This window comes from Suillus subalutaceus (assembly GCF_016647625.1).
Source record: "Suillus subalutaceus strain FC151 chromosome Unknown DFJ58scaffold_172, whole genome shotgun sequence".
Taxonomy (NCBI): Eukaryota; Fungi; Basidiomycota; class Agaricomycetes; order Boletales; family Suillaceae; genus Suillus; species Suillus subalutaceus.
The window spans coordinates 1-106,808 of record NW_024540421.1 but is presented as its reverse complement, the minus strand read 5'-3'; the positions used below and the strand labels follow the sequence as shown (position 1 = coordinate 106,808).

At 48.5% G+C, this 106,808-nt stretch overlaps 25 protein-coding genes across 25 annotated transcripts; 16 read left to right on the top strand and 9 right to left on the bottom strand.

Moving 5' to 3' along the window:
* Positions 1-4,690: 4,690 nt before the first annotated feature.
* On the top strand, positions 4,691-8,573 carry DFJ58DRAFT_718872 (uncharacterized protein; the record flags this gene model as incomplete). Its single annotated transcript, XM_041384540.1, has 12 exons — positions 4,691-4,963; positions 4,991-5,225; positions 5,274-5,503; positions 5,527-6,246; positions 6,380-6,490; positions 6,544-6,760; positions 6,814-6,911; positions 7,042-7,104; positions 7,139-7,184; positions 7,233-7,622; positions 7,669-8,048; positions 8,094-8,573. 12 exons carry the CDS (start codon positions 4,691-4,693, stop codon positions 8,571-8,573), a joined length of 3,243 nt encoding a protein of 1,080 aa, XP_041237669.1.
* A 377-nt stretch (positions 8,574-8,950) lies between these two features.
* Positions 8,951-9,652, bottom strand: DFJ58DRAFT_734329 (uncharacterized protein; the record flags this gene model as incomplete). The annotated part of the gene is made up of 3 exons (XM_041386467.1): positions 8,951-9,177; positions 9,233-9,519; positions 9,567-9,652. The coding sequence occupies 3 exons, from the start codon at positions 9,650-9,652 to the stop codon at positions 8,951-8,953; spliced, it is 600 nt and encodes a 199-aa protein (XP_041237668.1).
* A 766-nt stretch (positions 9,653-10,418) lies between these two features.
* DFJ58DRAFT_668888 (uncharacterized protein) lies at positions 10,419-10,841 on the top strand (the record flags this gene model as incomplete). Its single annotated transcript, XM_041382742.1, has 1 exon — positions 10,419-10,841. The coding sequence occupies one exon, from the start codon at positions 10,419-10,421 to the stop codon at positions 10,839-10,841; it is 423 nt and encodes a 140-aa protein (XP_041237667.1).
* Positions 10,842-12,822: 1,981 nt separating this feature from the next.
* On the top strand, positions 12,823-13,313 carry DFJ58DRAFT_608074 (uncharacterized protein; the record flags this gene model as incomplete). Its single annotated transcript, XM_041380839.1, has 2 exons — positions 12,823-13,081; positions 13,144-13,313. Coding segments are annotated over 2 exons (429 nt in total), but the record flags the coding sequence as incomplete, so codon positions are not given.
* A 9,716-nt stretch (positions 13,314-23,029) lies between these two features.
* Positions 23,030-24,197, top strand: DFJ58DRAFT_846448 (uncharacterized protein; the record flags this gene model as incomplete). Its single annotated transcript, XM_041393310.1, has 3 exons — positions 23,030-23,226; positions 23,407-23,740; positions 23,829-24,197. 3 exons carry the CDS (start codon positions 23,030-23,032, stop codon positions 24,195-24,197), a joined length of 900 nt encoding a protein of 299 aa, XP_041237665.1.
* Positions 24,198-25,682: 1,485 nt separating this feature from the next.
* Positions 25,683-26,546, top strand: DFJ58DRAFT_668892 (uncharacterized protein; the record flags this gene model as incomplete). The annotated part of the gene is made up of 1 exon (XM_041382743.1): positions 25,683-26,546. The coding sequence occupies one exon, from the start codon at positions 25,683-25,685 to the stop codon at positions 26,544-26,546; it is 864 nt and encodes a 287-aa protein (XP_041237664.1).
* Positions 26,547-31,592: 5,046 nt separating this feature from the next.
* On the top strand, positions 31,593-32,689 carry DFJ58DRAFT_668873 (uncharacterized protein; the record flags this gene model as incomplete). The annotated part of the gene is made up of 2 exons (XM_041382740.1): positions 31,593-31,825; positions 31,882-32,689. Coding segments are annotated over 2 exons (1,041 nt in total), but the record flags the coding sequence as incomplete, so codon positions are not given.
* Positions 32,690-34,060: 1,371 nt separating this feature from the next.
* Positions 34,061-36,907, bottom strand: DFJ58DRAFT_815705 (amino acid permease, theoretically lysine-specific). Its single transcript, XM_041391716.1, has 13 exons — positions 36,460-36,907; positions 36,334-36,380; positions 36,188-36,270; positions 36,046-36,134; positions 35,967-35,988; positions 35,883-35,896; positions 35,786-35,820; positions 35,623-35,713; positions 35,463-35,569; positions 35,152-35,413; positions 34,874-35,096; positions 34,522-34,816; positions 34,061-34,469 (listed from the first exon to the last, which is right to left on the bottom strand). The coding sequence occupies exons 1-13, from the start codon at positions 36,629-36,631 to the stop codon at positions 34,209-34,211; spliced, it is 1,701 nt and encodes a 566-aa protein (XP_041237662.1). The 5' UTR covers positions 36,632-36,907; the 3' UTR covers positions 34,061-34,208.
* Positions 36,908-37,719: 812 nt separating this feature from the next.
* DFJ58DRAFT_145932 (cytochrome P450) lies at positions 37,720-39,897 on the bottom strand. Its single transcript, XM_041378875.1, has 8 exons — positions 39,443-39,897; positions 39,376-39,393; positions 39,198-39,321; positions 38,963-39,145; positions 38,820-38,915; positions 38,599-38,759; positions 38,360-38,541; positions 37,720-38,307 (listed from the first exon to the last, which is right to left on the bottom strand). The coding sequence occupies exons 1-8, from the start codon at positions 39,799-39,801 to the stop codon at positions 37,865-37,867; spliced, it is 1,566 nt and encodes a 521-aa protein (XP_041237661.1). The 5' UTR covers positions 39,802-39,897; the 3' UTR covers positions 37,720-37,864.
* Positions 39,898-41,195: 1,298 nt separating this feature from the next.
* Positions 41,196-43,673, bottom strand: DFJ58DRAFT_145888 (lysophospholipase). Its single transcript, XM_041378873.1, has 6 exons — positions 42,588-43,673; positions 42,405-42,538; positions 42,198-42,349; positions 41,900-42,145; positions 41,807-41,848; positions 41,196-41,757 (listed from the first exon to the last, which is right to left on the bottom strand). The coding sequence occupies exons 1-6, from the start codon at positions 43,397-43,399 to the stop codon at positions 41,293-41,295; spliced, it is 1,851 nt and encodes a 616-aa protein (XP_041237660.1). The 5' UTR covers positions 43,400-43,673; the 3' UTR covers positions 41,196-41,292.
* A 2,567-nt stretch (positions 43,674-46,240) lies between these two features.
* DFJ58DRAFT_815684 (uncharacterized protein) lies at positions 46,241-47,177 on the top strand. Its single transcript, XM_041391715.1, has 3 exons — positions 46,241-46,502; positions 46,552-46,608; positions 46,657-47,177. The coding sequence occupies exons 1-3, from the start codon at positions 46,298-46,300 to the stop codon at positions 46,773-46,775; spliced, it is 381 nt and encodes a 126-aa protein (XP_041237659.1). The 5' UTR covers positions 46,241-46,297; the 3' UTR covers positions 46,776-47,177.
* Positions 47,178-47,314: 137 nt separating this feature from the next.
* Positions 47,315-50,658, top strand: DFJ58DRAFT_734319 (uncharacterized protein; the record flags this gene model as incomplete). The annotated part of the gene is made up of 14 exons (XM_041386466.1): positions 47,315-47,452; positions 47,517-47,786; positions 47,840-47,986; positions 48,045-48,124; positions 48,186-48,524; positions 48,580-48,877; positions 48,937-49,011; positions 49,062-49,363; positions 49,422-49,494; positions 49,551-49,694; positions 49,750-50,029; positions 50,091-50,186; positions 50,238-50,539; positions 50,599-50,658. 14 exons carry the CDS (start codon positions 47,315-47,317, stop codon positions 50,656-50,658), a joined length of 2,604 nt encoding a protein of 867 aa, XP_041237658.1.
* A 17,911-nt stretch (positions 50,659-68,569) lies between these two features.
* Positions 68,570-70,462, bottom strand: DFJ58DRAFT_917358 (uncharacterized protein). Its single transcript, XM_041395524.1, has 4 exons — positions 70,197-70,462; positions 69,673-70,124; positions 69,412-69,622; positions 68,570-69,360 (listed from the first exon to the last, which is right to left on the bottom strand). The coding sequence occupies exons 1-4, from the start codon at positions 70,278-70,280 to the stop codon at positions 68,623-68,625; spliced, it is 1,485 nt and encodes a 494-aa protein (XP_041237657.1). The 5' UTR covers positions 70,281-70,462; the 3' UTR covers positions 68,570-68,622.
* A 2,560-nt stretch (positions 70,463-73,022) lies between these two features.
* DFJ58DRAFT_145428 (uncharacterized protein) lies at positions 73,023-73,986 on the top strand. The gene is made up of 6 exons (XM_041378872.1): positions 73,023-73,142; positions 73,213-73,284; positions 73,342-73,404; positions 73,472-73,678; positions 73,726-73,952; positions 73,975-73,986. The coding sequence occupies exons 1-5, from the start codon at positions 73,059-73,061 to the stop codon at positions 73,816-73,818; spliced, it is 519 nt and encodes a 172-aa protein (XP_041237656.1). The 5' UTR covers positions 73,023-73,058; the 3' UTR covers positions 73,819-73,952; positions 73,975-73,986.
* Positions 73,987-79,677: 5,691 nt separating this feature from the next.
* Positions 79,678-80,593, bottom strand: DFJ58DRAFT_734313 (uncharacterized protein; the record flags this gene model as incomplete). Its single annotated transcript, XM_041386465.1, has 4 exons — positions 79,678-79,728; positions 79,780-79,816; positions 79,870-80,153; positions 80,207-80,593. The coding sequence occupies 4 exons, from the start codon at positions 80,591-80,593 to the stop codon at positions 79,678-79,680; spliced, it is 759 nt and encodes a 252-aa protein (XP_041237655.1).
* Positions 80,594-82,849: 2,256 nt separating this feature from the next.
* DFJ58DRAFT_628962 (uncharacterized protein) lies at positions 82,850-83,911 on the top strand (the record flags this gene model as incomplete). The annotated part of the gene is made up of 6 exons (XM_041381167.1): positions 82,850-82,879; positions 82,930-83,162; positions 83,218-83,276; positions 83,327-83,557; positions 83,609-83,782; positions 83,832-83,911. Coding segments are annotated over 6 exons (807 nt in total), but the record flags the coding sequence as incomplete, so codon positions are not given.
* A 324-nt stretch (positions 83,912-84,235) lies between these two features.
* On the bottom strand, positions 84,236-87,113 carry DFJ58DRAFT_846434 (uncharacterized protein; the record flags this gene model as incomplete). Its single annotated transcript, XM_041393309.1, is given in 18 exon segments — positions 84,236-84,334; positions 84,461-84,477; positions 84,510-84,596; positions 84,643-84,732; positions 84,879-84,984; positions 85,143-85,211; positions 85,352-85,542; positions 85,584-85,689; positions 85,725-85,775; positions 85,827-85,837; positions 85,908-85,924; positions 86,091-86,210; positions 86,441-86,502; positions 86,551-86,645; positions 86,665-86,687; positions 86,731-86,808; positions 86,864-87,042; positions 87,096-87,113. The coding sequence occupies 18 exon segments, from the start codon at positions 87,111-87,113 to the stop codon at positions 84,236-84,238; spliced, it is 1,419 nt and encodes a 472-aa protein (XP_041237653.1).
* Positions 87,114-87,339: 226 nt separating this feature from the next.
* On the bottom strand, positions 87,340-89,978 carry DFJ58DRAFT_145274 (P-loop containing nucleoside triphosphate hydrolase protein). The gene is made up of 9 exons (XM_041378871.1): positions 89,733-89,978; positions 89,527-89,686; positions 89,377-89,475; positions 88,820-89,271; positions 88,529-88,771; positions 88,161-88,478; positions 88,064-88,113; positions 87,800-88,012; positions 87,340-87,750 (listed from the first exon to the last, which is right to left on the bottom strand). The coding sequence occupies exons 1-9, from the start codon at positions 89,933-89,935 to the stop codon at positions 87,689-87,691; spliced, it is 1,800 nt and encodes a 599-aa protein (XP_041237652.1). The 5' UTR covers positions 89,936-89,978; the 3' UTR covers positions 87,340-87,688.
* A 125-nt stretch (positions 89,979-90,103) lies between these two features.
* On the top strand, positions 90,104-94,950 carry DFJ58DRAFT_815562 (glycoside hydrolase family 35 protein). Its single transcript, XM_041391714.1, has 23 exons — positions 90,104-90,199; positions 90,248-90,270; positions 90,356-90,430; positions 90,499-90,993; positions 91,050-91,267; positions 91,320-91,496; positions 91,555-91,566; positions 91,629-91,765; positions 91,818-91,837; positions 91,893-91,978; positions 92,031-92,108; positions 92,161-92,266; positions 92,315-92,355; positions 92,406-92,646; positions 92,699-93,574; positions 93,625-93,710; positions 93,760-93,814; positions 93,869-93,971; positions 94,020-94,047; positions 94,104-94,209; positions 94,262-94,549; positions 94,600-94,653; positions 94,701-94,950. The coding sequence occupies exons 4-23, from the start codon at positions 90,581-90,583 to the stop codon at positions 94,840-94,842; spliced, it is 3,267 nt and encodes a 1,088-aa protein (XP_041237651.1). The 5' UTR covers positions 90,104-90,199; positions 90,248-90,270; positions 90,356-90,430; positions 90,499-90,580; the 3' UTR covers positions 94,843-94,950.
* A 1,172-nt stretch (positions 94,951-96,122) lies between these two features.
* Positions 96,123-96,350, top strand: DFJ58DRAFT_668851 (uncharacterized protein; the record flags this gene model as incomplete). Its single annotated transcript, XM_041382739.1, has 1 exon — positions 96,123-96,350. A coding segment is annotated over one exon (228 nt), but the record flags the coding sequence as incomplete, so codon positions are not given.
* Positions 96,351-97,059: 709 nt separating this feature from the next.
* On the top strand, positions 97,060-97,987 carry DFJ58DRAFT_815557 (translation initiation factor SUI1). Its single transcript, XM_041391713.1, has 5 exons — positions 97,060-97,130; positions 97,186-97,293; positions 97,345-97,466; positions 97,518-97,596; positions 97,649-97,987. The coding sequence occupies exons 1-5, from the start codon at positions 97,067-97,069 to the stop codon at positions 97,864-97,866; spliced, it is 591 nt and encodes a 196-aa protein (XP_041237649.1). The 5' UTR covers positions 97,060-97,066; the 3' UTR covers positions 97,867-97,987.
* Positions 97,988-98,344: 357 nt separating this feature from the next.
* On the top strand, positions 98,345-99,458 carry DFJ58DRAFT_815554 (uncharacterized protein). Its single transcript, XM_041391712.1, has 3 exons — positions 98,345-98,776; positions 98,835-98,954; positions 99,007-99,458. Exons 1-3 carry the CDS (start codon positions 98,417-98,419, stop codon positions 99,151-99,153), a joined length of 627 nt encoding a protein of 208 aa, XP_041237648.1. The 5' UTR covers positions 98,345-98,416; the 3' UTR covers positions 99,154-99,458.
* Positions 99,459-100,019: 561 nt separating this feature from the next.
* On the top strand, positions 100,020-103,263 carry DFJ58DRAFT_668882 (1-phosphatidylinositol-4,5-bisphosphate phosphodiesterase 1; the record flags this gene model as incomplete). Its single annotated transcript, XM_041382741.1, has 10 exons — positions 100,020-100,254; positions 100,312-100,697; positions 100,748-100,930; positions 100,967-101,447; positions 101,504-101,796; positions 101,854-102,016; positions 102,067-102,513; positions 102,563-102,696; positions 102,749-103,130; positions 103,181-103,263. 10 exons carry the CDS (start codon positions 100,020-100,022, stop codon positions 103,261-103,263), a joined length of 2,787 nt encoding a protein of 928 aa, XP_041237647.1.
* Positions 103,264-103,389: 126 nt separating this feature from the next.
* On the bottom strand, positions 103,390-104,816 carry DFJ58DRAFT_815548 (uncharacterized protein). The gene is made up of 7 exons (XM_041391711.1): positions 104,705-104,816; positions 104,304-104,637; positions 104,145-104,240; positions 104,014-104,089; positions 103,760-103,964; positions 103,617-103,700; positions 103,390-103,558 (listed from the first exon to the last, which is right to left on the bottom strand). Exons 2-7 carry the CDS (start codon positions 104,354-104,356, stop codon positions 103,533-103,535), a joined length of 540 nt encoding a protein of 179 aa, XP_041237646.1. The 5' UTR covers positions 104,357-104,637; positions 104,705-104,816; the 3' UTR covers positions 103,390-103,532.
* DFJ58DRAFT_846427 (uncharacterized protein) lies at positions 104,781-105,364 on the top strand (the record flags this gene model as incomplete). The annotated part of the gene is made up of 4 exons (XM_041393308.1): positions 104,781-104,895; positions 104,922-104,937; positions 104,978-105,060; positions 105,117-105,364. The coding sequence occupies 4 exons, from the start codon at positions 104,781-104,783 to the stop codon at positions 105,362-105,364; spliced, it is 462 nt and encodes a 153-aa protein (XP_041237645.1).
* Positions 105,365-106,808: the final 1,444 nt, after the last annotated feature.

The following is a 106,808-nucleotide window of genomic DNA, read 5'->3' as shown; positions in this document are numbered from 1 at the left end:
CGTTGGTCCGATCGGACACTTGCTCGGCTGAAGGCCGCAAACGGAGGGGTCAGCTTTCCAGAGGTGAACATTGAACACCAACTCTAGCTCAGCATGTGGCTGATGCAAATTCATGCAGATGCGCCTCGAGAGCACGAAATCGCCATGTTGTGGTTACCCCATCTGTGATTGGATACGCCTGGGTGTGCCAAGAACGAGTCAATATTGCCGCCGTGTGTGTGATGCTGTTCTCGCAGGATTTCTATCCATGTACGTTCATTCCGTTTTATATTGTATTTTGCTCTCATCTACGATAGATGGATCTACACAAGCACACTAGCATACATTGTCGACGCAAACACTGGTCGCTCATCAATGGCAGTCGCAGCAAATAGTTCTTTCCGTGGTCTGTTTGCTTTTGTCGCCGCTGAGATTGCGGTTCCTTACAAGTGAGTCAAGGTCATAGCAGCTCGCAGAAGTCCAGATCTGAGGTTAGTGTAGGACACGATTGGCGACGGTGGTCTGTATACTCTCTGGGCATGTCTGATGGTCGTTATTGAGGGCATAATTCTGCTGGTATTGTACAAAGGCAGGGACTGGAGAGAAGCCAGTGTTGAGCGGGAGAAGCAGAAGAAACTGGATGCCCAGTAAGGAGTGGACGATCATAGGTCCGATCAACGCTGATTGAATTTTGAGGGGCAATAAATAACGTAGCCATAGAAAGGCCAGAATATGGCCGTAAATATCAGTAGGTACCAGTATATAGAGAGAAAAGGTGTATTCAAGTTGCCGCCGAGCATTAATTAATCCACAGTAACTGGAGATACTGTTCCATGGCCAGCTCGGGGTTTCAATGCGTTCGGAAGGTTGTCATTCCTCCCTCTAAATGTGCAAAATACCTTACACGCCTGGAGACTTGGTCCGAGGATAGGCTCGTCACCCGTGCGGACTGTGAATCTGTTATTGGCTGTCTCCAACATTGTTGTCTTGTCCTTCGTGAAGGTCGTGCCTTCTTATCCTCTTTCTATCGCCTTCTAGCTTCATTCAAGTCATCATCTTCACCTCAACTCAACACCGCATTCCATCCAGAGTTTTATCGGATGTCGTCTGGTGGCGTTCCCAGCTCAGCGCAGCCGAATGTGCTCGGGTTCTCCATCCCGTGCCACCTCCCCTTCCTTTACAGGTCTTTGTGAATGCTTCGACTTCCTTTGGCATTGGCTCTTAGTCGATGGCTGCTGGCTCGGTTGGCGCTTGCTCCCAGGGTGGAAGTCAGATGGACGCGACATCGGGTGGGCAGAAATGGTGGCCGTTGACCTTGGTCTTCGCGCTCTTATTCATTCCGGCCTTCGCGATGCCCATATCCGCTTCTGCTCCGACAATCAGGGAGTTGTAGGTGCCATCAGAGCCGGTCGCTCTCGTAGCCCTGCGCAGAATGATATTCTACGCAGTCTGTCGGCATTCACTCGTGACCATGGTGTATGGTTTTCTGTCGAGTGGATAAAATCGGCAGATAACTTATCAGACGGTATCTCGAGGGGTGTCTTTCCTCACCCAAATCGCGTTTTAGGCACCATCCGCCCGCTCCTGCTTATCTTAGGCCCTTTGTAAAGCTCGTTTAGGGTGCTTTGCATGTCGTGTTATGGCCCTCCTTCAGCGCTGTTATTTTCATGTTTCTTGCAGCTCAATTCTTGTAACACTTCGTATTTCTCATCGCTCTCGTATCTATCATGGCACTCGTATTTCGCCCTGTACTCATGTCTTGTCGCATCGCTCGGCCTTTGGGTCCTTGTATTTGAATGAAAATTGTAACATGCAATATTTCAATTCTCTCTTTCAGGGCCTCCCGTTCACTCAGCCGCACCAGAGCCCGAAGAGATGTTGAACATGCTGGACCGTCATATTTAAAGAAAGTCTGACTGAGAAGGTTATTTCCGAAGCTCACCAGCCTATCATGATGGACCCGCGATCTTACTACAACTGACGACCAGAATTCAACATAGATGGAGGGTGTAGAATCAGTTCTGTCATTCGGAAAGCTGAGGAGCTACTAGTACCAAGCAGGAGAAACCTGTACTCGGAAGATAGGGGGAGAAATGACATCATACCTCAATAAATGCCGAGAAAAGTAACTGATGTCTGATCTCGAACCCGTCTTCCCAAACCCACATGCTACCTCTTAGTAGTCACTGTTCACTATTATTATGATTCCGCCTCAGCATTGACATAAAACAGGAGCACATGCAAAACGCACACATCAAAACGATATGGCTCGGTCTGTCACTTTCAATTCAGCTTTCAAGTCATCCTCGCATTGGAAGAGCCAACGACCAAAGGAGTGTTCGTCAACGCGGCTTCAGCGAGGATAGGAGGTTACATCATTTCCTGACTGTCAGACTCACTCTGTCCTTAGCTTTTGTGCATTCTTCTGGCCTCTGGCCCCATTAACATTTTTCGTTTGATGGTGAATCCCAACAGTTGCAGTCTATCGAGGGTCTAGGTTGGCACATACACACCTCGGGGATATATCTTATGTTTTTGAGACGACCCTCGCGAGGAGAGAAGGTGAATTCCTTTTCATGGGCAAACTATCACATACAAGCGCAGAAGCAGCATCCTGCGGGGGTCATCCTGCTCTTTTCGATAGCATGCGACGATGTATTATGGCGTCTCGGGGGAAAAGACTGCGAGGAAGATGGAGTCATTGAGAGTCAATGGAGAGTCGAGACGAACCTACATTGGTGTGACAGCGTGACGGAGTAGGTGACGTCGTCATTATAAACTCAACCGCAATAAACAAGCGTGCGTAAATCAAACTTGACTCGGAACTTCGGAAGCTTCGAGGTCCTGGTCTTCGAGGTTCACTCCGACGCGATTCAAAGTTCAGGTATGGGATTTGTTGTAGGCACAAATTGATGGAATTGAACTAGTAGTGACAGGATGGAGATTAGTTTTCGGGCGAAAGCGCGCAGCGCTTTCCGGCCCCGAGGAAAGAGACCTAGACTGAGAAAGGTTGAGCTGCGATTCCCAAGTGTTAGGAGTCCGACGACGCATCGAGCGAAACTCGGATCCCCAACTTGTAGGAGAAGGGCGACGTACTCACTCGTAAGTGTCTTGGCCTGGTTCTTTTAACGGACTGGGGGAATGGTATAACGAAGGAATTGGTCATGTAGAGTGGGAGTTGCTTGCATGTATGGTGCCATGATCTGCGCGTGTTTCCGCAGGTATGCGAGAAATGCGTCACTTGCCCACCGGCCCTTGATTTTTACCACGTCGAATGGGATGTTCCGCAGGAGATATTCCAAGGTTGAACCGATACGAATGCTGTGGCCTTGCACTGGTGCGTGGCCGGCAGCTTTGGTTGCAGCAGCTAACCTGCTCAAAAACTTGGTTTTTGTCAGTGGCCGGTGCGTGTTGTCCTTGTGGCGATACGCGAATAGTGCGAAGTTCTGTGGGGGTTTGTTGACTTGCAGATGGTTCAGGAAAGCTGCTTCTGGGTCGGATAGACTGCCTGTCTGGCCCAATGAACGTCTTCGCCTCCCGTCGCAGTTTTCGTGCGCGGTAGGCTGAAATTCTTGGTTACGAGGTTCTGTCGATCCTGCAAGTCCTTGACACCACCGAGTGTGATGTGTAGCTTGGGGTCGAAAGCGTTCAGGCGAGGGACGGTGAATTCCCCGACTCTAGCGGTAGCGTAGAATATGGTTGTTAAACATGCAAATACCGATGCGTCTAATGGGTCGTTGAGGTTTAGCTTTCCCCGGATGGCAATGATTAGGTCGACGGTGTATGGTTCCCGTTTGTCGCGCTTTGCGGAAGCAGGCGTGAGTGACATTGCCGCCTTCAACATGGCGTCTATCGCCGCATCGTTCAGCGACCAGGTCGCGCCGTGTATAATGTGCCATGCTCGAACTCCGTTCACGTAGTTAGATACTGTTTTCCCTGAATAATGGCCAACCATGCATGCAATAAAGGCTTCTATTAGTATGTTGCTTGCTGGTGCCCTCTGATTTTCCGGGATGATTTTGCTGTCGCAAAAGACATGGAAAACCAGTAGACCTGAACCGTACGTTTCGCGCGTGCTTTCTGAGTAAGCGTGCACTAAGACGCCTCGGATCCGATTGATATCTTCAGTAGTTAGAGGAACGAACTTTCCTTGTGCATCTTTCGCGGACCGCGAGGTCGTTGGTTCCCACAAGTAGAGTCTATCCTTTGCAGGACAGTGCGGGCGAAGATGGGAAGGTATCGGAGTCAAGTTAGTGCTATATGTAGGTCTCCGACGCTTGGAAGAGCTTCTCTCCTTCAAGCTCGAACTGACGGTTAACGTAGTTGCGTCGTTGGAGCTCTGATCTACTGTGGGTTTGGCCCACTGGGTGAATTGATTCCTGGGGGGCAGAACACCTCAGGCATTACTTTTCGGAACCAATAACGGTCTTTGAGACCCGGTTCCTATGTTGTGGGAAAGTAGTCTGTGAGACCCACCCTCCCGCCTTCTAATAATAACACACCCTCCTAGGATGTACCTGCGCCTCCAGAAACCCCTCGTGCACCTCCAGAAAACCCTCGTGCACCTCCAGAAAACCTCTCGTGCACCTCCAGAAAACCGTGCACCTCCAGAAAACCTCTCGTGCACCTCCAGTAATCTCTTATGCACTGAGCTTGGGAGCCTTGCTCCTCCCCGATTCACGCTGTAAGTTCTTCTCTTCTTTCCCTCACCATGTCTTCCTTGACGCCACGTCGCACTCGCAAAGCTCAACTCGCATCTTCTGGCCTAGGATCTCACTTTGTAAGCCCAAGGAAGGCTCGAGACAAACGGAAAACTCAAACATATGTTGAGCTTCCTGGCGCAGAGACTAAGCGCCGCCGACTTTTGGACGCAATGGAACGACTTTTGAAGCCGCAACACGAGGAATCACACCCACAGTTGTTGGCACAAGCACCACCATCTGATACTGTGACTACGGAACACATGGATACTGACAATCTTGTTGTCAGCGAATTTCACTCTGATGAACAGCCATCTCTTGAGATCTCAGTATCGCCTGTCAAACGGCGGATTGTGCCCGACAAATCCACCAATTCACTCTACAAAAACTGGATTGCACTCATACCAACCCTTGTTGATCCAGTACTCCAGTACTTCAGACGAACGCAGGGCAAAGCACTGGAAAATATACATCCAGTCATATCTGCATGTGGGAAGCCTTCGTGTACACCGAAACGGACGACAATGATGTGTTTATTCTTCGACCGTGAGCCCATGTCTTGCAGTAATCAAAATTTTGCTGACATCTACATAGGGTTCACATCTATAGATGTACTAAGTTGTACCTGCTCCACTCTCCAGCAAGTCCTCGTTCACCATGGTCTATTTCCGACCGCGCCTTCACAGCCTCGAATGGCTGTATCTGTTGACCTGCTCTCATTCTACCGCGCATTGTTTGAGCGCTCATGTGACGCGATTAACGCTCTCGCATCAGCGCTCAAAAATCACTACTCCCGGCGGGGTTACCAGATGACTGACGCCCAGGTAACAATCACTTACATAACTAGGTCACTACTGATTCATCCCAGGGCGAAGTTATACAGGACCCATTCCGACGAGGCCTCGGCTATGCCGTGCAATGGTACGACATCCTGCAAGTTGAAGTTGAGCGCCAAGTTGAGACGGTCGTTCAACAACACCGTGATCGTATAGCAGAGTTTCAAGCATCCTCTCGAGTCTCGAATTCACCTTTGCCCACTCAATGCGCACCCCTTCTAGTGCAACGGTGTCCTGCTTGCTTTGCAGGTATTCTTCATGGTAGATCTACAGATGAGGGAGGTGACATTCATGTCGCAATGGACGGTAATTTCCATCACCGTCATCGACGTGCTGCTGGAGACTGTCCAAAGTTCTATGACCCTACTTATTTTCTCCCGAAAACCTTTGTTGACACGATTGGGCGCCATATTGACACTCAACGTAAGCGACCAGTGAGGTCTCACGTTCCCCTTGTCCCTGATGAAGCCGTTGACCAATGCGAGAATGCTTACGAGGCTGCTGACGGCAAAAAACAGAAAGCGGCAATGGATAGCTTCGACGACACTGGAATCATGGCCCTTATCTGTCGTCACGACATCCCTTTATTTTTTGCCAACATAGACTCACCTGGAGAACAGCAAAAGTATTCGGTAGCCTTACTTCAGCACTTCTTTTCACTTCTCCCCCCCGAAGCTACTGTCGTAGCTCTTTATGATGTCGGCTGTGTTTTGGCACGAACACTCTCCAAGGTACGTTATGATCCTGGACTGAAACAATTGCTTACACCATTTACAGCATGAAATTCTTCCCAAAAGCATCACCTCACGCCTTCGATTTGCAACCACTGCCATGCACGCATATGGGCACGAGTGGGCTTGCCAGCTCGTATATAACCCACGAATATGTGTGGGTCTTGGCTTATCTGATGGTGAAGGGACCGAACGCCTCTGGTCTCGCTTAGTTCGATTGATAGGTGTTGAGCGCACTTCTAGTGTATGTACTCTATTATTTTCATTTAAAACTAATGAATTTAAAACACTGCTTAGCGCCAACGCCGTTTATGGTTGATTGATCGGCAAGCAGTGGCTATAGCTTCGGAGATGCGAACTGATCTAGGCGACTGGATCAAACGACGCCTCAGACGGGGCATCAAGGGGCAAGGTTCAGCAGCCCAAGACGCACTAGATCAATGTGAGGTCTCCATTGAAGAATTGCAAGCCGAGTGGTCGCAGCAAAGGCAATCTCAGTTATCTATCCGTGCTCGTAAGTTTTATACATTTTTAAATGACGTGGCTATTGCTCAATGATATCACAAGATGCACCCGCCTGCCTCAAGAAGGAGTTGGACACAGTCTTAGCTCTCCCAGGCAGATCTGGACGCCTCAGACAAAGCATTGCAAACCACCAGGACGATGTTGGAGAAAGATATGGCTTCAGATGATACACTAGAGGCTCTCGAAAGTCTAGAGAGGGACACGATCGCCTGATGAACAAGGTCGAGGCTTCTTTACCTCCTCATTGAACGTCATGACAGATTTCCTGAGCTTCATGGCATCAATCTCGAATTTGTTCGCATCCTTCTCATGGCACGCGATCTCAAAATGAACGTTCGTAAACTGTGCGATTGCGAGTTTCTTCGAGTGGGATAAATTAGATCGAGCAGTCGGTGGCGCTCAGCAAGCGTTAGGTAAGTTCATGCCGATTCATTTGTGAATGATTTATTAGATTCTTTTAGGCACCAAGCTGCATCAACAGACACGTAAAGCAATTTCCAAGCGTCAGCCCGCACTAATGACCGCTATCAGGAAATTTAACTCCTACTGTGAGCGGCTTGATTCATTGTATGATACATCCTGGGGGATTCCACTGCCCGCACCCCTTCCCACCAAACTTGCAGAACTACGTTCTGACCCAGGACTGATGGAGGATGTGTGGATTACACCGTCTCATGGAGAGGTTCCGCGGTGGTTAGACGACACATCTACAAGAGATGGCATTCGTGCACTTCTCAAGCGTGATCGGTGTCGAGAGGAGCAGGTTCGGCTAGGTGTTGAGGCCGATAACCTGTGCCGCTTCTTCGGAAATGAGTTGGGGGCACTTGAACTTGCCCTTCGGTCGCCAAACAGTGAGCTAACCTTTCTTATTAACTTCCATATCTCATATACCCTTAGGTGAACCATTCGCAGTTCTATTGCAACAACGGCATGCCAATTTTATCTGCCTTCAAACACGATGGTCAAATTGCTTGGCTTCTTCGGTACGCTTTACTAATGAAGTCAGCAAGGCAGTAGCCATTGCGACCACCCTCTCGGGAGGCTCACCAAACATGGCACTTCATTGGATTAATGCCAGCATGCTGGTAGTGTCTGATTCTGAAGGTTGTGATGAACTCCCTATCGTCGATCCTGACCATTGCCCCCAAGTCGACTCTGAACAAGCAGCTCTGGCCGATGTCCTGGAGGGTGAGATGGGGGCAATTGAGTTAGATGACGATGACTCAACAAATTACGGGCGCGATGCTAATGCTGTGATTTGCTGGAACCTTCCTGAGGTACGGTTATTTTTATTGTTAGGAGTTGACGATGACGTGTCATAGAATCTCCTTGTGGATGACTTCTGCGTCCCATCGCAAGAGCCAGGTGTCCTCGACCCTGCTAAAATTTTCGCGCGAATACGACCTTCGCATGACGGAATCCCTCGTCTAGAGTTTGATCCAAAAGAAATCGGTATACTCAGTTCTCCTACTGCATGCCTCAATGATACATGCATTAACAACTGCGCCATTCTCCTGTGGTGCTCTCAACTGAACACCTCCGCTGCACGGTGTGCGATACTCTCCACTCACGATCTTCCCCGCATTCGTTACAATGCCCCAGACGACAACATCTGGCGCCATACAATGTGGATTCGTTATTGGGAAAAAGACATATGGGTTCTTCCGATTCATCGTCCATCAGGGATTGGACACTGGGTGATGTGCGTCATCCAGTTGTCGACCAAAGAACTTTACTTGTTTGACAGCATGGGCGACAGGACCCCTTGGCAAAGTGACGTCAAAGTGAGATTAATTTTTTAAGAGTTCTTTTGTCTGACCTGACTGATTGACACATGATATGAAAGGATATAATGAGACTGATTGCTCGGTTCCTTGCAGTTGCGCGTCAACACGGCCATCATGTTCATATTGATCTTGCAGGGTGGGTGGCTCGACCACTGAATGTGAGTTTCATGCTTTGCTTTCTTGACTAGTCTGACATCGTGTATTATTTAGACCAAACGTCTTCAGAATAACGACTTCGATTGTGGCGTGTGGGGTATTGGCTGCAATATTCGCTGTTATACGTGGCAGCCGTGTTACAGGCCTACATGAGCAGGACATGGGCAATCTGCGACGCTATGTGCGGAGTATGGTGCTTGCATTACCAGCTCTCTCGAGTTACAGTAATACAAGGTCTACGTATAAGGATTCTTCCCAGTAATTAGCATATTGTCCTCCCTCTGATAATTCAATATCCTTCGTGCTACCCATTGGCGATAGCATTCGGCCATGACCTTGTGTCTTGTGCATGCCTGCAAGCTGCTAACACGAGCATTGAGCTCATCCCAACCTGTAAGTAACCGCTGATGTGCTTCTCGGATCTCTTTCAGAAGCTCAGCGATTTCACCCATGTTATATATGGCTGCGTGACGAGCATGTGATTCCCTTTCTGCGCGCAAGTGCCGGCCATGCATCACGTCGCAGAGGTTTTGCGTGAAAACGGTCTTCCTCTGGTGAATCAGGTGGAGCTGGAAGGTCGTAAGGAGGGGCTTTGTTCCACTGCAAGAGATCGGATTGATCAATCAAGTCAGATCCAGTGAGAGATTGGTGAAACAGATAGGAATCAGGAAGGGAGAGGGTTGAATATTGGATTAGGGAAGACGCCTGAAGAGCATGCAGATCCCCAGATCTGATACGAGGCCCACGTCGACCATGATGCTTGGCATAGGCACGAGCGTTTTGAGCTTGTCGAACGAGTTTACCTCTGTAAAACATATGATTAACAAGAATAAATGATTGCAAAATACTTACCGTTCTGACCGAGCATACAATGTCTTGTGTTGCCGTGCAGCTGCTGATTTCTCTTCAAATGTGAAGTACTTAGCTTTGCGACCCATACTAGAGACCGGGCAATGTGAATGGTCAAAAGTGTGTTAAGACCATAGTTGGTCTTAAGTTCATATTGCGATACTGTCCTCTTACCCGTCAAAATGCAATACAGCCATGAAACATGATGTTCTTGCCTTGATTTTGTATTAGCATGATGGGGCGCACCACGGCAGTCGATGATGCTACTGTTGAGACAGTTGGCTGGCAGTCAATCCCTCTACATTTGTGTTTTCAATTCAGTGCGATATGTATTTTCAATCTCATTGGCTCACCAATGTCATGTCCACCCCACAGGAGGCTCGGACAAGCCTCCCACTAGTAGCCTCCATGGAGCCTCCCACTACTAGTAGTAGCCTCCATGGAGCCTCATGGGGCTGAGCGCTGACTTCAGCTTACATAATAACCCTCCAGCCTGCTTTTCGGCGCTAGTACCCTTGAACTTCGAAGCTACTGTATTATTCCGAAAATTTCCATGGCTTCTTCTTATCGATTAACAGTCTCAACTATCGTACCTTGTCTGTATCCTGCTGCAGAATGACTGCAATCATATCTCAATCCTCACACTTTGTTGATGTTGGCACGCAAACAGACACGCACTTCTGTACCATCAGTCACCTCGTAGTCCTTAGTCAGTTTAATATTCAGATGCTGCTGATTACTGATTGCTTCTAGCTTGAGCTTGTGGACAAGGCTGTGTCGACAGAGGAGGACCCAGGAGTTAGTAGTCTCCAAGTTGACGCTGGGTGGAAGAGCCTCGATGGCATTCCTTGTATCATGGGTGGCATAACGGCCCTTGTTGGTAAGGCATATTGCCTTCCATTTTTAATACCAATCCTGACTTTATTTCAGCATCTGTTTGGTGGCACCTTGCGTGGGCGTACCTCGAACGACTTCCCTTGGAAAACTCTACCCAAGGAGCTAGCTCGGCTCGGATGTCGCCTCGTCAACTACCCTGATGATACTTTGATGCCCGGCAAGATTCGACCTACACTCATTTGGAGCAAAGGCATACATGATCTGACCCTTCCTCATCGGGTTAATCTTGTCAATGCACTCAAGATGGGCACCTTCACTATACAGGCCATGACAAATGATACTGCTCGCAAACGCCTTACAATGTCCTGGGACCCAGTCATTATCGCAGAGGCGCCCTCATATCGATCAAAACCACTCCCGCGCGCGACGTGTGTTTGCTAATGGTGACATTGACTTCAGGGGGCCTCGCCGTCTTGCCTCTCCCCCTTCTACACCTTCCACTCGTCCCTCTACACCTTCCAATCGTCCCTCTACACCTCCTAGTCGTCTTTCTACATCTGCTGCTCGTCCTCCAGCACGTGCTGCGCGTCCTCACACACCTGCTGTGCGTCCTCATGCACCTGCTGCTCGTCCTCCTGCACCTGCTGCTCGTCCTGCTATACACCCTACTCGTCGTACTCAGGTTTTTGTAGAGATATCACGCCCACCACCCCGGCCAGCTTCTAGGGCAATACCATCATCCACTGCTCGCACCCATATCACGCCCGCTACTCCGGTCAGCTTCCAGAGCAGTTTCTAATCACACCAACCTTATCCCGCCCATCACTTCTGTCGAGCAGTCTGCATCGACTTCTGAATATGATGATGAGTTACATGTTAGTGAGAGCGAACATCGGCCTGCCAAGCGTAACAGATACGGTATGACTGAATCTTAATGATTTCAAATAACGTAGATGACATGTTTATACAAGCAATCTTTTCGGAATTGTACTTTTTTTTCTGAACACGCGGATACTCGGGTCGTGATCGATCGTTGGCGGTATTCGCTTCTTTGAGCCTCTTGAGCCTCCCTTGAGCCTCCCTCACGATCTTCCGGTAAGCCTCCTGCTTTCACTTCTTCATATACACGCAGAATTACACTTTGGTTGCCAGCTCAAGCATTTCATTTCAACGTGAGTCATTTAGCATTATGTACAGCGTTATCCTCATTCCTTTCGTTCTGAACCCTCTTATTAGCCTCTCGAGCATCCCGAGAGCCTCGCTCGCACCCTCTTGGTTACCTTGCCAGATGGGCCTATTCAAATATCTTGTACGTTTGTTTAATTCCGTGCTAGCATACCATTCTAACTTGTTTAGTCTGCATCAGCTCAAATCAGCCTCATAAATATGAAGGCGCTGTAGGTTTTTTTCTGCCCCTTCTGATTTCCCATCTGATATACTCTTGCGCAAACCGCCCAATAGACGGTCTGCAAAAATTGGCATCTACTGCACATAGTACGAGTAAGTACGCGTGCTGTCATATATTTCTTCCAATATTGACCACACTGTAGACATGACGCAAAACATCCCCGATAACCCATCATCTCCTCACCCGAGTTACATGGGTCTTCCTGATACCTTCGATTACATGCAAGAGCAGTTTGGTGGTGGCCGTCGTAACCCATCACCACCTGTTGAGCTGACTCCTTCACGACTCAGGAGTAAGCTCAAGGCTACAGAGCGGGATGCCGGCCTTGTCAAAGGTGCATCTACCCGCCGCCAGGCTTATCAACGCCTTGCTGTGGAAGGGCAAGATCCTGCACCTAACTTACCTCATGCGGTGCCGGCTGCTATCTCGACAAGCGAAACATCATCGTCAATGCTCCATGTGGGTAGTAGTCGCCATGCCTCACCCTTTCCTGCCCCACACGCTCCTGAACAGCTCCAGGATGTGTTTTTTGGTTCCATGAACCAGCCACACGCCTGGATGGATCCCAACTCTTCGGATACCTTTAGCATGATGGGGTCCGAATCTTATTTATCTGGAGGATCGCAAAATCACTTCATCCCCCAGGATATGGACCGCCTAGCACCTCCGCCAAGTTACACTTTTCCTGCGAGTTCATCGGGTTTGACCTCTCGTGGATGCTCGCTAGATCCTCATGCTACAGGCCAAACCCATTCTGGATTGACTGAGGATCTTGCTGGCAAAGTCTCACCATTCGTCCTTCAGCCAGTTCCGTCATCATCGTCTCATGATCACCTGCCTGCCCTCCCAACCACCAATGTCATTCCACCGACGCCTTTCACGGATGGTGATAGCACCACCTCAACAAATACTATCGGTACTTTGCTGAGCGGTTCCAATTCCCAGATGGACTTAGGAGGCCATCCTTCTACCTCTCGTGCACGCTTTCCCGAGGAACACGAGCCAGTGACCCATGATGAAGGACTTACGGTCACTGGACGCAGGTCTGCAGAGGTGAATGCAGCACTTGATGTCGGGTTTGCTGCAGTAGAGCGCTGCTTTCTTGAGCTCGCTACATCCACCACGCTCCCTACTTCCCAATTGATCAACCTATTCTTGAAGAGTCGTGGACGCACCGTGAATGGCACTAACTATTGGAACCTATACGCCAACTACTTCAAAGAGCATATGCAGATAGAACTCGCGCGCATTGGCAAAGAAGCCCAGGCTGGAGGTGGCACGCCAAGTAAGTATTATTTTATATCTTGTTGCGCAGGACGTTTATAACCCTTATAGGTGCAACTGTGCGCACGCAATGTTACGACAAATTCAAAGAGGCCTATCCTGACTCTTACCAAGATATCCTGCTCATGCATGAGGAGGCATCACTCCTCGGATCATCGCCTCAAACAATAGCTCAGCGTGGACATGGATTCCAGAAACACTATCGAAGGGTGATACAGATTGTACGTTTTCTTTCCCGAAGTTCCATCATCCCCTCATGTTGTAATCACAGCTCGAGTCTGCCGCTATGAAGTCAGGCTTTGAAGCAGCGATCGTGCTCTGCGGGAAAGTAGTCAATGAAGATGGTTCACTTGGCCACTCGTATAACACGCCAGGTGCTGCAGGGGTAAGTCTCTTTGTACTCTACATCCTGACGTATACTTAAAGAGACAGTTCTGGGAGACACGATGTCGCGCAAGCGATGATGCCATCGTCGGGCATCTCAAGGCTCACGTGTAGTGAGTGTACACTTAAATTTTGTTTATGCTATGACTTATGCCCGCACAGTAATACTACATCTTTAGCTGCGGTGGATGAAGCATTCAATGATGGCACCCGCAACGATGGCACCCGCAACGACCCTTCAACTCCAAATTCAACCCTGAACCATAATTGTGATCAGTCTCAGGCTCCTGAGGGACGGGATGATGGCTTGAAATGGATCAAGCTCGAACTTATCAGACAAGTTGGTATGTTAGAACGTCGACACTCCTTTTATTCATTTGACCTAAACTACAAATAGCCCAACTTGGAGGCAAGTGCGCCTGGGATAAAAATTTCCCTTGGAAGGGCATGTCAAGCGCCCTTGCTGATGCCAATCTCTGTATTAGAGGCTATCCGGCTCATAAGTGTCTCTTGCCTGGCGAAGCTCACAATGAAAACTCGAAGAACAAGGGCATCGGCGCGCTGACTCAGAAGGAAATTGTAACGCTGATAGATGCGTTGAAGGGAGGAACCATGCAAGTCTTCAAAGTTGACAAGGCACACCGAGGTGAGTTTTGTTTACCTTTTAATATGCACTTTTGGGTTTTAACCTCACGTGTAGCAGCTGTGATGGCCTCCGAGAGGCCAGTCATTACAGGCATCGCACCGCCACCCTAGTGGCCTCATGAGGGTGCTCAACGACTATTTGCTAATGGTGATACCGACTACCATGGCCCAGTTCGTCTCCAGCCCAGCAGTGCAGCTACAAAGGTTAAGAAAGAAAAAGCGCCTCAGGCCCCTCTCCCACCCTCCGATAATGACGACTCCGACTCCGACTCCGACTCCGACTCCGACTCGGGTGATGATCGCCCAGCAGTACCTGCTGCTCCCAAGCTCCGAAAACCTACCATGCGAGTAGAACTACCACCGCCCCTGCCCTCGCGCCCATTCAAGGTTGTGGCAGCACCACGCTCACGCCCAGTCAAAATCATTCAAAAGCCGGAACCAACTGCAGCAGCGAGCGAGGTTATCTCAATTACTTCGACCGAGGATGTCGAAGAGCCTGATACCGAGTATGACGAAGCACGCGGGAAGAAGAGGAAACTGAAGGCTAAGGCTACGAACACGTCTCGTGCGTCAAAGAGGCAAGCATCATCCGAGGAGAAGACTGATACTTCAAAAGTAGGGAAGAAAGGGTCACAGGCTCAGACGAAACCACCCAAAGCACTTCCCTTACCATCAACCTCTCCGACGAAGGGTGGCCCGTTGTCCCCATTGACAGTGGGATCATCGAGTGTGGCGGGATCACCAGAGCCTGAAAGTGAGCACACTTTTTTCTCACTTGACTTCATTTGACTCAAGGCTGATAGCTGTGGTTCCAGCGCGACCTAAAGATGAACCATATATTGAGCGGACTAAGGGTAAGCGATTTCACATTTTCTTGCTACATAACTAATGTCCATCTATCCTCCAGTCAAACCACGCCGAATCACCAAGGACTCCAAAGGTAAAATGAAGCGTGCTCACCGCATGGCATACAGCCAGTCAGACGAATCTGAGGTCGACAAGGGCAAGAAGGTTGCTGAGAGTGTCATCTCCCCTACTTCGATCAATGTCACGGCAGAATCTTTACAGGAAGGCTTGGCCGAGGTAACACACGATGCTAAGCCAGCGGACAAGCAGCAGGAACTCCCTCGCATCGCCAAACCCATTGAGGGTCTTCACGATGCAGTTCGTGACTCTCGTAACCCCCACGACCCTCCACATGACCTACACCAAGCTCATCACAAGCTCCCTGTACGTCATCATCTTCGTGAGGATAACCCTCCTCACCACCAACAGGAACGTCATCAGGAGGTCATCTCTGACCCTCGCGACGACCTTCACGAGGGGGGTCCTCTTCGCAATCCCCACGAGCCTCGTCATGAGGTCCTCTATGATGTTCGAGATACTGCCCATCACGACCCACGTGATACCCTCCGTGACACTCGTCAACCTCTTCGTGCCCATTCTCGTGAGCCATGGTACATGCATGATGCCATGCGACGTCGTGAAGAGACTCCTACGATCGAGCGTGATGCTCACCTCTCTCGTGATGTCTTGTACCACCGTGACTCTCACAATCACCGCTACACTAGTCTGCAACCTCGCAACTATTATGGACCTACTGATCCTCGCATTGACAGCGAGTTCACCACACGGGATGGTTCCCCAGCCTTGGAGTCACACCGCGACACCCTTTATGCTCATGGTGAGCGTGAACGTTCATACCCAAGCCGATACAGCCCAGTGCCTGGTCCGGACTATGCTCGACGCAATGACCTTGACGAGCGTCGGGGATTTGGTGGAGGACCATACCGTGACAGTGGGTACCCTCAAGGCAGGGCTCGTAACCAGGATTCCAGATGGATGGACAACGTCCACAGTGTTGCATCTTCATCTTCGGACTATGCTGTGCCACGAGCATTTAGTTGTGATCACACTCTCCCTCCACCTCCTCCTTCATCATAATCGGCTTTTGATGCACCCGTGCTTTTGTCATTGGTTGGGTTGCTCTTTGGTTCTTCTTCTTGTGCTTACTTCGTCTGTTTATGCTGATAACTTGCTATGGTGGTTTGCTCATTCCTACACTCGTCCCGCTTTCGTACCCTATTTATGTAGCTACACATGCGGTCGTTACATTTTTCCTTGTCTTGATAATATCAGTATAGCGGCTCCAATGCCTGCTTTGGTTTGCTTCAGAACTTGTTCGAAATCGCTGCGAAACTGGAGCGTGATATGTTTTATTGGAAAGTGACATTTACAACATAAATACAACGACAAAAGCAAAAAAAAACATATGAGAAGTAGCGGGTGGGGAAAAACATAAATGTGAGTGACGAAGATATGAAATAAAACATAAGGGAAAACATAAGTAGAGGAGCACAAGAGGCTCCAAGTTATGTTGACGAGTGGCGAGAGACCCCTGCCAACATAAATATGAAGATATAACATAAGGGAAAACATATGTGGAGGTCCGAGGAGCACACCTGAGAGGCTCCAAGTTATGTTGACGAGGGGCGAGAGACCCATGCTGACGTAGTGGAGGCTGTTAGGCACCTTCTGCAATAATCAGAGCTAACCAGTTAACCCTCCAATGAGGCCCATGAGGGTACACTGGTTACTCTTAAGGAATTGAGGGAGACCCTCCGGGGAGAGGGATGTCTCAGAGACATGTTGTGCCATACACAAAAACTGGGTCTGACAGACCGTGGGAAGCACTAAAAAGTGCTGCCAAGGGTGACTGATAGTTTGAGACCCAGAACAACAACACATCAGTAAATTCACACATTCCTTAACGTCCTTAATCAGCTTATCTCACTTATTTCAAAACTTGTTTTCTCTCTCTCACATCATTCACCTGGCATATCTTGTATTTTTTTAATGTGAAACATAATAAAACATGTCCATTAATACATCTCAACATTTTTTTTCTTAATACATTCAAGTTGAAATTTCGGACAAGTAGATCCACTTTCAACAAGGTGGTTAAGTGTGAATAAGTCTGTTTAAGGGCAAAATAAGGAATGTGTGAATTTCCTGATGCAGGACAAGCGGTGACCAACGTACATTTAAAAACGAATTGGTCAGACTGGTCAACGGAAACATCGACTGCTTCCTCCCCACTTGACACACCAGAGCCATCCTCGCACAACACACCAAATCGCTCGAGAAGTTCATCACTAACTAGCCTCGAAGAGGAAGAAGAGCAGGTCCCCTTCCCAGAACTAGAAGTCCCAGAGCTAGATTTCCAGCTACCATCACTCAGACTTCAACCATTGCAACGTCATGCAAAGAAGGAACCACTCACATCCATTTCCACGGCACCAGATTACGATTTAGCCAGATTCTTTGCACTGGCGCAAATCAAGAGAGCCATGCCCACAGAAACCCCACAGATATTCCATGGCGATGGAAGAGCATCAGAAAACCCGGCCGACTTTCTGAAATCGTTCAACCGAGCAATGCGCCAACAAGCGATAGTACAAAGCAACGATAAAATAGACGCATTTGGAGATTACCTTGGAACTAGTGTGCAAGCAGAAAAGTGGTTCAAAGCCCTCGCCTCCACAGACAAAGCCATGTGGACGGCGTTTGTAACAGCATTCAAGAAGCGTTGGCCGCTGGTTACAATAGCAGAAAAAACGAAAGCAGAATATGAGAAGGAGCTGTTAGAACACGTTTTGGCGAGCGGAGAAGTAGGGAAGAAGACAATGCTATATGACAGGGAGTGTTGGATGCACGTAGCATGGGCCGCAAAGACCTTACAGCTAGCCACGGACGCAGGTATTGACCAAAGCATGTCCATGATCTGGCAGGTACGAAGCAAACTGCCAGACGTTGTAAAGGACTTGCTCAAGGACGAAGAATACACAAAGTGGGAAGAATTCACGAAGGCAGTGACGGAGTTGAAAGGGAGCAGGCTCGTAGAAAAGCAGGAGCAATCTATCAAGCAGTCCCAGGAACTCAAAGCGCTACAGGCAGATCTAGCTCGAATTCAAATGCGAACACCAGCACAAAACCCGATCGCGACGCTTCAGAACCAATTCAACAAAATGTCACTCAATTCATCAGCTTCGCCATCAGCATCCACGACCAGCAACACATACGCCCGAGTACCAGCAACACGCAATAATCAGACCCCACAATCCATGTATAGCCGTCAGCCAACAGCATCGCAACAACCAATCATGATAACAGAAGAGACGAAAACCTTAGTCAGGCAGCTGATTCAAGCGCTACCACATCACGCAGACAACGCAGCAGGACAAGCTGCGTACGCAGCACAATTAGCACAGTGGAATGCGAAATGGGGAGAAGGTGCATGAGTCACGCAAGAAACGGGATACCCGTTGAAACCAGGTACAGCGGCTATTGCATCCAGTGAATGCTTTGCTTGTGGAACCCATGGGCATAATGGATGAAACTGCCCGTTACCATCGGACCACGCAGAACGTTTAACACGCAGAGAATCAGCGTGGAGAGCGATCACGAGCAAGGTGCTAGGCGCATACAACAGAGCAACAGCAACACCAATCTTGCTTGTTATGAACAGCGAGTATGAGGAGACACAAGCCTGGATCGAAGAAATCCCGGAACAGCAGGGAAAAGTGGACGGGTCGACGTAGAACAGAGTGATACGTCGGCCCGGAACATCGAAAGTACCCAAGCTGGAGCCAAGGTCCTCGCATGCGAAGAGGCAACGTGCGAGGACAAAAACAGGACCATTAGCCCCAAAGTCTCTGCTGAATGTGTAGCTAGGAACCCCACATGTACCACCGAATCTCACAATGAAATCGAGATCATTGATCTATATTTGGTTGGACATCCACACATCACAAGAACGCAGTTAGAGAAGGGCGAAGCGATCCTGTTTATTCACCGGATAGAGCTAGAAGGTCCCCAAGGAGAGTTAGTCAGAGTTAGAGCATTGTTTGACAACGGTGCCATGGTTAGCGCAATGTGCACATTGATCTTCGAGAAGGTCAAACATAGACTTCATGAATGGAGCAGATCAGACAGACGACTAAGAATGGCGAACGGAACTATCATCAAAGCAGTCGCTAGGTGGACAGGAACAGTCCGAATCAAGGGCGTTAAAGCACAGAGCACGTTTGAAGTCTTTGACAGCAGGGGAAGCTGGGGCTTCCTATTTGGAAAGCCAATGCTTCAAGCATTCACAGCAGTCCACGAATACACGCCAGACACCATCACAATAGCAGACAAAACACAGACGGCTTTGCTAAGCAACCAAATAGTGGACCAACGGATGCCACAAAGAGAAAGCGAAGTTAATCTAACGCTAGATGAAAAACAACAACGAACAATAGCCAAACAAAAAAAACGAACGAGCATCAGAAAACAACACAAAACCATCAGAAATCCCCATGGGTCAGTGGAGGCCTACGAAGCAATATGTCAGATGAGAGGAGACAATCAGAACGCAAGAGAACAAAGTGGGGAGTGAGAAACTCCCCTCGAGGGAAGTCACAAGAGCCCTATCGCCGCTACAGCAAACACACATTGACACAAGTGTTTTGACAGAGCGAGCGACAAATGTCAACGTGTTAATCACACAAGAGGCATCAGAGAATGAGGAAGAACAACTGCTAGGAGAGATCCTGGAATTAGAACCAGCAATGAATGACCCATCGATATACACACGTCAGACGGACCCTTTCAACCCAGCGAGAGTCAAAGAAGTTTTACGGCAAATCAAGTTTGGGGACGATTTATCAGTAGAAGAAAGGGAAGAGCTGGAAAGATTCATAACGAAGAACACAGACTGCTTCGCGTTAGCACTGAAGGAGGTAATTCCAATCCCAGGGGCGTTACTAAATTTAAATGTCCCAGAGAACGCAATATTCAACTTACGGATGCACCAACGCCCATTAATGCCAGAACAATCGAAGTTCTACAATGAGCGAGCAAACGACATGTTAGCAGCAGGAATCATCGAACGAGCACCACTGGAGTTGATTTGATGCACCGCGACGACAGTCATAGCACAAAGAGCACATGAAACGGGTGGCCTACCATGGGACGAGTTGAAACAACGAATCAATGACCAACACCGAGCAGCAGGGTTATGTCCAGCGTATGAACTACCACCCAGAGAAGTACCTATACCAATAGTCAGCGAAGCAACAGAACAGGGCCCGAAGAAATGGAGGATTTGTCAAAATTTTGCGCAACTCAACAAGGTAACAGAGGTTGTATTGATGCCGCAAGGCGACATACTATCAAAACAGCAGAGGTTAAGTGGTCAGCGTTACATTTTGATCTTCGATTTTGCAGCAGGATACTACGCAATAGAAGTACCGGAAAAGTGGCGCCCATACCTAGCATTCTACATTGAAGGACGGGGATATGTACTTCTGGTATCGAAGAATGCCAATGGGGATCACAGGAGTGCCAACAGCGTTCTGTGATGCATTAGCAGAGTGACTACACGATTTTTTAATAATGCACTATATGGAGTTGTTTATGGATGACGGAGGATGCGCAGTGAGCACATTTCAAAAGATGATAGAAAAACTAACGGTTTTATTTCAGCGCTTCCGAGAATGCAAATTTTCAATAGCACCTAGCAAGACGAAGCTGTGTATGTCAGAGACGGAATTCGCGGGAGGAACAATAGGACGAGACGGGGTCAAACCAGACTTAACGAAGCTAACAGTGATTGTAGACTGGTGACAACCACAAGATGCACAAAATTTAGCATCATTTCTGGGTCTCACAGGATTTTACCATACGCTGATCAACGCGTACGCGAAACGAGAAGGCCCATTGCGAAACCTGTTACTCAAAGTACTGGTGGACAGTACTATGTCAAAAGCAGCATATAGACGAATCATGAGCAATTTCAAGCTGAGTACCATATGGACACAAGAACATACTAAATCATTCCTAGATCTAAAAACAGCAATCACGTCAAGACCGGTACTCCAAGCGCCAAGATACGATGGGTCGCACTTTGTAGTAACGTCCGACAGATGTATTGAAGGTTTCGCCACAGTCCTATCGCAAAGAGTCAAGATGCAAACAACCACAGGAAGATGGATAGAGCGCTTACATCCACTAGGTTTTGCATCAAAAAGAACATCAGCAACGGAAAAAAAGTACAAATCATACCTGCTAGAGTTCGCGGCACTCAAGTTTGGACTGGACAAATTCTCGAGCATCATATGGGGTTTCCCAGTAGAAATCGAGACGGATTGCAGCGCGATGAAAAGTACACTACTCAACCCGCACCTGAACGTAGCGCATGCAAGATGGAGAGAAGGAATATTAGCATACCACATAGTGGATATAAGGCACGTACCCGGAAAGTTGAATGTCGTAGCTGACAGTATTAGTCGAAAGTGGGAAAACACGCCACCAGAACCAGGAGATGGAAGTGAGTGGACGGTAAGTGAAGACTGGGAAGCAAGAACGGGTCTAATCAATGACATCATGAACATCATGACGGTAAGCGCAGCAATAGACGCACTTTGCACAAGATCCGCGAACAAACTGGTGTTCAAGGAGGTCATAGAGGCCATCTACAACCTAAACCAGGCCACAGACATTAGAGAGAAGCGCTGAGCACGCCACAGAGCAGAACAATACATCATCGAGGATGAGAAACTCTGGAAACTGCAAGGAGGCACATCGACGAGAGCAAGAGCAAAGGTAGAGTGCGTCACAAGAGAAGAAGCTAAAATATTAGCAGCGCAGGAACATGCAGAAGGAGGTCACTGGGGGCGAGACGCAATCAAGATCGCCCTGCTAGACCGAATATGCAGCCCCAAGCTAGACGCGTCAATTCTAGACGCTATCAGAGATTGTGCTAAGTGTAAAAATTTCGGTCCTACACACATACACTCACTCCTTGAACCAATAACCAGGCGACATCCATTTGAATTGTTAGTCAGAGATTATCTAACACTCCCGAAGGGAAAGAACGGATACAACATGCTCGGCGTTTACCTAGACACATTCTCGCAACATGTCTGGGTATTCAAGTTCAAAGTATCAGGCAGTGCAAAGACGACAATCGAGAACCTTAGCAGTATATTCAACGCATTCACGCCGCCAGAAACGTTTATGGCAGATGGAGGCAAACACTTCAAGAACGAAGCAGTGAGAACATTCTGCGAAGCAAGAAGATGCAAGCTACACACCGTCGCGGCATACTCTCCATGGATCAACGGCCTAGTAGAAGGGACGAATAAGCTCCTACTTCATGTACTGAAACGACTATGCGCACCAAACATAGGAGAAGATCAAGAAACATCATGGGACACACTGCCTAAGTTGTGGTCAGACCATCTAGATGATGCAGTCCACACTCTCAATTATCGATTGCTACCAGCGCTAAAATTTTCCCCCAAGGAACTCCTTTTAGGTTTAGTAGTCAACACGCCAAAGACAAGCATAGAAGAGAGCACATCAGCAATACGCACCTCGGACATGCTAATGCAAGTCACATACGTCAAGCAACAATGATTAGACGGTTACGACAAAGTAGTGAGACATGCAATCAAGAGAAAATCAGCGTTCGATAAAAGGCTGTTACAGAGAGCACCGGGTGAGGTTATATTCAAGTCTGGTCAACTAGTTCAGGTTTATCGCAGCGATTTAGATTATACGTTCAAAGCGGAACGAAAGCTCGTACCGAAGTGGTCGGTCCTGCGTCGCATAAAAATGAAAATTGTCAATTCATACAAGCTCAAAACGCTCAAAGGAATCCCACTCAAGGGAGAGTTCAGCGCAAGATGGCTAAGAGCGTTCACTCCAAGAGAGGGAACACAACTAGGGAAAGAACAGAAAGAGTATGAGCGCAAGATCAAGGAGAGAGAAGACAACGGAGATACAGAAAGCACAACGGAAGAGAGTCGAAGACAGAACAAAGAGACAGAGAAAGAAACGGAAGAGCGGAGCGAAGAGGAAGATGAAAGCGAAGAGGAAGATGAAAGCGAAGAGGAAGATGAAAGCGAAGAGGAAGATGAAAGCGAAGAGGAAGATGAAAGCGAAGAGGAAGATGAAAGCGAAGAGGAAGATGAAGAAGAAGATAGAGAGGATGAAGAGTGATGAAGAAGGTGTCGAGGGCGGCGCCTGTCGTTTTTTAGGGGAGCGCATGGACCAGGGGTCCCAAGGCATAGACTAAGAGGCAGTCTCTCAAGCGATAGTAGACGCATAGCCCAGAGGCAGCCCTTCGACGATTTCCTTAGCTTAGTCAGCCACTGACTTACGCAGTCAGCTCTGTTTGTAGAGCATCATCGCAACACCTATCCTCATAGAGTCTGCTTTCTTCTGCATCTGCCCTAGTCCAACGGTGCTAATCGCACTTAACACGGAATGGGAAGGAGGAGAGCTTATGTTGAGGCATCAAGGCATTGAGACAATTGTCGACATGCATCCAAAAAAGTTTGATGACGAGATCCGTCCAGTTGTGGTTGCATTCTACACCGACATAGAGCACAAAGTCATGCCCATGACCAAGGGCACACGACTGGTACTCCAGTATGACGTCAAAGTCATCGAGAAACCGCCTGAAGATGGGGTGAACTTGCCTAGTTACATTCCCTTGAAAAAGGCTGTTCATCATCACCAGCACATTGCATCCCACATCAACACTCATCCCAACTTGGACCAGAAGTTGGTGAAAGCTGTCGTTGATGAAATCAGTGAATTGCACAAAGAAGGCACCACTGTCGTCGCTTTCCCCGCTTACTCACCTCTACCGCAAGGCAAGCATTAAGAAGGAATACCTCAAGGGAACTGACTCGGCACTTTTCGATGCTCTCGAGAACCATTTCAACGTTGTCCTCCATCCTATTCTTATCCGCGCTGTTGAAGATGGCAATGAGTGTGACTCTCAGGAGCAGTTCTTTGAACACAAATATAAACCATCTGAGGGGAATGAAGGGGATCCTTCTCATGCTAATAGAAAGCGAGGTGGAGTTTTCACAAACGCTTCGTTTTATCTTCCACGGGCCTCTGCAATTCTACAGCTTTCATTGCCAAACAGGGTGTACCATGGTAACGATGCAGAGACCAGTGGCGAGGCAAGGTATTATGGCGCCGGCATGTTTGTGGAACCAAAAAGCGAGGAGTAATGGTGTTCAGAGGCTCTAGTTTCGGTATGAAGAGAAATCCGCGTTTCAAATTAGGACCATTCAAAATTCCCGCTATGGTGTACTAGTACTGGCAGTAGGATAAATACGTATTGGATTATTATGTGAATTTCAGAGCATGAATTCAGAGCATGATATCAGAGCACAGTTTCAGAGTACAATTTCAGAGTAAAAAATGGCAATATCAGCATCCTGATTTCAAGTTTGAGAAGATGAGGACATCTCGATCTCAGAATATCTGGGATGGGGGGCCTTGACTCTGTACCACCACTAGTGTACGGCAAATTTCGAATGTTCCGACATTCACAGGGTAAATTCACGATGTGCCCAGAGGCCCTCAGATTCACCAGTGTAAATTCCGGTAGATTTACAAGGCTGTCAATTTAAAATTAACGCTAATTTGAGCAATTGTACGTGAATTTGGGTGAATCACTCCCATGTACAGGTTCCAGACCCTCAGCTGACATATTCACCGTGATTAACAAGAAGCGGGGTCCAGTGCCCTCAATGCCGCTAAAAATTAAACTATCAGCATGTCGCTAATGTGGAGAGGGTCAGCTGAAAAGTTGTGACATATATATTAGACTTAATACTAGTGAGTCCAGTATCTGCCCGCGAGCGGCTCTTCGATGACGTGGCTTGCACAATATTCACGTCAGCCACGATGTCGACAACAAAAAAAAAATTAAAATATTCCACCATACTACATAGATGACAACTGGCACCAGCATCAGGAAATTCACACATTCCTTATTTTGCCCTTAAACAGACTTATTCACACTTAACCACCTTGTTGAAAGTGGATCTACTTGTCCGAAATTTCAACTTGAATGTATTAAGAAAAAAATGTTGAGATGTATTAATGGACATGTTTTATTATGTTTCACATTAAAAAAATACAAGATATGCCAGGTGAATGATGCGAGAGAGAGAAAACAAGTTTTGAAATAAGTGAGATAAGCTGATTAAGGATGTTAAGGAATGTGTGAATTTACTGATGCCAGTGCAGTCCCTTGGCGAGTTCCAGAGGACAGACTCGGAGAAGTTGCTTCTCTCGCTCTCCCTTAAATCAAGGGTTGATAGTCGATTTATGTAATGCATCAGGCCTAGGGGTGAACAGGGGCGTCCAATTTCAACCTTCGCCACTCACCCATAGAAGCCTCTTCCAAAATGTCGGTCTCAGACACCTCATCAATTTTTGCGAGCTCAAACTCATCACTTTCTTTGAGCCCAGACTCCACATTAGTTTCCTCAAACTCAGAGCCAGAGCACGAGCTCTCCATCTTCAAGCACATAGGGGTACATCTCGATTCTTTGTCCAGCTCCACAGCATATTTAGTGCACAGAGACACAAAGCTCGCACGTGCACTCAACAACCTCGCTGGCAGTCCGTTTGTGTCCTTCAGGAGTCAGGTACAAACGGGCACATTTAAGCTGCTCGTCAAGGGAGAGGATGCGGGGACATGGATGAAACCTGTCGTTGAGGTGTTGCAAAGGCACGCAACCCCTTCACCATTCAGCAGGGGAGAGGAAACCGTCATGGATCCAACTTACAGGCACGGAACAGAATTCAAAGCGGATGAGCTCACCTTCAGTTTGCAAGAGGATATGAAATTCAAATATGAAAAATTCGTGCGCCACGTCCAGGATGAACTCCAAACAAGCATGTTCATAGGGAAAATTGTTTCTCTCAAGCTATACAAGCTCGCCGTATATGGCGAAGGAGGTCATTTTGACTGGCATCGTGACTCGACACATAGCGACGCTCATCATGGCATGGTGCTCATCGCACTTAACACGAAATGGGAAGGAGGAGAGCTTATGTTGAGGCATCAAGGCATTGAGACAATTGTCAACATTCATCCAAAAAAGTCTGGCGACGAGATCCGGCCAGTTGTGGTTGCATTCTCCACAGACACGGAGCACAAAGTCATGCCCGTGACCAAGGGCACACGACTGGTGCTCCAGTATGACGTCAAAGTCGTCGAGCAATCGCCTGCAGCAGATGGGATGCACTCGCCTAGTTACATTCCCTTGAAAAGGGCTGTTCATCGTCACCAGCACATTGCTGTATCCCACATCAACATTTATCCCAACTTGGACCAGAAGTTGGTGCAGGCTGTCGTTGATAAAATAAGAGAGTTGCACAAAAAAGGCACCTTTGTCGTCGCTTTCCCGCTTACTCACCTCTACCGCAAGGCAAGCATTAAGAAGGAATACCTCAAGGGGACTGACTTGGCGCTTTTTGATGCTCTCAAGAACCATTTCAATGTTGCCCTCCATCCTGTTCTTATCCGCGCTATTGAAGATAGAAATGTTTGGGGATATTAGGAGCAGTTCTTTGCACACTAGTAAAAACCGTCTGAGAGGAATGAAGAGGAGCCTTCTCATGCTAACAGAGAGCGAGGCGGAGTTTTCATGAACGCTTCATTTCATCTTCCAAGGGCCTCTGCGATTCTACAGCTTTCATTGCCCAATTATTTGGATCATTTTGGTAATGAGGCAGTGATCAGTGGCGAGGCAAGGTATTATGGTGCCGGCATGTTTGTGGCACCAAAAGTGAAGAGGAATGGTGTTTAGGGCTTTAGTTTTGGTATGAAGAGAAATCCGCGTTTCAAATTAGGACCATTCGAAATGAAGTAGTGTACCAGTACTGGCAAATACACACTGGATTATGACTCGATGATCTATCAGCGAAACAATTCTGGCCATTGTGCAATAGTTTGACCCTGGGCGCTAAGAAACTGTTCAAAGTACGTAATTTATCTTGAGATCAACACAGCGTATTTGTCTAATAAGTAGCGAGTCCTGGCAAGTTGCTCTTGGACCCTTGAATGCGCGCAAATGCAGGGGTCGACCCCAGTCCTCGCAGATACGTATTTGTGTAAGTTCCCTTGCTGAGGTAATTTTAACGCGCATCAGAGCGACATTACACTGATAGGACTAGCCAATCGGTTCAACGTACTCAGAAGTGAGGACAACCCTCCTGAAATTACAGTGTGGTAACTCATTCTTCAATTTGTAAAGCAACATAAGCACCAAAATACATGAAAACGGTGTGACAACTCATCTTCACAGCCTCCACTCGTAACTCCGCCAACAAGATCTACACAGTTCGTTCGTGTGACCAGGAAGGGGATACTTAATTTTGTGCGTTTTGTCCTAAATCTGATGTAACAGTATGTTCATTAAAATGCATATCTAGTGTACGTGTACTTACTTTGACACTCACATCCTTGCTGGTGCTTGTGTTAAGACCGTACTCAAGTAGTATCGGATCCGAAGGGCTTCGGCCTCAGCTCGTGCGCTGTGCCCCTTTCCCGAGTCTTGCCCCTTATTTCAGAGAGCTAAAGTATCGCGTGTATAGAGTAACGGCCAATCCGGATCGGATCCGGACTAGAAACTAACGGGTGAGGACTGTCCGAAGACAGAGGCGGATATGTAGACTATAGGAATCTATCCTAAGTCTCGGAGTTGACAAGAGTAGCGTACTCAAGTCCGGATGGATAACGGAGGGACTCAGAGTCCAGACGGAATGAGTGCAATCTAAGATGATATTCAAACTGATCTACTACAGCGCATATACAAAGGTTTATATACTACGGATAGCTAACGGAATGATCAATAAGCAAAGTCTAAGTGGAGCGTATTGGTAAGTTGGATGGATCACGAATCATGAACCGGGAATGAAGTACAAGTAAAAGCGGATTCGTAAGTGTAGCGGATCAGTAAGCATAGCGGAAGTAAAGGATAACCGGTATACCGGTGTACAGGAATACCGAAAGGAGATGAACGATAGTTAGAGTTATATGAACAGGAAATGAAATAAGAATCAAAGCGGATCTGTGGACCGGACGACGGATATGTTCATCGGATCTGGATCGGATCTGAGATCCAGATCATCGGATCTGTAACCGGATATATGGTATATGACAGCTTGCCAGCATTCGCAAATCTGCACTCCATGCAAGTCTGTAGATAGGGTCAACATGTCCATGCAGTGTGCCACAAACTTCCACAGCGCCTGTGAGATAGCGATAAATTAATTGCCTTCAGACACATGATAGTCATCCAACGTGCCCAAGCAATCCCACAGTTGCATTGCGCTATCCCACTCACCACCGCCGATCATCAGGTGAGAAAGCGAGTCAGACAGGCCAAGGGCTCAATATTTCTCCCTCGTAGTTCTGCATTGACGATGTAAATAGAAACCGAAGGAAATCGTCTGAGCCTGATATCAGTAGCTCTCTGCCATTTGTAGCACCAGCACAGTGTATTGTTTGAGGGCAAGTGCTCGGGCTGATGGTTGTATTAGTTAAGAATCTAACGGAAGTGAACTCGCGCAGTTGAAGGCTTACCTTACTCATCCAACAATGGACACTTTCTGGTGTGATCTGGTCCAGTAGTGACTTAATCAGCATGATCTTTCAGACTATGAAGCTGCTGTCCTTGGATGAAAAAAGTTGCATGGTGAAGATGGAAGAATACGCCTACCCTCATGCATTCCATACTCTGAAAGTCACAGCAGTCACTACTAGCCGTGTACAGTGTACTCCTGGCTTCATAATGCTCATTCAAACCAAGGCCACCCAATTTGACAACGTTTACGCTGAAAGTCTGACCCTCAAGTGTATCACGGTGTGGCCTCTGACAATAAGTACTCGCATAGCCCCATCTTTAGACGAGGTTGCCAACCACAGTGGGGTGGATAAGTTTCTGGTGGGTCAGAAGTAAATAGCATTGAAAGATGTTGAGAGAGAGAGAATTTCTGTATTTATATATGTGCAGCGAACGAAGGAAACTGTTAAGACGTGGTGCCCTATGGGCTATATTGTGACAAGTATAAGCTGTTGTACATAGTTCGAAAGATGGTTCACCAGGACGTACAAAAGTTCAAGGGGATTAGTAAGCAGCATGCTGTACACCTTGACCACGCTCCTCCAAGCTACACCGCTATGAAATAAATCACTATGTCACGGTATGCATGCTCATTCCAAAGATTATAGAACATATTTTCTCTGACATCTATTGTTCCAGTGGCATAGATGGGGATGATTTTGACTCTGGATGTCTGAATGTCGACAAAGTGTGACCCACACTCAGTGACTCTGATTATATTCAGAGTCAGCCCGTCTCGCGACGTTCTCTAGCTGCTCTCTCGTGTCTGCCATTCCTTTGGATGTGCTATAGGCCGAGTTGAATAAGTGGAACCGCTCCTCACTTGTTTGCCACATGATCTATGGATTAGGACTCCTGAACGGAAGTTTGTATGTACTTCACACTTCGTGCTAATTATCTTCATCATATCAATGTCAGGTCATTCGGAGGCCTGTAACCAGTGCAGATTGGTACATCTTCGAGCGATATACATCCTGGGTGCGAGATCTCGAAAACAAGAGGTTTAATCTTTTTGAAGATGCGAAATTCGTCTTCGCCATCATAGGCCCTTGTTCGCAGTCGTTGCTGGTGCCCAACCTTCGGGTACTTTGCTGTCTGCTGCAGAGGATATCCCCACGATCTCCATTTATGTATGCGTTACCTCTTGAGTCCTCCTCATCCATCCGTATCTGTTGTCGCCGACAGAAGATTTTTGGATGAAGATCATGTCTTCGGTGCCATCAGGTCTTGGCAGGCATTCACCCCGATTAGAAGTCGTCGAAGTCTCATTTCTCGGACTACGCAATGTAAGAATGTTTCCTTAAGTCATCCAGCTGGCCCTCTGTGGGCTCACGCATCTGCAGAAAGCAACACTTTTCCTGGTTATCGGACTTCAATAATCGCGTATCGACTTCACTGGACTTCTCCCCTCCACCAGATCGCAATTTCGTACCTCAAATTGGTCATCCGGTCGTTCAATATCACTTTGAGCGCCAGTTTGGTAGCGGGGTAGGTTGATCTATGCAGGCAGCTGCAGCTCATTTTTACCGGTGCTGAATCCGCGGCTGCCATTGCACATGGTTTACGCATGTTGGACGACCATCTACTTTGCAATGTTCTGGAGTGTTTCCTACTAGACATATTCACGCGTGTCAATGACATCGACAACGCATCTATCCTCCACATTTTCACTCCTCTCATACATTTCTCCGTTTGAAAGAGGTTGTTAATTCGACATGTTGTATTTCATTGCTTGATGATGACGCCCTTGGTTCCATTGGCCACGCCTCAAGTACCTTCATCTAGGGAGCAAACATTTCTGGCCGACACCAACCAAAATCACTTTCGGGGTCTTGTGACCTTACTATCAACCTGCACTGATCTCAGAAACTTTGGTTTGGTATTTGACGCTACAAAGGTAGATCCACTTATGGCTGAGAAACCAATAGGCAGGTTTCCAATACAAATATCACCAGTTTTAATGTCGGATTTTCTCTGATCGAACAACCTCTGCAAGTCGCTGTTGCACTCTCGGCGATCTTGCCGCACTTGGGAAAGCTGTCCTGGTTATTGGGGGGTCCTGACGGAAAGGAATGAGCTGCCAAGTGGGGAGAGGTATTAAGTGCATGTCTCGACGCACAGCGATGCTCAAGCGCTCACCTCGGAACGGTGCTTGATGTGTTCGACGCAGAATGGGAAGGAAGGCTTATGCTGAGGTCTCCAGGTATCAAGGCTTGTTCAAACAGATTCAAGCAAGATCGGTGATGAGCTCCGGCTGGTCGTGGCCGCATTATATGTGTTGGTATTGAATGAGTCAGAATATTGGTGAGGCAGAGAATTTTGGCGTAGGCATGTCCGTGGAGCCAAATTGCAAAGAGTAATGGTGTCCGGACAACGAATGTAACAAGTGGGAGAGAGAGACCACGAAGTAGGACAATATTCCCTTTGAATCTAACAAAAGGGGTGAAAGTTCCGTACTACACTAGTGGGCCGAACTTGAGCTAAGCTTGCGCAATGGGATGAATTTGAAATTTACAATTTACAATTACATACATACTACATACATCCGAGTCACTGTTGTCCATGCAATTTCAAGTTGCGCGTCCTTCAACCACAACGTTGACAGTCCTAGCTGGTGCTTTGTGAGTACGTACTTGCCCTTGAAGACTTGATTTCACTGACCTGCAGTGGGAGGCCTCATCGGCGGGTTTCTGCCAGAGAAAACGGTATTGATGGTGAATGGCGGCTTGAAGCGAACGAGGAAGGACCAAGGTCCTGATGACGGTCAGCACAAAATTTTAACATGCGCTGTCACCAGTCCTCACATCATTTCAATTATTTTTAGAGCAGATACCAACTCACCGGAAAAAAATTACAAGGCAGAATGATCGACCTTCAGCTTCCGTTGCAATTGGCAGTGCTGTCGAAGAAGATACTGAAAGCGATCTTGTAGATCCTCGTTCAAACGCTTCATGTCCAGCACTGCCCAACGCCCACGGAGATACTATCAACTCTTTGCTAGACCTAACTTCTTTATGCTCTCAGGATGACATATCCGCTCGTTTTGACGCGATATCAAGCGCTTTATTGTCCGAATACTATCTTTCAGTCATCGATGGCAGCTCTCAGACGGACTATGAAATCCTCGAACTAGAATTTTACCTTCAGAAGTCAGGCTGTCATGAGGACCCATTCACTCATGGAAGTGCGGAGCAAGAGCGCAGCGGACAGTGGTGAGAATTTACTCTTGAGTTGTCGTATAAGAAATAGTTCAAATTGGCTCTCACAGGTATTTTCATCGTGTACCGAAACGCTCAAACTCATCGCAAGCCAACCTTGCGGCCACTGTAGCAGGAGGTTATCGGGGTGGTACACGTAAAGGCCTTGATTTGACACTTGGTGGCCCCGTGTGCGCGCAAGCACATTCTAGTGCGGAACCTCACATCTCATCAGGAATATTGCGAGGTGGTGCTCTTCTGCGCACCATACGTCGATTTCACGACCAAAAGGTCATCTCAGGGCCCTCACTCCTCGTCGATGAGATTTTGCGCGTATGCAGTGCTTCGAACATCAGCGAGCTTGTGTCTGTTAAATGGCAAGGGGACATCGCTGCTCTCTCAGCCCCAAGCCAACCGAGGAGCGTTTATATGTACTTACGCAAGCGACCTGCGTCGAGCCTTGCGACCTCGCCCGTGTTCCGTTCTCCACGCATTGGACTCGATCTTTCTAACCCGGAAACTAAAGCCAACCCCACACACCCACGAATTGTCTTCGTCGGCAAATTGTATCGGTACTTCACTTATCCGGAGCTCCTCATTGCCAACGGGCGCGCCCAAACGTTCGTAGGACTATACTTGGCCCTTGTCAAAGGAAAGAAGTACGAACCTGGCTCGCTCAAGTTCCGCAACGAACTGAGTAAGCTGACGGGAATCAAGGACACGACTCTTGCCAAGTATCTGTCGGACTATCAGTTCGGATTTGAGAAAGGGAAACTGGCAAACTTTGTCGGGGTTGTTGGAAAAGGTGTTTCAGCGTCGGCGTCTGCATACCTTAGGATGATGGGCACGCTCGCAATGGTGCTCCACGAAACTCCATGAAAAGATCATATATATTCAAGTATCTGTAAGTCCCGCCTTGAGCCCTGCTCTAGTACTACATACAGCTCATGAATTTATTTCTGAGGTAGAATGAGTGATGAACATGATAAATGATAATTAAATGGGCTTGGGCCACATTCTAAACAACATGCTCATCTGGGGAGGAAAGATCAGTATCAATAGTAAGATTTGACGGATTCGATGACATCTACCTTCGGAAAAAGCGTTCGAAACAATCCCGACAAGGTCTATCATATGGCAGAGTTTTTTGCACAGTCATGCTCGTGCATTCTAGTGCTGGTTCCCTGCCACGCCGCCCAGCAGCATACCAGTGCTTCCAGACTCGCTCTGCGTGTATCCTCTCCTGACATTTGTCGACCTGAGATCTAACTGGCCCAGCCATGCGCTTGCATGGGCAAACATAGACGTATTGGACCTCTGTAATTTCGCACATGACAAGGATGGTGGTGTGTTTGGGTGAGCACTGAGGGGTGAGTGCGTTTTTTAAGTTATGTTTGTGCTAGCATGATGGTCGAGTTGTATTTATACCTAGAGCAGGCGTCCATGCCACAAGTTCCACTGGCCTGCGGTGGAACAGAAAATGTGCATTGACCAATGGACCGTCCACACTGGCACGGCGCATTGTGCTTATTCATCTGTGGCTCGCTGCCGGAGTGCACCATACATACTACCATGTGGACCATTCTCATCTGAAGTACAATGGCCATCGCCAACTTGGCCGACTCGGAGGTCAGCCCATGACCAGCATGTATTTTTAATTGAGTTTACAATATGAATTTCAAACACCAATTGTACCACCGCCACCCATATACACCTGTCTCCGTCACGAGTGCTGCGTCACGCCGTATCTGTGAAGTAGTTATGAGTGCGAGGCTAACCAGTTAAACTGAAATCCCCTTACATCAACAGTATTTACAGCCACACAAACGGATACGAGGGCCGCTCACTTCCATTTCATGTGCCTTGCACTGAGCCTTCCATTCCTCGACATTCTCGGTCGAGCCCTTTCGTTGAGCTCTCTCGACTTTGTTCTGCCATACGCATTTGATGTCAACATATTTATCCCTTGAGACTGTAGTCTTGCAATTGGCACAAAAGGTGATGGATAATGAGGTTTTACACATTGGACTTGTGAAGACGGGTAGAACAGTGCAAAATGAGGTGGAGAAATCCATCGAGAGTGTTCGTCTATTATACCTCTGTTTTGTGGAAGCCTGGCGTGGACAGCATCAATGGTGGCGCTTTCAGACCCATCGCCACACATGGGAGATGTCGTCCACAGTAGATGTTGCTGCCACGGCCTGGACCATGCTGAGGCTGGTCTTCACGCCAGACTCTGGCGGCCATGGCCTGGGAATGACTTCGATTTGTAAAGTGAAACTGCAGCGCCTGTAACATACTGATGACATTCGATCACGCCAACGGCTGACATTCATCGGATGGAAGAAGTAATGATGTTCCGGACGGAATTGCCTGAAGCCCAGCCTCCATTGAGTAGTCAATAAACATGTTTAGCTGCGTAAGATAGCCAAGTTCGCCACCCAGGGGTTACCGAGACAGCAGTGCCCTCCTCATCTTTGTCATCATGATCTCGGATCATTGCACCTTCTCCAGGTTTCCAAACAGCATCGGTTTGTAAGTCTACCTCGAGTAACGGCACGAAATGCTGTCGGATTCCAAGTCCAAATCGCTCATAGATAGTATAGCCGAGGTATAGGATAATGTAAAGGGCAACACCAATGTATGTGGCGACGACGTTCTGGCGTGAATACAGTAAGATGGAAGACTCATCAGCGAAGGGTGGCGCATACCTTGGCTTCAAATGGCTGTTCTTTGACTGACGAATATCCTTCCGCAATGAACATCAGTAAGGCAAGCACGACAACTCCAGCAGGTAACAAAGGGAAGAAAGGCTGAGTATAAGGCAAATCCGACAACGAGCGCCCCTGAGCTCGATAGGCCGCACGAAAACGCAGAGAGATGAGACCTATCGAGCCCCACACAAGCAAGGCTGATATTCCTGTGAGATTTAGAAGCCAAGTGAACACGATTCCCTCCCCCCAGATTGTCGTAAGGAATGTCACAGACGATACCGCGAGCGCCATGCTACCCGCACATGTCAGCGTTGCATGCTACGAGTATAAAGCGATAGCGCGGACTCACACGAGTGCAGGCACAGGAACGCCTTGACTGGTTACCCAGCCAAAGATGCGAGGGGCCTGACCAGATCTGGCCAATGAGAGAAGCATGCGTGAACTCGCGTAGAAACACGAATTTGTTGCGGATAAAACTGCGGTCAAGAGGACGGCATTGACGACGTGTGCAGCGGCGCCAAACCCAGCACGCTGGAACACCACAGTCAGTGGAGAGGCTGTCACATCTGAGTCTGATAGCAAATCGAAGAGATGAGCAGTGAATTCCGCTCCAGATTCATTACTCACCGCCTGCTGCGCTGAGTAAGGTAGGGTCTTGCCAGTTAATGCAAAGTCCAATTGTTAGGATGGTCAAAATGTAGAAAAGGACTATCCGGAGGAAAGTAGCCTTGATAGCTCGAGGGACAGTTTTATGCGGTTGAACGGACTCTCCCGCGGCAATTGCCACCAGTTCAACACCGCCGAAAGAATAAAAGGCGTAGACGAAAGTCTGGGCGAAAATTTGAAAGCCACCGATGAAAGCTTGGCCGTTGCGAAAATTTGATAAACCCTTCAAGTATAGGTAGGAAGAGGGTACTGCTGACGAACGCTGTGCTTACCGGTCCAGGATGACCTTTTACTCCGCCCCAGTCGTAGATGAGTCCGACAAAGATGAAAACTATAATCATAAGGACCTTGACAAGAGCAAACCAGTACTCAGACTCTCCTGTTGCAGACCAGCGTCAGGATACCTAGCACACATACTCAACAATTACGCACCGTAAACTCGAACGTGAATCAGTTGAAGTAAGAAAACAGGGACGATAATGACGAGCGCCCATTCCCAGGCCTGGACTTGCGGCGCCCAAAACTGATTAAACGTCCTATCAGCAATTTTCTCGGTGTATCGGGGACACGATAACAAAATAATAAACCAACTTACCTGTAGGATGATCGCAGCAGCAGTCAGCTCGCTGGCTGACCATCATGACAAACGAATCAGTCAATAACTTCTTCAACTGAACAGAAGCGATGCTCACGTATTGAAAGACTCCTGAACAAAAATGGATGAATAACGTCAGACTGGTCAATGAACCTGGAATTCATATTGGAGGCAGAAATACCACTGAAACCAGTAATTCCACCCTGTTCTCAGAAATCCTCCAGTCAGCACGAGGAGAGATCAAGGTAGAAGTACAGTACCTAACGTAAATCCTAGCGCGGGAGAGACGAATCTACTACCAAAGACGGAGAAAGCACCTGATACGGGGAACATGGCAGACATTTCGCCCCTCCAATTTGTTTCATTCAGTTCGAACATAATGATGTGATGTTAGAAACATACAAACTGATCACGACGCTGTACACAAACATCCCAACAACAAAATACGAGAGCAGAGCACTTCCTGGCCCAGCCAAAGCGATAGCCTTGGCGAAAAAATCAAAGTAGTCACAAAAGACGCGCTCACATGAGAACAAAGCGACACTCACAGATCCAGCGCTCAAGAAAATACCCGTCCCGATGGTCCCTCCGATTGCTGCGCAGATTCCAGAAAAGGTTTTTAGCACATGTCATCATTGACCATCGATACCAAGGTCGTTTAAACAAACACTCACCGATCATCATCAGGTGTCTGCTCTGCATTGCCCTCTTCGTTTCATTCTCAACAGACGCGTCGCGGGACATAACAAGGAACCTCTTCCAGGCGCTGGTCGAGGTTTTAGATACAACCTCATCGTCTACTGGAGCCTCATCCGAAAGTACTGCATCTTTTTCCGTATCACTCATCGAGAAAGATCACCAACTCGAGGCGTCTCAGAGCTGTTTGGCTTGTTTCTCGTAAGTACTGGCCAACGAATTTCAGACCAATGGAGGAGAACCACGCTACCTAGATTGATATTACGGTAAAGAGTCTTTGTGCCGCCTTGTCTTGCGTGTCGAGTGGTGAGATTAAACAGAAAATCCAGGATCTCATGTAGCACTTCAGTACTAGTAGAGCGCTCAAGAAGACTCGGCACTTCAACGACCCGATTAGGCTGTAGAGGTGACTCCGGCTCTCCCGAGAATACAGGAAACACTGTAAAAGCACAGCTTCAGACACGAAAGAAAGACATTCCTTGCAACGCGTAGTAAAATCACCTCTTAATTATATCAATTCATGAGTCCGTAAGCGGAGAAGTTGGCGTTGGCCTTGACGTTTTGAAAAATGGGCTTGGCGCTTGGAACGTAAAGCCTCCGTTTGTGTGCCACCTTGATGCCGCAGCATAAGGAATCCTCGAGGATTGATTGTGATGTAGCTCGATGTTGGATACGGGAGTGGAACGACCATTAACGTGCTCCTCTCCGAGTCAGTCGGTTGTAGGTGGACGATACAGTGATAGAATGCGCTGGAATGGTAGTTTAGAGACCACTCATATTCGGCCGGGACGTCGGGCACTAAACCCGGAAGTCGCCAATGTATGATCTCTCATCACCTCATATTGAAGCAGCAGAGTAAAACTATTGTCTACTCTTGATGTACAGCGGCGAGTTATGCATTATGATCCATGAGTCCATGCATCCGAGTCTGCGGTGGTCCCGTCGTCTTATATCATACCATTCCACGAACGAAGTCAGATATGATATCCGGGCGTCGGTCCATATCAGATACCAAAACTAAAGACACAAAGTGGGTATTGACCTACATACATGGGGCCAGCCGAATAGAATACCATAGTAATACGATTGCATAGCATCGCGAAAACCAAGAGTATCTCCACACTACTACAACGAAAGCAAGTTCGACGAGGGTTTCGCAGGGTAGCCAGCCCACGTTGAGGAATATTAGCCGATTATAAGAGCTCTAATCACTAAAGTAGGAATAGGAGGTGAGAATGGGGAGAAATTATGAGACGTGTACGCTCGTGGTGGGTCGTAGTGATGATAGATGAATCGCCAGAGAGCTCACTGAGCTCGTGGGACGAATCTCAGTTTGCATTCCATCGAAGCAGGAAAGATAACCTGCAAAAAAAGGCGCATAAGTCAAGTCCTCGGACAGTGATCACAAAGAGAGTCAATTACAAAGGAGTCCTTGATTTCCATACTTCGCTCGTTGGTCTCAGGAGGAGCCACAACATCAAAGTTCCTCGCTACAGTGGCCACCGCGATCCTCAACATCATCTGCGCCAAACTCTGGCCTCCGCAGACGCGCGAGCCGGTTCCGAATGGCATGAGGGATTGTGCCATCTTGAAAAGATGTTCAGCGTTCCCAGGTCTTTCGAGCCAGCGCTCAGGAAGGAAGGTCTTCGGAGAAGGGAAGGTGGATGCATCGCGGTGCATAGACCAGCCTTGGGTGGCAACGATGGTACCAGGAGGAAGTGCGTAACCCATAAGATCAAAAGCTTCATTAATGGCGCCATTTTTGGATGTGGAAGATGGAACGACACGTTCAAGAGGACTTGGTACGGCGCTGTACAGCCGAAGACCTATGACATGTGTAATGAGGCAGATGCAAATTAAAGCGAAGCGCAGCTTTACCTTCTTTCACGAAAGCGTTCAGGTAAGGAAGCTTCTGCAAGAGAGCGATATCAGGAATAACATGCGGATCAGGCATCGCTTGGTCCAGTTCGGCCTGAAGCTTCATCATGATATCTTGCCTGCGGCTAAGCTCCCAAAAGAAGTAGGACAACGAGTTTGATGTAGTATCAGACCCTGCGATCCTAGGAGTATCAATTTAGCTCGCGTTATAGGAAGTCGAATGAGAGATAAACGCATACATATGTCCCATCATTTCTGAAATGATGTCGTGGTCGGGCATGGCCTGTTCAGGGGAATACTCGTGCTGGAGAAGGCGTCGCAACATTGGAATCTTCTCAGATTCACCAAGTTTTCCTGCATTTAACTCTGCTCGCATCTCGTACACGCGAGCACCAACGAACTTGAGAAGAGACGAGAATCAGCTTCATTGTCCGCATTGAAGGCATAGAGAGGGAACAACCTCGCCCATAATCTTATCAGAATCGCACATCTGGCGCCACCGGTTGTTGGGAATACGGCAGATCAAATCCCACACCCAAGGGGGCACCGCGCTTCTCTGCAACCCCTGTCAGTCTAATTTTGATGCAAGGTCGATCGCCTTACGATAATGCCTCGCTTTGGGAAATCTGCGATCGCAGTGGCCATAGAATCCTCCACACCCGCAATCCATTTACTGAGAGCACCCTGTCGGTAACCATGAGAAGACGCAATAATAACGTCAACCATATAATGGCGGAACAATGCAAGACAATCCAAAGAATGTTTGCCCCCGATATGTTCTAGAACCTGGAATAGGCGCATTAAAAGGGAAATGTGATGCTAATTTCTAGGGGCATACCGAAACAAGCTCGAGGGTATAATCATGCGCCTCAGGCTGAAAAAGAACGAGATTGGCGGGGATATAGTGAGGAGCATAGCCCTTTCGTCGAGTAACATGCCCCGCATGGTCCAATGTTGTCATACTGGTCAGAAAATCAGCATATATGCACGTTTAACAGATTGCACTGTGCACTCACGCATGATCATTCTCATTGCTAAATGGGGTTATGAGTTAAAATCGTATCAAATACAAGGCAAACGCACGTTAAAAGACTCTTGTAGAAGGTGCTCTTGTCAAATTTGTGGACTGAGTATATGCTTCTCATGGACGTCAGATCTTTGAAGATGACCTTGTTTGGACCGATTCGAACGACAGGGCCATACTTCTCGAAAAGGCGGTGATTTGTCTTGCATTGTTGGAGGCGCAAGACGTGTGTTGTAATCCAAAAGTTAGAGACGGCGGCAAACCAAGGACCGGGTATCGAGCTGAGCGGGGAAAGGAAGAGGTTGTATATAGCGCGAGAGACGACGTAGACCAGAGAAAGAGAAAGAGCGGCGAGAGCGATATTGTGGGTTATCCAAGAAACTGAGATGGGGAACGCAGCGGTAGCGATGAAGTCCATGGTGGGTGTAGCAAATGGGAAATCCAACAAAGACAACAAAAAAGAGGCCTGCGTCGTCGGCGGGCACTAGTGATAGAGGAGGAAAGAAAAGAGAGGACGCCTATGAGGAGTTCAGAACGTAGCTGGTATATATACCATCCATAAAGCGTGACAAAAACATATCTAAATCGCGGTCACACTAGTGGTCAACGGAATGTCGCCGATGGCGGTTGGACGTCAATTCCTCCATCCTAAATTGGACTCGCAAGTAATCTACTTCCGGGATACCATATTCCTCTTCCGGCCCCCTCGCCTCCGTGACACTCGCTTTGGCTATGAAACGCAATTTTCATTAGTAACAGTCGCGCTGGGAACAAATTCAAAACGATAATACGTGCCAGTACATGCAGCCAAGACCAACGACTCGGAAGACCCCCGAGTCATAACTTGATAAGAAACGAGGACTGTGGAGGGACCTGACGATCATAGTAAATGGAAAATTCTCTAGCAAGTGATAGAATCGCCTTGGGGGAGTAGACCACCATGCATCATGTTCCGGATTATCATAGCAGGCGCCACTACAATGATGAACAACTTGAATCAAATGATCAGGTTGGCAGAACAGGAAATATCCGACATCAGCAGAATGGCATCACGTATCAGTAGGATGCAGACGATACCGTATCGGAGCAGTAAACCAGACCGTTGAATGTACGCCGTTAAACGTCAGCGATTTGTTTGCCATGAGGACTCGGGCAGATTCCGAGGACAAGAGTTTTTAATTCTGGGATCCATCTAAGTCAATCTATCCATCTGGAGAAATTTGCATCGTACTTAGTCCAGGAAGCATCGCTTGCGCCATATAACGAGAGGTTGGAAGAGAAAGCAGCACGAGGACGAGCGGGTGAGGCCGATACGCAACGCTCAGTACTCAACTTTGCCATCTATCGACGCTCGCATAGGTTCGCGGAGTTTCTAAACAACACGTGGTTGCCTTTTTCGTCTGGCAAAAGCCGCAGCCCCGGATCATATTCGCTCAAGAAAGTGCAAGTAGTTCAACTTATAATGACAACTGAGGACAGGAGGCCTTTCAGTGGGTTGGAGGATCAAATTTGTCTGTATGCATGAATGTCAAGTTCTACCTATCCTTGGCTAACAATGACAGCTCGGCTTCGTGCTCCTGTCAGTATCAACACCGCAGGTCTACTTAGTAGCCGCACGTTTGAAATTCTTGCCAGTAGTCGTCGTATCTGACGCTTATGATGTGGATCCGCCATCGCTGAATCAGAATCGATTAGTAGGGCCCGACACCGCCGCATCCCCAAAACCAGCAAAAGCAAACGTCATGCCAGTAATCATCCAATTCGTTAACAGCCAACAGTAACCAAAAGCATCAGGTCTGACAACGAAAACTCAGACTATGTCCGTGTGCACAAATTCACTTCACATCATCAGCATGGCCACAATAGCCGACGCCACCCCCGAAGGCGCCCAGCTATCCAAATGCGTGGCCTATACGCTGTAGAGTGCAGTAGTTGTGAGCGTGCTTCCATCCCAGCAATACCTGTTCATGCAGGAAGAGCAAATACCACTTCTTGCCACCCCTGCTCGCTCCCTTGCACGGTCGACGACGGCGCATGCGAGACACGACGGCCAATTTGGATCCTCCGTTGCTCCGTATCTTGGATATCCCTGGGTCGCGATGACAAAAGTCTGGCTAAGCATTGCCTGGATCTCTGACGACAAATAGGAAGTTTGATCCGTTGAGGTGTTGGTAACAGGAGCTTCGCCATTGTAGGGTGGACCACCATTAGCAAGGTATATGAGAAGCGGGGTGCTTGCGTTCAAACTGGTCGTGTTGCATCCAAAGAATGTCGGGCGCGTAGTCAGGTTTTGTGCGGTGTATTCTCCCAGAGAAGTGGGAACGGGAGGGAATGAGTAAGCAGAAGGGTAAAGCGAAGTACGATTTTGCGTGGCCTAGCAAGGGTTCAGATGTGAAAGTTATTCGATAACCGTGTATACTCACAATCAAAGAGCTACCATCCGCGAAGTCGTCGACATCATCGGTCTGAGTTGAAGATCAACTAAAGATCGCCACGCTATTAGGGAAACTGCTTACTGCATCAATGGCGAAAATGACATCGACGCCACGTGCCTTCACCAGGAGAGGTTGCAGGGGGATAACTTCACCGTCTTCACCACCGTCCACCAAATTCAGATTCGTTTGTGCCGAATCAATAAAAGTGTCTGGCGCTACACCATAGAATGGGTTTGGCCAAGAAGCAACATCGTATTCAACGTCGGGTTCAGGCATAAGACTCGCCAAAAGTGATAAAATAGGCCCATAAGTCGAATTGAAGGTATCCTGCCGTTAGTTTAGGCGTGCATGAACGATAAGAGAACGGAACGGAACCCACAGTGAAATTATACTCATTAAATAGTTCAGAAGATGATCCAGCGACAAGCGCAGATTGATCATAGTTGGTGACACAGATACTGTTATTTGTCGTTCCCAAATATTTGGTTGGGGCGAATGCAGAAAGCTGCGGGTCAAAAGAACCCGTTTCGACTGTTCAGATGACGTTCAGGGCTTGTGAACAAAAGACCGTGTTTTTTTAACTCACAAACATTGAACTCAAATAGGGGATTGGTTAAGGGGACGAAGTCTTCAGCAATAATCTCAGATGAGTTCTGGCCCGGAGCTTGAAGGTCTGCGACTACAATTGGGAATGGTATGGAATAGGACGCAAAGGAGGTCCTATAACCAGGATCAGCCAACGGACTCTACGGAATGAGAACGAACTCACGTGTTTGCAACAGCAGACCATAATATACCAGCTCCATGGGTGTACGACTCGTCATAGAAATTAGACGAGAAAGTGCCATTGGCAAAATGTCTGGCTAGCGTACGTCCCCAATAGTCCGCAAATGTCACTACATAACCGGCTTCGTACTTTCCAAGCAACTCCTCCGCAAGATCCACAGAATACTCCGAATCTATGGAGAGGTTCGTGCTTGGCGTTGCAAGATCATAGGCAGCGTTCCATCCTCCCCACGAACTGTTAGACAATGTGGGACTAGCGGGTCCAAAGATGAGATCTTGGATGGTGGGGAAATTGGCTTGAGCAAGGGATGTGACAAACCACGATCCGCCTGACAATCCAGACAGATAGGTTGCTGCCTGGAGCAATCCGCCTGTTCCAGCGGCGTCGGAAGACGAATTCCGCGCATCTAGTGCGTTCAACACTCCTGCACCAAAGATTGCAGCCCTATACCCTCCTCCGCTCGTTGCAATGCCTAGGGTCGGAATCTCGGAACTATCTCCCGACAGAATGCTTGAGACGTAATCAGGGAGATAAGGATTGGTGGATAAGACATTTGAGAGATAAGTTTTCCAGGCTTGCGGAAGGACATTGGTCTTGCGATTTTGGACATAGGAGGCCTCGGAAGAGCTGAGGGTCTGATTCCCAGGAGTACCAGCTATCCGCACTAGGTTGAAGCCTGCAGGACATCTCGCAGCAACAGGTGTGTACCCCCGAGATGCCACGGTCTGGGCCATGGCAAATATGCTTGGCCATGACAAAATGGCAAGCAGGATAGCAAAGCGATTATGCAGCATGCTCGGAAATACAAGGGAAGGCTAGTTTTCGCCGTCTGAGCCAGTTTCGATGCGTCGAGCAAAGAGTTGTATGCGACGCCCTTATGAATGCGCAACACACGTTTCAGTGAACCTCCGGATTGCTGCTACATATTACGTGTGAGACTAGCGTTTCCAAATTAAAGAGCGCCTGGAGCTCGTGGGGCTCCCTGCTATTCCAGACCCGAACCAATGGAAAACCAGCACGTTTGTGCGGTTCGCCGCCATACTGTACTCGCCGCCATCGACGTTCTGGAGAGCACTTGTGCGATGTTGAATGTTTTGAACAAAGTATTCCATTCCAAGGCGGTTTACGTCCATCCCCAAGACTTGCTGTAAACTTGACAGGAACAGGGCCTTCCGTGTGATTGACGCGCGCCGCCTCGATCAGCAGGTCAGTAACCGGTGCATAATCGCGAGCTTTTGGATAAAAATATAACTTACCTGAGAAGCGGCCGAAACTCAACGTTCGAACCTTGTTCACCAGACTGTCTAGTAATAAATCCGTATTACACCCGCGTCGCCACAAGTTAAATAACTGGGTGTGGCATCGAACACGTTCGTTTCACTTCGACGAACGCCTGTTTATCATGCATCCAATGAGTACCAAAGCGGAGAAGTCGGTCAAGAAACAAAACAGCGGTGAGAAGAGAGTGAGGGCCCCCACATGAATACACGAGTGTCCATTTCAAACGAGTAGTTGAACGCGTGATCAACGACGTACGTAGTTGAAGCAGGCGCGTTAAAAGTTGGACTTCAAATGTATCAAGAGAGCTCCAGATCCAAAAGCCTCAGGCCCTCAGCTTGTCGGAGTATCAAATTTAATAAGTAATCACCCACGAGGTTGAAGTTAACAAAATGATACAACTAGCAATCCACCCGTGGACTCACAGACATCGTTGACAGGTAAAAACATGGTTACAGAGCGTGGTTACATCAATCCTATTCCCTCCGGATGGCACTCGCATCGCGACTGGTTCTCCGCACGGGCGTCAGGTCATCTGCACAGTTGGTTGTTGGGAAATACACATCATCCCATGCAAGTCATGTCATTTGGAAACCTCCATGCATGAACTGAAGTTCAACAGTACCTAGGTCTACATGTGTCGTATTGATTAAATGCGAGTGATGTAGAAGGCTGGGAGCTCACTCATCTCGACAATCCCGCCAGTGTTATTCATGTGCCTTGTGGCTCAAATCAAGCTCAACGCGTCCTATGTCGAGAGCAAGAGCGCATACATCAGCTATCTTCGAAACAACGGAGTCAATTATTCTGAGGGGTCAAAGATATCCTGGAAGTCATATGCAGGCTCGAGATTCGCTAGTGCATCTTGGGCTGTAGACGCGACAGATGTCATAGGGTGGATTCATGCGCTCTGTAGCTTCTGTAGCAGCTAAACATACCGATTAGGGATCAGCACCATTTTCCACGTCAGACCCACCTGGTTACTCGGAGTCGATGAGTTACCTTCATGACCGGGGTTCGTGATAAGAGGATCGTACCTTCGAGCGCTTTTGGACGATCTCAGCCTTATTCCAGGACGCTAATTATACATCTTTGTCGACTCACAGAAGTATTCTCGGTCACCATTCTCAACCTTCCCCAGAAACCAATGAATCTTGCCACGGGGTCGGCCCTGGACGAAGCACGCGTTAGAATCAGCGTTTCAAGTGATCCTCATGAGCAACGTACCTAGCTTCTACCAGCGATTACTTCGCTAGATTTGCGCTTCTGTAAGATAAACTGGCCTCGAATCCCTTGTCTTCGCTCATTGGAAATAGTCGAGGTTGTCACTCGTGGATCAGTCTGTGCGAAGCAGGATACGAGAAGTTGCAGAAAGTGAGTTCTGCGTCGTTTGAAGTTTGAACAACCGCCCACACCCAGTGTAAAGGCAGTGTTGACCGTGTTATGTCAGACGGCAAGCAGGCGTTAAGCATTCGGTGGCCGACATCGACTTAAGAAAGCGCTTTGTTGATCGTGGTCTCCACGTACGCAAGCACACGTAGAGTTTGGACTTGGGACATTCACCGTTACCCATCCTACATATTGCACAATGTCAGAGACACGTACGGGGGAAAAGGCGTTTACTATTCGTCGAATAGGTGCTGCCATCACCTGGTCAAAAATGGCAGTCATCTTCTCCAATGCCCTCACTATTGGCCTTCGAGCCAGTATTCATACGATCGCTTCACGATGTTGTGTACCGAGTGAATTTCTCACCACCTTGCCCAAAACACCAACTCTATTTTGCAAGAGCACGCCACGGACACTGTTTTAGTCCTCGCGAGCTGGTCTCCAAGCAGGCGTCTCATCATCTTATAATGACAGGGTATCTCGGAGCAGTAGCGGAACGCGAAGCGGGGCCACTGCAAACAGAGGGAGTCGGACTTGGAGAGCAGGTATGAAGCAAGCCGTCGAAACGATGTGAGGCAGAACAAGGGAGTAGACAAGAAGTCACCGGAACAACGACAAACCCAACACGATCAGATAGATAAAGTTTTGCACGATGACAGGAACGAACGTATTGGCCGTCTGCAGCCTTCATCACGGTGATGAACTGATTTAGAAATCAGAATGAAGACGTCACTATATACCGACCCAGCGCTGATATTTGAAAAGTGCAGAAGCGCAATCTGTAGCTTAAGTTTAAATCAACGGATGAACGTAAACAAGACACTTTGTTCATGTACATCATGATGCCATCCTTTGATGTACATGCACAAAGTGTGTGTGTTCTCAAGTACGTCGTGCGCGTACTACATGTACGTATTAATAAATGTCAAAGTGTTTTGTCGGCAAACTGCGTCGGACTTTTAAATTAATGTCCAACGCCGTAAACTCATCGTCGTCAATAACCACTTCCTTTGCAAATAGAAACTATGCGTCAGTCCGTTGCTCCGAGTCGTATTTCACATGCTGCATCCCTAGCATCGCAGGCCAATAATGCGGCAGCAACGTCACGTTTACAGGAGAAAAAGAAAGAGTTTGAGGCCGTTGCTGCCCTTGAACGTGCTAGTGCTCTTTTCCTAAAACGCATCGAAGGTCTTGCAGATGATTGTGAGGTTATGGCTGATGCTGGCCAAGGTTTCTTCCTTTAGTCTTGATCCTTGTCTATCATTAATTTCTCGAACAGTACACGGTCAGGTGCTCGAACAGTGGCCTCTGATGTTCCAAAGTTTGAGTCTGTTCTGTGAGCAAAGTTCCAACTGTGTTAGCTAGCGATCTGATTATTCTGCAGTGAACAGCCGGGAACAGCACTTGTCAGACCCCAGTGACGACACCCTACCACTTACCGGAGAACGGCTTGTTCGTGTTCCGCTCGACGAGCTCCAAGCTGATGCGTCGAAGCAATCCTGACTGCGTCTACTTCGACATGCATATTCTTGATGCCGTGTCGCGTGACTCGCGTCTATGGCCCTGGTATTCCCGCCCTTTTCCAGAAACATTGGGCCTGACTCATCTACATCTGCGACAACTTCAATGCAGCTGACCCTCCATTCTGCTAATGGTCCCCGTGCTTCATTTGAGATGAAATAATACATTTAGGCTACTGTGTCACTGCGTGCACGTGTCAGCAAGGGTGGGTACAACATGGCGGGTTTGAGCATAGTATCGGGGTATCGGACCTTCATGGGCATCTTGAACCTCTGAAACGGATATCACGAAATCAGTCATTACAGAACAGATATCATATACGTTGTTTCCTGTGTACACTACTCGTAGCACCACTACTAATTCAAAGGACGCGGTTTCACGCCAGAGTGAATGTGTATCATACGTGTCAAAGTGAATGTTTGCGTGAGTAGCAGTCACCTGCACTTAGTGTCTGCGGCGCAGCGGCAGACACGTTCTTTCCTTCGTTCGCACTCGATTAGTTGGTATAACTCGAGGGTTTTATGGACTATCTTCGCAGCTTCGGCTCTGCTGCAGTATCGACTCTAGTCCAGAAATCTGGGCTAAATCTACCGTTCTCGCTGGGTGCCAAGGTTTACTCCTGCGAGACATTCTGGACCTTGTACGACGCTACTAAACGGGTAGGTTTCCTGTTCTTGATCATATCACGAGTCCGAGTCGTGTTCAGGCTAATCTACAAGGCAGGAGGATGGCAGCCTGGTCTCAGTATTCGAGTATGATCTGACCCATCCTCTCAACAAGTCCACCATACCCCTCGCCCGCAACTCCCTCCGCAAGCTACGCACCATACGACATCCTGATGTACTTAAATTCATCGATGTCGTGGAATCCGACTCAGCCATTTGCATCATGACCGAAAGGGTTCGCCCTCTACCCCTCGCGCTATCCCAATCATCCTCCAATGTTCCACGCGAGCGAGAGGACTGGCTGATTTGGGGACTACACCGGATTTCAGTCAGAAATGCCCATCTCGTCTACGTTAAGGCCTTACTGACATTCTGAGCCAGGTTGCTCTTGCGTTTCTCAATGATTCCGCGTCCTCAACCCATGGTAATGTCCGTCCAAATGCCGTCTTTATCACCCCTTCAGGAGAGTGGAAGTTGGGAGGCTTCGAGGTGTTGAGCAATCCAAAAGATGATCTTTCTGTTATATATGTACGTCCTTTTCTGTCTTTTGTGCGCTTCCAAGTTCTCAGTAACCACTCCCTTGCAGACCATGGGCGGCCTCATGCCAGACGCAATGGCATGTGCACCGCCAGAAGTCAAGAAAGAGGGTTGGTCTGCCCTCAAAGAGTGAGTTTTCAGTTTTCGACACTCACAACATCATTCAGCCGCCTTTCTAATGTGTGCACAGCCTACCAGTACCAGCTGCAGATGGATACGCTCTCGGTCTACTTCTACATGCCGTCTTCAATCCCACCCACCCACCACCACCGACTGCCCAGCCTCCCCATCCACCGCCTCAAGTCTCTTCTAGAGGTGCCATACCCTTGTCCGTCTTTTCATCCTTCAAAAAGCTCCTTAACCCGAATGCAAAATTACGAATGTCACCCAAGAACCTGCTAGACATTGGTATGGCAGAGTCGGATGGAGAAGGACGTGGATTTTTCGTCCATAACCGGCTTGTCAAGGTCTGCGCTGGACTGGACGGATTCACCCTGAGTAGTGAATCTGACAAGGTATCATTACTACGGTACGTGTTAATTTTCAAATGTCCCCATCAACCACTCAGTGACTTGGATGGGTAGGACGCTAAAGGAATCCGCATCTTCATTTCCCCCCGAATTCGTCTCTTACCGTATCCTCCCATGCCTTGCCTCCGCACTCGAGTTCGGCGGTGCCTCAGCAGCAACCATCGTGCCTCTCGTCCTCCAATTCGGAAAGAACGTCGCACACGACGACTATGGCTCAGTCGTTGTGGCACCCCTGGTTAAACTCTTTGCGAGTGCCGACCGTGGCACACGTATCGCGCTTCTCGACAATCTCCCCGACTTTGCCGAAAAACTGGATAAGAAAACAGTAGTCGATAAGATTTGGCCAAACCTGGTATGATCCATGTTCCGTCCATTCTTGCAGGGCAGCTCATTTAATCCTCATCCACGCAGCAAACTGGTTTCACTGACACAGTCGCTGTCATTCGAGAAGCTACTGTCCGCGCTATCGTCCTACTTTCTCCCAAGGTAAGTTGATTTTCAGGTATAAACAATGTCACTAATAATGATTTGTGCAGCTATCCGACCGTATACTCAACAACGAACTCCTCCGCCACCTCGCCCGCCTTCAATCAGACCCAGAAGCCTCCATCCGCACTAACACGTGTATTCTTATCGGCCGGCTGGGCCCTTCGCTAGGGTATAACACAAAACGAAAAGTTCTCGTTCCCGCGTTCAGCATGGCGCTCAAGGATTCGTTCGTCCACGCTCGGGTGGCGGGGGTTATGGCGTTCATGGCAACCGCGGAGTGCTTCGACATCGACGACGTGGCTAGTAAAGTCGTTTCAGCTGTTGTAGGTGCTACGCTGGATAAAGAAAAGTGAGTTTGCTCTCGTTCTGCTACTTTGATGTATGTTGATGCGGCTGCAAATGTATAGGTTGGTTCGTGACCAGGCCTTCAAAGCTGTCGAGCTTTTCATCAAGCGTTTAGAGGCTCACGCTTCGACTATGGTAGGTCTATTGTACATAACCCAGTTTGTTTTACTTACATACACCTTTCTTCATAGCCGGAGACAGCATCCGCAGAAGACGGCGGGGAAGATCTACAAGCGAGGCTTCCGGGTGCATACACGCAGGCTGGCCTTGTGAACTCAGCGACGGGCGCAGCAGCCGCTCTGACAGGGTGGGCTGTATCGTCCCTCGGCAAAAAGGTGCGTTTGACTTGTTTTCGCTGAAGTTGATAACTCACAAAAATCTACCGCTCAGCTTGCCCCTGCGGACATGCAAACAACGATCTCGAGTACTATAGACGCATCAATGTCGGCACCAAACATCAATGGGCGCGCCAGTTCTCTGCCTGTGTCATCTGTTTCTCCCTCCGCAAATCCATTAAGAAGCAAAGGCCTACAGCTGGGTGGAAATAAAGCCCCGACTTCTACGCTCGCTGCGCAGCTCGCTGAAGAGGTTGCTAACGAGGCAGGGCAGGGCAGTAGTCGTCTGTGGAACGATGATTTGATCGATATCAATGCTGATGAAGGAGATTGGAGTATGTTCCTTGCCCTTTGAAGATATCGCCGGATCCAAACTGAGGTCGTTTTTCTCTGTAGGCGCGTTCGAGAGCGCTCCACCTGCCGCGGAATCAAAGCGCGCGAGTGCAACCGATGGTCTAGGATTCGGCATGTCACTGCGGGCCAGTTCTCCAAGTATGTATCACGTACTTCTTCATCATTTCCCTACTGATTTATCTGATATAGTTGCTGATGAATGGAGCGCAATGGCATCTTCATCTCGACCTACAAGTCGCTCGCCTGATCTATGGAAGACGTCACATTCCTCCCAGATCTCACGCACGCACTCCCCGCAACCCCGCAGATCCATCGTGCCTTCCACCCTTGCACCAGCATTCTCACCTGCTTCAAGCGCTCGATCAACGCCAGTATCATCCCCTCGACCTCTCCCGAATACTACTGACAACACACCGCCGATTAGTATGGCTGGGATGTCTAAGGAGGAGAAGGCGGCTGAGATGGCGAGGAGGAAGGAGGAGAGACGGTTGGTGAGTTTTTTCTTTCTTTCTTTGGAGGTGTAGTGGCTCATGTTGATTGACTTTTGCAGCGGATTGAGAAGCTGAAGGAACAGAAAAAGAACGCTGCTGCTGCCGCTGGGAAGGTTTGAGTATGATGGCGTCGATGCGTACTTTGTGTTTATACGATGGTACAGTGCAGTGCTGAGTAACTGGGAGAGCTTTATTTGTCCACGCTATGGTGTAAACTGCCTGTACCCGGGATGCGGCATGTGTGTAGCAAGTTCCTTACACCATACACACTGTCGCTGAGCTATTTTACCACTAAGCAAGATCTAAAGCGTATACAATACATCACTATCTATCCTTCCTGCTTGACCCCGTTTCCTGTAACAGATTCTACCCAAGTAGCCGTCGAATGCCAGTTTTTCATTCCACGTCATCCTCAAAGACGAGGGAGACGACTCTTTCGCTTCCACCTCTTTGATATCGACTCCTGGCCCAACGATGCCCGAACAGGGCTTATCCATACTACTAACGTCGATCGTAAATCCGTAGAATTCTGTTCCATCCCTTTCGTTATGAAGAACACAGATACCACGCGCGTGCCCGTCAAATGACGTGGTAAACTTCATGGGGTTAGCATAACCTGGTACAGAAAAAGCTGCTCGGTGGAGAGATATATTCCCTAATTTCTCCCCTGGTAGAGGAGGGGATAACGTTACTCGGTGGGCAAAGTACTTCGTCAGGTTAAGTCTCATGCAATGTGACGGTGTTGGTCATGGAGTCGCACAAAAGCAAAACAAGTTCGATATCGAGATAGCAATGTCCTTCGTGGGTGAGTTGAAGATTAGGTGAGGATACGGGGGTAATCCCCCTGATGGTAAAGCGAACGCCTGAATGATCGCATGACAGTTTCCTCCCTCGTCGAGCTGGCTGACAATAGTGAGGGGGGTAAACATTGCGAGATGAGACGCTTCAGGTACGTCTCCTGCGTACAACTTGTGGCAAAATTAGGGTTCTATATTTCATAATGAGGAATGTGCACGATATCGAAGTATTTAATACATACAATGATAGAGCTCGGTGGCGGAAAGCGATACGGGACGCGGGTGCGGGTATCCACTGCTAAATTCAAAGTATCGAGTCAGTTAGATAATCGCTCATGCATAGCACGCACTTCTCAGCAGATAGCTGCGACATTCCCATCCCGATTATATCGTCAGGAACTACCATGGAGAATTCCAATGATGGACCATCAGATGAGAAACGAACGGAGAGCAGTTTACTACCGAAAAATCATTCAATGTCGGAATGTAATAGTTCGGGGCAACTAACTGTGAGAGCGACGCACTGGTGCGAAAGGTATGTTACCAGCGGGCGCCAAGTCGCAAGTGCGTATTCGCTAGTAGTATTCACAGAATATGGCTTTCGTCAATGCGCAGAGCACGAAGGTCGAAATTTAAGCACAAGCGGCAAGCTGCGGACGATGTTCTAATTGACAACAGTAGACCGGGCCGTCGGATCCGTCACGGCCAGTACTTCTCGATCTGTCACCTTAAGCTTCAAAGTGACTGAAAGGCCACTGCCAAGTCTTGCGCGCATGCATCACTCACCGACTTGTCCGCGATCGGCACAGCGTTTTTCATATTCTCGAGGCAGACGTCGGTACAAGTTGGAATATGGAAGATACTTGTAAGTTCGACTTCCTTGCCCGGAGTTTCGAAGTTCAAGCGCCCAGTCAATACAGCAGCAAATATTGCCTCGAGGCTTGCGGTCAAGGGTATGGGACCCACCCTTTCTCCACTAGCCATTCATCACACCCAACTTTGTTCAAACTTCAGACTGATCATTATTTCAAACGATGAGTGAACACAATCAATCTAGGAACTCAAGACAAAATCCTCCTCCCGAAAACCGCGCATCCGGTGAAGCAACCGCTGGTGAAAGTTCGGTATGTCGCTGATGAGGACCACTTCTCATTTCACTCGAAACACTAACTTTGGTGCATCCTTCATCCAGGGCAGACGCCGTGGCAAAATTAGTCGGTTTCTAAGGAAGCTTAAGAATGCGACTAAAAAGGTTTCTGTGAGTCGACAAGGATCCCGAGTTTCCTGGAACAAGGCTCATGTGACATGTGATCGTATAAAAGCACTCGAAGGATTCACACAGCCGCAACCCTGTTCTTCAGAATGTCGACGGTGAAAGCGCCTCATCGATTCAGGTAGGTCACCTTTTACCTGCTGCTCTCTCTCTCTCTAAATTTTAATCGTCGCTCAGGTTCGGGATGCTCCCCCTGGTGCAGAACAAGGCGCCGATCTCCAATCGGCGCTTCAGAACGCCGAAGAGGCTGTAAAACTCATGAAGCCACTTTCGGGACACGTGACATCGGGAGCATCCACCGTCCAAAATGCATCAGCGGGTCTCGAGGCTGCATATAATTTCCAGGATACATATCTTCAACCCCTCAGGATATTCGACAGTATTATCGGGACGCTCGCGGAGGTATGGACCATGTCTCTCGATCGGAACCGAACTAACCCCGTTCCATAGGTACATCCATATGCAAAGATGGCACTGGGCGTGTTGTCCTGGGCCGCAAAAGTATGTTTGGTTTTGCTCTTATTCGCATCTTTATCTTAGCATGCATATAGGTAATTCTCGCTCAAGCGGATTGCGATACAGCGATACTCGGCCTTCTCCAGAAGTTGGGTGACGTTTACGCCTTCATTACAGAAGACAAGAGGCTTCACCAGATTTCGTCAATGCACACTATCCTTGGAAAAATTTCTGAGCAGACCCTTGAATGTGCCAATTTTATCAGAGATTATTCGAAGACTAAGAACTTTTGTGGGTCTTTGCAAGTCACTGCGCTTTTCACAGTCTCAATGTCCTACTATTATCGTAGGGAGTAGAGCCGGAAAGAACATAGGCCGGGAAACAGATGGTGCAATTCGAGGGTATGGCGGAATGTTGGATAAGCTGATGGACAACTTCCAGAAACAAGTCACTCGCGATGTAGCCATCTATGTCCATCGTACAGGTAAGGGTTTGTACGTGGTTCTGAATCGACGTCTATTCATGCGTCTCCAGGCGAAACACTAGATCTAAGCGGTATGACGTATGCGGATGGAGCGGGACGAGATACTGGGAAACAATGCCTGCCAGGGACGCGCACGGAAATTATCTCTGAGATCACAGACTGGGTCAACAGCACCGGAGACAATGTTCAGCGCGTGCTCTGGCTATCTGGCCCCGCAGGGAAGGGCAAGTCGGCCATTGCCCACACGATTGCTAACTGGTTCAACGATGTGGGAGGGCTCGGTTCATGTTACTGCTTCGATCACCAGCGAGATGCCGACCGTCGTCATGAAAAGATTTTCTCTACGATCGCGCGCGACCTAGCCGACCGTGATCCGGAGATGAGACGAGCATTGGCAGAGACAGTTAAAGATACCAATTCGCTCAAGACTACAGTAGATATCGTCCAGCAGTGGGACGAGCTACTCATGAAACCACTGGGGAAGCCCTCGGGGTCATTTGTAAGACCTGTCGTCATCATAATAGACGCACTGGACGAGAGCGGTGGAGTCGAGACACGGCTCCGCATTCTCCGCATTCTTGCGGGCAAACTAGGTGTTCAACGAATCACTGAACTCCCAGCCAACTTCCGGATTATCGTCACCTCTCGCCCGCTTCGCGACATTCAGAATGCGTTTGCAGGCGTTCAATACGTTCGAAGGATTTCCATGGATGACATTTCACCAGAAGTCGCGGAACGTGATATCTACGCTTACGTGTCGAAGAAGCTGGAGGGACTTTCGCATTTTGGGAGCAAAGAGTTTACAGTGCTCGCCAAGAAAGCTGACGGTCTTTTCGAGTGGGCACGTCTTGCTTGCGAATCCATCGAAGAACCCCCTGCTGGCTTATCTTCCAATCAGTCCTTTAATGTTATGGTGTCCCGCGATCCTGTCGAACGGGAGCACTTGTTGTACGATATGTATGACTTCATTCTGACGGAGATCATGCGAAAGGATAGACATACAAACCCCGAGTTTCAGCAAACAAGGCTAGCGACATTTCGTTCCGTGATGGGACAAATTCTCGGCACAGTTGAACCCCTCCCTCTGAATTCCCTGAATGCCATGCGGAGCCATTTTCTAGATGAAAGCGAGCGTCACAAAGTGGAGGTCATAGTAGAACATATGGGATCCCTCCTCAGCGGCACCACCAACTCATCTACCCCAATCAGACCCCTTCATGCCTCCTTCCGCGATTTCCTCACAGACCCTAAATGCAGCGGAGAGTTCTTCGTCGACGTGTCGAAGGTACAACGCGACCTTGCTTTCGCATCACTTCGAGTGATGGAACATGGACTTTCCTTCAATATCTGCGACCTAAAATCATCGTATCTCCCCAACTCTGAAGATCCCGGTTTGCGAGAACGAGTTAAAAAATGCATCCCCCCACATCTATCCTATGCCTGCCGATTCTGGCCTGTCCACGTACAAACAACTCACTTCGATCCAAACCTCGCCAAAGAAATCAAATCATTCTTTGACCATGAGCGGCTGTTCTTCTGGCTTGAGGTACTCGGCCTTATGGATGCGCTCAGCGGCGCAGTCCCCGCCCTTCCGCTTATTGCCAAGTGGTTGAAGGTGAGCGCATAGCTATTGAGCGTCAGATAACATACTCACGCGCAACTGCAATCGCAGGGTGACACCGGATACGAAGATGCCTCATCCGCTGCAATGGACGTGCAGAGATTTATCCAAGTCTTCGGCGGCCTCATCTTGCACAGCACACCTCATCTCTATGTATCAGCACTGCCATTCTCGCCTCTCAACTCTGCCCTATCCAGAACGTTTTCTGCACGGTTTCCCAACTCTCTTCGTGTGGCATCTGGACGTGATATCAACTGGACGGCTGTTCAGACTGTGATCAGCGGGCACACTGCTACAGTTAGGTCAGTCTCGTTCTCGCCGGATGGGACTCGCATTGCGACTGGATCAGATGATCGCACTGTGCGGCTGTGGGATGCAGCGACTGGGCAGCCAGTGGGCGAGCCCTTGCTGGGGCACACTTCTTTCGTTACCTCAGTCTCATTCTCGCCGGATGGGACACGCATCGTGTCTGGCTCGAGAGATGAGACTGTCCGGTTGTGGGATGTAGCAACGCGGCAGCCCATTGGTGAACCCTTATTGGGGCACACTGAAGCAGTTTTATCGGTGTCGTTCTCGCCGAACGGAACTCGCATCGTGACAGGTTCGGCGGATAATACCATCCGGCTGTGGAATGCAGCAACGCGGCAGCCAGTTGGTGAATCCTTACAGGGGCACACTGGTGAAGTTAATTCAGTGTCATTCTCGCAGGATGGGACACGCATCGTGTCTGGCTCTGGCGATGAGACTGTCCGGCTGTGGGAAGTAGCAACGGGGCAGCAAGTTGGTGAGCCCTTGAAAGGGCACACTTCTTCGGTCACATCAGTCACGTTTTCTCGGGATGGGACTCGCATCGCATCTGGTTCGTTCGATAACACCGTCTGGCTATGGGATGCTGCGACAGGGAAGCCTGTCTGTGAGCCCTTGAAGGGGCACGCTGATTGGGTTAGGTCAGTTTCGTTCTCGCCGGACGGAAGTCGCATCGTGACAGGTTCGGACGATCAGACTGTCCGGCTGTGGGATACAGCAACAGGGCAGCCAGTCGGTGAGCCCTTTGTGGGGCACACTGGTTATGTCTACTCAGTCGCGTTCTCTCCGGATGGCACTCGTATCGCGACTGGTTCTGCGGATAACACTGTCCGACTGTGGGATGCATCTACAGGGCAGCCAGTTGGTGAGCCCTTGCCAGGGCACACTAATTCTATTATTTCAGTTTCGCTATCGCCAGATGGGACCCGCTTCGCGACTGGTTCTAGTGATGGCACTGTGCGGCTGTTGGATGCAGCGACAGGTCAACCAGTCGGTGAGCCCTTACTGGGGCACACTGATGACGTCAACTCAGTCTCGTTCTCTCCGGATGGAACTCGCATCGTGTCCGGCTCGGGCGATAAGACTGTCCGGCTGTGGGATGTGGCGACGCGGCAGCCAGTCGGTGAGCCTTTGGAGGGGCACACTGATTCGGTCAGATCAGTCTTGTTCTCGCGGGATGGGACTCGCATCGTTTCTTGTTCAGACGATAAGACTGTCCGACTGTGGGATGCTGCGACGGGGCAGCCAATTGGGCAGCCCTTGCGGGGGCACACTGATTGGGTCAACTCAGTCTCGTTCTCGCGGGATGGGACTCGCATCGTTTCTGGTTCGGACGATAAGACTATCCGGCTGTGGGATGCAGGAACGGGGCAGCCAGTCGGTGAGCCCTTACTGGGGCACACTGATCGGGTCACGTCAGTCTCGTTCTCGCTAGATGGGACTCGCATCGTTTCTAGTTCTGGGGATAAGACTATCCGGCTGTGGGATGTGGCGACGGGGAAGCCGGTCGCTGAGCCCTTCGAAGGGCACACTGATTGGGTCAGATCAGTCTCGTTCTCGCGGGATGGGACTCGCATCGTTTCTTGTTCAGACGATAAGACTGTCCGACTGTGGGATGCTGCGACGGGGCAGCCAATTGGGCAGCCCTTGCGGGGGCACGCTAATTGGGTCAACTCAGTCTCATTCTCGTTGGATGGGACTCGCATCATTTCGTGTTCAAATGATGGGACTGTCCGGGTCTGGTATGCAGCGATTGGGAAGTCATTGCAGGATCACGCCGAAGAAGAATGTTCAGCATCCTCCCCGCATGGCAGTTGCATCTCACATCCAACAGCGGCCATCCCCACACCCAACACTGCAAACGATGACTTCATTTCCTTCTCGTTAAACTCGACTCATCCACTGCACGACACTGTTGAGCTACTCGCGGGCACCCCTCATGATGACCACACGTTTTTTCTGGGAGACGATGGATGGGTGTTAGGACCAAATCATCAGCTCTTATTCTGGGTACCACCCGCTTCACAAGAGGCATTTAGATATAATCCTCGGACCGCATTAGTGATTGGGAGAGGATGTATTGAGCTTGATTTGAGTCGCATGGCACATGGGACACGCTGGCAGCACTGCTACGAGGAGTAAGTCTCCGACCTTTACCGTTTCTCGCAGTTAATCAATTTGGTCCTTGTAGCTCTTGATCTTGTTCCGGTAAATTGATTTGCGGAGATGCCAGAGACATCGTCGAGTACGATATCGAGTGAATCCGTCATCTACTGTATGTATATGTAGCATTGCATTCGAATTTGGGGTAGTTTGAGCGAACCGCGTGTTAGAAAGGTGATTGGGTGACACGTTTTTGAGAGCATGAAATGATCGTAAAGCAACAAATAAAGTAAAGTGATCAGAGATGCGGTCGAGCGAAACGACTGGAGAGAATGCGCCTCCTAAAGCGGATTGGAGAAATATAAGAAGATTGCGGCAGCAGCGGGAGCGTGTTTGGATATTGCGGGGTGCGGACATACCAGATGAACCTAGTATGACAATTAATCAACTCTCCGATGATTGGTTGGTGAAAATGATGACTAGATAACAGGAAGAGGACTGGGATAAGAAATTGATTCAAATTGCATCTTGTCTGCATCCAATCCGAATTTGATTCGGGCAAGTAGGAGACTCCTTGCATTCATTTGAGTTGCAGTCTAGACGTCAAAGAAAGATGTCGTGGGAAGCGATAGACATGTACTCCCGCAAGCGTCCCTTTATAACACATTCTTAACAACCTGAACATAGTAGTGAAGGCTCCCTCCCTTATCTCTGCAAATTCTCTTTCCATAGGGAAGCAACTCCTCTGTATAGAACGATGAGTCTCGTCTTCCCACGGTTTTCAGTTCTGACTCAATGACCGTTCCGCAGATTCCTACCACATCGTCGCCACCTCTAAACCGCTCTCCATAAGCACAGCCTACAACTGTCAGACATCGTTCCCTGCCATAATGTGAGTGTACACTCATGATCTCCAGTATACCCTTACATTTCTCGGCGCCCATAAGCATCGCCCATCACCCTATCTCCTTCCACTCCCATCGTTCAAAGCTTCTATACCCTACATATTATCCTGGTGCCTGTTCGTGCAGCGAACTTCTTTCCGCTGTGTCAGTAGGTTTTCTCAGCGCAAGCCAGTAGTCGGTGCTATCAGCAACGACGACAACCCGATGAATCTTTCGATCGTCCTTCACACACTCCGGAGAGCACGAGAGTGGTCAGTTGTGTCATCTTTTGTGAAGTATTCGTCACTTAGTGATTGTAAACTTCAATGATTTCGCTCCTGACACAGTTTCCTTCGTTGAATTCAGGTCAACTCATCCCTAGGACAACTTCTGACCCTTGTATGAATGATGTGCAAGCTAATCATAAACTTCGCGGACGTCCTCCGTTATATTCACAAGTGCGTTTCGCCGTTGACCGCATGTATGTGTCTCACCATGTGAGCCTTTTGTGAGCTGAGTGCCCCTTGTGATATATCTTATCTTGTGATTATCGGTTCAGACATTCACGAGATGGCGCATCCATTGACTCTTTTTGCTTCGAGGGCGAATGAAGTACGGGGAACTGTGCTTTGAGAGCCGCGTATTCGTATTCTCAACAGCCGAGTCTATTTTCTTTTCTCAGGCCTACTATGTTTTCATAAGATCATGTCCGCATATCCTATTATTTCTAGTGTAAGATAGAATGCATACAATACTAAAAACAGACGCTGCATGCGTGAGCTCGCCCTGCGCTGTGAATCACCATCTGTCACCTTCATCCACTCCTCGTGCACGACCCAAAAAACTTTTACCCCGCACCTGAGCGGAAAGGTAAAAGTCGTTACGATGCTCTTAGGTCGTTATTCAACGGGTTATCTCGTCGAGGTTTGAAATTCACATCAGTAAGCGCCATCAACGTCATCGTCATCGTAGACATTCTGCTTCGACTTGCGTCACCATCAACGAGGAACGAGCACGAAGTAATTCGCCACGTTGCTTTCAGTTGCACTAACAATAGTTTTTGGAGTGTTTCTCACCAGTGTAGAAAATATGGCCACACTATGCATTAAAAGCGCATGCGCCACTCGTGTTAGACCGATGCGTGCAGTGGCGATAAGAAATCCGTACGCACAAGTTGTGTAATTGGGCCATGATCATTCGAGAGCTGGTGTGACGAATCGATAGCATCCGGGTGAACGAAGTATGGTTATACATGTCGGTCTGCTGGGATAGATGAGCTCAATATGACGTGCAGATCACTCGAAAAGTGACGGGGACGTACATTGGCTTTGTTTCATGTAACCGTCTGCAATTGCCATAAGTGACTCAACGCCTGCCGAAATGATGCTTAGGCGCCACGCTGAATGCAGGAACGAAATATTACACTTGATTTCGTTGAGAAGGATCCAGGTGTCCTATAAGCATACACCTATAGGTGCGGATGGAGGCTTCTGAGTTTAAGTGGGGGCGGGTAAGGCGACGAGGGAGGTTGTTGTTGAGTCATATAGCTGTACAAGTCGTCATCAGAGACAAATGTTCATCCTGGAGATGTAGCAATACCTTGACAATGAGCACGGCGATGGCGTGAACAGTAGCTTCTCGACTCTCGAATGACAGCAGCTATGTCAGAGAAGATAATTTGCTGCACGGATGAGGATGAAGTAAGTTGCCTTGCAACGATAGATAAAACATACCCAGTCCAACCAGATCTCATCGACGAATGCCTTCCATCTGCTTTTCGGCAAACAGGACTACCAAGAACCACAATGCATAAGAGGCAAAATCAGGAGGGGAGGAAGAAAATGTGATTAGAGACTTCAGCATGCAGGTCACTCCATCGTAATTAATAGGACAATTCGAAAGAAAACACGTACCATAGGAATAATGCATTTTCACCCTCACTACTCACACGGAATCCGTCCAGTACAGCGCAGCCGGACGTGTACACCCTCCTCCGTCCAATTCCACTATGCCGATGAGTAGTGGGTTCTTTTTTGACTCGTTCATGATGCAGTGTTGGGGTTGAGGAGGAGAGAAATGGTCGAGGATATGGAATTCCATCTGGAAGAGAATTGATCTCAGGCAGTGTATGAGGCGGCTGAGAAGTCGGTAGTGGAGGATGAGTGGTATTGAAAACGGCACGAGGGACTCGGGGGGAGCGCTGTATAACAATTATGCAAATGGTCACATAATCTTCTAGCATGAAAAACTGATGGCGCACCTCTTAAGGAAAGATCATCCTCCTTCCTGAGGCCCTGACTTCTTGGGATGCCGTGGTATTGCATTCGGCATGAGTCAACTGACATGTACAATACTATTTGACACTGATCTCAGAAGGGAGGTCTTCTCCCATGACGGTGTTGTTGTAGTTATTCAGGCCCTGCCGGGCCCCGGCGCTTTCTGCCGGCACTTGCCAAGGGTCAAAAAAGTCAACATCAAATTTGTCAAACGCGTAGAGCATCAAGGTCAAGATCAAAATATTGTAGTAACGCGAAAATCTAAGCTCAAGACAAGTTCGAAAAAACGATTTGTCCGGTACGGTCCCTAAGTTATCATATTCAAGATACAACTAGTACTTACTACTGTTGCAGTCCACCGCGTCGTTTGAAGTTGCAGCATGATGCTATCATATGTAATGATTATCCGAATCCTATTAGTTGCGTCCACACTGCACAGATCAGCTGAATTGACTCAGTCACTTAACGCTGTTGAAATGTTCTGCACTGGTCCATGAGTCAACTTCCCTACCAGTCTTTATGTAAGTCGTTCCTTCGACTTCCTTGCGTTTCCCGAAGTTCCGTAGCGCCCACCCAATATAACCTAGCGCCTGAAGTCAATACAGCAGCAAATATTATTGCCTCGAGGCTTGCGGTCAAGGGTATGGCCTGTTCGAGTTGTGTATTTAAATGGCATGGGGCCCACCCTTTCTCCAACTTCTTGTCGCACCCTACCTCATTCAAATTTCAGACTGACTATCAGCCTAAACTATTCACCATGAACAACAAACAATTGAGGGACTCGAGGTCAGTTCCTCCTCCTCCAGACATCGAGACATGCAATGAAACAAACGCTGCTGAACGGCTGGTACGTGGCTGATGTTCATCAAGTTGAAATGCTGACTCTCGTCGATGCATCCTTTGTCTAGGGTCGACCCCGTGGCAAAATCTGTCGGTTTCTGGGGAAGGTTACGAATGGTGTAATGAAAAAAATTTCTGTGAGTCGAAATCAATACTGAGTGTACTGGGATAAGGCTGATATCGTGCACAAGCGCTCGAACTTGAAGGATTCACGCAGCCGCGACCCTATTCCCCCAAATGTCGATCGTGATGGTGCCTTATCGATTCCGAATATCGAAGTAGGTCACATTTCAGTTTATGCACTCTTCATAAATTTTGTTGGTCCCGCAGGTTCAGGATGGTCCCTCTGGTGCAGAACAAGATCCTCAATTGGCACTTCAGACCGCCAGAGAGGGTGTCAAAGAGATGAATCTACTGTCAGGACCTGTGACATCTGCAGCATCTACCGCCCAAGACGCACCAGCGGATCTCGAGGCTGCATATAATGTCGAGGACACATATCTTAGACCTCTCAAGATATTCGACAGTGTTATTGAGAAGCTTGCGGATGTATGAGCCCATGCCTGTCAGTTGGAAACGAACTGATCCCTTTGCATAGGTGCACCCTTACGCAAAGGTGGTACTGGGCCTACTGTCTTCTGCATCCAAAGTACGTATCGTTTCATTCCGAGTTCAATCTCCTGCTCAGCCGTCATGCATGCAGATAGTTCTCGCACAAACAGATCGTGACCAAGGGATACTCCGACTCCTCGAGAAGTTAGGTCAAATCTACGATTTCATGATGCAAGACAAGACTCTTGGCGGAATTCCGTCGATGCAGGGTATCGTCGGGCGAATAGTTCAGCAGACTCTCGAGTGCTCCCAGTTCATCAAAGATTATTCCGCAACCAAAGAATTCTGTGAGAAATCCACGAATTATTCTGCTTTGCTCATTCGCTCATTATCAATCTCTACTGTTATAGGGAAGAGACTCGGGAAAAATGTTATCTCGGAAACAGATAATACGATTCAACAATACATCAATGTGTTGGATGCGCTCATGCAAAGCTTCCGGGACCAAGTTACTCGCGATGTTGAGATATTTGTCCACCGTACAGGTAAGGGTTGCACGTGCTTCTGATTCAACATCTATTCATACGTCTTCAGGTGACACATTGGATCTCAGCGGTATGGCGTATGCAGAAGGCGCAGGACTAGATACTGGAAAACAATGCCTACCAGGGACGCGCACGGAAATCATATCCGAGATTATGAACTGGGTCAACAGCACCGGAGACGATGTTCAACGTGTGCTCTGGCTATCTGGCCCCGCAGGGAAGGGCAAGTCGGCCATCGCCCACACGATTGCTAACTGGTTCAATGATGTGGGAGGGCTCGGTTCATGTTACTGCTTCGATCACCAGCGAGATGCTGACCGTCGTCATGAAAAGATTTTTTCTACAATCGCACGCGACCTGGCTGACCGTGATCCGGAGATGAGACAAGCATTGGCAGAGGCAGTTAAAGATGCGAGTTCGCTCAAGACTACAGCGGATATCGTCCAGCAGTGGGACAAACTACTCATGAAACCACTGGGGAAGCCCTCAGGGTCAATTGTAAGACCTGTCGTCATCGTGATAGACGCACTGGACGAGAGCGGTGCGATCGAGACACGGCTCCGCCTTCTCCAAATTCTTGCGGGCAAACTAGGTATTCAACGAATCACGGAACTCCCAGCCAACTTCCGGATTATTGTCACTTCTCGCCCGCTTCGCGACATCGAAACTGAGCTTTCAGGTGCTCAGCATATCCGACGGATGTCCATGGACGACATTTCATCAGCCACCGCAGAGCGCGACATCCGCACTTACGTATCGAAGGAGTTGGCAGGGGTCTCGCATTTCGGGGACAAAGAATTCACAACCCTCGCTGAAAAAGCTGATGGGCTTTTCGAGTGGGCGCGTCTCGCCTGCAGATACATCAAAGAGCCTCTTCTCGGATCGTCACCAATCGCTTGCTTCGACACTGTTGTGTCACGTGATCCTGCTGAGAGAAGCATGCTGTTGTATGAGATGTATGTCCTCATCTTGACACAGATCGTGCCCAAGGGTATGTCTGCGAGTTTCCAGCATCCACAGAAACTGCGTTCGACGGGGCTTGCGAGCTTTCACTCAGTGATGGGTCAAATACTGGGTACAGTTGAACCCATTCCTTTGGTTTCCCTAAACGCCATGAGACGCTACTTTCCAGACGAACGTGACCGTTACGAAGTGGACGTCGTAGTAAAAGGCCTGGGACCCCTCCTCAGCGGCACCACAGATTCATCCATTCCCATCCGACCCCTTCATGCCTCCTTCCGCGATTTCCTTACAGACCGTGAATGCAGTGGAGAGTTCTTCGTCGACGTGTCGAAGGTACAACGCGACCTTGCTTTCGCATCACTTCGAGTGATGGAACACGGACTTTCCTTCAATATCTGCGACCTAAAATCATCGTATCTTCCCAACTCTGAAGATCCCGGTTTGCGAGAACGAGTTAAAAAATGCATCCCCCCACATCTATCCTATGCCTGCCGATTCTGGCCTGTCCACGTACAAACAACTCACTTCGATCCAGACCTTGCCAAAGAAATCAAATCATTCTTTGACCATGAGCGGCTGTTCTTCTGGCTTGAGGTACTCAGCCTTATGGATGCGGTCAGCGGCGCAGTCCCCGCCCTTCCGCTTATTGCCAAATGGTTGAAGGTGAGCGCATAGTTATTGAGCGTCAGATAACATACTCACTCGCAACCGCAATCGCAACCGCAGGGTGACACCGGATACGAAGATACCTCATCCGCTGCAATGGACGTGCAGAGATTTATCCAAGTCTTCGGCGGCCTCATCTTGCACAGCACACCTCATCTCTATGTATCAGCACTGCCATTCTCGCCTCTCAACTCTGCCCTATCCAGAACGTTTTCTGCACGGTTTCCCAACTCTCTTCGTGTGGCATCTGGACGTGATATCAACTGGACGGCTGTTCAGACTGTGATCACCGGGCACACTGATTGGATCAACTCAGTCTCGTTCTCGCCGGATGGGATGCGCATTGCGACTGGATCGGAGGATTGTACTGTGCGGCTGTGGGATGCAGCGACTGGGCAGCCAGTAGGCGAGCCCTTGCTGGGGCACACTTCCTCAGTTACCTCAATCTCATTCTCCCCGGATGGGACACGCATTGTGTCTGGCTCGAGAGATGAGACTGTCCGGTTGTGGGATGTAGCATTACGGCAGCCCATTGGTGAACCCTTACTGGGGCACACTGACGCAGTTTTATCGGTCTCGTTCTCGCCGAACGGAACTCGCATCGTGACAGGTTCGGCGGATAATACTATCCGGCTGTGGAATGCAGCAACGCGGCAGCCAGTTGGTGAACCCTTACAGGGGCACACTGGTGAAGTTAGTTCAGTGTCGTTCTCGCAGGATGGGACCCGCATCGTGTCTGGCTCTGACGATTGGACTGTCCGGCGGTGGGAAGTAGCAACGGGGCAGCCAGTTGGTGAGCCCTTGGAAGGGCACACTTCTTCGGTCACATCAGTCACGTTTTCTCGGGATGGGACTCGCATCGCATCTGGTTCGTACGATCACACTGTCTGGCTATGGGATGCTGCGACAGGGAAGCCTGCCTGTGAGCCCTTGAAGGGGCACGCTGCTATGGTTGGGTCAGTTTCGTTCTCGCCGGACGGAAGTCGCATCGTGACAGGTTCGGAAGATCAGACTGTCCGGCTGTGGGATACAGCAACAGGGCAGCCAGTCGGTGAGCCCTTTGTGGGGCACACTGCTGATGTCAACTCAGTCGCGTTCTCTCCGGATGGTACTCGTATCGCGACTGGTTCTATGGATAACACTGTCCGACTGTGGGATGCATCTACAGGGCAGCCAGTTGGTGAGCCCTTGCCAGGGCACACTAATTCTATTATTTCAGTTTCGCTATCGCCAGATGGGACCCGCTTCGCGACTGGTTCTAGTGATGGCACTGTGCGGCTGTTGGATGCAGCGACAGGTCAACCAGTCGGTGAGCCCTTACTGGGGCACACTAAGCAGGTCAACTCAATCTCGTTCTCTCCGAATGGAACTCGTATCGTGTCCGGCTCGGGCGATAAGACTGTCCGGCTGTGGGATGTGGCGACGGGGCAGCCGGTCGGCGAACCCTTGGAAGGGCACACTGATAGGGTCAGATCAGTCTCGTTCTCGCGGGATGGGACTCGCATTGTTTCCGGTTCGGACGACCAGACTGTCCGGCTGTGGGATGCAGGAACGGGGCAGCCAGTTGGTGAGCCCTTGGAGGGGCACACTCATTGGGTCGAGTCAGTCTCGTTCTCGCGGGATGGGACTCGCATCGTTTCTGGTTCGGACGATAAGACAGTCCGGCTGTGGGACGTAGCGACGGGACAGCCAGTTGGTGAGCCCTTGGAAGGGCACACTGGGCCGGTCAACTCAGTATCGTTCTCACCGGATGGGTCCCGCATCGTTTCTGGTTCGGACGATAGGACTGTCCGGCTGTGGGATGCAGGAACGAGGCAGCCGGTCGCTGAGCCCTTCGAAGGGCACACTGATTGGGTCAGATCAGTCTCGTTCTCGCGGGATGGGACTCGCATCGTTTCTTGTTCAGACGATAAGACTGTCCGACTGTGGGATGCTGCGACGGGGCAGCCAATTGGGCAGCCCTTGCGGGGGCACGCTAATTGGGTCAACTCAGTCTCATTCTCGTTGGATGGGACTCGCATCATTTCGTGTTCAAATGATGGGACTGTCCGGGTCTGGTATGCAGCGATTGGGAGGTCATTGCAGGACCACGCCGAAGAAGACTGTTCAGCACCCTCTCCACATGGCAGTTGCATCTCAGATCCAACAACGGCCATCCCCACACCCAACTCTGCGAACGACAACTTCATTTCCTTCTCATCAAACTCGACTCATGCATTGCGCGACACTGCTGAGCTACTCGTGGCCACCCCTCATGGCGACCACACGTTTTTGCCAGGAGACGATGGATGGGTGTTAGGACCAAATCGTCAGCTCTTATTCTGGGTACCATTTGCTTCACGAGAGGCATTTAAATATAATCCTCGGACCGCATTAGTGATTGGGAGAGGATGTATTGAGCTTGATTTGAGTCGCATGGCACATGGGACACGCTGGCAGCACTGCTACGAGGAGTAAGTCTCCGACCTTTACCGTTTCTCGCAGTTAATCAATTTGGTCCTTGTAGCTCTTGATCTTGTTCCGGTAAATTGATTTGCGGAGATGCCAGAGACATTGTCGAGTACGATATCGAGTGAATCCGTCATCTACTGTATGTATATGTAGCATTGCATTCGAATTTGGGGTAGTTTGAGCGAACCGCGTGTTAGAAAGGTGATTGGGTGACACGTTTTTGAGAGCACAAAATGATCGTAGGGTAAGGAATAAAGTGATCAGAGATGCGGTCGAGCGAAACGATTGGAGAGAATGCGCCTCCTAAAGTGGATTGGAGAAATAGAGCAAGATTGCTGCAGCAGCAGGGGCGTGGATGGATATTGCGGGGGTCGTTTCGATTCGGTTGCACACAGCACACGGGTTTAAATGTTAAGAACTGGGTCAATGGGAAGGAACGTGTACATTACAACATGTGTATGGTAACAGGAATACGATGAGAGTGGTGCATACAAGGATATGCGACGCGTGCGCGTGAGGCGTGGAAGAACATGTGGAAATTGAAGAACAAATGCAAATAAGGAAATGGACGAGTTCCTGGGGCAAGCAAAGCAACAAGCAATACGAAAGATGTAAGGTGACAATCGACTCGTCCGTCTCCGATGATTGGTTGGTGAGAATGATGACAGGAAGAGGACTTGGATGCATGTCTGCATCCAATCCGAATTTGATTCGGGCAAGTCTGCATGGGTAGGACTGTAATGGCTTATTTCCTAGTGAAGTCATAGAAGGACGCCAGAGGAGCTCGTCACTTTCCCACGACATGTACACGTGTTTACCACACCCATATCTAGATAAGTTTCATTTTCTGTCCTTCACAATCTTGACTCAATGATCGTTTTAGGGTTCCTGCCACATCGTCCCTACCTCTAACCGCTCTCCATCAGCACAGAATACAACTGGGAGGCACTCAGACATCGTTTCTTGCCACAATGTGCTCGAGTGTACACCCGTAATCTCCATTTACTTCCTTATGTCTCTCGCCGCCCATCAGCATCGCCCATTACCCTATCTCCTGCCACCACTCCCATCGTTCAAAGTCTGAGCTCTACACATCATCCTGGTACCTGTTCGTGCAGCGCAAGCATGTAGTTAGTACTGTCAACAACAACAACGACCCGATGAATCTTTCGATCGTCCTTCACAAACTCCGGGGAGCACGAGAGTGGCCAATTGTGTTATCTCTTGTGAAGTATTCGTCACTTACTGATTGTAAAATTTAATGACCTCGCTCCTGGTACAGTTTTCTTTGTCAAATTCAGCTCACTTCATCCCTAGGATAATTTCTGATCCTTGTATGAATAATATGCAAACCAATCATAAACTTGATGGACGTCCTGCGTTAGATTTGCAAGTGCGTTTCTCCATTGACCGCATGTATGTGTCTCGCCATGTGAGCATTTAGGGAGCTGAGAGTGCCCCTTGTGATATATATCTTATATTGTGATTATCGGTTCAGACGTTCATGAGATGGCGCGTACATCGCATAGGTATGCCTGTTTTGCTTCGAGGGCGAATGAAGTAAGGGGGACTGGTATGATGGCGTCGATGGATACTTGGTGTTATGAGATGGTTTGATGGCCCGAGAGTGTTTTTGACATGCATGACATGTTCATCATGTTATGGTGTGAACTGCCTGCGCCTCAGGCCTCAGATGCGGCACATGTGCACCTAGTTCTTTACACCATACGCAATGTCGTCCAGCAAGGATCTATTATTTACCACTAAGCAAGATCTAAAGCGTATATACGATACATCACAATCTATCCTTCAGAACGTTAAATATCCAATCAGTCGACCGTGCACGTCTACGCTGTCTAATATCCTCTAAGCTAAATCTACTATAGCAAGTACATTCCTTCCTGCTTGACCTCGCTTCCTGTAACAGATTCTACCCAAGTAGCCGTCGAATGCCAGTTTCACATTCCACGTCATCCTCAAAGACGAGGGAAACGACTCTTTCGCTTCTACCTCTTTGATATCGACCCCTGGCCCAACGATGCCCGAACAGGGCTTATCCATACTGCTAGCGTCGACAGTAAATCCGTAGAATTCTGTTCCGTCCCTTTCGTTATGGAGAACGCAGATGCCACGCGCGTGCCCGTCAAATGACGTAGTAAACTTCATGGTGTTAGCATAACCCGGAACGGAAAAAAGCTGCTCGGTGGAAAGAGATATATTCCCTAATTTCTCCCCTGGCAGAGGAGGGGATAGAGTTACTCGGTGAGCAAAGTACTTCGTCAGATTAAGTCTCATGCAATGGGTAAGGAATTTGATCTGGGTTTGCCCTGTGACGACGTTGGTCATGGAGTCGCATAAAAGCGAAACGCGTTCGATATCAAGATAGCAATGTCCTTCGTGTGTGAGTTGAAGAGTAGGTGAGGATGCGGTGGTAATTCCCCCCGATGGGAGAGCGAATGCCTGAATGATCGCACGACAGTTTCCTCCTTCGTCGAGCTGGCTGACGATAGTGAGAGGGGTAAACATTGCAAGAATGTGGGTTTCAGTCGCAATGAGACGCTTCAGGTACGTCTCCTGCATGCAAGTTGTAGCGAAATTAGGGTCCTATATTTCATAATGAGGGATGTGTACGACGCCCAAGTGTTTAATACATACAATGATAGAGCTCGGTGGTGGAAAGCGGTACAGGACGCGGGTGTGGGTATCCACTGCCAAATTCAAAGTACCAGTCAGATGATCGCTCATGCACAGCAATCGCTTCCCAGCAGAGAGCTGCGACATTCCCATTCCGATTACATCGCCAGGAATCACCATGGAGGATTCCAACAATGGGCCATCAGAAGAGAAACGAACGGAGAGCAGTTTACTACCAAAATTTCGTTCGATATCTAAATGCGATAGATGGCGGCAACTTACTGTGAGAACGACGGACTGCTGCGAGCGCTTTCCATCACGATAGCGTGCATGATACATCCTCCGTCCGCTGCCTCAGAAGTCGCGCTTTTGAACGATAGTATCTGAGCGCCATCAGCATGATATACGACGTGGCGCAGCCCGCGCTCCAGATCGTAGCACAGGATGTCGGGACCGCTGATGTGCGGGATGACGAGCCATAAGCCAGCCACCACTTCCCAATGGTCTCCTTGCAAAGCTGACCACTCGGGCTCAAACCAAGTCGCCTTGGAAGTTATCGTTAGAGCTTGCTTGTTCCACTTGACGCCAACTTGAGTGCTTTTGACGAGGGTGTTTTCCAAGAACTCGCGAGACTGAGAGTCGAGTGGTCCGAGGGGACGAGGAAGTTTTGCACGCTTGTACGCATCGTGCCATATAGCCGTGTGGAATGTCAAGTCGCGAAGGCCTTTGCACACCTATACCGATCATTACAAGTATGTTCAATGTGAAGGGATATGATAAGCAAACGACGAGCAAGGATTTCTCACCAGTCGAAGGCAGATGATTTCGCGGACGGAAAGAAAGCACAGGACACGGTACAAAGCGTCATGTGGAAGACTTGTCAGCGTCATGGTCGGTGCTCAAAGGTATGTTACCAGCGCCAAGTCCACGGCATGATGATGTGGCGCAGCGCGCAGAGGGAAGCGAACAAGTGCCTATTCGCTAGTTGTGGTATTCATAGAGTATGGCTTTCGTCAATGCGTGTGAGCACCAAGTTCGAAATTCAAGCTCAAGCGGCAATCTCCGGATGAGGTCTTGTAACGAAAGATGTAAGCGAGAATACTAGTACTGGGCGCGGACATACCAAATCTGATTGTCCTAGTGTAACAATGGACTCGTCCTCCTTGGAACATCTCCATCTCCAATGATTGGTTAGTGGAGATGACGACTTGAAAGGACTGGGATGCAGTTGCAGGAATCCGCTTGGCCTCTGCATATGCTTGTCTGCATCCAACCCAAATTTCCGTCATGCAACTAGGAGACTCTTTGCGGTTAGAGAGTGTCAACAACGGTTGGAGGGTGTGGCCGGTGAGCATGTCACATGGATAAGCACTGCTGAGACTAATTTTGTCACAATCATCCATCTAGTAAAGCCGATCCACCATCAGAGGAATGCAAGGGATGCTCAATTCTAAAACGTCGAGTTCAGTGCGTTTCATTTGACGTTATATATGTAGTAACAACATTGATTACCGACGCTTACTGCCAGTTGTTACGGTATTCCCAGGGCCAGAAGCTGGCCGTCGCTCAGCAAGTTGCGAACCACACGTTATCATTGTTGATCAACGTTCAACGTTTCGAAACGACTGTGATCAACATGCAGCGACAACGACAGGACAACTCACATTGAATGCTGTTCTAAACGGTACACTGGCCATAGCTAGGCACAATCAGGAGGCTTATAAGCAGATTTTCTCTCCAGACAATCAAGATCTCGAGGACAATGATCACGACCGACAACTCGCAATATTTCCATAGGATGGGCGCAGGCTTTCGCGCTATCTCCTTCATTACATCTGAACCTGTTCCTCGTGGCCCCTACCGCCAGTGGCAAAAGTACCAAGAGTTCTTCGACTTACATTGAGTTGGCCTGATCGTGATTTTCGTCATGCTGGACTTGGTTCTGGAACCGGCAGGGAAGGTGTTGTCTGTCACTGTCAGCGTGGTAGTTCATTAATCATTAATCATTGCCGACTCTGAGAATGTTAACCAGTACTATTGGTTACCACTTGCTCGTGCACACCACATTTCGTGCAGTCACATAATTGTAACGGAAAGTCACGGTGTAGTCACACTGGCCGATTTCGCAGTTCGCTCGACACGCTGTGGATTAGACATCTACACAATGTATATACGAGTGTATGTAGTAATCTAATTGAATATGTATTGCGGATTGCCGGAGTAATATGAACTGTGACTATTAGGATGCCCAGACAGCAATGGCTGTGATACGACAGGGGTGGTTGTTGAGAGTACAGCGGGGAGAGTCAACAACCGGAATCCGCTCAGGAACTGACCCTCCGATCCCTTCAATATTTCGGTATTCAGTATTAAGGGGGCCATCAGCCAAAACAAAGGATGGAGGAAATAGAATCGCCAGCTGCCGAAACACATTCAATTATCGTGACCAGCTCTAAATGATCACTGTGGATACGATAGCGTTCTCGGTTGTGTTTTGAGAAGATAAATTTTGAATTGTCTCCCTTTCGGCCACCTCCCATCTGACACCCCTTCTCGTCAACATTCCAGTTGTGTTCTGGTGGAATTCCCTCATGCTTCTCATCCATGATCTTACGCATATCAAAATACTCCGTGATTGTTGCCTTGTTGAAATTTTGCGCGCGTTTCGGATCCAGGCCTCGGGGTTTCGCAGCGATGATTTCTACATGACGAGAAAGGAAGCGGCGGACCCAGTTCCGGCCAGGGTAAACTTTCACCATCTCCAGTATTTGAGCGCGGAGTTTTCGAGGATGTAAAGGGGTTGCTGAATTCGAGTTATGGTGGCACCAGTCCACCAGTACTCTTTCTTGGGATTCGTTGAGGAACGAGCGTCGAGTATGGTGTTTGCCTGCCGCACGATCTCGCACAGTTTGTGGGGGTACCTGAAGGAAAATTGAGTTGCAACAAAATTGTTGAGGGAGTGCTTACATTGTGAGCTATGGCAGCACTGCGAAAACTGGCATGAACACCGGTCAAGGTATCACGGATGGCAGCCTGAATGCGAGCTTCTTTGGTGGGATCTCGGGGACCTTTCTGCTTCCCACCGACTCGAGTGCGCGCCATCCGTGCAGCGAGTAGACGCGTTGCCACTAACGCGTTGAGTTAAAACTCCGCTGCGGCAGCGGACGGCAGGTGACAATGGAAGTGACAAAAGCCTTTGTCACAACCAAACATTTATCTCTCTTGTTTCTTGTCCAAATGCATCTGTCTAAGCTCGTAAGACGTTCTTGTGTATTATTATTTAAAATAGATGTAGTAGTTTGAACATTTTGTAGTAGGAAAAGTGTTGTTTTTGAGGGATGCACGAAATGTGGTGTGCACGAGCAAGTGGTAACCAATAGTATGTTTGACCGGGAGACAGGTCTCTGTCAGGCCTTTTTCCGGCCTCGGAACTAATTTACAGAGCCGAAATGAAACTGTTTACTACATAAATAACGTCAAATGAAACGAACTGAACTCGACGTTTTAGAATTGAGCATCCCTGCAGTCGAAATTCAAATGCCTATCGCTTAGCGCTCATACGGCACTGCAACAAACATTGCCTCGAGGCGTTAATGGCCTGTTATTTTACACGTGGGACTCTTAAGGTATTGACCGATAGTCTTACTTCACTTCAACTGTTATTCACAATGACTCGGAGAAAAGGCAATTCGTCGAGGGTTTCGACTCAACAAACCCACACATCTAGCGAAGGAACAGCTCGTGAAAGTTCGGTACGTGGTTTTTGAGGGTCACTTGATTCACTCCACTTCAAACACTGATATCGATGAATTTTTCATCTAGCACCGACCCCGTGGCAGAGTCGGTCGGTTTCTGCAGAAGGTTAAGGGCGGGGTGAACAGCTTGAGAACCTCTGTGAGTCCACGAGGATGCGTAATGAGTGTCCTGGAATACGACTAAGAGTGGCATGAGCGCTCGAAGAATTCCCGCAGCCACAGCCCTGTTCCCCAGAATGGACGTGCTTCATCGACTTCGGTAGGTTCTCATACTTGCCCTCCAGTTTCTGCGCTCTCTCTAAATTTTGGTGGTCGTGCACGTTCAGGCGGCTCCGTCTCGTGTGCAAGTGGAGGCTGATGCCCAATCGGCTCGAGAGGCTGTAGAGGACATGCATTCACTTCCGGGACATGCGACAACCGTGGTTTCTCTGTTTCAGGGAGCACGAGAGGATCTCGATACTGCGGACAAGTTCCAGGACACTTATCTCGAACCCTTCAAGGTATTCGACGATGTTATCGGGAAGATCGCAGATGTATGGGCCCTCCTCTCGATCAGAATCGAACTAATCCCGTTCCACAGGTACATCCATATGCAAAGATGGCACTGGGCGTGTTGTCTAGCGCAAGCGAATCGCGACAAAGCGGTACGCGAACTTTTCAAGAAGTTAGGTGAAGTTTACAGCTTCATAATGCAAGACGAGATGCTTGGCCAGATCTCGTCGATACACGCTATCCTTGGAAAGATTTCTCATCAGACCCGTGAATGCGCCCATTTTATCAAAAATTATTCAAAGACCAAGAACTTTTGTAAGTCTAAACATTATCACAGGGAGCAGACTTGGAAAGGATGTCCTCTCGGAAACGGACGACACGATTAAAAAGTACAATGACGTGTTCGAGGGACTCATGCAAAACTTCCGGGACCAGGTTGCTCGCCACGTAGCCACAGGCTTCCACGACATAGGCATACACGTCCACCGTACGGGTGAGGGTTTGGACGTCCTTGCGACTTGACATATATTCATATTTTTTCAGAAGAAACATTGGACCTCAGCGGTATGACTTATGCAGAGGGCGCCGGACTAGACACCAAGAAACAATGCCTTGAAGGGACGCGCACAGAAATCCTTTCCCAGATTATGGAATGGTTCAACAGCACTGGGGACAACGTTCCACGCGTGCCTTGGCTATCTGGCCCTGCAGGCAAGGGCAAATCGGCCATCGTCCACACCATTGCGAACTGGTTCGAAGATGTGGGAGCACTTGGTTGGTGTTACTCTTTTGACCGCCAAGGAGAAGCAGATCGTCGCCATGAAAAGATCTTTTCCACGGTCGCGCGCGACCTGGCTGACCGTGATCCGGAGATGAGGCGGGCATTGGCAAATGTAGTTCAGGCCGCGAGTTCGCTCAAGAAGACGGCGGATATCATCCAGCAGTGGCAGAAGCTTCTTATCGAACCACTGGAGAAGTCATCTGGGTCAACTGGGGAGCCCATCGTGATCGTGATCGATGCACTGGATGAGAGCGGTGGAGTAGAGACACGAAGAGACCTCCTGCGTATTCTAGCTGGCAAACACCACAACCCCGCTGTTCCCAAAATCGCAGACCTCTCTGGCAACTTCCGCTTCATCATTACCTCTCGCCCGCTTGATTATATCAAAGACAAGTTTTGTGGTGTTCAGCATATTCGACAGATATCAATGGATGATATTCCACGAGCAGATGCAGAGCGCGACATCCGTGCTTACGTATCCAAGGAGTGGAAGGGCTGGATTTCCAGGATAGAGAGGTCGCAGTCCTCGCTGAGAAAGCTGATGACTTTTCGAGTGGGCGCGTCTCGCTTGCGGATACATCAAAGAGTGCCATGCTGGGCTATCTCCAATAGAGTGCTACCAGGCTGTGGTGTCACGCGATCCTGCTGAGATAAGCCCAGTATTGCACGACATGTATCGCCTCATTTTAAAAGATATCATGCCCGGGGATATATCTCCTCATTCGCAGAAACTGCGTTCGACTGCGTTAGCGAGATTTCACTCAGCGATGGGACAAATACTAGGCGCAGCTGAACCCCTTCGTTTAGCTTCCCTGAACGCCATGAGGTACCATTTTCCAAAGCAAGAGGACGATTTCGACGTGAAGCTTATGGTAAAATACATGGGCTCCCTTCTCAGCGGCACCACCGTCTCAGATTCCCCAATCCGACTCCTTCACGCATCCTTGCATGACTTCTTGACGGACGAACGATCCAGTGGAGGGTTTTTCATCGACCTGTCAAAGGCGCAACGCAATCTTGCATTCGCATCACTTCGAGTGATGGAACACGGTCTTCGCTTCAATATCTGCAATTTCAAGTCGTCGTATCTACCTAATAATGAAGATCCCGGGCTGCAAGAACGAGTCCAAAAATACATCTCCCCACATCTATCATATTCCTCTCGATTTTGGACGTCGCACGTACGAACCACATCCTTCGACAAGGAGCTCGCGAAAGAAGTGAAATTGTTTTTCGACCACGAGCGGCTGTTTTTCTGGCTCGAGTCACTTACCCTGATCAATGCGCTCAGCGGTGCAAGTCCTGCCCTTCCGCCCGTTATCCAGTGGCTGAAGGCGAGCACACTGCTACTGGGTGTCAAATACAGGGCTCATGCGCAACCGCAGGGCCATTCCGAATTCAAAGATGTCTCATCCACGTACAGAGGTTCATCCAAGTCTTCGGTGGCTTGATTTTACACAGCACGCCACATCTGTATGTATCAGCAGTCCCATACTTGCCTGCCAATTCTCCGCTATCGAGAAAGTTTTCTGCACGGTTCCCAAATACTCTTCGTGTGGCATCTGGACGTGATATGAGTTGGCCAGCTGTTCAGACCGTGCTAAGGGGGCACACCGGTTGGATTTCCTCGGTCTCGTTCTCGCCGGACGCCACTCACATTGTACTGGTTCTTGGGATTACACTGTTCGGCTGTGGGATGCAGGGACGGGGGAGCCAGTTGGTGAGCCCTTGCGGGGGCACACTCGTTCAGTGAACTCGGTCTCGTTCTAGCCGGACGGCAGTCGCATCGTCTCTGGTTCAAAGGATTACACTGTTCGGCTGTGGGATGCAGGGACGGGGGAGCCAGTTGGTGAGCCCTTGCGGGGGCACACTCGTTCAGTGAACTCGGTCTCGTTCTAGCCGGACGGCAGTCGCATCGTTACTGGTTCTTGGGATTACATTATTCGGCTGTGGGATGCAGTAATGCGGCAGCCGTTGCAACAGTCCGCTCTGTCAGATCCTTACGAATTATTAGATGAATATCACACGATTGAGGCCGCCGCTACCATGACATTGAACTCTTCGAACAATCACTTAATTCGCTTCTCGCCCAACTCCACTCATGCGCTGCGCAATGCTCCTGAATTAACAGAGGGAGCATCCCATGACGACCGCAGTTCGACCTACTTTTTGCTGAATTGTCGCAGTGGATGGATGGTAGGACCCAAACATCGGCTGTTGTTCTGGGTACCACCTGCTTCTCGACACCTATTTTATAACCCTCAGACTGCATTAGTGATACCCAGGGGAGGTCCTGAGCTTGATTTGAGCCGTATGGCACATGGACAACACTGGCAAAATTGCCGAGAGGGGTGAGTCTCTTCAAAGCCCTTTCCCTTCCTCGCACTTGCTAAAATTTACACTTGCAGACCTTAGTACCGACGATGATCGCAGCAATGGATCGATCATGGAGATTTCTGATATAATTTAGATGTGACCGGATGTACGCTGAATCATACTACGTATTCAACTCTATACTCAGCATCCAGTTCCAGTTTAGGAGCGAACGACTTGAGCTGACTGTGTGGCACTCATGGTGTTCGTGCTAGTTTGTGAGAGCACGTAACGACGGACAAGGCATGCGATTCCATCAGAGATGCGGTTACGCGTGCGCCGTGGATTGCGTGAAAGTGATGCATAGCATCGGTGCTTTCTTATGGCGGACTGAGAAGCTGAACAGAAGGACATTGTTGTTGCAGTCATCTTTGGTTGTTCAAGTTCCCGTTGCACCTAGTACATTCAAAGTGGGCTAAAAATAGGGTGGGACAATATATGTAGTTCATTGCTATACAGTACAACATGTAATCGCGATATCCACGACGACGGTCAGGACTAGAGCACTATGGAAAACCATGCTTGTAAGGATGATGTGAGTTGTGAGGTATGAACAAACAGCTGTGGGGAAAAGGTGTCGGGCAAGAGTAAGCGAACGGAGGATGAAATTGAAGCAATGCGAAGAGTAGGAGCAAAGATGAGCCGTTCCGGCACGATAGATGTCAGAGGATGGTGTTGGATGCAGGTGCACCAGGGTGTCACAACGAGCGTATCAGTCAAGGAGTTCTTCAATAGTCGATTTTTGGAGACTCCACAAAAGTCTAGGGACTGCAGTCGAGTTCCATAAGTCTGTATTGAACTCGCGATAAATGAGTGACGATATGAATCTTTGCATATGAGACTAGGAGAAGCAGACTGCGACTCACGAAGCTGTTGAGAGGGAGTTCATAATACAGTTACTACGCACGTCTTCAACACATAGGTCCGGAGTCCTTGATTGCAAATCGTAGTTATTAGATCGTGAATATTATCGACCATGTTCGTGGCCCATTACATCCTCTCCAAAGCAAAAATAGGTGGGCTCAGCGTAGCGGTGTCTTCAATTCCGCTCCAGAGGTGTGAACATCTTGCATGGAAGCGATCGATCGTGGTTCGTCAAATATTATGTAAGTTTCCTAATTGAACGCGACTGCCATCAAACAGTTGTAATGCGCGCTGTGGCAAGCCTGCACATCGTCGTAAGTCTGACTGTCTGAGCACTCAGTACTCAGTACTCAGTCTTATGGTCATTTTTGTGATAATATAAATCACTCGCTTCAGCTCACACGCGCTGTGCACGCATGAAGTTATCGTATTTGTATTCCAATATCTCAGACGCCACATTATCGACGATAACCAGATTCCGCACCTTGAAACCCCATATTCAATAGTCAATCCTTCGCCGTTCTCAGATATCATCAGCTATGTAGTATGGACTGCAAAACGTTGCGAGTGCAGTTTGATGGACACTCATACCTAATAATCTTAACCACTCGCGCGCTCATAAGTGATCGTATGTGTATTTCGATATCACGGATGCCATGTTATTGATGATGACCAGATTCTAGACCTCGAAACCCCCCAATACCCCAAATACCCCAATACCAACCAGTCTATCACCGAAATCGAAGACCAGAGCGTTATCGACTTTATAACCGGGCGCTCAGGCTGGCAGCAGTTGAAAACAACGTCGCGTGAGATCTTAGGCTTGGAAAGCTTGATACGCGGTATAAATCATCATCATCAGCAACTCTCCGAAAAGATGAATAAGATCACCCAGGGACTAGTATCGGTTCTCTGACGCTCGCCAACTGAATTTCTATCCCTTATTTTTCAGCACTGTCTCCCGAAGATTGCCGGGACTTGTCACTTGTCGCTCCCGTTAAAACTCAAAGCTCCCATGATATTGACCAGAATGTCGATGGTGGATGGTTGTTGCTACGGGCACACCCAGTCTGTGGTGCAGATTGTACGTGGAAGTCGACGACAGAGACTGGCAGCGGGCAGCTTCCTGATGTGACTCATGGCTCAAGCAGTTGCGTGGACTCCACCTCTCGTTAGCAAAATGGTCCGACAGTCATTCTCCTGAACTTCAAAACCTTCTCCGCCCTTACATGAAACAAATTTCGTCTCTCTCTACCTTTTTTGTCCACTTCGCCGAGACACCCGAACTTTTGCTAACAGACCTCCCAGCGCTTGGGGAGCTGACCATATTCTTGAATAATCCTTGTACCAGCTATTTGAGAATATACGTCGCGACTTCCATTAACCATGCTGGCTCGCAGCAATACTGCAATCGTTCAACCTCCCGCGCTATTATTTCGGTTCCATATGGGCCCACCTGACAGATGTCGAGATTGGTCTAGTATCCGAACCGTTTGTGGTCCTTCAAGTACTCCAGCTATATCCCGACCTCTCATTAACATTCTGCGCTAGATTCCAGCGAACACAAGCTCATGCATCGCAAAATTCAATTCTTACGGATCCGTTATACTCCCTCTTCGAGCAGATGCCACGATCACACACCCTTATCTGGCCCACTCAATGCTCTATCGCTCCCACATTTGTGCGTGCTCGAAGTTTGCCGCGGTTATAGTCACCGTATCACATGGCCTGCAATGAAGGCACTGTTGGCACGGTCAAAGTGTCCTCTGGAACCAAGATTTTTGGCAGTTATGTAAAGATGACATATGAGCGCTTGAGCAGCGAGCAGGATACGTTACCTTTGTTCCTTCCATTGCAATAGGAATAGTGAATCATGAATATTTTAGGTTACCCTTATCCCATTCCTCGAGTTAGTGAATACTTCGTGTAAGACCCGGGTCGTTGCACGTTTTGCGAGATAATAACATTGGGCTGGCAGTAGATGTATTTTCAGGTTGCACAGGACTGTCGATTGTGTACTGTTCATGCTTGTTTTCGGGATCCAACAAGACTTCTTTCCCAAAGGACATACTGCTACGGTACACAGGTGAAAATCCGAACACATCTAGACCTCAACTCACCCACAAGCCGTTCACAGAGCGACTGCATCCGTGTGCTGAGACTAGCAGTAAAAAAAGAAAACGCAGACCACGTCAACATCGAGTGTCCACGTACTGAACCTGTGCTACGCCGATCTGATACTCTGACAGGGCATGATCTGATGTAGCGCGGCTATATGAAGGGCACTCTCTATCCATACAACACCGGAGAACGGGAGAAGGCATCCGGATCATCACGGCGACCATTGCGGCTTCTGGGGAATTCAGAATTGACGAAGAAGACTTGGAATCGTTGGGAAAGACCCGTGTAGAGGCATCAGCAGATACCGCAGATTCAGACGTGCCCATTCCAAGAGCGGATTTAGATGTAACCTGAGAGCTGACAGACACCGATACAGGCTATCAAATATAATCAGACGTTACAAGTGACAGAACCTCAGCTCAACACACACCTGAACACTTGACCATTCAGACTGATCCATGCTCACGGCTTCCTGGGTTGGTGAGGGAGGTCTCATCCAAGTCCCGCAGAACACTAGAGGGATTGACGTTCCACCTCCTTCATGTACCCCGTCGTCCTCCATGGATTCTAGTTGCACATTCAAAGCTCTACCGAAGAGCACAGTACATATAGCGCGGAGTGCGCTACGCACACATAAAACGATGGAGCAGAGAGCACACCACAAAATCGCCGTGTAGCACGGGAGAAAAACGACCGCCAGAATGATCGTAGCAGCAAGACCGCCGCATTGGACGAAGTTGTCGGAGTGGTCACACTGGGCATCTGAATCGTCTGTAGGGGTGGCGGTGGGGGTAAGGGTGGGGGTGAAGGGAAACATCATTGGGATGACTACCCCTGAAACAAACGGCTATCAAGTTGTCATCTTTAGTTGATCCGTGCGTCGACACCCATATATATACCACACAAAGAGGGGCTTCGGACACGTTCACTGAGACTCACGCGTGACGCAGTAGTACTTCGATCAACCGGCCAAGACGATTTAAGCATGTATCGATGTGTCAACAGGAAGGGTACAACAACAAGCTTCAGTTCCACGACTTGAACAAGATCTGAATTATTGAAGCCCTGGGAGTCCTTGCCTCATTCGACATTCAGGTTCATGCGGAATGATCATGGTGAGGGGAAATAAGGCTCAAATTTGTTCACGTGACGTGACTGTACCACTGGTATGATTACTATTACTAAGGTTTACTACGGTAGTACTTCCCTTACTATTCTCGGCATGCACAGACTCGGACGTGCATTCAAGTCCTACATTCACTCTTTCCTCCCTACCTGGGCATCTTATATTGCGAGGTCCCTGAAGATTTCAAAACAATAGTACAGAGAAGTCTAGCGAGCCAGGTTTCTCCCGATGAAGCCGACACCGGGTAAGCAATAATGCTATTATACAACTTACTTGCAAGTGGGTGCTTCAAGTTATAACGCTAAGTCCACACTCCCTCACAATCGAAGGAACGGTAGGAACTTGATTGACGGGTCAGAACTCATTCTCTCACGCAACTCACCCGAACTGGTTTACACGATGGAGACGGTACCAAAATCTACATGTGCGATTCAGACACTCCACCCGGCATCCTCAGTGGGCATTGCGTCCCAGCGCCCTAACTCACAGTGTTGCAAGGCACAGCTGTGTAATATGTGAGCTTACCTCTTAAGCTTCCACGATTTTCCGACATCCTTGGTGTATGCCTGACTGTATGAACAGGTGCACACGAGTCTTGGTATCTGCCGATTAAGTCACTAACCTGTATGCATCTAGGAGCTTTCCGCGTCCTTTGATCATCACGTGACAGACCTCTGCGCTTCGTATGATCGTGGCGCACTCTCAAAGTTCAAACAACCTATCTGCTATTCGGATCAGGATCCAATAAAAGAACATAACAATAAGAAAAAATTGTCAGTTTACTTCGCCATGTCATTTGCATCACATTGTTAATTTAATGCGGTTCAAACATCTACAAAGTCGCGCGGTGATAAAACAATTGGCTCAAGACTCAAGAGTCGACGGCAACCTCCACCCAGGCTTCCTCATCATCCAATGCTGTCTCACTTTCTGACAGCTTCCGCTGTTTTTGCGAGTTGTTACTGCTGCAAGTTATCACTGCAACTTGGCACCAATGCCACGGCGGTGGATACCATATACATATACAATTACTGACGGCATATTCTATCAGCGACTCTGGACCGAGTAGTCTTATCAGCTACGGCCGCAGTGCCATCGCAGCTGCGAGTGATGCGAGTGTCTTAGGTTGCACTAATGAGACTATCTGTTTTACTGGCCCGCAACTTTTGAGAGCACGAGTGGCAAAAGATAGATCCAGGGCGGAAGGAACGACTGTCTCCCATCTATATGGTCTGGCTAGGGGAGACTAGATATAGGGGTGCACATCCAAGATCGACTGTCAGACGACCATTCAAGAAACTTTCAGCAACTTACAGTCGAATGAAAGGCGCCTGACGTAAGGGCATTTCCCAGTCGACGAATCGTCCCTCAAGTTCTTTGGTGTCAAAGACCCGGCCAGAATGTTCGAGATGAAACATTAGTGCTATGTAGCAAGATTATCTATCCAAGGCCAACGAGCGATGGCTTATCTCCCCCGTAGCCCTGAGTTGCAGTTCGTGGCATCCGAGTCAGTGGGACATGATTCAGACGATTGTGAAGGGAAATCGTGTAGGTTCATGTTCCTGAGTCCATAATACTTGTGGTTCGCCGCCGTGGCCTCCGGCCCTCCGCCATATAATGGAGATGACAGTTCGACATTAGTCTTCGACCAGAGCCTGCGATAGACAACTGGTGATGGTCTCTGGCTGTGAAAACAATCAAGCCAGACCACTGGCAAGCTGACTAACTTCTGAGCTACCGTCGATCGTGCTCCATACCGTCGCATGCGAGCACGTCAGACTTGATATGCCTTTTACTTTTGAATTTACCCGCAACGGTGTATTGAGGGTGTACGGCGGTTAGCAAGTAGTAGAGTCACAAGCGGTGGACGATGTGGCTGTGCAGAGCGAGCCCAATTTGTTCAACTGACGTGTTGTGCACTTAGTACTCTGCTTCTTCCAACCCGTCATGTCCCTTGTAACCCGTTGGTTCTCAAAGGTAAGGCATCAGCACTTTTTCTGTGGTTTTGTGCTAAAATTATACATTAGGGTCGGTCAGAGAACTACGAAGAAGTTCTCTCCGCACTTGCAGCAGATGTTGCACGACGGCAGACACGTCTAGCAGAGATCCGACTCCGTGAGCGGCGGACGACACTCCAGTTCACGCTTGGAACGCTCTCTCTATGGATTTCATTCGTATATTTGTGGTATGCGCGTATACTTCCTGTGACGTGGCATGACTCGCTGCTAGCGAAAGTAGCAGTCCTGGTGGGACCTGTAATGTATGTGCCACTATGCATTTGAACCAATTCCCACCACATTCATGTACCATCCTAGAATATTGTTTACACGGAGAATGATGCAGATATGGTATTCATGGAAAGGCGGACGCGAAGGTGAGTTTCTCAGAAACAAATTCTTTCACCGCCCAACGAGAGTGCGGCAGAGAAAACCCTCAGAGTTGTCACTCAAAAGCAGCGAGCCAAAGTCGAAGAAATTAAGAAAAAAACCAACTATGACTCGACACGAAGCCTGCTTGAGAAATACGCTGATCCTGGTACTCCGATACGCCGCTCGCAGCCTCTCTCACAGCCCCGTACACCATTGCCTACAACCCCACAGGCACACCTGCAAACACCTGTCGTCCAACAAAGGAATCTACCTCTACAGCTTTCGCGTGCGTATGTACGTGTCTATGAATAATTCGACACTCTGACACATCTTGCAGCAACGCCACAGCCAATTCAGCCGACCCGTAAGCAATGGTATGACAAACTCGCCGATGCCATTCTGGGCGACGAGGAATCATCAACGAGCGTGGCTGCCTCGCGCTACGCATTGATTTGCCAGAAGTGCTTCTCACACAATGGGCTCGTTAAGGAGAGCGTCTGGGAAGACACCCGTGAGATCGCTCAAACCTGTTCGCCTCGACATACTAATGTATCTGCCAGAATACGTATGCCCGAAGTGTGGCTTCCTTAATCCTTCCGCTAGATCAAAGAGATTGGGACTTCAGCACACGCCATCGCCACCTACCAATGTGGATACGGACCCAATCGCATCTTCGCAAGCTGCCTCTATGGAGGGCGTGGAGTCAACCTCGCCGTCTGTCGACATGGTGCCTGAGAAGAAAGAGCGAGTCCAGTCGCGAGATGATTAGCCGTACACGAGGTGAGGCAATGCAGACAGAGCACTCCGCACCGTAACCTGTTCATTACGAGGATATAATAAGCCTTAAGGACATTTCGCTTGGTTTTTAGCTATAGCATCATCTCCATTATCACCAGTAGGTAGTTACAGTCGACCTCGCTTTGGTCCATCACACCCCTTTCGAATCCATATAATGCAGCATCGGTCAGTAAGTAATGGTTTGACTTGCAACAAGAATTGGATTCAAGTCCGTTGTGTTACCGTTGTACAGAAGCAACTGCTTCCTCTTAACATTCCTTGTAATCTATAGATCAACGTGAAAGTCTTCAGCGTAATATTGATATGCCTTAAGATTGGTTGCCGAGGCCACGCCCACTGAAGTCACCGTTCAATGGCACCACCAAGAGATATCGAAAAAAAGGATACCGACCTTGTAAGTAGTGAAGACTAAACGTGCAGTGTTATCTACATGGTCTTACAAGTGGCGGACTCGCAATTTCGGAGGTCGTACTTTTGCTTTATGGAAGACAGGTTCGCATATTTGTACCCAAAGAACACTGTACAGGCTTTGTATTCGGAAGTAGCAGATATGAGCCAACGAACAGAACTGACCTTGCTGCCAGTTCATCTCGAAAACGTTGTCTTCATTCTGATAACTGCTCGCAATGCCACGCGCGGTAAGAGGATTAGTCGCATCGTGAACTGCTTCCACAATCTCGTCGTTTCATTGGCATCGACTATCCATAGCCTGAAGAACTCATCAATCCAGTCTTGTCTACGCAGCATTCTCACAACGCACTTCGTATAGACCACATGCCATGCGGCTCCGTAGAACCAAGGGTTCGCACCTGTCTCGTTGGCCTTCTGGCGCGCATATTCCCTAACAAGAACAGCAGGACTGCGCCGGAGGTACCCGCGGTCCGGACTGGAGAAGTTCATCAAGAATTTGACTTCCTGTCAGATCGCTTCTGCTACTTCTTGTATTGACGTCGACGTTGAAAGGCTCGCATGTGGAATGAGACGGGACGAGAGTTGGTTTGATGCACTGTAGTGGTTTGCGCTATCGAAGAAAGGCCCGATCTTCTCTGTTTCAGCGGCTGTGACATAGTCACCTCGGCAACGATGTTTGCGTCTGTCAGACAGATGCAAACATCGTTGCCGAGGTTGTGTTTGACGCCACGCTGTGATTGGACGAAAGTGTGAGAATTTCAGAGAAAAATGGGTTGAGGGTCGAGATGTGTAATGTCGTGACTCGTGGTGGACAAGTAAAAGTTCTGCGAAAGACATGAGGGCAGAAAATGAATCAAATTTCCTGACTTACGAGGATGTACTGTGCCTTGAATGGAACCAGAGCCAAAACCATGCCAGAGTTAACCAGTTCGGTTTGGTACTTGCCCAGGAGCGCAATAAAATCAATGGCCAGCGTAGTCAAGTTTTGGGGAGGATTTGGCTCAATAACAAGGAGAAACGCCCTGATGTCAATGGCAGGATATGTTTGAATTGTCATAGACGCTGCGCATAACGTATCAGATTTTATCTATGGTCAGCATTACAGGTCACCCACTGATGATTCCCATTGCCTTTGCCTCTCACAGCCCAGAAGTACTCAGGGTTCTGGATAGCATTGATGGTTCTTATACTTCTATCAGTAATCGTGATCTATCAAGGACTCATCATGAGATTGAGAGGATCACATCGAGATTAGAAAGCGTATCCGTCACCTCGACTTCAAGGATGTGATCAGCCTGTACCAATGTTATTTGAGTGATTCGGATTCTTATTCAAAGAAAGATTACATGCGCCGAGCCTACATGCGGGGGTCAACGTTGACCTTGGGATGATGCAAAGCGAACTGTGATCAAAGCCAAGCTACTTACACTCCATGTCTACCGCCCTGTAAATAGCCGTCAGCTAGGTTCTCTGATTAGACGGTTCATTCTACCACCTCCAACAGCAGTGTATGCTTCTAATATAGCAGAGAAATTCATCGCCCCTGCATAAGCATATACCAATAAAACACGTTAACCCCCGCACGATGCTATTTGCGAGCATATAGATACATAATATTGTACAGTTGTGCGCCTGCACCAAGAGTCAACACTGGCACGGACGCTGTGGCAGATCCTCGTGGCACAGGCACAAACTCGGGCCAGTGCACCGCAGTCAGCGTGTAATCTAGACTTTCAGATCAGAAGATCCATAATATCGTCTATCCGCCCATAATGCTTGGGCCTTGCAAAACATTTAAACTTCAAACCATGGCACTACAAACACCACCCACCGCTGTTGGCATGAGGAATTCATTCTTCGCGATTGACAGAGCGAGACTTTATCAACCACGAAAGACCCGGGCGAATTCTATCAACAAGCAAATTGGTAGCCTATTCGATAGGTGATGGAAGAAACTTACTTTTCCTGATTTAAGTGACCAGTCCCTGACAAAGAGCCGGCCGTAGAGCACCAGTGCTTAGACTACCTGAATAATGAGAGACCAAAATATTGTGTGAATCAGCAACATACATAACACTCGGTCATAAGTGCAGCACCCTGCTTCGGTTGACTCGAAGCAAGGCCCACCTCTAACACTGTAGCCAAAACCGAACTGACCGACATGACTAGAGTTTGGATACATACCGTGGTCAAATGTCAGATCGATACTTATCAATATTCATTGGAGTAACATTTGGAGAGAAGACATACCACGACAAAACCAAAGTACTCTTGTAGCACATTTTTTCTGCTCTCAGACAGGCTTGGATGCGAATGACGAAGAAAAACCTATTTCTCGTTGCGATGTAACAGATTGAGTGAAACATATGCATGATGTGGCTACCTAGTTCCGCGCAAGCTGTTGCATCGCACATCTGTGATCCCGGTCTCTAGAATGCCAAAAGTTATGATATCGACTCTGACTGAGAATAATTCATTCCTTGGCGTCGGTGACTGCACTGTGCAGCTCTTCAAGTTCAATTTCAAACTCCGATCCACCCAAACTCGACGACTTGGAAGTTCCTATGGCATGTCGACAACTGTCAGATGCATAGCACGGGAATATATGGACACACAGCAGCGTCGACGAACATCTATGCACTAGTCAATAATAAAAATGGGTGCTATAGGTTTTTCTTTCTTCCGCGCAGTCAACAGATTTCTAGTCCAATGGCAAGTTTTGTCTTAAATTACTCCCTGGTCCCTATCCTTGTCTTGAATCTTGATCCTACAGTGCCATGGCTTATATCGTGTCGCTCTGGAAAGGTCCGTAGCTAGGCTGCATCCACTCCGGTGGCTGTCTGTATGGCGGTGCTAGGGTAGGTTGGGCCCAGAATCTATAACACATTTATTGGTACGGGTCTTCATACGATTCAACTGGCCCGGACATCATACAATCTAATCATTGCTAAACACTGACTACATTAAACGTGAGCTCCCTTGCTAGGGCCCGACCTCAGTAAGTAGGGACGATCGTCAATAAAACATCTAAAAGCGAAAACGTGGACATGACAAACATACAAGTATCAGATCCAGTTAGTTGTGCAACAATCGAATGAAAAAAGGCGTGACTACAATGGCAAGACATGTGTGTGGCCCATGTAAGGGGCGCAGTGTACGGTATGTACATATACTTAGATGTACACATGAAACGGAACTGTGACACTCGCTATGTCTTGCCTTTAGTGGTAGTCTTGCTGATGAGCTTGGCCTTTTCCAATTGGGCCTCACCTGCACGACGATCAGTACGCGATCAGATGAGGGGGGAGTGAAACCGTACTGTGCTTCACAAGGTTCCTCTTATAGTCAACGATGCTGATATCCTCCTTCGTTAGATTGCGAATTGTCTTATCAGCGACTTCCCAAAGCTCCTCAGCAACTTGACTGATCAAACGGAAGTCATGTGACACGATCACCACGCCACCTTCAAAGTCCTTGATTGCAAGCGCGAGCGCATCGATGGAAGCCATATCCAAATGGTTCGTCGGCTCATCTGTCTCGCCACTGATCAGCGGATTGTCAGAAAGCGAGTAAAAGAACAAACCAAGAAGCAGGATATGAGGATGTTCCATCGCGAGCTGTGCGAATACCACTCTGAACGTCTGTGAGTTTGACATCAGTATTCATATTAGACTGCTTACCTGTTTCTCAACCCGTCCGACAAATTGCTAATGACACTCGTTTGGTGCGCACCGCTCAAGCCAAAACGGCCGAGTTGCTGTCTCCACGCCATAGCGTCTTTCTCGGGGTACTTCTCGTAGAAGAGTGATTGGAAGTACTCAATCGGACTTTTATCGTATGGTAGCTGGTCCGCGCTGTGTTGGCTGTACTTGGCGAGTTTGAGTGCAGCATGCTTGGAAACAGTGCCTTGAGAGGGTTGTAGGACACCAGTGACGAGGTTGAGGAGTGTCGATTTTCCGGCACCGTTTGCACCGAGAATGGCTACACGAGAGTCCATACTACATACGAGTAAGCTGGACAAGACTTGAGATAGGAAGAAAAGACACACTCTATACCGAACGACAATTTTTTATACAAGTAATCTTCAGGTTTGCCCGAGTATGAGAAGGCGACTTCGTCGAATGCAATAATGGGAGGAGGGAGTTTGCGAATATCCTCGAAGTGGAAGCGCAGCGGCCGAGGCGTCTCGACTTTTTCAACGAGTCCCGCCGCCTCCATCTTGTCGATAATTTTTTGTTTCGACTTGGCCTGCTTAACGAGGTTGGCATATGTACCAGCGGAAGCGATGAACCTGACAGCGTTCAGTCAATGGTGAATTGCGAGGAAGAATTAGACGTACTTTTTTATGTGAGCTATTTCTTCTTGCTGCTTGTGGTATGCCTTCATCTGATTCACTTCGTTCTCCTGCTTAGTGCGTACGTAGGTGGTGTAGTTACCAGTATAGTAGACGAGCTTCTTGCTCATCGTCAAATCCATGACGTTGGTACAGACGGAGTCCATGAAATCTTGCGAATGCGAGGTGATAACGAGAATGTGGTTGTATGTTGATAAATATGCTTCAAGCCAAACGACAGCGCCGAGATCCAAATGGTTCGTCGGCTCATCAAGGAGGAGCAGATGTGGCTTGACAAAGAGTGCACGCGCAAGGGCGACGCGCATACGCCAACCACCACTCATATCTTTTGTAGGACGGGCCATCATTGCCTGGCTGAAACCAAGACCATGGAGGATACTGCCAGCCTTGGTCTCGAATGTATTTGGATCCATCTCCTCGAGTTCCTCGTACGCGGCCTCCAGGGCGGCGTCATCAACATCATCTGCGATGCTGAGATCTTCGATGCGCTTTTCGAGTTTAGCGACCTTTTCACGAGCGGAGGCCACGATGAAGTCAACGGCATTGACATCGGATGGTTCTGCCTCACCACGGACGAGGTAGATATCAATGTGTGGTGGAATTTCAATGTCGCGCTCTGCGATGGATTGGAGGAAGGTAGACTGGGGGGAAAGCATAAGATGGTAAGATCCAGAAGGAATAATCAATTATACCTTTCCAGACCCATTCTCACCCAACAGACCATAGCGCTGTCCATAGTTGAGGGCAATTTCTGCACCCTCGATGAGCAGACGACCATGGAATGATAAGGTATAGGAATCGATTTTAATATCTCTGCCTTTCACGTCTGACACAAGCACTCCCGCTGCACTCCTATAGCCGGATCAGGATCCTCCATCACAATAGACATAATACACACCTATCAGTGGCGATCTGGAGTTTGGCCATGGATGTCAAGTCATCCGTGCTGTTGGCGGCAGAAATGCTGGTGAGTGGGGTATGAGACATGCTGCCTGGCATAGAGTCGTTGGGTGTAGACGTCGAAGTTGTGCCATTGTGCTTTGCAGATTGCTTTGCAGCCTTTTCTGCGAGCCTCTTCTGCTTTGACGCTGAGGGAGGCATCGTGAATGATGTGCACGATAGAAATCAATTTCTTGCAAAGATCATGTTCGGAGTTCAAAGATTTATGATCTAAGATTTGATAAACGATTATTTGAATAATTACATAATAAAACGCGAAGCGCGGATCATTAGAGTCTCAGGTCACGGTGCATATCGATCAGCGCTCAGCCTCGTCCGATATTTCGGCATGTACTATAAGGGAGAATTGAGGCGGTCCGTTGAACTCCTCCCTGCAGAACACCCGTTACTGTATTTATAAGTACGGTAAGACTTCTGAGGTCTCACGAAGTCCAATTGTCAAAGTCTTTTCAGCGACAGATCTACCATATCATTTGGTGAGAACGGCCATGCGGAAATTGAATAATGAACCATAACGTACACCCTTTCTTCGACTCACTCCGACTCGTTGTGGGACACAAGGCTAAGGACGGCCGTCATCATATTATTTGATTCACCGCTAAGTTTTGGCTCAGATCAGTGCTGCTATAACTCGAGGTATGCATGGTTGGAGTCTATGTCATATGACTCGGAACTGACAAACTTCCTGCACCTTCGGAATTCAGTTCATCCAGGCTGTAACATTCTCCCGTAACGCGTAGCACAGCGGACCGCGATAAAGTGCTTCGCGTGTGATAGGTTGGAGTCATGCGACTCAGAACTTTATCCGAGGATGCTGGCAACACGACCCTACTTCAAGACTCGGAGCGCGGTATAAATGCACCTGGGAGCGCTGAGAAGGGAAAAGCAACGCTTGAGGCAGTGGGTCCCAAGTTGCTGCAGTCAGATATGCTACCCCTCAGTAATCTTGCATCGTCTAGGTTCCAAAAACGTCGTGGACTGTCATGGGTCCTTGTTGTCATTCTCTCGGTTCTGTGCGTTCTGGTATTACCAGTCAGGCCCTCGAACATCATCTCCCCGGCGTCTCATCTTGATTTCTCGAGGGCAGAACCAGTAGTAGATATGCCGGTAGGCATGGGCTTCACTGGAAACGGACGTACGGATGATGTCCTGTGGGACAAGTATAGTTTAATTATCAAAGGGCAGCGCGTTTTCATCCAGTGAGTACTCGATGAACACTCAAATCACATTTGATACATTTTCGTTGTTCACTCAGTTCAGGAGAGTTTCACACATTTCGACTACCTGTACCTGGACTATGGCTTGATATCCTTCAGAAAGTGAAGGCTGCTGGATTTAACGCCATCAGTGTTTATTCCCACATGGCTCTGATCAATCCCTCTCCTGGCGTTGTCGACTTCAATGATTACCGCGCTTTGGAGCCCCTTTACGAGGCTGCGAGACAGACTGGCATATGGATTGTTCTCCGTCCAGGTATGTATATGATCCTTTGTATTTTGAAGGGGTTGATGCTAATGAGAATCAGGGCCTTATATCAATGCGGAGACAACTGCAGGAGGTATTGCACACTGGATAACATCAGAAGTTGCAGGCGAACTGCGGACGAACGCGACGGACTGGCACGCAGCTTGGCAGGACTACGTGCAAGGTGTCATCTCTGAAACTATTCCTTACCAAGTGACCCAAGGCGGACCGGTAATAGGCAAGCCGGCCTTGATCATGTTTTACATTAACTTGTCTGATAGTCACTTCATTCTTAGCAATCCAAGTCGGTCAGTAGCCCTTACATTTGGTGTACCCATACGATCAAATTGAGCTTAATTGCGACATAAAGACAATGAATACTCCCAGGAACCAGCCACGGATGCAGAATACTTTCGCGAGCTGGAAACTGTCTATTTGAACTCTGGTATTGTCGTCCCGTTGACCGCTAACGATCCGGGAGAAAATCGAGCGTGGATCAATGGAACGGTAAGCTGAACTATTTCCAGATGACTGTTATATTGAGTTCCACTACGTGCAGGGTGCCGTGAATATCTACGGGCAAGTCCATTCATGTGACACTTGGACTCGCGTTGACACAATTATTGTCCTCAAGTTTGGATTCCTACCCACAAGGGTTTGACTGTTCCAGCCCAGACGTATGGAGCCCGGTCGTCACGAACTATTATAGCTATCATGAGTGTATGTGATTTATACTGGTACCTCTTACTTCTGATACTAAGTCAGTATTCAGCTGTTGATCCTGGTCAACCTTGGTATTTCCCAGAGTTCCAGGGTGGTTCTTTCGATGCTTGGGGTCCAACGGCACCAGGTAAATCATTAGTCTACGCCTTGGTTATGCCTTCACATGACCTTCCTGTCAGGTTATGATCAATGCCGTATACTCACGGGAGCCAATTTCGAGAATGTCTTCAACCTCAATCTTTGGGCATCCAACGCAAAACTAATCAACTACTACATGCTATATGGGTAAGCCTTTCATTCTTGTACTTGGTGTGAAGCTCAACACGCTTACAGAGGAACTTCATGGGGTGCCCTTCCTTTCCCCGGAGTTTACAGTGAAGTTCTATCCCTCTAACAGTGAAATTACTAGCTCATCGGCTAGCAGCTTCATACGATTATGGGAGTGCCATTGCTGAGAACAGGGAGCTGACTGTCAAGTATCCGGAACTTAAACGCCAGGGTCTCTTCTTGCGAAGCTCCCCAGATTTCTATAAGACGGACTGGGTTGGAAACAGTACTGGCGGCATGGTTTTCGTCTCCAATCCGGCTGCCTTCGTAACTCTGTTAAGGAACCCCGACTCAGCGGCGTCGTTCTACATTGCAAGGCAAGGGGATTCCACAACAACGTGAGCTTATATTATGCCGTCACATTAAGCCGAGTGTTTACAATTCCGTTAGGGATGCAATCACCTTCAAGCTGAATGTCACTACTTCTGCTGGTAACTTTGAGGTCCCCCGTTTCACATCCGGAATTACACTCGGGGGCAGACAATCAAAAATTATCGTCACTGATTATTCATTTGGCTCGTCATCGAAGGTTCTCTACTCCACAGCGCAGGTTCTTTTTGCCGGCCAGATTGGTGGGAGAGATGTACTGTTCCTCTACGGCGACCCTACATCTGAGTTAGAGGCTGCTCTGACATTGAATGGTACACCTCGCATACAAGGGCAAGGGGTTTCTTTGTTATCCTCGAATGGCGTCACTCCCGTCACTTTCCTTCCGGGCATTCAAGGACTCATCACGATTTGGGATTCCAGTGAGCAGCTTGTCCTCTATAGTGATACCGACACCGCTGGAACCTTTTGGTCGCCCGAAATCTCTGCCAATGATTCTGTCGAGCTTGCCAACTATTGGCAGTTTGGCACGAATTCCTCCGTCCTGGTTGGAGGTCCTTATTTGGTTCGCAACGCTACAATCACTGGATCGACGCTCGCCCTCCGTGGTGACTTAAATGACAGCGTTCAACTTACAGTCATTGCGCCAGATGACGTGAAGACCGTTACATGGAACGGAATTCCTATCTCAGCCGATGCCGCTGCGGTCTCAAATTTGACCACCCAGGGAGGCTTTGTTGCTCAACTGAAGCCCTCATCCACGGTGCTTGGCTTTGTTCCACCCGCACTTACAAACTGGAGATATGCAGACAGTTTGCCAGAAATCCACAGCGGATTCTCTGATACCGATTGGACTCTTGCTAACCATACCACCACGAACATACCCTTCAAGCCCTACTACGGCGATGGGAGGGTTCTCTATGGCTGTGACTATGAATAGTCAGTCATCGACTGGTCTGCATCCTCTATTATAGCTCATTGACTAACAGCTGCGAGAACATCGTACTTTGGCGTGGGCACTTCAATGCCACGGAAAATACACAATCTGTCAATCTCTCCATCAATGGCGGCGAAGGTGGGTCTAAAGGAGTAAAAGAGGTATGAATACTAATTACGTCAATTAGCTTTCGCTGCCACTGTCTGGGTGAATGACGTGTTCTTGAACACATCCTACGGAAAGTAAATAATTATCATGGATACGATCTGAGGGTGTTACTGACCCCAGTTACATAGCTCCACAAATAACCAAAATATTCTGGAAGAAACGGATGATAAGTTCCACTTCCCTCTGGGATCTTTGCTTTACGGGCAAGATAACGTCATTACTATCCTTCAGGTAGGTTCTCATATTCTAGGCTGTCATTGCCACTGATGACAGATCTAGGATAATATGGGCCTCAATGAGTCGGGCTGTAAGCCACACATTGAACTCAGACCGAATCGATTCTGATGTTGATGACGATTTCAGCTGTTGTTGATGAAGAGAAATCCCCTCGTGGTGTCCGTGGCTTCATGCTCAATACCGGAGAGTTCGGTGAATGGAAGGTTCAGGGTAAAATTGGCGGATATACCAAGTACGTTTTCCTTTTTCGGGCATGACCACCTCGTCAGCTCATGACGACACAGTTATCTCGACAAGGTGCGCGGGGTGCTGAATGAAGGAGGTCTTTATGGTGAACGCATGGGCTGGCATTTACCTGGGTTTGATACCTCTTCTTGGGCGCTGAGAGACCTCTCTGAGGGTCTGCCCAACGCCGCTGCCGGTGTTGGGTTCTTTGTTACGACGTTCAACTTAAGCATCCCGGATGGATTTGATGTTCCAATGTCCTTCGTGTTTGATAACACCTCTCAACCTTATCGATCTCGATTATACGTCAACGGATGGATGATGGGTAAGAGGGTGTCCAACCTTGGGTACGTCTGTTTCAATTTGTCACATGAACCGGGCTGATAGAAAGGTACAGGCCCCAGTATCAGTTCCCTGTCCAGCAAGGTATTCTGGACTACAACGGCACAAAGTACGACCCCTGATATGACCGTGAGATGATTACTGACTTCCGTATAGTACTGTTGCCGTCGCGCTGTGGGCTATGGAACCGACAGCTGTCACTCCAACTTTGCAGGTCACCATTGAAGGCGTTTACGAAGGTGGCGTCGGCGGTATTGAGACTAACAACCCTCCTTGGTCACCTGAAGGACGGTCATAGGTCTGGAACGCTCGGACAAAACGTTGCACTATCATATTTACGATGCATCTTTGTCGATAAGACCTTTGGTATTCCAAGTCAAAAAATGATAGATAGCTTCCCAACAAACTATGATCTATCGAAGAACTCGAAAATAGAATGAAATCTCCTTATATTGTAAGGAGATAATGTGGGTGTTTTGCTTCTTCATAGATCATCTCGAGTTGGACACCGGTCGTGTATCAGGCGATGGGCTTAAGCTGTAAGACGGTTAATTTTCAACATGGTTTAGCAAACTGGGTCACGGTAATAATTGAAATGAGGGTGCAAGAGCTTAGTCAGCAGCTTTACAATTCAATAGAGGCAAACAACCCTCGCTCAGTACTCAGGCTGGGCTAACGCTGGAGCAGGGCCAGCGGCCTAAGCCAGAGCAAGGCAGACAAGCTGAGATGATGATGGATGCTAGCTACGAACATGGCGAAACCTAGTCTACGTGCTGACTAAGCTGTGGAAAGGGCCGATAGGACCCTTCAAGTTCAAGTGCGCCCTTGGAACCCCTACGCTAGTACCTGCATAGTGTTCATTTTGATAAAGTTCCGAATTCAAACATCCGTGGTCCGTCACAACTGAGAATGCCGCTACACCTACATCATGGCGAATCCGCCATTTATACATTTTTGACACGGCAATGATCGTATTCCACCCTCTGCCACTCGTCAAGGTACAGCAATCGTTGGGGAGTCGATAGCACAAATTGGTATGCATTAACATCTAGAACATGTACAGATGATTTCTCATGGCTCCTGCAGCAATTTCAATCGTGACTTAAAGTTCCTCGACCAGAGCCGACCTCTTCGCAACCAAAAATTGTATTTCAAGCAGAACAACGCGAAGAGAATGAAGACGGCAGGGTACTTGTCAACATTTCTCGGCTTTCTCATCTTCCTGTTCTTGGGTTAGATCTCATGGCTACTTCTACCCACGATGTTCCCGAAAAGACTGGCCAACAGCGTGTTCGTACTTCTTGGACAAATGTGAATGGAATTACAAACGGAATCGCTGACACCACTGGGAAGAATGGATCTCTGGCGACACTCGTGCCCGATTTTAGCGCTTGGCAAAAAGGACAAGGTGCCGCTGTCTGTAGTATCTGGGCAGGCGAAAGTTTGTCTGGCCATGACTATCACTCGCTTAGAATGGGAGGTGCCACCGCCCATAGGGCATGTCTGCTTGGTGTTTACCGATATCCGAAATTCGACGCAGTTACAATCCCGGTTCCACAGTGATACCTCATCCTATTAACGGAAGGTGACGCGTTTATGAGCTCCTTTCCAATTACCATTGCCGCGATATGGTGGTTCATTGCTGTCCAGCTTCAACTTCTTCACGTGCGCTGGCCTCGGGAAATACTGGATTCCCAGGAAGCTAAAGAAGTGTTGGATGAATACGGAAACCTTCAAAACGCGGCATTCACTCTAAACACCTGCGAACTGGATTCTACTACTCGTCACATGGATTATCTCGGGTGAGAGGTTAACCGGAGCGCCCGTGTTTGTGCGGGCGCGCTTGGTGGACAAATCGTGCGCAGCGCCGACGTTGTCTGAGAAATTTATGTGGGCCTGTTCGATATTGGTACACACTCGATATATCAACCAACTCAGGCTAGGAGGCGACCCGGAGACTGCAGAGGGTCCTTGTCCCTATCGGCAAAATCAAATTGAAGGGACTAGAACTTCAGCGCTTAGATGCCCTGGTTAGATCTGAGCACGTCCCTGTTATCCACCCTTAGGCACAAGTAGATTCTGGTGCTAATAGCACCGCTGCACGAGTTCATCTGACGAGACTCCATCCGATGACGCATGTCTGGAGAGATGAGCTTTGTGTCCTAGTCCTGTCCATTCTTATATCGCTTTGATAATCACGTTCGTTTTCTTCTGTTAGGAACACCGCTGTTTACTGTGAAGCGCTGTGTCACTCACTTTTAGCGCCCAGCAAATGAATTTTACATAAACAAACGTTACTGAGATTGCGAAACTGGAAAAATCTCAAGGAAGAACTTCCTTCGTCACCAAGAAATTCCTTTTGAAGGCTAAAAAGCTATGTACTAATGGTGCCACAAACCACAAGGCATAGTTGATAGTATATGCGGAAGGATTGAAGCACTAGGTTAACGTTCGACGATGATGTTTGCGATCGTATGTCGGTTAGATCGTGATGGCCTATAAGTCACGTGTCTACCAATATCATGTCTTCCTCAGACCAACAAGAGCCCCAGGCTGTTCGTCCGATAGAGGTCCTGTACTGCCAAAGTAAAGACGATTTTCATTATTTAACCCGTGTTACTGATGTACGTCGATTTCTTAGTCTGCACATTTCCTCCCGAATACTGTGAATTTGGCTCCAGCTTGACGAGATGCAAGGAATGGCTACAGGGAGCACACTCTCAGCTTTTTGAAAAGTACTACTCTGATGGTAAGCATTTCATCTCAGTACTAGTTTCTACTAATCGCGATGATCTTGAAGAGGCTCTTCAGTCAAAGATTGGTACCCTCAGCTTGGAGGCGCAGGCAAAACTCGAGAAGGACACTGCGAAAAAGGAGGCAAAGGCTGAGGCAAAGGCGGATGCTGCGCATAAGAAAAAGATGGTACGTTTTTGAGCTACTTGGATTACACATTCATCACTCAAATCCATCCAGGCGTCGCAAGTGTCAATCAAACGCATCGAGCGTAACAAACGGAAACACGTTACAGCTATCCATGGCCTTGAGGCATTTGGTATGTTTATCGCTTTGAGGGCAACCCACTAAATGAAATAAATTACATGTAGACATTGACTTGAAGAAAGCTGCTAAATTCCTTGCACAGAAGTTCGCTACTGGGGCATCCGTCACCAAGAACGCCCAGGGACTGGATGAGATCGTAGTGCAGGGAGATGTATCAGACGACGTTTTGGAGCTTATTGAAGGCGGAGCTGGTCCATTGAAGGGCGTGCCTGCGGAGAATGTTGTAATCGTTGAAGAGAAGAAGAAGAAAGCTGCAGAATGATTGTATCGTTGAAGTCCATCGGATGTGGTTGTACGACTTGAATTTCCGTAGTGATTGATGTATCCATTCCAACTCCCGAGTCCTCCAGATCGTATGAGTCATCCCAAGCTCGCGATTGTGATCTTATCGAGGGTGTAAGTATCATAGTAACTACTGTGGGAATTCACAGAAGACCTCGGACTGTACTGCCTCGTGCCAACTTATCCTTTTCACATCACATACTACTATGCTCAAAGCAATAGGAGGCGCTATCTTCAAAGCAGACATTTATGAAAGAACTCGCATCAAAGCATAAGTCAAAGAGTTCGCGGACACGCGAATCGTAAGGCAACCTTCCACAAAGATGTGCACACTTCTTTTGGTTTACACAAACTGCAGCAATCGCTTTGACTACGTACCTTTGACGGTGTTGGCTCGAGCCACCCATATGAGTTTGTGTCCCTCTTTGACATACGCTGGTATAAATTGAAGGTTAGTTTTACATGTTCTGTCGTCACCAAGTACTCATCCCAATAATCTTTCTTTCCCTGCACACGCATAACTTTCTGCAATGTCTTACATGAACCCTCTTCATCCCCCCGTTCCCAGCAACATTCGCTCATCATACACTGCTCTTGCTGGTGCCTGCTCCGCATATCAACCTCTCTTCGCTCAATCTATGCCGCCCACCCACCGACGCCTGCCTCAGGCGCCATTATCGAAGGTGCCGACATCTCGTCGTTCCCCTCCTTGTCCTGCCGTCACTTTTGACCTTCATGGGGCTCCCTCACATGGTCTTGGCGTTCCTATGTGTGAATTGCTGGCTCGTTCAGGAGGTGCACTGGAACGTATGCTCGTCGGTGCGAATGACGGCGTTGGTGCTCAAATGAGCGGATCTCTTGGCTTTCGCAGAGTCAATCTCAAGATCTTGGTAAGTTAACTCATGCCATGCATTATTACTTGTTGCCTGATCTCTATCTTCACTTTAGTGGCCGGGGTATGAGCATCTTGATCGCAGTTACCCCCTTGATATTCATACTCCAGCTGGTCCTCTCACCCGTGGGCAACTGGCCGTTCAAGTTGCACATGCATTTGCGCGCTTCATTGAGGTTTGTCCTTTCTTCAGTTCCGGTCGTATTCACACTCACAGCATTTCCACAGGAACTGCAAGGTTACCCCCCTGCACAGCATGGCGCCAGTTGGCGCTTCGGAAATGGTGGAATTGGTTTTAATCGCCTCATGCTCTCGGCCCTCTGGAACGTCTATGATGACGTGTGGTTGGCTGAGGTCATTGTCGACTTTCGTTAAGCGGAGTCGTGAACTCGACTCATTGGTCATCGCCGCATGTCTTCTCGCAACTCACACCTAACACAGCAACAACACTCGTGCACATGTAGCCCTAGATATTTCGTCTCTTACTGTAACTTTTACTTTATCATAGATCGTCTCTTCACGATCCCTACCCTGACACTCCTCACAACTGACAAGATAGAAGTACATGATTTAACCACAGGGACTCGTATTAGCCATAATTATAAATTTGTATATATAGACATAGATTGATTTATTACTACATTTGTACCCTCCCTCGTGTTGCCAGCGTTGCAAACGTGCCACACGGGTGCGATGAAATTCTACTATCCGGGATTGGGCTTCCATTCCTCTAAATCCATCAATAGGCAGTGCGCAGTACGACCGCCAAGGCTTGTACTTCCATTACGGCTCTGCTAGAGATATCACACATGCGCTACGAACATTCTCGGCGTCAAAGCGTCACTCTCTGACCTCAGACATCCATGAGCGACCACAGTAGACCAAGACTTACTGTAGAGAGGCAGATAACAACTCCGAGACACATCCTAGAACGTGCCAAAGGCTTGTTAACAAGTACTGGCCTACCCACGCTAGCTGCGCAGGAAGCACTGCAAATTGTCGCACCAGACCTGTCTCCAGACGAGGGAATGGCCTTACACACGAAAAACTTGGATGATGGGAATGGGAGACTAAGAGATTCTATGATAGGTTTTCTCAAGGCGAAAACGGCTCCAATTGTCAAGAGTATTCGATCGAGGAGTCAAGATGCTCGCCATAATAGGAAGGATGATCAACGTCCTCCACTTTCTGACTCAACGAGTACGCCTAGCTCAATATTCTCTTCATCGGAAGAGCAACCCATGACGACGCTTGCCGTGTCCAATTTACCAGGCACAACGAGCTCTGATGTCGCACCACCCGCACAACGCATCGCTGAAAAGTCATCGATATCCATGGCCGACGGAACTGTTCCTCTACTGCTAAGAGAAGGAGTACACATGACAAAAATATCTCCTGGAAAGCAGAAAAGTTATATATTTAAACTCGATCCTGATCAAGGTCAGATCATATGGCAATCCAAGAAACTGCGGATCAGTACGTGCTTTGACTTGCGACTCTCCTCTGGCCTGTTGACATACTGAACCATTGCAGTCCCTATCGAGAATATTAAGGAGCTTCGCTTCTCATCTGACGCCCGTTATTATCGCCAACAATTCCAACTTGCGCAAGATTATGAAGACAGATGGATTACCATCATCTACATTCTCAATGGCGCCTATAAAACCCTTCACCTGATCTCTTCAACCAAGGATGTATTCCGCATGTGGGACATCACACTGAGGAAGCTTTATGCAATACGCCAAGAACTTATGACGGGTCTTGGGAATGAAGAGATCAGACATGCGATCTGGGAGAAGCAGTACTGGACGGCATCGGATCAGTCGAGCGACCATAAGTTGCGCTTTGATGAAGTGGAGAAGCTCTGCAGACGCCTAAATGTTCATACTTCGACAGAGGAGCTGAAGCGGCTGTTCAAGGTGGGAAAAAATCATTTATCCTCTCGCACAAAAAGCTCACAACTGCGCAGCAAGCAGACACGAAGTGCCAAAGTTTTCTTAACTTCTCTGACTTTCAGCGCTTTGTCAAACTGCTTAAGGCGCGCCCGGATATCGCCCTGTTGTACAAGAAACTGTGCTATAGCAACGACGGGCAATTTGATTTTAACGTCTTTGAGCATTTCATGCGTAATACTCAGAAGGCATGTTTTTCAGTTTGATCCAGCTTTGCGAAACTGATTATCATTCAGTCTACGCTGTCCCGCCCTGAACTCTTAGAACTGTTCGCGCATTACGCCAAGAAACCGGATGATTCATCGGATGCCAGCCCACCATACTCTCCACCCTTGCCCGACGGACCCGCATCTCCGCCCTCAAGATTACTTTCTCCTCCATTGTCTACTTCTCCCCCGTCCGATAATGTGATCTCACAGCCCCTCATAGCTCCCATCGACATATCAGTGGCCTACATAACTCACAAACTTTCCGCATCTTGTCGGTCTCCCAGACTGGTCATGTCACTTGATAGTTTTACCTCATTTCTTTTGTCTTCCGACAATTCAGCTTTCAAAGAGCAGCAAGGCAAAGTGTGGCACGATATGACGCGTCCACTTTCGGAGTATCTTATCTCTTCCTCGCACAATACATATCTTACCGGCAACCAACTCGTTGGTTCTAGTACAATCGAGGGTTACATCCGGGCTCTTTTGCACAGTTGCCGTAGCGTCGAGAGTAAGTGCAATCTTTTCTGGAGTTTCTTTGACTCATTTCACCTACGTCCGTCACAGTTGACGTTTATGATGGCGACAATGAACCGATGATTTTCCATGGAAAGACATTCACTTCTAAAGTTCCAGTGAGAGAAGTGTGCGAAGCCATCGCAAAGTATGCTTTCGTTACGTCTCCATACCCCATCATCATATCTGCCGAAATCCACTGTTCGGTGCTGCAACAGGAGATGATGGTGGAGGTCATGCGCGATGTATTCCAAGATGCGCTCGTCAGTGCACCTGTGGAAGGGCGCCCGACGTTAGAAGTTCTCCCAAGTCCAGAGCACCTGAAAGGGAAGGTGCTGTTGAAGGTGGTTTTTGTTTTTCATATGGGTGGAGTCTCGTGTTTACAACATCGCCACCTCTAGGCAAAGAGCCTCCATGTCTCAGAGAACGAATCTATTCGTGCGAAAGAAGTCAGCATCGACATAGAGTCCTCTTCTACCGAAACATCCACAGACTCAGATGTTGTTCAAGACATCAGGGACGAGCGGACAAAGCTAAGGGTCTTTGAAATGGATGCTATCAACGGTGAGATATGCGCAGCAAGTCTACTTTTTCGGGGCTAATGGATGCGATAGAGGTGAAGGACGAGTTCAAGAAGGCCCGCAGTCTATTCAGTCGTGTTCGCGGTGGACATTCCCACAATATGTCTGGCGTAGCTGCTCTTGCTGTACCGACTGTGACCTCTTTAGCGACGTCTGAGCCCCCTGCTCGACCGGAACTTCGTGACGTCGGCAAAGTTAAGATGTCGATCGCTGTTGCGAGTCTCCTTGTATACACCGTTGGTGTGAAGTGCCGAGGTATCAACAAGAAAGAGCACTACGCACCGGAACACATGTTCTCTCTCTCAGAGAAGACGGCTAACAAGGCGATGAAGCAAGGAATGGTAGATCTTATCAAGCACAATAGGACACATCTGGTTCGACTATATCCAAAAGGCTTGAGAGTGAACTCGTCTAACTACTTACCGCATCGCTATTGGACTGCTGGCGCGCAGCTCGTGGCTATCAACTGTCAGACGTTCGGTACATTTCTAAGGTTGGCTATCATCGATTGGTGCTGATTGGTGTCTAGATCTAGGTTACATGATTAACCATGCCATGTTCCAGCGCAACGGACGAGCGGGCTACGTCTTGAAGCCCCTGGCCCTCCGTACACATGACAAGGAGTTGCTATCTCGTCATACTCAACATTCGCTTGACATATTGGTATGTATTTTCCTCGCTGTACTTGATGCGACCAACTCTTATGCTTTCATAGGTCATCTCCGCTCAACAGCTACCTCGTCCGAAAGACTCCCTCGGGCACGAGATCATGGAAAAGTCTATGGTGGACCCATACGTCGAAGTTTCCATCCACGTTCCCGACTGGCCTCACGCCTCGTGTCACCATTCATCCTCTTCTTCTGCAACCCCTTCACCTTCCTCAACTGGTTCAACTGGCCGACTCCTGTCCAGACGCACCAATTCAGTCAAGAACAATGGCTTCAACCCTGTTTGGCAGGAAACATTGAGCCTTCCATTCGACTGTGTTGGCGACATGTTTGATTTGATCTTTGTGCGTTTCGCGGTGCGCAGGGATGGCGACAACGATGAAGAGCCGATTGCCGTGTATTGCGTCAGCCTTGGAAGTTTGGCGATGGGTCAGTATTTTCAGGACTGTGGCGTGACTCTGTATTGACGTCATCTGCAGGCTATCGGCATCTACCTCTGCACGACACGCAACTCTCACAGTACCTCTTTTCCACTCTTTTCGTAATGTGTGCTATCAACTAAAGTCACCTCCAACTTCATTGTATACCGACACCTCATGCCCAGTTCACAAGTGGAATATATCACGCAGTAGGAATAGGCACCTTAGATAATTAATTGTGTGGTAGTCAAGATATATAAATAAACTGCGTACACACACAAGTGGACACCATACAATTCAGAAATAACAATGACAAGTAGACTTCCAAGAGCATGCAAGATGATGACAGTAGATGAAGGATATAAACATCGGTTGATATAGATGCATGGGCTCTATAGTTGTTCGATTTATTCTACTTCGGTGGGGGAGTTGGTGGACCTAGAATTGAAGACAAAGAAAAGTTAATACAGTCTAATCGTGGGACACATTGACATACCGAAAAGACCAGGACGTGCAGCCGGCGTCACAGGCCTGGGCGAAACAGGCGCAGGCATCGGTGCTGGTACGTGCGCAGGATTTGCTAAAACATGGAGATCCGTTCAATCATGAGATGTGAATCGGAAGCGATATAACACATACGCCTCCATTGCGCCCATGCGGGCAGATTTGGCTTTGGAGGTTCGATCGCAGGAACGGGAGCCGGAGCAGGAAGACTCTTGGGAGCCGGCTTTTCTCGTCTTTGTGGTTTGTGGACGACCCTCCAGGCTGGGCGGGCGGGGCCGGTTAAGCCTTCTTCTGGAGGAGGCGAAGCTGCAGGGGGTGGGGGCGGAGGCGGCTCCTGAGGCTACAAGACATCAGAGTTTGGTGATGCCCCAAGATCTCATAGCACTCACAGGTGGCCTCCAATCAGGAGAATATTCACCTCCTGCACCATGTTTGGATTTAACGGCCATAAGCTCAGCAATTTCGCTTTTCGCGTTGGCAATCAGCTGCGCACATTGAACAGATAAAGGCGGATACGTACAATTGAAGCTGCCTGCGCTCATCCCTAAGCTTTCCTACCTCTGCCAGCAAGATGCGAACTTCGCTCGCAAGGGCTTTGCTAAAATCGTTGAGGTATCTGGTGTGGCCCATCCATGAGTCTTCTAGCGTCCTGCCCGCGCAAAAACTATAGTGATCTCACTTGGGAGGAGCGCCGTTGTTGTAGGGATTTGGGCCGCCTTTATTGGAGGACATACTTTGAAAGTCTGCGGTGATGGGTTGAATGGGGACTGGGATTATGGCTTTCTGACAAACGTGCCGGTGCGCGTGGACTGGAAGCAATAATCCTGGGACACACGAGGCAATTATAGTAACCGCCTGAAAAAGTAACAGCTTGCAGTGTGCACAAGGCCTGGGCCTGCAGGTCGGATGTACTGACCAAACACTAGGACTCTAAACCAGTACTGTACTATTCAGCAGTATCACGACTGATTCAGAGTTCAACGCTCACCAATGACTGCAAGCCTATTAAAAACCTTTGACGTGAGGAGATTTCTAATTACTTGTAAGCGGCGGTACATGCATACTTATGTAAATTTGGACTTGACAGGTCTCTACAGCACTCACAGACTCGGCCTTTCCATTCAATTGGATTCACGACGTTATACGTATATTCGTCATGTATCTAGTTGCGTTCTTTGCTGCTAGTCCGCCGACTATCGAGGCCCAGGGTGGTAGCAGTTTCAGCAGCGGGGAATTTCTGCATCAACCCAGTCGTCGAGATAAACATGATGGTACGTCTCACTTCAACTCTGATCAGATCTACCAACTAAGCAGTGCGTTAGGGATATGCATTCTTACCACAAACTGACACAGGCCTCCACATGCGCAATGCAACCGCGCTTTTATCATCGCGGACGCTTCTTACCCGTCTGAACGTGTTCTCTTCATTAACTCTGGTGCGTCATTCATACCCAATTTATATACTCCAACTCAACGTAACCACAACAAACAGACATTGGTGACGCCGGCATCCAACGAATCATTCTCACTCTCTTGAATCGCTCTATGGAGACCTCTACATGTCCACCAACACTGCGCTACTCGGAACTCATGTCCGTCTTCCTGCAGGTCATTCTCCTCAGATATGTGAACGCAACCGCAGCCGCCATCATCTTCGGTGCCCTCAAAGCCATCGCAGACGTACGCAACTCACTCATACCCAGTACACATACTTCCACCTGGCATTCCTGCATCCAGTGACTCCAACCTGGTGCGTGTTTTGTGTGTGTCGTAGACTTCGGCAAGGGAGCAAAGTTGTCAAAACCGCTTATTATTACAATGAGTCGGATATTCTTAGCGAGTCTTACTTACGTTTCCTTCCGTCGCTGTGAGATTATGGCGGTCAGAAAGACTCGTACTTGTTTGGGACAAGTGATATTCAGCTCGCCGAACTCAAGCGCAAAATTCCCTCGTTTGGTACGAAGGAGGTCAATTCTACCAAGGGGGAGTAATGAAGAAACCCTACATCAAACCAATCCTACCACTGGACTCAAGATACGTACCGGAGAACGTGAGCAGTGATCCAGGACCTCCGATTGTCGTTGTCAAGGCATCCAGTATCCGACCTGAGGTTCGCATTAGCCCCTTCAATGCAGTCACGGAACGTTGAAGGGTATGTACATCGATTATCAGGTCATATCTTTGACCGCAAGCCTCCCGGAAATATGATTTGTTGCAGCATTGACTTCCAGCGCTGTGCTTTCAGTAGGCACCATAGAATTCAACACACTAGCTAGCTTCACTCATCTTTGATCTGTTCAGGGAAAATCCGGGATTAGTATTTGAGCCTACATTCGACGCGGGCTAAATCTTAAAGACTTCCGCTTCATCGACGATGTCAGTATCAGCGGAATTATCGGGGCTTCTGAATGTCTCCTCTCGAAATCATCACCCACAATGACTAACCTGACACCCAAAGTGCACCACTCTATTACAGAGCCACGTGCTGCATCCCTCGCCTCTCAAGCCAATAACAACAGCTGTCATGTCAAGGAGTTCAACACGCTGGTGCGCTCTTCTCGAAATGCAGAGACGACCTTGCAGGCGCTTGCGGTATCATGTTTGATGAGCGAAGATTCTTACTCTCGTTCATATCTTCGTTTGTCCCCGGCTTCCTTCAAGGTACAAGTTATAATGCACATGTGTTGATCTGGACTACTTGCTAACTGTCGCAATAGAGCTTGGTTTAGTTTCGTAACAATTGTCAATCTGACTCATGTGTTACTTATCGGAATCCTACTGTGAATGAATGACTGATATTGTCTTCATATATACACCGCTCGAGGTCAATTCTCTTCCAGATGAAGTTCCATATCCTTGGCTATTTTTCTGTCCTCCCAACAGCCCCTCAATCCGATCACAGACTGGCCAAAATTGGAACCTACTAGTCATCGGCATAGTAGAATTGGATGCGGTCATTCGAGACCCCACTGTGCACGCCATCGTCATGCTCGTTATTGAGGTATCACTACAGCTTCAGTATGAAAATTATCTCTAATGACGACTTGTACAGCTACGTGACCCAACAACAACCTCCCTCGTCGAAACTTAGAAGCCTCCATAGGTGTATGCTTATAGGACACCTGGATCCTTCTTTACAATATCAAGTATAAGATTTCGTTCCTGCATTTAGTGTGGCGCCTAA

What these genes read in the sequence shown, in the direction of transcription:
- DFJ58DRAFT_145932 (XM_041378875.1), bottom strand. Translation starts at nt 39,801, where the DNA reads ATGGACTTCATCGCTACCGCTGCGTTCCCCATCTCAGTTTCTTGGATA. An exon ending in ATACCCTCGAGCTTGTTTCG is followed by an intron (nt 39,146 to 39,197) that starts GTATGCCCCTAG and finishes CGCCTATTCCAG; the next exon opens with GTTCTAGAACATATCGGGGG. An exon ending in TCAGAAATGATGGGACATAT is followed by an intron (nt 38,542 to 38,598) that starts GTATGCGTTTAT and finishes TGATACTCCTAG; the next exon opens with GATCGCAGGGTCTGATACTA.
- DFJ58DRAFT_917358 (XM_041395524.1), bottom strand. Translation starts at nt 70,280, where the DNA reads ATGACGCTGACAAGTCTTCCACATGACGCTTTGTACCGTGTCCTGTGC. An exon ending in AAATCATCTGCCTTCGACTG is followed by an intron (nt 70,125 to 70,196) that starts GTGAGAAATCCT and finishes TGATCGGTATAG; the next exon opens with GTGTGCAAAGGCCTTCGCGA. An exon ending in CACCACCGAGCTCTATCATT is followed by an intron (nt 69,361 to 69,411) that starts GTATGTATTAAA and finishes TATGAAATATAG; the next exon opens with GACCCTAATTTCGCTACAAC.
- DFJ58DRAFT_815684 (XM_041391715.1), top strand. Translation starts at nt 46,298, where the DNA reads ATGCGTCAGTCCGTTGCTCCGAGTCGTATTTCACATGCTGCATCCCTA. An exon ending in TATGGCTGATGCTGGCCAAG is followed by an intron (nt 46,503 to 46,551) that starts GTTTCTTCCTTT and finishes TTTCTCGAACAG; the next exon opens with TACACGGTCAGGTGCTCGAA. An exon ending in CCAAAGTTTGAGTCTGTTCT is followed by an intron (nt 46,609 to 46,656) that starts GTGAGCAAAGTT and finishes ATTATTCTGCAG; the next exon opens with TGAACAGCCGGGAACAGCAC.
- DFJ58DRAFT_815705 (XM_041391716.1), bottom strand. Translation starts at nt 36,631, where the DNA reads ATGAGTGATACGGAAAAAGATGCAGTACTTTCGGATGAGGCTCCAGTA. An exon ending in TACAGCGTCGTGATCAGTTT is followed by an intron (nt 36,135 to 36,187) that starts GTATGTTTCTAA and finishes AACAAATTGGAG; the next exon opens with GGGCGAAATGTCTGCCATGT. An exon ending in CGCGCTAGGATTTACGTTAG is followed by an intron (nt 35,989 to 36,045) that starts GTACTGTACTTC and finishes TTCTGAGAACAG; the next exon opens with GGTGGAATTACTGGTTTCAG.
- DFJ58DRAFT_815548 (XM_041391711.1), bottom strand. Translation starts at nt 104,356, where the DNA reads ATGTCCTCCAATAAAGGCGGCCCAAATCCCTACAACAACGGCGCTCCT. An exon ending in CGCATGGGCGCAATGGAGGC is followed by an intron (nt 103,701 to 103,759) that starts GTATGTGTTATA and finishes TCCATGTTTTAG; the next exon opens with CAAATCCTGCGCACGTACCA. An exon ending in TGCACGTCCTGGTCTTTTCG is followed by an intron (nt 103,559 to 103,616) that starts GTATGTCAATGT and finishes CTTCAATTCTAG; the next exon opens with GTCCACCAACTCCCCCACCG.
- DFJ58DRAFT_815557 (XM_041391713.1), top strand. Translation starts at nt 97,067, where the DNA reads ATGTCTTCCTCAGACCAACAAGAGCCCCAGGCTGTTCGTCCGATAGAG. An exon ending in AGAGGTCCTGTACTGCCAAA is followed by an intron (nt 97,131 to 97,185) that starts GTAAAGACGATT and finishes TCGATTTCTTAG; the next exon opens with TCTGCACATTTCCTCCCGAA. An exon ending in CTGCGCATAAGAAAAAGATG is followed by an intron (nt 97,467 to 97,517) that starts GTACGTTTTTGA and finishes AAATCCATCCAG; the next exon opens with GCGTCGCAAGTGTCAATCAA.
- DFJ58DRAFT_145888 (XM_041378873.1), bottom strand. Translation starts at nt 43,399, where the DNA reads ATGCTGCATAATCGCTTTGCTATCCTGCTTGCCATTTTGTCATGGCCA. An exon ending in TGGTCTGCTGTTGCAAACAC is followed by an intron (nt 42,539 to 42,587) that starts GTGAGTTCGTTC and finishes TCCTGGTTATAG; the next exon opens with GACCTCCTTTGCGTCCTATT. An exon ending in TCATTTTCGCCATTGATGCA is followed by an intron (nt 41,849 to 41,899) that starts GTAAGCAGTTTC and finishes TCTTCAACTCAG; the next exon opens with ACCGATGATGTCGACGACTT.
- DFJ58DRAFT_145428 (XM_041378872.1), top strand. Translation starts at nt 73,059, where the DNA reads ATGACTCGGAGAAAAGGCAATTCGTCGAGGGTTTCGACTCAACAAACC. An exon ending in GAACAGCTCGTGAAAGTTCG is followed by an intron (nt 73,143 to 73,212) that starts GTACGTGGTTTT and finishes TTTTTCATCTAG; the next exon opens with CACCGACCCCGTGGCAGAGT. An exon ending in TTATCGGGAAGATCGCAGAT is followed by an intron (nt 73,679 to 73,725) that starts GTATGGGCCCTC and finishes CCCGTTCCACAG; the next exon opens with GTACATCCATATGCAAAGAT.
- DFJ58DRAFT_815562 (XM_041391714.1), top strand. Translation starts at nt 90,581, where the DNA reads ATGCGACTCAGAACTTTATCCGAGGATGCTGGCAACACGACCCTACTT. An exon ending in GAGCGTGGATCAATGGAACG is followed by an intron (nt 91,766 to 91,817) that starts GTAAGCTGAACT and finishes CACTACGTGCAG; the next exon opens with GGTGCCGTGAATATCTACGG. An exon ending in CTGGACTACAACGGCACAAA is followed by an intron (nt 94,654 to 94,700) that starts GTACGACCCCTG and finishes ACTTCCGTATAG; the next exon opens with TACTGTTGCCGTCGCGCTGT.
- DFJ58DRAFT_815554 (XM_041391712.1), top strand. Translation starts at nt 98,417, where the DNA reads ATGTCTTACATGAACCCTCTTCATCCCCCCGTTCCCAGCAACATTCGC. An exon ending in GAGTCAATCTCAAGATCTTG is followed by an intron (nt 98,777 to 98,834) that starts GTAAGTTAACTC and finishes TCTTCACTTTAG; the next exon opens with TGGCCGGGGTATGAGCATCT. An exon ending in CATTTGCGCGCTTCATTGAG is followed by an intron (nt 98,955 to 99,006) that starts GTTTGTCCTTTC and finishes GCATTTCCACAG; the next exon opens with GAACTGCAAGGTTACCCCCC.
- DFJ58DRAFT_145274 (XM_041378871.1), bottom strand. Translation starts at nt 89,935, where the DNA reads ATGCCTCCCTCAGCGTCAAAGCAGAAGAGGCTCGCAGAAAAGGCTGCA. An exon ending in CTCCAGATCGCCACTGATAG is followed by an intron (nt 89,687 to 89,732) that starts GTGTGTATTATG and finishes ATCCGGCTATAG; the next exon opens with GAGTGCAGCGGGAGTGCTTG. An exon ending in GAAATAGCTCACATAAAAAA is followed by an intron (nt 88,772 to 88,819) that starts GTACGTCTAATT and finishes GAACGCTGTCAG; the next exon opens with GTTCATCGCTTCCGCTGGTA.